The sequence below is a fragment of the Oncorhynchus nerka genome, linkage group LG26, assembly GCF_034236695.1.
Source record: "Oncorhynchus nerka isolate Pitt River linkage group LG26, Oner_Uvic_2.0, whole genome shotgun sequence".
NCBI classification, from domain to species: domain Eukaryota; kingdom Metazoa; phylum Chordata; class Actinopteri; order Salmoniformes; family Salmonidae; genus Oncorhynchus; species Oncorhynchus nerka.
In genome coordinates, this window is record NC_088421.1 from 34748857 (window position 1) to 34879635 (window position 130779).

General features: G+C 45.3%; 4 protein-coding genes across 4 annotated transcripts in view; 2 read left to right on the forward strand and 2 right to left on the reverse strand.

Annotated features, from left to right (window-relative positions):
- The window catches only part of gng14 (G protein subunit gamma 14), a 32328-nt gene extending 30296 nt beyond the window's left edge, over nt 1-2032 (reverse strand). Inside the window, exon 1 of the mRNA XM_065010550.1 lies at nt 1859-2032. The gene's annotated coding sequence lies outside the window, so the exon portion shown is untranslated. The remainder of the gene's footprint in view (nt 1-1858) is intronic.
- A 20550-nt stretch (nt 2033-22582) lies between these two features.
- On the reverse strand, nt 22583-86771 carry LOC115118810 (Na(+)/H(+) exchange regulatory cofactor NHE-RF2). Its single transcript, XM_065010551.1, has 6 exons — nt 85764-86771; nt 84200-84496; nt 37121-37339; nt 27089-27242; nt 26579-26697; nt 22583-26155 (listed from the first exon to the last, which is right to left on the reverse strand). The coding sequence occupies exons 1-6, from the start codon at nt 86034-86036 to the stop codon at nt 25988-25990; spliced, it is 1230 nt and encodes a 409-aa protein (XP_064866623.1). The 5' UTR covers nt 86037-86771; the 3' UTR covers nt 22583-25987.
- A 23750-nt stretch (nt 86772-110521) lies between these two features.
- Nucleotides 110522-114546, forward strand: LOC115115688 (myeloid-associated differentiation marker-like). Its single transcript, XM_029644176.2, has 2 exons — nt 110522-111029; nt 112061-114546. The coding sequence occupies exons 1-2, from the start codon at nt 110763-110765 to the stop codon at nt 112646-112648; spliced, it is 855 nt and encodes a 284-aa protein (XP_029500036.1). The 5' UTR covers nt 110522-110762; the 3' UTR covers nt 112649-114546.
- Nucleotides 114547-115836: 1290 nt separating this feature from the next.
- Nucleotides 115837-119912, forward strand: LOC135564715 (myeloid-associated differentiation marker homolog). The gene is made up of 2 exons (XM_065010552.1): nt 115837-116624; nt 116853-119912. Exons 1-2 carry the CDS (start codon nt 116415-116417, stop codon nt 117495-117497), a joined length of 855 nt encoding a protein of 284 aa, XP_064866624.1. The 5' UTR covers nt 115837-116414; the 3' UTR covers nt 117498-119912.
- The last annotated feature ends 10867 nt before the right edge of the window (nt 119913-130779 follow it).

Consider the following 130779-nt stretch of genomic DNA (forward strand, 5'->3'; position numbering starts at 1 on the left):
GTGTTACTATGGAAAACTACTGTATTGCCATGATCTACATGATGCTCAATACTGTAAATAAGCAGGGATCAGGGGTGTTGCTAAGATGACATCGTCACAAACCGGATGAGGCCTACCGTAAATTACCATGAATCCTCTTAAGCCTTTCAATCAGTCCTTCAATCAAGAGAGCAGAATCACTGTGTGGCACACTGGCTTTAACCTAGTTCTGTAGACCTACACACCTTGATACACTACCACACCCGTTCCTTTGTGTGTGCTTGCCTCCATTTCCTCCTAGTAAGTGTGTGTGTGTGTGTGTGTTTGCATGCGTGTGAGGGCTTAGTTAGTGCTGATTCCGTGACATTCAATGACATTCACAGAAAGATGTCAATGTCATTGTTATGTTTAACAGCGGTAACAGAATCAAAGCCAATTCAAAGTTCCCTGGAAGTCGAACCAACAACCAAGGGAACACGTCACATGTGGTACATTAGCATAAAAATAAAAAGTATTTCCAGACAAAAAGCTCGATGGCCGTACCAGCCCAGAACCCAGCCCAGCCCGGCCAATCCTTCTCTCCCTTCAGCCCAGCGGCTGTAACCCTACCCTGGGCCTTATCCCCTGCCAAACCCCACCACCACCGTACTTCGCCACGGACGCCCACGCCGCCTTACACACACACACACACACACACACACACACACACACACACACACACACACACACACACACACACACACACACACACACACACACACACACACACACACACACACACACACACACACACACACACACACACACCAGGCCTAGCTCCAGACCCTCATCTTCTACTTCTCCTCCACCTCTTCTCCTTCTCTTCGCCCTCTTCCACCTCCCTCTCCTCTCTCTCCCTTCCTTCCATCTATTTTTCTCCTTTTTGTCACCATCCGCCCTTGCACCTTCCCATCCCTCCACTCCTCCCTCTCCCCAATGTCCGGCGACACTTGCAGTCCTAATGAGCACAGTGTGAGAGGATAATTGATCACCCCCCCATCACTCCCCCTGCCTGGAGGTCTAGGACTGGAGGCCCAGTTAGCTCCAGTAGAGAACCATGCTGAGAGCCCCAGAGAGGGGGAGCCAGATAGCCAGAGACAGACATCCTGGCTGGTTAAACCCTTGACTAGAACCGTGATCTGTATAATTCCCTTTCATGGAGGTTCTCTCCTCTCTGGGCCGCTGTAGCAGACTTACAGGACTTCTGAACAATGACAGGAATGTTCAGAGCTCTCCCCCCCCCTCTCTCTCTGCTCCACGTCCTTCTCTCGCCTGCTTTTCCAACAAACTTTTTATGACATCCGCTGTGCTCTGTCTCTCAGCCCCCAACTAACTCAGGGCTGGTTGACAGACGTAGACAGACAGACGGACGGATAGGCAGACAGGCTTACAAAAAGAGAGAGCGAGAGACAGACTAACAGATATACGGACGGACGGATAGATAGACGGACAGACATACGGACAGACTAGACAGACTGTCACAGACAATGAAACTATTTACAGCATGACCTTTGGGTGGATGTTCACATTGGCGGCAGAGATTACTCTTAGATCAGGGCGATATGTCGCATATCCAAACGACACTTGAGTATCAGATCCAGATAAAGATATCCACCGTTCACTAGAGAAAGTAAAAAGCCTGATCCACAGGTTGTTGTACAAACAGCTGGTGAAAAGTGAAGTGGTTCCCTCCCCTGTTTGGAACATACACCTAGGCCTATATCCTCACTTAAAAAAACAAAACAAAGCTAAAGTCGTCAATAATCCAATAAGACCATTATCTGGGACAATGGTGAAAAAAAGAACATCCTATGTGATAGAAGATAGAAGTGTTACATACCTGAGAGGAGACTGTTTGCCTCTCTCTCACTCTCTTACTCTCTCTCTCTCCCAGAGACTGAGTTGAACTTCAAGGTTGTAGTGTCTCTCATTCTCTCTCTCTCTCCGTTCTGTCTCTCTCCCAGAACAGACAGTGTGTGTGAGTGCGTGTGTGTCTGGGAGCCAGACGGGTTGAGTGAGTCAGGCAGCCCAGCCCCAGCCATTGAGGGGATTCCTTTTTGTAAACGTCAAAGCTTGGGTCCACCCCTTCCCCACATCGCTGTAACACACAGGAAAGGAGGCAGGGAGGCAATTAGCTGTAATGCTGGTAATAAAGGGGCAATGCTATTTCACCAAGACTTAGCCTGGGGCTGAGAGGATAACATTTTATGGGGTGTTATTGTGTAATGTCTTGGCCCATGCTTAACATACTTTACTGTTTTAGGTTGACCTGTTTTCTTTGCAATGGACTTATGATCTTCCTTTCATGGAGGTTCTCTCCTCTCTCTCCTCTCTGGGATGCTCTTCATTTTGTGCTACTGCATCAGTAACAGATTATGCTCGAGGTGGAAAACTATGAACCAAAGTCCACAAATTCAATAAGCCTCATATTTTTGTCTATCTGTTGTTTTTATCTATTATTTTAAAAACGTACACCTTTTTCCTCGCCAATTTTGTGGTATCCAATTGGTAGTTACGGTCTTGTCTCATCGCTGCTACTCCAGTACGGACTTGGGAGAGGCGAAGGTCGAGAGCTGTGCGTCCTCCAAAACACCACCCAACTGCTTCTAGACACAATGCCCACTTAACCCAGAAGCACCAATGTGTTTGGAGGAAACACTGTACACCTGGTCAGAGTGCATTGTGCCCGGCCCACCACAGAGGTCACTAGTGTGCAATGGGACAAAGACATCCCTGCTGGCCAAGCCCTCCCCTAACCTGGAAAACTTGTGCACCGCCCCATGAGTCTCCTAGTCACAGCCAGCTGTGACAGAGCCTGGACTTGAACCCAGAATCTCTAGTGGCATAGCTAGCACTGCACTGTGCCGCTAGACCACTGTGCCACTCAGGAGGCCCTTCTTTCTGTTGTTTTTAAGCTGTCCAATTAAGTATCATGTGTTTTCACTTTCTGTTTTTGTTGTGAAGCAACAGGTGCTCGTTTAGATTTTTTAGGGACCACAATCTTTATGAGTCCTCATGGCTCTGTGAGGCTCAGTGGTTGGTAACTCTTGGGGGGGCGGGGAGGGAAGGAGAGGGCCTGTGTGGTTTGGTCCGCACCTGTCCAGAGTTTACACAGCCTCCCTCCCTGCCTCCTCTTTTCCTCTCCTCACCCCCGGGTAAGATGAGCATCTGAGAGAGGCTATTAGAGACTTTACGACTTTCCTTACTCTCTCTTCTCCTCCCTCCATCCACTCCTCCCCTACCGCCACAAGTCTCAGGGTGGGTACTGTGTGAGGAAAGAGCCTTACTTAGATGACCACGCCCCAGTAAGCACAGTGTGTACGTTACACATTCCTCACACACACACACACACACACACATATACACACACATGGGTTGTTTCTAAGCAACACTAACAAAGGCATATGTAATGATTCTTACCGTAAGGCAGATGATAACAGAGATATATTTGTCTTGAAATGGGTCTTTTGGATGACATTACAGCTGACAAATTTGATAGTGTTCATGGATTTGTGTGGATTTGTTATGTTGTCATAGAACTGTTGAATTGTGGGAAGCGTGTAAATACTTATTTTCCACCATAATTTGCAAAAAAATGCATTAAAATCCTACAATGTGATTTTCTGGATTTTATTTCTCATTTTGTCTGTCATAGTTGAAGTGTACCTATGATGAAAATTACAGGCCTCTCTCATCTTTTTAAGTGGGAGAACATGCACAATTGGTGGCTGACTAAATACTTTTTTGCCCCACTGTATGTCAGTAAAAATGTGTGTGCGTGCGTGCGTGCATGCGTGTGTGTGTGTGTATGTACGTGTGTGTGTGTGTGTGTGTGTGTGTGTGTGTGTGTGTGCGTGCGTGCGTGCGTGCGTGCGTGCGTGCGTGCGTGCGTGCGTGCGTGCGTGCGTGTGTGTGTGTGTGTGTGTGCGTGCGTGCGTGCGTGCGTGTGTGTGTGTGTGTGTGTGTGTGTGTGTGTGTGTATGTACGTGTGTGAATGTATGTGTGTAAGACTTGTCTGAAAAAAAACATGCATGGGATTGTGTGCTCAATGTGTGTGTCAGTGTGTGTGTCTGTGGTGTGTATGTGTGTAAGGGGTAGGGGGGTCATAATGGAATGCCTGTTTTGCAACATGTAGGGGTCGTAGTGCAGTGAAATGAATGTGGACGTTATGTTACTGTACATGTTCACGCTGGGTCAGTTTGCACCTTCAGCTCAGTTTATTGAGAGAAATGTGTAACACATGACTCTTATGTGTGTGATGTGTGTGTGTGTGTGTGTGTGTGTGTGTGTGTATGTGTGTGTGTCAGACCTGGGTTAAAATGTGTATTCGATTATTTGTTAGTTAAATGCTACTTTTCTGTGTATTTGAGCATTTTTAATAATGTGGCCCGAATCAACTTCTTCTATTGGAAGTATTTTAAAGTATTTTAAAATCATTTCCTATAAATAGCTTACTTATTTTAAGTGCTATTTTCAAATACCTGGGTTAAATGCATGGGTATGTAGTGTATTTTAGTATTTTCAAATGCATTCCAATACTTTCCAAGTGTATTTCCAAGTACTTTCCAAAGTTAAAATATTTATGTTTTCGAATCTGACTGTGTGTGTGTGTGTGTGTGTGTGTGTGTGTGTGTGTGTGTGTGTGTGTGTGTGTGTGTGTGTGTGTGTGTGTGTGTGTGTGTGTGTGTGTGTGTGAGGTAGTCATGTGAAGTGTCAGAGTCAGTGTGTCTCAGATAGTGAGTCACACAACTATAAGTGACTCTAAACTCAGCCCCGGGATACGAAAAAAAAAGATCCAGTTTGGTTGTCATGACAGCGGGGATCTAATTATACAAGCATTCCAGAGAGGAAATAGGTCTTCCTCTGGGAGAGTGGAGAGAGACCGTCCCTCCACTGGACCGAACTACAACCTGACTCCACTCCCTCATCTCTCACTCACTCTACACGGGGAATACACTGAGACTCAGTGAGGATGGGACCCAGATCTGTATGTGTTTCAGCAAACTTCTCAAGGTTTTGTTAGACTGGTCCCAGATCTGAATGCATGCTTTCACCAACTTCCTCTGACTACCGTTGTCATGCAGAGGACTAAATGGCTAAAACCCACACAGTGGCCTCCATCATTCTTAAATTTGAAGAAGTTTGGAACAACTAAGACTCTTCCTAGACCTGGCCGCCCATCCAAACTGAGCAATTGGGAGAGAAGGGCCTTGGTCACTTTAACAGAGCTTCAGAGTTCCTCTGTGGAGATGGGAGAACCTTCCAGAAGGACAACCAATTCTGCAGCACTCCACCAATCAGGCCTTTATGGTGGCCAGACGGAAATCACTCCTCAGTAAAAGGCACATGACAACCCGCTTGGAGTTTGCAAAAAGGCACCTATAGACTCTCAGACCATGGAAAACAAGATTCTCTGGTCTGATGAAACCAATACTGAACTATTTTGCCTGGATGCCAAGCATCACGTCTGGAGGAAACCTGGCACCATCCCTACGGTGAAGCATGGTGGTGGCAGCATCATGCTGTGGAGATGTTTTTCAGCGGCAGGGACTGGGAGACTAGTCAGGTTCGAGGCAAAGATGAACGGAGCAAAGTACAGAGAGAGATCCTTGACGAAAACCTGCTCAGGACCTCAGAATGGGGATGAAGGTTCACCTTCCATCAGGACAACGACCCTAAGCACACAGCCAAGACAATGCAGGAGTGGCTTTGGGACAAGTCTCTGAATGTCATTGAGTGGCCCAGCCAGAGCCCAGACTTGTTGAGAGATGTTGTGATTGCTGTGGTTGCTGCGAACGGTGTTTCAAAAAAGTACAGAGTAAAGGGTCTAAATATTTATGTAAATGTGATATTTCAGTTTTAATAAATTAACACAAATTTCTAAAAACCTGTTTTTGCTTTGTCATTATGGGGTATTGTGTGTAGATTGATGAGGATTTTTTTAGAATAAGGTTGTAACGTAACAAAACGTGGAGAAAGTCAAGGGGTCTGAATACTTTCCTAAGGCACTGTATATACCCAGACCAGACCCAGACAAGACCCAGAACAGACCCAGACCTGGGCACTTGGGGTCACAGTCTCTGTTCTCTTGGTACTATGTCAACAGAATGCTGTCCAGGCTCAGTGCAGGGTAGTAAAGTCAAGACCATCATGCCTCCCTCAGCCAGTCACTGAGGTCCAGATTGGGTCCACTCAGCCAGTCACTGAGGTCCAGATAGGGTCCACTCAGCCAGTCACTGAGGTCCAGATAGGGTCCACTCAGCCAGTCACTGAGGTCCAGATAGGGTCCACTCAGCCAGTCACTGAGGTCCAGATTGGGTCCACTCAGCCAGTCACTGAGGTCCAGATAGGGTCCACTCAGCCAGTCACTGAGGTCCAGATAGGGTCCACTCAGCCAGTCACTGAGGTCCAGATAGGGTCCACTCAGCCAGTCACTGAGGTCCAGATTGGGTCCACTCAGCCAGTCACTGAGGTCCAGATTGGGTCCACTCAGCCAGTCACTGAGGTCCAGATAGGGTCCACTCAGCCAGTCACTGAGGTCCAGATAGGGTCCACTCAGCCAGTCACTGAGGTCCAGGTTGGGTCCACTCAGCCAGTCACTGAGGTCCAGATAGGGTCCACTCAGCCAGTCACTGAGGTCCAGATTGGGTCCACTCAGCCAGTCACTGAGGTCCAGATTGGGTCCACTCAGCCAGTCACTGAGGTCCAGATAGGGTCCACTCAGCCAGTCACTGAGGTCCAGATAGGGTCCACTCAGCCAGTCACTGAGGTCCAGATTGGGTCTACTCAGCCAGTCACTGAGGTCCAGATTGGGTCCACTCAGCCAGTCACTGAGGCCCAGATTGAGTCCAGATAGCCAGCCACTGATGGCCAGATTGAGTCCAGATAGCCAGCCACTGAGGCCCAGATTGAGTCCAGTTAGCCAGTCACTGAGGCCCAGATTGGGTCTAGTTAGCCAGTCACTGAAGGACAGATTGTGTCCAGATAGCCAGCCACTGATGGCCAGATTGAGTCCAGATAGCCAGCTACTGAGGCCCAGATTGAGTCCAGTTAGCCAGTCACTGAGGCCCAGATTGGGTCTAGTTAGCCAGTCACTGAGGGACAGATTGTGTCTACTCAGCCAGTCACTGAGGCCCAGATTGGGTCTAGTTAGCCAGTCACTGAGGGCCAGATTGGGTCTAGTTAGCCAGTCACTGAGGGCCAGATTGAGTCCAGTTAGCCAGTCACTGAGGGCCATATTGGGTCCAGTTAGCCAGTCACTGAGGGCCAGATTGGGTCCAGTTAACCAGTCACTGAGGGCCAGATTGGGTCCAGATAGCCAGCCACTGAGGCCCAGATTGGGTCCACTTGACTTTGGTAGGTAATGAGGTTGTCTCTTTTCGCTTCTTTCACTCACTTTATTTCTCTCCCTTCACACTCTTTCCTATTCTCTCTCTCCCTCGCTCTCTTTCTTTCTCTCTCCCTCGCCCTCTTTCGCTCATACTTTCTTTCTTTACCTCTTTCTTTCTCATTTATCCCCCCTCTCTCCCTCTTTTTGTCTTCTCTCGCTCTGGTATTTATGTGTTGGCAGTCGCCATGGAGACAAGACACACAAACATTGCAGCAGAGCAGAGACAGGAAGTGCTGTGGAACCACAATGACGTCACTGCGGCTCGGTGCTCGCTCTCCACTCACCGCTCCTCGGCCAGTACGCATGCTATTATCGCTACTGAGACCGCACAGTTTTGGCCTCATTATTATTAGCATGACTTTTCAGCTGTGTCTGTCTTACTCTCATTTTCACCACGTTAGCTACATTTGTGTGGGGAAAACAGACTTGTGGACTGGCTCCTGACGGTACCCCCTGTCCACTCCGTTTGTGGTGTCTGGGAGTTGAGTGTCGGTGGACGTGTTGAAAAGTCTCAAGCAGTTTTAATATTGAAATAAAATGGGGTCCACAGTTGCCTTGTGGTATTTGGCAGTCTAAAATCTGTCTTGTGTTGTTAACTTGTTAGCAGAAGCATGTGTCCCTGATGAAAAGTGGGGCGTGTCCCTTATTGCACAGTGTTACATCAGACTGGTGGTCCTTCTGTACTGTAAGCACATCATTCCGTTTCTTTCTCTTTTAGCGGAGGCCTAGCCTAAATATACCCTGGAAAACCCCTTGAGAAGAGACCGCCCTCTACCCCTTCACTGGCTAAATATATCCTGCCATAACCACCTTTCTCTCCTTCATTACCTCTTTTCTCTCCCTCATCTCCCTTTTTCTCTCCCTCATTCCCCTTTTCTCTCCCTTATCCCCCTTTTCTCTCCCTCGTCCCCCTTTTCTCTCCCTCTCTCAATCCTTCTGCCCTCTCTCCTTTCATCTCTTCCCCTACATCCTCCTTCCCCCTCTCCTCTCTCTGCCTCCCCCTCTCCTCTCTCCTTCTTCTCCCTCCTCTCTCTGCCTCCGACTCTCCCTCTCCCCTCTCCTCTCTCTTTCTTCCCCCTCCTCTCTCCTTCTTCTCCCTCCTCTCTCTGCCTCCCACTCTCCCTCTCCCCTCTCCTCTCTCCTTCTTCCCCCTCTCCTCTCTCTGCCTCCCCCTCTCCCCTCTACTTCTTCTCCCTCCTCTCTCTGCCTCCCCCTCTCCCTCTCCTCTCTCCTCCTCCTCCCTCTCCTCTCTGCCTCCCCACTCTCCCCTCTCTCTGTCCTTCCTCCCTCTTTCTCCTCGCCTTTTTTATATTTCTCTTTCTCTCTCTATCCTGCTCCCCCTCTCCTCACTCATGTATCCCTCACCTTCTCTCTGTCTCCTTCTCTACTTAGTTAATATCTGTAATTAAATTATATTGACTCCTGTCCCTCTGATAAGGGCTTCTCCACCCAGTCCCGAGACACACACACACACTGCATGTTATGAACACTGCACAGACTAATGTCAGCTCACTAATAGAGACACTGTGGTGTGGATGTTCCAGAGATGAGGTCATTTTGGGAATGATTAGAGAAGCTATTCTCTGTCTAGTCTATTTATTCTATTTCTATGTCGACTACTCCAGCAGAGCTGAACAACACTGGGAAGAGACGGTGATAATGATGATGATACTGACAACTATAATGATGATCATGATAGTGATGGTGATGATATGGTCATTTAGCTGAAGACTTTATATAAAGTTCTTGTGTTTTTTTCAAACAACACGTATTTTATTATTTGTGGAAACCATATCCATATGAGAATCAAACCCACAACTGGAGTGTTGCAAGCCGTGGTGAAACAGCAGTGACGGTAATGAAAAGGAAGGAAGTGAAATGTGTTGTATTGAATGTATTGCAGTGGTATCCTAGTGAACTGACTGAGTTAATTGTTAAACTGTGTGGGCGTGAGTAAACTGTTGAGGTAAGGGGGGGAAGTCTGTGTTCTGTTCCTCCATTCAACTGTCTGAGGTCATCTGTAATGACACAAGTCCAGTGACTTCCTCTTGTTCATTAATCAAATAGCTCTTGCAAGGTCTCTCTATCACACACACACACACACACACACACACATGAGCGTGCCACACAACGGGCGCACGCATTCACAGGCATCTATGCAAGTAAATAGGCACACGCACTTATCTCTCTAAGTCCCTCACACACAATGTTTTCTCTCATGATCTCTGTCACATTCTTGCTCCGCCCCCACCTCTCTCTGTGTTCAAATCCATGTATTATTCCTCATTGCCCACTGACCTCCCACTCCAGTCAGAAGTCTTTGTTGTAACAATGTCAGTCCTGCATGGACAACCCCATATCAATAGAACTGTCTGATTTACCATTACCATGACATACAACAGATGGATGGCAGGCCACACAGAACAAACAGTTGCACACTCTGTATGACATATTTACATTTCAATTAGCCTTCTGATCTAATGGACCATACGGTAGAACATGTAATGCCATCTTGTCGATGCCACACTGACTGGGCTAGAAGACTATTTATAGGGCCTTAATAGGAGTTTTTGGTGGTCAGGTCACATGGTCAGGAAATAGTAAAGACTTATAGCCATGCATGGCCTGCTATCTCATTGGCTGTCCTGCAAAGCAGTTGTATAGCATATCTTAGCATCAGTTGGGGAGTCGGGGACACTGAGAAAAAATGTATGATGTTCAGTGTTGAGTCCTTGAGTGTATCACTGCTTTTATGGTAGTGTAAAAACAGGAGATGTATGTCACTGGAGGGAACAGGACAGAACAGAGCAGGGCTTACTAGGGCTGAGCAGTATCCAGATTTCCATACCATTCCTGTACCATACTGTGGTATACGGTATTACCGGCAGTGCACACAAGGGGCACCATTTCTTTCCATAAAAATGGGCTCTATTTCTTTCCTAACGTTTTTTTTATGCTAACAAATGCTATCAAATTACTAGTGAATTGCTATAGATGACGCTAGCTAAATGCTAACTAGCGCAAGCAGACATAAACTAAATACATAGGACCATGCCTCAGGACTACCTGACATGATGACTCCTTGCTGTCCCCAGTCCACCTGGCCGTGCTGCTGCTCCAGTTTCAACTGTTCTGCCTGTGATTATTATTATTTGACCATGCTGGTCATGAACATTTGAACATCTGTTATAATCTCCACCCGGCACAGCCAGAAGAGGACTGGCCACCCCACATAGCCTGGTTCCTCTCTAGGTTTCTTCCTAGGTTTTGGCCTTTCTAGGGAGTTTTTCCTAGCCACCGTGCTTCTACACCTGCATTGAGTGCTGTTTGGGGTTTTAGGCTGGGTTTCTGTACAGCACTTTGAGATATCAGCTGATGTACGAAGGGCTATATAAATACATTTGATTTGATACATGGATAGACAACCCAGCTCATAAAGTTATACAACTACAGTATCTCAAAAGGCTACTCACACCTGATCCAGCAAGGGATTGATTGTCTCTGCTGTAAACAAGAAGCTTGATCTTGCAAGCTAGCCACCTATAGCGAGCAAGTTAGCAAACCAAATGCATAGCTGGAGTCCTGAGCTGGAGAAAATGTATTTGGTACATCTTAGATAGTTAACTAAGATACAGTGCCTTCATAAAGTATTCATAAGCCTGGACTTAATCCATATTTTATTATTTTACAGCCTGATACCAAAATGGATAAAACACATTTTTTCACCCATCTACACAAAATGCGTGAAAACATGTTTTTAGACATTTTTGAAAATGTATTGATAATGAAATACAAAATAGCTCATTTACATAACTATTCACACCCCTGAGTCAATACATGTTAGAATCACCTTTGGCAGGGATTACAGCTGTGAGCCTTTCTGGGTAATTCTCTAAGAGCTTTGCACACCTGGATTGTATATATTATTTGCTCATTATTCTTAAAAAATTATTCCAGCTTTGTCAAGTTTATTTGTTTATCATTGCTAGACAGCCCTTTTCAAGCCTTGTCACAGATTTTCAAGCCAATTTAAGTCAAAACAGTAACTAGCTTACTCAGGAACATTCAATGTCATCTTGGTAAGCAATATTTGGCCTTTTGTTTTAGATGATTGTCCTGCTGAAAGGTGAATTTGTCTCCCAATGTCTGTTGGAAAGCAGACTTAACCAGGTTTTTCTTTAGGATTTTGCCGGTGCTTAGCTCTATTCAGTTTATTTTTATCCTAAAAACCTCACTAGTCCTTGCTGATGACAAACATACCCATAACATGATGCAAGTATGAAGAGTGGTACTCAGTGATGTGTTGAGTTTGATTTGACCCAAAAATAATGATTTGTATTCAAATCAAATCAAATGTTTTTTCACAATACTGTGAAATGCTGACTTACAAGCCCTTAACCAACAATGCAGTTTTATGAAAATAGAGTTAAGAAAATATTTACTAAATAAACTACAGTAAAACAAATATTTTAAAAAGTAACACTGGGGGTACTGGTACCGAGTCAATGTGCGGGGTTACAGGTTAGTCAAGGTCATTTGTACATGTAGGTATGGGTAAGGTGACTATGCATAGATAATAAACAGCGAGTAGTAGTTGTTTTGTTTTACCCATCTACCAATAGGTGCACTTTTTCACAAGGCATTGGAAAACATCCCTGGTCTTTGTGGTTGTGGAATCTGTGTTTGAAATTCACTGCTCGACTGAGGGACCTTACAGATAATTGTATGTGTGGGGTACAGAGAGGAGGTAGTCATAAACACTATTATTGCACACAGAGAGTCCATGCAACTTACGTGACATGTTAAGCACATTCTTATTCCTGAACTTAGTTAGGCATTTCAGCTTTTCATATTAAAATAATTTGTAAAAAACATAATTCCACTTTGATATTATGGGGTATTTTGTGTAGGCCAGTGACACAACATCTCAACTGAATCTATTTTAAATTCAGACTGTAACACAACAACATGTGGTAAAAGTTAAGAGGAGTGAATACTTTCTGAAGGCTCTGTAGTTAGCTGGCAAACATTACAAGAGAATCTCACGTGTAACTTGATCAACTTTCTGCTGCTCAACGGGGGATCATCAGTCCATTTGCTCCATGTGCTCTTTGTAAACTAACACCATGTGCTCTTTGTAAACTAACACCATGTGTTCTTTGTAAACTAACACCATGTACTCTTTGTAAACTAACACCATGTGCTCTTTGTAAACTAACATACCATGTGCTCTTTGTAAACTAACACCATGTGCTCTTTGTAAACTAACACCATGTACTCTTTGTAAACTAACACCATGTGCTCTTTGTAAACTAACATACCATGTGCTCTTTGTAAACTAACATACCATGTGCTCTTTGTAAACTAACACCATGTGCTCTTTGTAAACTAACACCATGTGCTCTTTGTAAACTAACACAATGTGCTCTTTGTAAACTAACATACCATGTGCTCTTTGTAAACTAACATACCATGTGCTCTTTGTAAACTAACACCATGTGCTCTTTGTAAACTAACACCATGTGCTCTTTGTAAACTAACACCATGTGCTCTTTGTAAACTAACATACCATGTGCTCTACTACTAACACACCATGTGCTCTTTGTAAACTAACACCATGTGCTCTTTGTAAACTAACATACCGTGTGCTCTTTGTAAACTAACACCATGTGCTCTTTGTAAACTAACATAATATGTGCTCTTTGTAAACTAACATACCATGTGCTCTTTGTAAACTAACATACCATGTGCTCTTTGTAAACTAACATACCATGTGCTCTTTGTAAACTAGCATACCATGTGCTCTGTGTAAACTAACATACCATGTGCTCTTTGTAAACTAACACCATGTGCTCTTTGTAAACTAACACCATGTGCTCTTTGTAAACTAACACCATGTGCTCTTTGTAAACTAACACCATGTGCTCTTTGTAAACTAACACCATGTGCTCTTTGTAAACTAACATACCATGTGCTCTTTGTAAACTAACATGTACCATGTGCTCTCTTTGTAAACTAACACCATGTGCTCTTTGTAAACTAACACCATGTGCTCTTTGTAAACTTTAACACAATGTGCTCTTTGTAAACTAACATACCATGTGCTCTTTGTAAACTAACATACCATGTGCTCTTTGTAAACTAACACCATGTGCTCTTTGTAAACTAACACCATGTGCTCTTTGTAAACTAACACCATGTGCTCTTTGTAAACTAACATACCATGTGCTCTACTACTAACACACCATGTGCTCTTTGTAAACTAACACCATGTGCTCTTTGTAAACTAACATACCGTGTGCTCTTTGTAAACTAACACCATGTGCTCTTTGTAAACTAACATAATATGTGCTCTTTGTAAACTAACATACCATGTGCTCTTTGTAAACTAACATACCATGTGCTCTTTGTAAACTAACATACCATGTGCTCTTTGTAAACTAGCATACCATGTGCTCTGTGTAAACTAACATACCATGTGCTCTTTGTAAACTAACACCATGTGCTCTTTGTAAACTAACACAATGTGCTCTTTGTAAACTAACACCATGTGCTCTTTGTAAACTAACATACCATGTGCTCTTTGTAAACTAACATACCATAGGCTCTTTGTAAACTAACATACCATGTGCTCTTTGTAAACGAACATACCATGTGCTCTTTGTAAACTAGCATAACATGTGCTCTTTGTAAACTAGCATACCATGTGCTCTTTGTAAACTAGCATACCATGTGGCTCAATTACATTTTTGTGAAGAAAAAAAATCAGTACTTAAAATCATACTGTCTGATTTTCAAAATACCCCTGTCTACGGTATATACGGTATACTTCCCAAGCCTAGGGGCTAATGTACCGTGTGTGTATAATAGATGAAATGTATTAAATGGTAGTACCGTGTGGCCTCCATCACAATCCCCACTCTCTCTCATAGACGTGTGAAACACTCTCTTTCCCCCTGAGATGTATGTACTGAGCCACTCTTCCAGAGGTACAGCAGCCAAAACACACATTCAGCTCTGTCTCGCCGGACCAGCTCTGCTCTCCATAGGCCCTATGTATAAACCTCAGCCTACACAAGCCCTTCAGAATAAACACAAGAGATGATGATGTTTATGTGTGTGTGTGTGTGTGTGTGTGTGTGTGTGTGTGTGTGTGTGTGTGTGTGTGTGTGTGTGTGTGTGTGTGTGTGTGTGTGTGTGTGTGTGTGTGTGTGTGTGTGTGTGTGTGTGTGTGTGTGTGTGTGTGTGTGTGTGTGTGTGTGTGTGTGTGTGTGTGTGTGTGTGTGTGTGTGTGTGTGTGTGTGTGTGTGTGTGTGTGTGTGTGTGCGCTCCGGGCTCCTCTGCTCAAACAACACGCCGTGGGAAAAGAAACACATCCAAAAAGAACCAAGGATATAAAAATGACAGTATCTAATGCCTCTCTTTAACTCTACCACTCTTACCACACAGCCCTTCATAGAGTAGAACGTTTAAAAGATCTATTTCATAGATTATGGTGTACATCTCTGTATAGGTGTGTAGGCGTGGGACTGTCTATATGATGAAGCACTGTCTATACAGTAGGGGCATTCAACTCTTAACTATGAGGGCTGGAGCCGTCTGGTTTCCTGTTATACCTGATAATTAATTGCACACACCTGGTGTCCCAGGTCTAAATCAGTCCCTGATTAGAGGGGAACAATGAAAATAAGGAGTGGCACTGCCTTGGAGCTCCAGAGTTGAGTTTGATGGGTCTATAGGATAAAAGCAGAAACCTGTCTGTTATAGAGATGATGGTGTTCATCTCTTGGTGTGTAGGTGTAGGACTATCCCTAACTAGAATGAAACACTGCCTATATGATTACAAAAGCAGATACCACTCTATTATAGAGATTGGGATAGGTATATATGAACAAAAAACACTGTGAAAAAATACATGTAATTGTTGTTTATCAGGTTGATCTTAAACTCAAAATATAATTTGCATTGAACCTTTAATTTAGTTTAAAAAATCATTATTTTATTCGAAAACAAATGTCATAATGATTACCACCCCTGCATTTAGTACATGTAGTACTGTGAACCCTCCCTCTGCCAAGATAACAGCTCTGAGTCATCTCCTATAACGTTAGATGAGGTGGGAGAACACACCCTACCTCTGCCAAGATAACAGTTCTGAATCATCTCCTATAACGTTAGATGAGGTGGGAGAACACACCCTCCCTCTGCCAAGATAACAGTTCTGAATCATCTCCTATAACGTTAGATGAGGTGGGAGAACACACCCTCCCTCTGCCAAGATAACAGTTCTGAATCATCTCCTATAACGTTAGATGAGGTGGGAGAACACACCCTCCCTCTGCCAAGATAACAGTTCTGAATCATCTCCTATAACATTAGATGAGGTGGGAGAACACACCCTCCCTCTGCCAAGATAACAGTTCTGAATCATCTCCTATAACGTTAGACGAGGTGGGAGAACACACCCTCCCTCTGCCAAGATAACAGCTCTGAGTACTCTATAATGTTAGACGAGGTGGGAGAACACACCCTCCCTCTGCCAAGATAACAGCTCTGAGTCATTTCCTATAATGTTAGACGAGGTGGGAGAACACACAACGTGCCAAGATAACAGCTCTGAGTAATTTCCTATAATGTTAGATGAGGTGGGAGAACACACCCTCCCTCTGCCAAGATAACAGCTCTGAGTCGTCTCCTATAACGTTAGATGAGGTGGGAGAACACACCCTCCCTCTGCCAAGATAACAGCTCTGAGTCGTCTCCTATAACGTTAGATGAGGTGGGAGAACACACCCTCCCTCTGCCAAGATAACAGTTCTGAATCATCTCCTATAATGTTAGATGAGGTGGGAGAACACACCCAGCCTCTGCCAAGATAACAGCTCTGAGTCGTCTCCTATAATGTTAGATGAGGTGGGAGAACACACCCTCCCTCTGCCAAGATAACAGTTCTGAGTCATCTCCTATAACGTTAGATGAGGTGAGAGAACACACCCTCCCTCTGCCAAGATAACAGCTCTGAGTCGTCTCCTATAATGTTAGATGAGGTGGGAGAACACATAGGAAGGTATTTGAGACCATCTCTCCATACAGAAACTCTCCAGATCATTCAGAGTCCTTGGTCCTTGCTTGTGGACTCTCCTCTTCAGCTCACCCCACAGGTATTCAATGGGGTTCAGGTCAGGGGACTGGGATGGCATTGCAAAATCTTGATTCTATGGTCAGTGAACCATTTTAATGTGGATTTGGAGGTATGTGTTGGATCGTTGTCCTGCTGGAAGATCCAGAGACGACACAGTTTTAGCCTCCTGGTAGAGGCAGACAGGTTTTGGCCTAAAATCTCCTGGTACTTGAAGAGTCCATGATGCCAGGTGTCCTAACAAGGTTTCCAGGGCCTTTGGAAGTAAAACAGCCCCACAACATCACTTATCCACCACCATACTTCACAGTGGGGATTAGGTTGTTTTCTGCATGACCATGGATCTTTACACCAAACCCACCTCTGGGGTTTGTTGCCAAAACGCTCTATTTTAGTCTCATCAGACCATACAACCTGGTTCCAATCAAAGTTCCAATGACATTTAACAAACTCCAGGCGCTTACGCTTGTGGTTTGGTGACAGCAGAGGCTTTCTTCTGACAACCCTTCCAAATAACTTGGTGGCATGGAGGTGGCGTCTAATTGTAGTTTTGGAGACTTGGTGACCCCAAGATGTAACCAACTTCTGCAATTCTCCAAATATGAACCATCCTTCTCACTGTTCGTGTTGGCAAAACACACTTGTGTTCTCTTCCAGGCAGGTTCATCACAGCTCCAGTTGTTTAACATTTCTTAATTATTGCCCTAATAGTGGAGATGGGTATTTTCAGGTGTGTAACTATCTTTTTATAGGCATTGCCTGATTTGTGAAGGTCAGCAACCTTTTGTATAATTTAATTTGTGTGTTCTCTGGCCTTTCCAATGTTGAAGGATGACTAAGGGAGTTTACTCTGTGTGTCACCGCATATTTATTCCCCAGTGAAACAGGAAGTCATGGATGACCACTTGAGAGTTCCCATAGAATCAGATAAACTTTAAAAAGTAAAATCTTAATCGGAATATACATCAATTAGATTTTGTTCATAATAATTTCTAGGGGTGTCAGTAACTGTGACATGCATGTTTTTGAATAAAGTTTAAAAATATATATATATTTTTTTCTTTAAGCAAAGGTTAGATGCATATTATATTTTGAGTGTAAGATCAAGCTGACAAACAATTACATTTTTTCACAGCCATTTTTGTTAATATTTACCTAGGGTGCCAATAATTCAGGAGGGAACTGTATATGTGTAGGCATATAGGACAATCCCTAAAAGGCAGCGTTTCCCAACTCCAGTCCTCCAGTATCCCCAACAGTACACATTTTTGTTGTAGCCTCGGACAAACTCACCTGATTCAACTCGTTGAGGGCTTGATGATTAGTTGACAAGATGGATCAGGTGTGCTTGTCTGAGGCTACAAACAAATGTGCACTGTTGGGGGTACTGGAGGACTGGAGTTGGGAATCACTGCCTTAAGTCAACTGTAGGATTAGTCAGCTAAGCCAAGGTATGCACTAACAGGGTGTGTTCATTTCCGCCCTGACTCCCTCATAAAGTGTGCCCCTGGGAAGAGGTATGTGCCCTCTTCCAACCTCTCCCTCTCCTCCCTCCATCCACATTTGTCTGCTTGTGGTTCCACTCTCTCTTTCTCTCTTCTCTCTACTCCCTTATTTTGTATTTCTCTCTGCTTGTCTCTCTATTTTTAATCGTTCAGCGCTTCTCTTTCTTTTTCATAGTCAGATTGACTTATTCCCTCTCCTTCTCTTCATTCATGCTCCTTTCTCCTTCTCTACTCTCCTCTCTCTCCTTCTACTCTCTCTGTGTGCATGTTAGTGTAGTTGTCCTTGTTTGGCTCCACAGTGAGTGGGAGTGCATGTGAGTGTGTCTGTAGTGCCTCTGTGTGTGTTTCCTCCTGACTGTGACTCATCGCTCGGCTGACTCACGCGCCGCTAACAAAAACACACAGTCACCATGGCTACGGAGACTCCCGCCTCCTCTTCCCCCCTTACTCTCCCCCTCCTCTACCCGTGTGCTTCCGTGGCTCGGCTCCGGTTTCTCCTCTTGGGCACAGCTGCCCTACTGGGGCCCTACTCCAACCTGGGCAGGGCAGGAGAGGAAGGGAGGGAGGGATGGATGGATGGAGGAAGGGAGGGATGGATGGAGGAAGGGAGGGATAAATGGAGGAATGGGGGAGAGAGAGAAATAGAGAGAGGCAAAGAGTGAGCAAGTCGGGAGAGAGATGTTCTTGAAGAGAGAGCGAGTGCGTGAGAGCACAGAGGCAGAGAGAGCGAGAAAAAGACAGACAGACACAGGGAAAGAGAGCACAATACCCCATCAACCCCAACAACAATGAGAGTTTAAACATGCCTGCATAGACAAGGACAGACTGAATAGGAGAGGCTAAACATGCCTGTATAGACAGACTGAATAGAAATGATCACCTGTGGATCCTTTATCCGTTTTTACTGCTCTGATAAATTGCTGCCTGCTTTGAACTTGTCCATCCTTTGATGTTGCCTGGCTTCACATCTAGAACGTAGTCAGTCTCCACCAGCGCCTCTGGGGGGTTTAATTTGTCCTCGTGTGGCATCACATTACCACAAAGACCAGGTATGGCACTGGGTGTACCGGGCTCCACACACACACGCAAACACACATGTTGGCAGACAGGCAAGCATGCATGCGTGTACACACACAGCCTAGTTTGCACTGTTGCCGTTGCTCCACCTAGCTAACTGAATGTGTATTGTTGTCTTTCTGAGTGTTACTGTACAGTTCTTTTTACAGTTTTACAGTTAGTGTACAGTTGTATGTGGCCAGAGAATGTATTTTTAGTGATTTCTGGTGGTTTCAATGTCTGTAACTCCGATGGTTCTGCTGATATAGGGATGTTTTGAAAATGCTGCCTATTTCTTGAGGTTAGGATTTACAAAGTCAACATAACATCTTAGTAATCTCTTAGACAGCCCATGTCTTGTCTATTTGTTGACCTGACTCTGGAAAGACCTCACCACCTCCACATCCATTTCAGACACAGCCTCAACAATGACACAATAGGTATGTGTACATGTCATCACTGTGCTCCCACAACAGGGCCGTATTCACTAGGCACCAAATGGAGGGGCAGCAGGTAACCCAGCGGTTAAGAGCACTGGGCAATTAACCAAAAGGTCACTGGTTCGAATCCCAGAGACGACTAGGTGAAAAATCTGTTGATGTGCCCATGAGCAAGGCACTTAACTCTAATTGCTTCTGTAAGTCACTCTGGATAAGCGTGTCTGCTAAATGACAATTTCAAAATATTCTGCTACTGTGTGCCCTAATGAATACGACCCATGTCATCACTGTTCTCACTGTCTGACCGTTAACTTGACCAGTCGCAGACCTCTGACCTATGCATGACTGGCTTTCTGGGAAAGCGTAGGAGGACACACAGACACTAGGCACCAGTCAGTGTCTCTGCTGAGTCTAGTACAAACAGGCTGGGAAGCTCAATGCCAGACTGCTGAGTCTAGTACAAACAGGCTGGGAAGCTCTGAATGCCAGACTGCTGAGTCTAGTACAAACAGGCTGGGAAGCTCTGAATGCCAGACTGCTGAGTCTAGTACAAACAGGCTGGGAAGCTCTGAAAACCAGACTGCTGAGTCTAGTACAAACAGGCTGGGAAGCTCTGAATGCCAGACTGCTAAGTCTAGTACAAACAGGCTGGGAAGCTCTGAATGCCAGTCTGCTGAATCTAGGACAAACAGGCTGGGAAGCTCTGAATGCCAGTCTGCTGAGCCTAGTACAAACAGGCTGGGAAGCTCTGAATGCCAGACTGCTGAGTCTAGTACAAACAGGCTGGGAAGCTCTGAATGCCAGTCTGCTGAATCTAGGACAAACAGGCTGGGAAGCTCTGAATGCCAGTCTGCTGAGCCTAGTACAAACAGGCTGGGAAGCTCTGAATGCCAGACTGCTGAGTCTAGTACAAACAGGCTGGGAAGTTCTGAATGCCAGACTGCTGAGCCTAGTACAAACAGGCTGGGAAGCTCTGAATGCCAGACTGCTGAGTCTAGTACAAACAGGCTGGGAAGCTCTGAATGCCACGCTGCTGAGTCTAGTACAAACAGGCTGGGAAGCTATGAATGCCAGTCTGCTGAGCCTAGGACAAACAGGCTGGGAAGCTCTGAATGCCAGTCTGCTGAATCTAGGACAAACAGGCTGGGAAGCTCTGAATGCCAGTCTGCTGAATCTAGGACAAACAGGCTGGGAAGCTCTGAATGCCAGTCTGCTGAGCCTAGGACAAACAGGCTGGGAAGCTCTGAATGCCAGTCTGCTGAATCTAGGACAAACAGGCTGGGAAGCTCTGAATGCCAGTCTGCTGAGCCTAGGACAAACAGGCTGGGAAGCTCTGAATGCCAGTCTGCTGAATCTAGGACAAACAGGCTGGGAAGCTCTGAATGCCAGTCTGCTGAATCTAGTACAAACAGGCTGGGAAGCTCTGAATGCCACGCTGCTGAGTCTAGTACAAACAGGCTGGGAAGCTATGAATGCCAGTCTGCTGAATCTAGGACAAACAGGCTGGGAAGCTCTGAATGCCAGTCTGCTGAGTCTAGTACAAACAGGCTGGGAAGCTCTGAATGCCAGTCTGCTGAGCCTAGGACAAACAGGCTGGGAAGCTCTGAATGCCAGTCTGCTGAGTCTAGGACAAACAGGCTGGGAAGCTCTGAATGCCAGTCTGCTGAGCCTAGGACAAACAGGCTGGGAAGCTCTGAATGCCAGTCTGCTGAATCTAGGACAAACAGGCTGGGAAGCTCTGAATGCCAGTCTGCTGAATCTAGGACAAACAGGCTGGGAAGCTCTGAATGCCAGTCTGCTGAGCCTAGGACAAACAGGCTGGGAAGCTCTGAATGCCAGTCTGCTGAGCCTAGGACAAACAGGCTGGGAAGCTCTGAATGCCAGTCTGCTGAAGCACCGTAGCAGACAATAAAGGACACACATTCTATTATGAGACTCTTTCACACTTGACTGAACACACGCACACAGATATATGCCCAATTAAGTGCGACCTTGAGCGGATAACTAAGTGAAGCAGGTCGCGACGTGAGCTATGTAACACAGGATGCACCTCCTGACAGCCGAAAAAAGGTGCCGCCAGTGGGTTGGGTTCCACTGGTGAAATCTTCTTATCCAATGGCCACTCCAAGGAGCCTGGTCCTCCCAGGGTTTCTCCATTGGGCCCGACTAATAGGGAGTTTTTGCTCCTGGCCGCCGTACACCGTCTCAAACGCGGTTAGCTCCAAGGAGTACAGGCTGGGTCAAGGGACCCATTGAAGTACAGTGTACCCCGCCTTCTATTACCGATATGGAGCGTACCGAAGGGCCCGTTAGTAGGGAAGTCTGCTGATTACGCTGAACATCGTCTCGTTCAACCAAGGCTGGGTTAAAGCTAGAGATGAGGAGTTGTATGGGAACTTTGAAGACCACAAGTGTGTTGCATTGTGGGGAGTAAGTAAGGCCTCCGGTCGGAAGGAAGGCGGCTGATGCGTAGCCTATATAACGTAGAAATGTCAATCTCACGCATGGCTTTCGACCTTCGTCTCTCCCGAGCCCGTAAGGGAGTTGTAGCGATGAGACAAGATAGTAACTACTAACAATTGGATTGGGGAGAAAAAGGGGTAAAAAGAAATCTCGCCGGGTTTGGCCCAAACGGATGTCAACGTGAAGAAATCCAACTGGCGGAAAAAGACACACACACACACTACTCCAAAACACACACTCTGGACCTCTGCATGACCTCTAACGGGCCTGAGTACTCACGGCAGCTGGAGGCACGAGAGAATTCTGGAAACAGAGTGAAACTGTATGCCAACACTCACATAATCCTTAGGGATCGAGGGGGACAGAGAGAGAGGGGAGGACTGGGACAATAGTGAGGGAGGGAGATGGAGAGAGGGGGGAAGACCTTGAGATAGAAGAGGAGGAGTATCTCTGAGAACTCCTGGATCACAGCTGTGGGAAGATTAGCTCATTGAACAGATGACCCCCCCTCCCCCACTAGTATCAGAGACAAGACAACAGACTTACAGAAGAAGAAGGGATGACACTGAGATGATGTCATATAGTCCAGAAGGAGATTGTCAAACTTTATTGAAAAAATACAACCTGCTGTATATATACTGTAGGGAGGCAGGTAGCCTAGTGGTTAAGCGCATTGGGCCAGTAACCGATAGGTCACTGGTTGGAATCTCCAAACCAACTAGGTGAAAAATCTGTCAACAGACTTTTGAGCAAGGCACTTAACCCCAAATTGCTCCTTTAAGCTGCTTTGGATAACAGCGTCTGCCAAATGACTAAAATGTAAATATACATGGGTCATATACCATTCTGCTCAGGGTTTAACGGTCAGCTTATCATATGGACCAATAGTAAAAACCCTTATGCAAACACATTGGTGCTAGATCACAAATGGAAACCAGAGAAATAAAAATGGTTTTATCTGTACTATTATGAGTAATAGTAATGACAATATGCGTATTAACAAAAATAAATTGTGCAATATATGAAAACAGATCAGACATTTCTCTCCGTCCTAAGTGTGGTGTCGGCGCCGCATAGCACAGCTGACCCTGGCCTGTACCTCAGACCGAGCCCAACCAGGGACCTGCATTTCAGACCCTACCACAATATGAACCTCCAGGGGGGACCTGGGCCCGTATTCAGAAAGCGTCTCAGAGTAGGAGTGCTGAACTAGTATCAGGTCCCTCCTGTCCATATAATCTTATTAATTATGATCTAAAAGGCAAAACTGATCCTAGATCAGTACTATACGGACCCTGGGTGAATAGTAACAATGGATGACACAGAGACAAACTTTCCCTTCACCCCCGTATGAGATGTAGCAGTGGTTTGGTCTGGGGAGTGTTCCCTTTGTGTAGATCCTACCACAATATGAATGACCGGGGGGACCTGAGATTACCCTCCGTAACAGTGGATGACACACACACAGTAAGATAAACTTGACCTTCACCCCCCTATGAGGCGTGACAGTGGTTTGGTCTGGGGTGTGTCTGTGTGCAGGACAGCTGTCCCCATGCTATCCTATGCTAGGACTAATCTCCTGTAAGTCCTGTTGCTCCCCTGGTCTCATTCATTAGAGCATCTCTGAGTCTGACCTCCAGGATAGGCCTCTCCCACACACCCCACTGCCCCACCACCATAGCCCCCACTGGGCAGGCCCACTGATCAGAGCCCCTAGCCCCCATAGCTCAGAATAGCCTGGTCCGAGATCAGTTTGTGCTGTCTTACCAACTCCTATGGCTATTGTTGTGTGACACCTCTTGATAATGACCATAGGAGTTGGCAATATCGCACAAATAGATCTGCGACCAGGCTATACTCACATACCAAAGCCCCTGATACCACAACCGATCCACAATCCACAGCATTCAGGCATGTTGTACAAAAATAACTGTGTCCTTCCCTTCTGAAGTGAAACAGAAAGACAGCCCAGTCTGGAGTAGCTGATACAAGCACTATGTCAGTCTGTCATCACTGTACCACAAGATGAGCAGAACATTACCACAACATCACATCAACACTGAATGATGTAAGCTTTCTTTGATACGCTGGGCTCACTTTCAATCCCGTACAATATCCATCTTGTTATTTCATACATTATTTTCTATCTATACTTTTGCATATAAAGGTGTTCGGCTCATAGATGGAGATGTTCATAACAAGTAATGCAGCATTATAGATGTTCATAACAAGTAATGCAGCATTATAGATGTTCATAACAAGTAATGCAGCATTATAGATGTTCATAACAAGTAATGCAGCATTATAGATGTTCATAACAATTAATGCAGCATTATAGATGTTCATAACAAGTAATGCAGCATTATAGATGCTCATAGCAAGTAATAAAACATTATAGATGCTCATAACAAGTAATATAGCATTATACATGCTCATAGCAAGTAATATAGCATTATACATGCTCATAGCAAGTAATATAGCATTATACATGCTCATAGCAAGTAATGCAGCATTATATTAGCTTATAACAGGTAAAGCATGATAGATACTCATAACTAGTAATAACACATACCTGCAGGCTTTACGTAAATGTTACAAGGTGTTACATAGATCTCATACATCTTTAAAGTGGTCATATCATCCCCAGACCATCTTCTCCTGCTATGGTACTTTCATGTCCCAATCCTCATACATCTCTGAGCAGTGTACTGGAGTGGCTTCATGTTGCCGTGTGTCTTATTAGCACCCCCTGGTGTACTAGACAGGCAGTGTAAAAAACTCAACGCTTGATCTATTCACTTGATTGAGGAATTCCCCTTCTAGTAATTCTATTTCTATGTCGGGGACATTGAGATATGAAATAGTGGAGAGGATGTCATTGATGTCATAAAGATAAGGGTCCCTTAAATAAACTAAAACTGCCTTAGAATGAGTGAAGCAGGCCTATAGGCTAGAGAATCATAGGGGGCTTATGTGTTGTGCACGTATGCATGCATTTAGTCAATGTATCTTAAATGCTATCATATTGAGAGGGAGGGATGGGTGGAGTAAGGCTTTTGATTGTCTATGCATTGTTAACACCATCTATGAATACCAGTTCATATCCAGCATAGGGAGCAAAGTGGAAATGTTATTACATTGTGAGAAAACAGATGCTTTGATACAAATACAAACAGAGATGATACAGAAGCAGTGCTATTCAGCCTCCAGTTTGTGCTTTTCCTGGTGAGTGAATCCTTGAAGTCTGAGGCGCATCGATCACACAATAAAATCACAGGAGGATCATGGGAGGAAGAGTTTTATCCATCTTTGGGCGTACGTTCCTTCTCTTACAGGGTCAAAACAAACCCCAATGTTTAAGATCAGGTCACAGTGTTCACAAACATCTCACATAGTCCACATTCCCCATACTTCTTATAGCTGGGCTGGCTAACACCTATCATGGTGCTTTTCTACTTTCTAAATACAAAAAGAAGTGCCTCCTCTCTCCAGAGCAGTCCTCAGAGGAGGTGGGAGTTAGTGGTAGAAGAGGAGGGACATTGGATGGTTTAGGGAAAGACTGATGATGACGGGAGGATTCAGAAGAAGCTGGTAATCTTGAGTCTCTTATTCCAGTTCAGTCCAGCAGACAAGCTCTCTCTGGGTGGGATGAGGGTATAGAGAAGGGTGGAAGAAGGGAGGATTGAAGGAGGGGTAAAGGATGAGATGTCCATCATTCCATCCCGTCCATTTTGGAAGCAGGGGGGAGTGGGTGTTGGATGGCCAACGTTCAAAGAACAACATTCTATCTGCATATTATCTTCTGTTGGATTGGGTGGTAGTGGTGGTGGGGTGGTGGTGGTAGTGGTGGTGGGGTGGTAGTGGTGGTGGTGGGGTGGTAGTGGTGGTGGGTTAACGGGTAGGAATGTTGAAGGTAAGTTTCAGATATGTCAAATTCGACAGTCTTTCTGCTTCTCTCATTGGATGGCAGAAAAGTTCAGAAGTTGCTGAAGAGCTGGTGTTTTTTGTCCCAGTCCATCTGAGGGGCTCTCTTCTTGGCTCTCTTGGCGTGGGCCTTCTCTTTGGCCTCAGCCGCAGTGGGACTCAGGAGCAGGCCGATCTCAGCAAACGGGTCCATCAGACGGCTCGCCTCGTCCTCTCCCAGCTAGATACAGAGACAGAGAGACAGACAGAGACAGACAGACATTAATATCAGAGACTACTTGGTAGTTATAGTGTGGATGACATACACACGCATGGCAGGGTTGAGGTCAATTCAATTCAGTCAATTCAGGTAGTAAACGATTGATTTGGAATTGGTCAAATGTGGGAATGGTAAAATTGGTAGACCTCAGTTTACTTCCTGAATGTAATGAATTGAAATAGAACCCTGATGTGTAATTCTGATAATATCTGTGTTAATGTGATACATGTGTTATATGAAATAACAAGAGGTTATATACTGTACACTCCAATATAGTCCACACACGCATGCAGACACACATATACACACACCTTGCACGCTTTATTGCATGTTTGTACACACACACACACACACACACACACACACACACACACACACACACACCTGCAGGCTGTTGTCTGGACTGCTCAGGTCAGAGTGGTGTGACTGGATGGAGCTGCTGGTGAAGCTGCCGTTGATCTGAGGACTGGGGGAGCCGTTGGATATGGACGGACCGTCAAAGTCTGGGAAAGAAGGGTCAGAATTACGCTCTACGTACAGATCTAGGATCAGCTTCTCTACCCTTTCCTCCCCCCCAATCCTAACCTGAACCATTAGTGGGGGAAATGCAAAACTGATCCACCCTACGGGCAACTTCACCCAACACCCAGAATTACAGGCTCAGATTTGGAGGTCAGTAATCTGATGCTGGTTTTGATGAACAACACCGTAACATTTCACTATAGATTAGGATCATCAACACCATTACTGCCTTCTCAATATGCAACTGTAAAATGTAGATGTACAATTAGACTAGAGACTTGTCCCGAGCTGTACTGTGCCTTTGGCGTGGTTTATAAGAGTACACTTGAAATAAATATTCTGTTTTACAGATAAACAAGGGTGTAGGCCTACCTTTAACGTGGCTGGCCAATGGGGTGACGCCCATCTTCTTAAAGTGATGGTCTGTGTCAGGGTCCACCACCAGCAGCCTGGTCTCATCTCCTCCTCTCTTTACGAAGGCCACGACCTCCGCATGACGCATGCCCTCCACGTTCACCCCATTCACCTGAAAGGAGAGAAGGGAGAGAGAGGGGAAGAAAGGGTGTTATGGGTGAGTGATGTTAGATGTCTCCATCTATACTGTTGTCTGTGACTCTGTGATCTGGCCTCGTCACTGTCTCAATGTTTCAATGTCTGACAGACGTTCAAGGCTGTCTGGTTGTGAATATGGAAACAGTAGGAAAGAAACAGTGAACTGTAGATCCTGCTGCTGGTTCAGACAGGAACAACTAAGTATCCAAAACAATTTCTAAAAAAAGCACACTAGTGATGTTGGTTGGTCGGTCGTCTGTCATTACTGGTGTGCGGACTTTACACTGGTTGACTTACAGTTGATTTCTGATTCAGTGCAGCAGGTCACCAGTCTCAATCCAACAACATTCTCTTTACCTGACCCAGCGTTTTAGAGAACACATTCACAACTGTCCAAAAGCATGGTATAGCCTAAACTAAAAGACTTATTTATTCAGACAAGGATCAACTGAATATGCAAACCGTTACGTGATCCAAACAGTAGAGGGTACTATGCACCAAAACAATCATTTTCCACCGGACTCAATGAAGAGTGAGGACAAAACCTGTGAGGAATCAGACACACATTTTTGCAAGATGGTGCATAGAGAGAATATTCTGCATTCCTTCCTCAATGACGTACAAACTGAACAGAATACCTTTACATTCCATACCCCATTACAACAAGGATGGAACGAGCATGTAAGCTAATGGGCTCTAACAGTAGAACATCGTTTATTTGTTTCCTTTACAAACACTTTTTCTCTCTCTTTGGTCATAGTAAACCCTCTTTTATTGGTTCGGCAACTTGTGAATTCAGCTGGAAAAGAGTGAGGGGGGAGTGTGTGAGGGGAGCGAGAGAGTGTCTGAAAGGTAAGAAGAAGCCCTCACACCTCCACCTCAGTCACTAACACATCAGCAAGTTTCTGTTGGAGAGTTTCTCCCTGTGACTTTCCACAGACTCCTGTATATTCCATGAACTCTATTCAGCGAGTACTGTAGCTTTGCACGATGCTGCCTGCCTTAACGTTGGTACACCATCAAATATTAATGCCTAGCTTCTGCTGAACCAATAGTGTGGGTTTCAGGTATCAGTGTCCTGAGGGGGATTTTGTTTTAAAATTCAGTAACGCTGCTGCTTATGAAGTGAGGGCAGTAGGAGTTGGTTGTGACACAGACTGGTCTAATACACTGTAACACGGCTAGGTACCAGACTGGTCTAATACACTGTAACAGCATGGCTAGATACCAGACTGGTCTAATACACTGTAACACGGCTAGATACCAGACTGGTCTAATACACTGTAACACGGCTAGATACCAGACTGGTCTAATACACTGTAACACGGCTAGATACCAGACTGGTCTAATACACTGTAACAGACGGTCTACAGATACCAGACTGGTCTAATACACTGTAACAGCACGGCTAGATACCAGACTGGTCTAATACACTGTAACACGGCTAGATACCAGACTGGTCTAAAACACTGTAACACGGCTAGATACCAGACTGGTCTAATACACTGTAACAGCACGGCTAGATACCAGACTGGTCTAATACACTGTAACAGCACGGCTAGATACCAGACTGGTCTAATACACTGTAACACGGCTAGATACCAGACTGGTCTAATACACTGTAACACGGCTAGATACCAGACTGGTCTAATACACTGTAACACGGCTAGGTACCAGACTGATCTAATACACTGTAACAGCACGGCTAGGTACCAGACTGGTCTAATACACTGTAACAACACGGCTAGATACCAGACTGGTCTAATACACTGTAACAGCACGGCTACGTACCAGACTGGTCTAATACACTGTAACAGCACGGCTAGATACCAGACTGGTCTAATACACTGTAACAACACGGCTAGATACCAGACTGGTCTAATACACTGTAACAGCACGGCTAGGTACCAGACTTGTCTAATACACTGTAACAACACGGCTAGGTACCAGACTGGTCTAATACACTGTAACAACACGGCTAGGTACCAGACTGGTCTAATACACTGTAACAGCACGGCTAGGTACCAGACTGGTCTAATACACTGTAACAGCACGGCTAGATACCAGTCTGGTCTAATACACTGTAACACGGCTAGATACCAGACTGGTCTAATACACTGTAACACGGCTAGGTACCAGACTGGTCTAATACACTGTAACAACACGGCTAGATACCAGACTGGTCTAATACACTGTAACAACACGGCTAGATACCAGACTGGTCTAATACACTGTAACACGGCTAGATACCAGACTGGTCTAATACACTGTAACAGCACGGCTAGATACCAGACTGGTCTAATACACTGTAACACGGCTAGATACCAGACTGGTCTAATACACTGTAACACGGCTAGATACCAGACTGGTCTAATACACTGTAACACGGCTAGATACCAGACTGGTCTAATACACTGTAACAGCACGGCTAGATACCAGACTGGTCTAATACACTGTAACAGCATGGCTAGATACCAGACTGGTCTAATACACTGTAACACGGCTAGATACCAGACTGGTCTAATACACTGTAACACGGCTAGATACCAGACTGGTCTAATACACTGTAACACGGCTAGATACCAGACTGGTCTACCAATAATACACGGCTAGATACCAGACTGGTCTAATACACTGTAACACGGCTAGGTACCAGACTGGTCTAATACACTGTAACAGCACGGCTAGGTACCAGACTGGTCTAATACACTGTAACAACACGGCTAGGTACCAGACTGGTCTAATACACTGTAACAGCACGGCTAGGTACCAGACTGGTCTAATACACTGTAACAACACGGCTAGGTACCAGACTGGTCTAATACACTGTAACAGCACGGCTAGGTACCAGACTGGTCTAATACACTGTAACAACACGGCTAGATACCAGACTGGTCTAATACACTGTAACACGGCTAGATACCAGACTGGTCTAATACACTGTAACACGGCTAGATACCAGACTGGTCTAATACACTGTACACTAGATACCAGACTGGTCTAATACACTGCTAGTACCAGGTACCAGACTGATCTAATACACTGTAACAGCACGGCTAGATACCAGACTTGTCTAATACACTGTAACAACACGGCTAGGTACCAGACTGGTCTAATACACTGTAACAACACGGCTAGATACCAGACTGGTCTAATACACTGTAACAGCACGGCTAGATACCAGACTGGTCTAATACACTGTAACAGCACGGCTAGATACCAGTCTGGTCTAATACACTGTAACACGGCTAGATACCAGACTGGTCTAATACACTGTAACAGCACGGCTAGGTACCAGACTTGTCTAATACACTGTAACAACACGGCTAGATACCAGACTGGTCTAATACACTGTAACAACACGGCTAGATACCAGACTGGTCTAATACACTGTAACAGCACGGCTAGATACCAGACTGGTCTAATACACTGTAACACGGCTAGGTACCAGACTGGTCTAATACACTGTAACACGGCTAGGTACCAGACTGGTCTAATACACTGTAACAACACGGCTAGATACCAGACTGGTCTAATACACTGTAACAACACGGCTAGATACCAGACTGGTCTAATACACTGTAACAGCACGGCTAGATACCAGACTGGTCTAATACACTGTAACAACACAGATACCAGACTGGTCTAATACACTGTAACAGATACCAGACTGGTCTAATACACTGTAACAGCACAGACTGGTCTAATACACTGATACCAGACTGGTCTAATACACTAAGATACCAGATAACAGCACGGCTAGATACCAGACTGGTCTAATACACTGTAACAGCACGGCTAGATACCAGACTGGTCTAATACACTGTAACAGCACGGCTAGATACCAGACTGGTCTAATACACTGTAACAGCACGGCTAGATACCAGACTGGTCTAATACACTGTAACAGCACGGCTAGATACCAGACTGGTCTAATACACTGTAACAACACGGCTAGATACCAGACTGGTCTAATACACTGTAACAGCACGGCTAGGTACCAGACTGGTCTAATACACTGTAACAGCACGGCTAGATACCAGACTGGTCTAATACACTGTAACAACACGGCTAGGTACCAGACTGGTCTAATACACTGTAACAGCACGGCTAGATACCCACCTACTCTCTCATAACTAACTGTTAAATAGGAAATGTAAAAGTCTAGTGAGTGCCTGTTTAGGCTAGGGAGAGACTAGGAGGGAAAAAGGGAGGAAAGAATGTGTAAAACCAAGAGAAGTTGTGTGTGTGAAAGAGAGAAAAAGAGAAAAAAGAAAGAGCATGAAAGAGTGAGAGTTAAGCAGTGATAACTGTTATGGTGCTGACATCTCTATCTATTCGTTCTCTCGCTCTCCCTCTCTGTCTATCCCTCTCGCTCTGTCTCTCTCTCTGTCTCTGTCCCTCTCGCCATTAGAGTAGGTGTCAGAACATAAGGCTCAGTGGAGTCATCACACACTAATTGGTAGAGAATCGTCTCATCATACCAGCCCTAGTGCATGAGGAGGAACAAGCCCCCTTTGTGTTGGGATAGGGGAGCAGGTGTTGTGTCATGTTTCATAGCAGCAGCAATCCTTCACAATCCAACAAAACAATCCAGCCCACTCAAGCTAATTAATAGGGCCCTTGTTCGTTAGGCGACTCCCACACAATACAACAGTCAGTGTAGTGCCAGTGGTCCAAAGCTGTTTTTCATTGGAATACAGTGCTGTTTGAATGCTTTACAGAGCAGTCGTTTTCAAGGTACAATCATAATCGTCAGTGTTTGCTTAGGTTGTACACCCTGGAATGTTTCCAATGGTTTACCTTTGTGTGTGTGTGTGTGTGTGTGAGAGAGAGAGAATGGGTCTTCACCTTGCTAACGAGCTGCTGACAGATGGACCAAGCAGTGCACCGTGCCACACAGTTGCTTGGTCAGAGACATCCTCCATTAGCCACAGAGAATAACACACACATAATCATCCTCTAGTCAACCGCTGAGCCCACACACCTGCCTGGGGTTACCTAGGCCAACCCTCGGGGCTCTGCCTGCAGTTTCAGCAGGTACAGTGACCTAGCCACTTAGCACTAATCCAGCTAGAACGAACAGACACAGCATTAAAACCAATGACTGAGTGAAACAGGGCTTCACTGACTACAGTTTACTGACACTGACCTGTATAGGGGAAACTGCATAAGGTAAAAGTAGTCCTTAACCCCAGATCTAGGACCAGATCAGCCTACTCCTGATCCTAACCTAGATTATTATAGGCAGTGATGTAAAGTACATTAAATGACCAAAAGTATGTGGACACCTGCTCACTGAACATCTCATTCCAAAATCATGCGCATTGATATGGAGTTGGTCCCCCTTTGCTGCTATAACAGCCTCCACTCTTCTGGGAAGGCTTTCCACTAGATGTTGGAACATTGCTGTGTGGACTTGCTTCCATTCAGCCACAAGAGCATTAGTGAGGTTGCACACTGATGTTGGGCGATTAGGCCTGGCTTCCAGTCGGCACTCCAATTCATCCCGAAGGTGTTCGGTGGGGTTGAGGTCAGGGCTCTGTACAGGCCAGTCAAGTTCTTCCACACTGATCTTGACAAACCATTTCTGTATGGACCTCGCTTTATGCACAGGGGCATTGCCATGCTGAAACAGGAAAGGGCCTTCCCCAAACTGTTGCCACAAAGTTGGAAGCCCAGAATCATCTAGAATAAGGGGCCTAGCCCAAACCATGAAAAACAGCCCCAGACCATTATTCCCCCTCCACCAAACTTTACCGTTGGCACTATGCATTGGGGCAGGTAGTGTTTTCCTGCCATCCGCCAAACCCAGATTTGTCTGTCAGACTACCAGGTGGCGAAGCATGATTCATCACTTCAGAGAACGCGTTTCCACTGCTCCAGAGTCCAAGCTTTATACAACTTTAACTCAAGTATTTTACTGGGTGACTTTCAGTCTATTGGTAAATAGCCCACCCATGTTTACCTACCTCATCCCCATACTGTTTTTATTTATTTACTTTTCTGCTATTTTGCACACCTATATCTCTACCTGTACATGACCATCTGATCATTTATCACTCCAGTGTTAATCTGAAAATTGTAATTATTCACCTACCCCATGCCTTTTGCACACAATGTATATAGACTTTTTTTTTTCTTCTACTGTGTTATTGACTTATTAATTGTTTACTCCATGTGTAACTATGTGTTGTCTGTTCACACTGCTATGCTTTATCTTGGCCAGGTCGCAGTTGCAAATGAGAACTTGTTCTCAACTAGCCTACCTGGTTAAATAAAGGTGTAATAAATTTTTTTATAAAAAAAATCTATCAAGGTATCTTTAATTTTATTCAAGTATGACAATTGGGTACTTTTCCCACCACTGATTATAGGGACCCTGAATCAGTGGGTAGGGAGTAACTTCACTTAGCGCTAATCTAGCTAACACAGACAGGGTTTCAATGACTATGGACGAACCACTCTGAGCTGAAACTGTACACCCAGACTGTGTTCATTAGAAATCCCTTTCACTCGGTCCTGTCAAAACACAGCTGATACTGTTGAGCCCCATTCATACAGGAAAGGAGAAGGCCAAGGCGTTTAACTGTTCTGTTCACAGGAGGACACCAATACAGTTTCTTGATCTACAAATACCTTCTTGAATATGACGTGGTGGAATGTCACAGCTGGTTGCTGCTTTGCAGACATATTGGGGAAGGTAATGCATAGACGTAGAATGAGATTCTATTGTTATGAATTGAAGAGCACAGTAGAGACAGACAGTACTGTATTGTCTCAAGTATTTGGGCTTTCTGAGTGCTTACAGTATCTAAGCAGTGGGGAGGGAGCCCATTGTATTTACTGTCCTGTGTAATCATCTGTCTCTGTCTCCCTGGGTGTGTGTGTATTCAGGTTCAGGGAAGGGTATCTCTATCTCTCTCCCTGGGCGTGTGTGTATTCAGGTTCAGGGAAGGGTATCTCTGTCTCTCTCCCTGGGCGTGTGTGTATTCAGGTTCAGGGCAGGGCATCTCTGTCTCTTTCCCTGGGCGTGTGTATTCAGGTTCGGGGAAGGGTATCTCTGTCTCTCCCTGGGCGTGTGTGTATTCAGGTTCAGGGAAGGGTATCTCTATCTCTCTCTCCCTGGGTGTGTGTGTATTCAGGTTCAGGGAAGGGTATCTCTGTCTCTCTCCCTGGGCGTGTGTGTATTCAGGTTCAGGGCAGGGCATCTCTGTCTCTTTCCCTGGGCGTGTGTCTATTCAGGTTCAGGGCAGGGCATCTCTGTCTCTTTCCCTGGGCGTGTGTATTCAGGTTCTGGGAAGGGTATCTCTGTCTCTCCCTGGGTTCAGGTTCAGGGAAGGGTATCTCTATCTCTCTCTCCCTGGGTGTGTGTGTATTCAGGTTCAGGGAAGGGTATCTCTGTCTCTCTCCCTGGGCGTGTGTGTATTCAGGTTCAGGGCAGGGTATCTCTTTCTCTTTCCCTGGGCGTGTGTGTATTCAGGTTCATTTACATTACATTTAAGTCATTTAGCAGACGCTCTTATCCAGAGCGACTTACAAATTGGTGCTTTCACCTTATGACATCCAGTGGAACAGCCACTTTACAATAGTGCATCTAGGTCTTTTAAGGGGGGGGGAGGGTTCGGGGAAGGGTATCTCTGTCTCTCTCCCTGGGCGTGTGTATTCAGGTTCGGGGAAGGGTATCTCTGTCTCTCTCCCTGGGCGTGTGTATTCAGGTTCGGGGAAGGGTATCTCTGTCTCTCTCCCTGGGCGTGTGTATTCAGGTTCGGGGAAGGGTATCTCTGTCTCTCTCCCTGGGCGTGTGTATTCAGGTTCAGGGAAGGGCATCTCTGTCAATTACATTTCAATTTAAGGGGCTTTATCAGGAACTGGACCTTTGTTGGAACACCAGTATTTTTGTCTTACTGAGATTTACTGGCAGGGCCCAGGTCTGACAGAATCTGTGCAGAAGATCGAGGTCTCTCTGTCTCTCTCTCTGGATGTGTGTCTTCGGCTGCAGGGCAGGGACTCTTTAGTCTCTATATAAACATGATAAAACCTATTTATGGACCATAGAGCACATAGACAGGGAGTGACCTGGCCTGTTATTGTCATCTAACAGACACAGGAAGCTAGCTCCCATAGCTACAGATCACTCTCCCTGTTTCCAGTTGCTGGACAGACAGAGGCACATCAAAGCATTGAAAGCAACTCCTCCCTCTAGTGCCAGTGTGTGTGCAGCCGTCCGTGTTACTCGTACTGTATGGGCAGGACTGGAATGGTATAGCCGTGCATGTGTGTGTGAGTCTCTCTTTGACCCTGTTGGGGTCTACTGTATCCAACTGCTCTGCCTGCCATATTACACTGTTGTTACTGTTTCCAGCCTTGTGTTTTCACCACAACGCCATGGTAACGTCATGGTAACGCTACGAGCCAGTGTGACTTTCATTTGACCCTGTGTTTTTGATGCAGTGTATTTTACGTCCTGCCTGACCCTGTATTTGGCCCTGCCTGACCCTGTATTTGGCCCTGTCTGACCCTGTATTTGACCCTGTCTGACCCTGTATTTGACCCTGTATTTGGCCCTGTCTGACCCTGTATTTGGCCCTGTCTGACCCTCTATTTGGCCCTGTCTGACCCTGTATTTGGCCCTGCCTGATCCTGTATTTGGCCCTGCCTGACCCTGTATTTGGCCCTGCCTGACCCTGTATTTGACCCTGCCTGACCCTATATTTGACCCTGCCTGACCCTGTCTTACCCTGTTTTGGCCCTGTGTGACCTTGTTAGGCCCTGATGTACTGCTCTGGGGTCAGGGCTCATGGGAATGTGTCCGGGGTCTGATTGAGAGGGTGTATGGTGAGCAGGATCAGTATGTTTCACACGTCTGCTTCTCCCCTGTGTCTCCTTCTATCCCTCTATCCCTCTGCTTTCCCACCATCCCTTCTTTCTCCCACACATTCAGCCCTCATATGTTTCTCTCTCGTCTGTATCCTGCTTTCAGACTGATGAACAACTTCTCCCCCCTATCAGCCTGTCCTCCTTAATCTCAACTAAAACATGTGCGATATGAGGCTGGGGTCCAGGCCGTGTTATAGCAGTGGTATCGTTAGAGGGGTTAAACCAGGCACATGTGGCCCTGCACACGCATGAAGGATGAGCATTGAGACTGCTGCCACACGCGGTCACACCTGTGTACACACACACTGATAAACCCAAACATTCACAAGCAAGCACACATACATTTGCATGTACATAGGGGAGTAAAATGCCTCTTGGGGTCTCACTCTGTATCTCTTATCTCAGACACATGTTCAATCACCCCACTCCCTCTCTCTCTCTGTTCTATAAACCCCCTTAATTAGGGTGTTCCAACCCCATTTCTCAAAGCACACCTCATTAGGTGTCTCATTAGGACCAATGTAAACTAGCTGATTGGAGTCTGTCTCCTTCTCTCTCACCACTTGTCTAAAGTTTACAAACCAAGCCTCTACTGGTCCATAGTTCCGTGATTAGTAAGACATCAGACTCCCTCCTCCCTCCCTCTCCCACCAATCCCCTGCACATCTATCCTCCTCCCTCTCCCACCAATCTCCTGCACCTCTATCCTCCTCCCTCTCCCACCAATCCCCTGCACCTCTATCCTCCTCCCTCTCCCACCAATCCCCTGCACCTCTATCCTCCTCCTGGACTAGCCCTTCTTCCCAGCCTCCTCCTCACCTTCATGAAAAATAAACCCCTTCATGGAGCTCCACAGTCCCCCACCCGTCTTCTTCAGTCTCTAACCACTTGCCCTCTTTCGACACCAATCCTCCCCTCCTCCACCCATCCCCCTCTCCTCTCCCCTCCTTCACCCATCCCCTCTCTCCTCACCTCTATGAGTCTATCCTGTGGTCTGAGCCCGGCGTGGTCGGCTGGAGACCCAGGGTCCAGGGAGCGGATGTACTGGCCCGGCCGGGACTTCTCACTGTGCAGGTTGAAGCCGTAGCCAGTCTCGGCCCGCACCAGATGGCACAGCCTGGGGAACAGCTCCGATGGGTCCACTGGTGTCCGCGCCACCTGGGCATGGGCATTAACATGGGCCAGAGCCTCCTGTAGTGAACAGAGAGAAAGATACACAATATCATCTACAGTTGAGTCATATACACTGAGTAATCAAAGAAGTCCTGTCAGATGTACAGTGCCTTGCGAAAGTATTCGGCCCCCTTGAACTTTGCGACCTTTTGCCACATTTCAGGCTTCAAACATAAAGACATAAAACTGTATTTTTTTGTGAAGAATCAACAACAAGTGGGACACAATCATGAAGTGGAACGACATTTATTGGATATTTCAAACTTTTTTAACAAATCAAAAACTGAAAAATTGGAACCACACGGGGGGACCTAGTGAATGACCTGCAGAGAGCTGGGACCAAAGTAACAAAGCCTACCATCAGTAACACACTACGCCGCCAGGGACTCAAATCCTGCAGTGCCAGACGTGTCCCCCTGCTTAAGCCAGTACATGTCCAGGCCCGTCTGAAGTTTGCTAGAGAGCATTTGGATGATCCAGAAGAAGATTGGGAGAATGTCATATTGTCAGATGAAACCAAAATATAACTTTTTGGTAAAAACTCAACTCATCGTGTTTGGAGGACAACGAATGCTGAGTTGCATCCAAAGAACACCATACCTACTGTGAAGCATGGGGGTGGAAACATCATGCTTTGGGGCTGTTTTTCTGCAAAGGGACCAGGACGACTGATCCGTGTAAAGGAAAGAATGAATGGGGCCATGTATTGTGAGATTTTGAGTGAAAACCTCCTTCCATCAGCAAGGGCATTGAAGATGAAACGTGGCTGGGTCTTTCAGCATGACAATGATCCCAAACACACCGCCCGGGCAACGAAGGAGTGGCTTCGTAAGGAGCATTTCAAGGTCCTGGAGTGGCCTAGCCAGTCTCCAGATCGCAACCCCATAGAAAATCTTTGGAGGGAGTTGAAAGTCCGTGTTGCCCAATCAACAGCCCCAAAACATCACTGCTCTAGAGGAGATCTGCATGGAGGAATGGGCCAAAATACCAGCAACAGTGTGTGAAAACCTTGTGAAGATTTACAGAAAACATTTGACCTCTGTCATTGCCAACAAAGGGTATATAACAAAGTATTGAGATAAACTTTTGTTATTGACCAAATACTTATTTTCCACCATAATTTGCAAATAAATAAATTAAAAATCCTACAATGTGATTTTCTGGATTTTTTTTCTCATTTTGTCTGTCATAGTTGAGGTGTACCTATGATGAAAATTACAGGCCTCTCATCTTTTTAAGTGGGAGAACTTGCACAATTGGTGGCACACTAAATACTTTTTTGCCCCACTGTATGTAGACCTGTATCTCCTTAACACTGCTAGCCTATCAGTGGAAAAAACACTCAGCAGCTGCTCTATACTGAGTCTATAGTTGTAATGTCAATGATTTGGACTTTAAGTATAGAAAGACTCAAAGACCTTCCCCTTGTATAAAACTAACTCATCTCAACACCACATCATAACACTCACCTCAACCACAGCCACACATAACAACTGATTATCAGGAAAGTGATATGCAATCTGAGATAAAAGGGTTTCAAACAAGTTCTTCAGCTGTCCCCATAGGATAACCCCTTTTGGTTCCAGGAAAAGCCTTTTTGGTTCCAGGTAGAACCCTTTTGTGTTTGATGTAGAGCCCTCGGTGGAAAGGAACCTGGAACTAAAACGGTTCTAGCTGAAGAACCCTTTTAGGTTCTAGATAGCACCTTTTTTCTAAGACTGTAGACTACACTGTACATGGGAATCGGAGTAAATGTTGTGTTGCGTATCTGTGTAAAACGTCACAATGAGCATCTAGTGTCACGACTTCAGCCGGAGTCGGCTCCTCTCCTTGTTTGGGCTGCGTTCGGCGGTCGACGTCACCGGCTTTCTAGCCATCGCCGCTCCATTTTTCATGTATCCATTTGTTTTGTCTTGTTCCTTACACACCTGGTTTTCATTCCCCAATCAATCTACATGTATTTATTCCCCTGTTTCCCATCATGTCTTTGTGTGAGATTGTTTGTGTTATGTGTGTATTGTTGACGCGCCAGACTGGCTTGTTTTTTCCCTGTTATTTTTCATGAAGATGTTTATTGTTAAACATAATTCCTGTGGCGGTTTTGCGCGTTTTGCACTTTTGCCTAAATAAAGTGTGCGCCTGTTTACAAATCCCTGCTCTCCTGCACCTGAATTCGCTACCAGTACGTACACTTCTGACATCTAGGTTCATTCACTAACAATACGTGTCACTGGTGACAGAGTAATTGTTATTAATGACATGGTGTAACCTCACCTCCACTGTGGGGTGATAAGGAGTGGTAAAGGGGGTGTAGGGGGTCTGGGCTAACCCCCATATGGGACCCTATCCCTCAAACACCCAATGAAGAACACATACCTGCCACACGCTATCTGTGTGTGTGTGTGTGTGTGTGTGTGTGTGTACTATCACACAATGTCTGCATTATACATCGCCTGTCATCAGACAATACATCCAGTCCTGCCAAGGTATTTTTAGCAGACAGACACACAGGGTGTGGTGCACTATGTTGGCTCATATGGAGGGATGACAACAATGGTCGGCCATTCGCTGGGCATAGAGGGAGACAAGGAGGGAGGGATGGGTGTGGGATGGAAGGAGTACGCAGATGTATGGATGTCACTTTTAGAAGTATTACGAGGTAGATATCTAATAGGGGAGGGAAAATCTGTTTTAATACTTACTAAATCTCTCTCTCCTCAACACCAAAATATAAAACATGGCCCATTTCATGGACAGAATTCCATAAAATTGCTTAAACCAACAGCGTTCCGGGAAGGATGCCCTAAGAAAGTCATCCAGGCCTGATGTGGAGTACAATGGAATGATTCAGACTGATTTCATTCAAATGAATTCTTATTTGCAGAGAAGCAGGAAGTGACCGCAAAGCCAGGAGGAAGGGGTGGGGCTTAATACAGAGAGGTCACTTAGCTATTAGCACCCAGGGATCTGTCCTGGATCCACATAGAAAGAGATGGAGGAGGGGGAAAACGAGATTGAGAGAAAGAGAGGATATAAAGAGAGGATATAAAGAAAGAGGTATAGAGAGAGATGGAGAGAAAGTTGAGAAGAAAGAGAAAGAGGTTGTGTGTGTATGAAAGAGAAAGAAGAAACGAGAGTTGAAACAGAGAGCAAGAGTGAGTGAGTTCTGGAAGGTCTGCGAGTAAGATAAACAGTGTGAACAGCCCTGCTGGTAGACATTAGCGAGGGGAGACGGCCGTCCATGCCAAGCCAACCTCTGACTGCCTCTAGATGCCCGTCCACACAGCTCTAATCACCCCCTGGAGGGTGGCCCATGTCATCGTCCCTATGTACGTGTGTGTGTCTTCCTCTTTCTGTGCCAAAGGCCCTCTTCACTCTACCTTAGCCAGCACCATCTGTGAGGGCCAATCTGGGCTGAGGTGCAGCGAAACGGGAGACGTCTTATTAAAGAGTGGTGATTGGCTTGGAGGAAAAACAATGCATCAGTTAACAAGAAGGGACTTGGAAGATATGAGAAGCCTTCTGAGGATCTGTCCAATCCAAGTGGTCATAACAACTCTGACAATACTGGATATCTAAATGGGATTTCTCTGTTTCTGCAAGCCAGATGGCAATGATCAAATGTCAGTACACCAACAGCCGTTCATGTGATTGTTTTCTCCTGTTTCTGAAGGGCAAGATAACATATGTTAAAGGAAAGGAGGAAAAACAGAGGAGAAGTAAAAAAAGGAAAATAATCAATGTTATGAGACGATGTATGTTATGACACGAACATTATGAGACGATGTATGTTATGACACGATCATTATGAGACGATGTATGTTATGACACGATCATTATGAGACGATGTATGTTATGACACGATCATTATGAGAAGATGTATGCTATGACACGATCATTATGAGACGATGTATGTTATGACACGATCATTATGAGACGATGTATGTTATGACACGATCATTATGAGACGTTGTATGTTATGACACAATCATTATGAGAAGATGTATGCTATGACACGATCATTATGAGACGATGTATGTTATGACACGATCATTATGAGACGATGTATGTTATGACACGATCATTATGAGACGATGTATGTTATGACACGATCATTATGAGACGATGTATGTTATGACGCGATCATTATGAGACGATGTATGTTATGACACGATCATTATGAGACGATGTATGTTATGACACGATCATTATGAGACGATGTATGTTATGACACGATCATTATGAGAAGATGTATGCTTTGACACGATCATTATGAGACGATGTATGTTATGACACGATCATTATGAGACGATGTATGTTATGACACGATCATTATGAGACGATGTACCTTATACAAACATTAAAGAAGTGGTTGTTACATGTGGTGTACTGCACTGAGCTTGGTGTTACAACATCTTTCAGTTATAGTCACTCTCACACCTGTGGCGGGTGTGGAAGGACTGGTTAGTTGAGCTGACAGCCAGCAGAGATAGAGAATATAAATCACAATACTGCCAAATATGGCCGCCCTCCAGGCTTCACTCCTCCAACTCCACTTGGCAACAGTGTGGGAGTTTTGGAGCCAACTGGGAACAAGAATAAGAGGTATTTCCTATCTAGGTTAATGATGATATCTGTAATTATGGATGGATATAAAGCCAGTGTTCATGTGATAGTTTCATTAGTTATTTTTCAGGTGGGGTTAGGCAGTTTTCAACCTCCACCCCTATTTATGAGGGAAAAATTGACTATTCCAACGCTATCACTGTAGAAAAGACTTGGCTTGATCCATGTTAGAATGATTTTTAAAAAAATGGGTCAGTCTCTAATGGGTCAGTGGCTTTTAGATATTTTGATTATAAACAGAACAAAATCAAGTTTTTGCTTTTTCCCTTCTGTCGGCAAACAAGCCTATAATCAGGAAATCACTTCAGGGTGAGAACTCAAACCTTGTTTTGGAAAATCAAGTGTTCTGTTTAGGAACTCTGTACAGAATGACATTCTCCAATCCCATTCCAATATGTGTGAGCTACGTTTCTGTTCTGAACACGGCCATTGGAAACTAACAGGCATAAATCCTAATGATTCCTAAAGGAAAATCAAAACAGAATGTTTTCCACCTTCATGATATCCATACAACACAGTCAGGCTGAGTGCAGGGCTTTTCCTGGTCAACTCACATAGTCAGGCTGAGTGCAGGGCTTTTCCTGGTCAACTCACATAGTCAGGCTGAGTGCAGGGCTTTTCCTGGTCAACTCACATAGTCAGGCTGAGTGCAGGGCTTTTCCTGGTCAACTCACATAGTCAGGCTGAGTGCAGGGCTTTTCCTGGTCAACTCACATAGTCAGGCTGAGTGCAGGGCTTTTCCTGGTCAACTCACATAGTCAGGCTGAGTGCAGGGCTTTTCCTGGTCAACTCACATAGTCAGGCTGAGTGCAGGGCTTTTCCTGGTCAACTCACATAGTCAGGCTGAGTGCAGGGCTTTTCCTGGTCAACTCACATAGTCAGGCTGAGTGCAGGGCTTTTCCTGGTCAACTCACATTGTCAGGCTGAGTGCAGGGCTTTTCCTGGTCAACTCACATTGTCAGGCTGAGTGCAGGGCTTTTCCTGGTCAACTCACATTGTCAGGAAACAGTATGCACTGTAAGTAGGGTCAGGAGTTTTTCCTGACCACATGACCTGACCAGGAAGAACTCAAGGCCCTGGTATTAGGATAGAACTAAGCCCTGATATTAGAATAGAACTAGGTCCTGATATTAGAACAGAACTAGGCCCTGGTATTATAATAGAACTAGGCCCTGGTATTATAATAGACTAGGCCCTGGTATTAGAACAGAACTAGGCCCTGGTATTAGAACAGAACTAGGCCCTGGTATTAGAACAGAACTAGGCCCTGGTATTAGAACAGAACTAGGCCCTGGTATTAGAACAGAACTAGGTCCTGGTATTAGAACAGAACTAGGCCCTGGTATTAGAATAGAACTAGGTCCTGGTATTAGAACAGAACTAGGACCTGGTATTAGAACAGAACTAGACCCTGGTATTAGAACAGAACTAGGCCCTGGTATTATAATAGACTAGGTCCTGGTATTAGAACAGAACTAGGCCCTGGTATTAGAACAGAACTAGGCCCTGGTATTAGAACAGAACTAGGCCCTGGTATTAGAACAGAACTAGGCCCTGGTATTAGAACAGAACTAGGCCCTGGTATTAGAACAGAACTAGGTCCTGGTATTAGAACAGAACTAGGCCCTGGTATTAGAACAGAACTAGGCCCTGGTATTAGAACAGAACTAGGCCCTGGTATTAGAACAGAACTAGGCCCTGGTATTAGAACAGAACTAGGCCCTGGTATTAGAACAGAACTAGGTCCTGGTATTAGAACAGAACTAGGCCCTGGTATTAGAATAGAACTAGGTCCTGGTATTAGAACAGAACTAGGACCTGGTATTAGAACAGAACTAGACCCTGGTATTAGAACAGAACTAGGCCCTGGTATGCTTTCCTGCCTGCCTGCCTGCCTGTGATGTGTGTGTCTCTGTATGAGGCCCCCAGTCCTGCCTCAAGGACAAGACTCATCCCAATAAACGTCAACCTGCCCTGAGTGTGTGTCTGTACAGCGTGTGTGTGTGTCTGTACAGTGTGTGTGTGTCTGTACAGTATGTGGTGTGTGTGAGTAAGATTATGATGGAGCATGTGTCAATGTGTGTGTGTGTTTTCTCAAATGTGACCACTGGCTATGTACGTGTGTTTGTGGTTGATGAAATGAGATCGGTGCTGTTGTTGAATTATTCACTAAGAGACTGCTGGGATAGTTGGATCATGACCACTGTTAACCCTGTCACTACCAAGGATCATTGACTCTCTGTCTAGTACCACTACTCAGGACTGTGCCAGCCAGTGTGTGTGTGAAGTGAATGTGTGTGTGAATGTGGTGTATCATAAGTGTGTGTGTGTGGACGTGTTTAACTATACTTGTGGGGACCAGAAGAAGAACCAGAAGTCCCCCACAAGAATAGTAAACTAATTTGACCAACTGGGGACAGTTTGTTGGTCCCCACAAGGTCAAATGCTATTTCTATGGGGTTAAGGTTAGAATTAGTGTTAGGGTTAGAATTAGGTTTGCGGTTAAGAGCTAGGGTTAGAAGCTAGGGTTAGTTTTGGGGTTAGGGTTAGGAGTTAGGGTTAGTTTTAGGATTAGTTTTGGGGTTAGGGTTAGGAGCTAGGGTTAGTTTTAGGGTTAGGAGCTAGGGTTAGTTTTAGGGTTAGGGTTAGGAGCTAGGGTTAGTTTTAGGGTTAGAAGCTAGGGTTAGTTTTAGGGTTAGGAGCTAGGGTTAGTTTTAGGGTTAGGATTAGTTTTGGGGTTAGGGTTAGGAGCTAGGGTTAGTTTTAGGGTTAGAAGCTAGGGTTAGTTTTGGGGTTAGGGTTAGGAGCTAGGGTTAGTTTTAGGGTTAGGAGCTAGGGTTAGTTTTAGGGTTAGGAGCTAGGGTTAGTTTTAGGGTTAGGAGCTAGGGTTAGTTTTAGGGTTAGAAGCTAGGGTTAGTTTTAGGGTTAGGAGCTAGGGTTAGGTTTAGGGTTAGGATTAGTTTTGGGGTTAGGGTTAGGAGCTAGGGTTAGTTTTGGGGTTAGGGTTAGGAGCTCTGGTTAGTTTTAGGGTTAGGAGCTAGGGTTAGTTTTAGGGTTAGGAGCTAGGGTTAGTTTTAGGGTTAGGAGCTAGGGTTAGTTTTAGGGTTAGGATTAGTTTTGGGGTTAGGGTTAGGAGCTAGGGTTAGTTTTAGGGTTAGGAGCTAGGGTTAGTTTTAGGGTTAGGAGCTAGGGTTAGTTTTGGGGTTAGGGTTAGGAGCTAGGGTTAGTTTTAGGGTTAGGAGCTAGGGTTAGTTTTAGGGTTAGGAGCTAGGGTTAGTTTTAGGGTTAGGAGCTAGGGTTAGTTTTAGGGTTAGGAGCTAGGGTTCGTTTTGGGGTTTGGGTTAGGAGCTAGGGTTAGTTTTGGGGTTTGGGTTAGGAGCTAGGGTTAGTTTTGGGGTTAAGGTTAGGGTTAGTTTTAGGGTTAGGAGCTAGGGTTAGTTTTGGGGTTTGGGTTAGGAGCTATGGTTAGTTTTAGGGTTAGGAGCTAGGGTTAGTTCTGGGGTTTGGGTTAGGAGCTAGGGTTAGTTTTGGGGTTAAGGTTAGGGTTAGGTTTAGGTGTAAGGAAAAATAGGATATTGAATGGTCCTGAATTGGGTGTCCCCACAAGGTTAGTTTTACAAGACTGTGTGTGTGTGTGTGTGTGTGTGTCTGTGTGCATGCGTGCGTGTGGTGATGCTTTATCTGTAACCTAGTAGGGGAATCCCTAATGTGTGTATGTGTTGTCATCGATGTATTCAGCTGTATGATTTCCATTAGGGGATTAATGCTAACCCAATATCCTCTGGAGAAGAGGATCACATTTCTTATGAGCCCTAAAGGTTAGTGTATGCAGTGTGTCCTGAAAACCATAAACACCTTCATTGGGCTCATAGTAATGGCTGGAACGGAATGAATGGAATGGTATCCGACAGATCAAACACATGGTTTTACTATGAGCCGTCCTCCCCTAAGTAGCCACCTGTGATACACACATACTGTATATGGAAACATTCGACTAAAGTGGAAAACAGCCCAGAAGCGGGCTGAGCAGAGCGAGGCGGGTGGAAAGGACAGGCTGTATGCTAGCAGGATAGTCCATATCTCATAGTGATGTTGTGTTTCCATTAGTGGATGAATTGGTCTAATGTACCATGTATGGTAAAGCCTCAACACTTAGCTACCTCTTCCAGTTCAAAAAGGTGAGATACGTTGTAATTGAGTGAGGCATCAAAGCGGACAACCCTCCCTTCCGGCTTCGGTTAGGTCATTATAATTCAAAACCATGCATTGTAAAATAAATCACACAGATGCCTCGCACACTCACCTTTAGGCCATAAAAATACCAAAAATGTCATATGAGTTTTCCTAAGATTATTCCTGAAAGTCAAGCTTGTCAGTGCACTTTCCATGGCAAGTATTCCTCCTCAAGTACAACTGGAGAAAGGGTTGTAACATTTTCTGTAAAGACACTAAGTGCACAGAATAGTACAGAAACGTTACAACCCCTAGTGACATCATGGCAAACAAATCATCATAGAGTGAACGTGCCCTCAGCAGTAGCACATTGCTGATGTCATGAGTACAAGGTATTGTCATGGTGACAGTAGTGTAACCAACACGGCCAGTTTAACTGACATCGCCGGGTCTCACCTTGGGGGCGTGGCCCTCAGGTAAAGGGTCAGATAAGAGGTCATCAACAGGTCAACAGTTAGGAGTTTTTAAAATCAGACACAATCTCATTAGGTGTTAAAAGTAATTACAGGAGAACCACAACACAAAGTCTATTCATATCTGTGAGGCTATGCATTAACATGACATTATGTGTAACTATAGTCATGGACCTAAACAAAACTAGTCATCATAATGAAAATAGTTTGGTAAGGCCAGTCTGAAGTAACGCAATTGCTGTGTCCCTGAGACTCTGTGCTTAGAAGTTCTGCCCTCAAATAGAGAATGTGTTTGTGTTTCTGTCACACACATTTCTCCCATTGCTCAATCTGAGGGGAGGGAGAAAGAGAGCAAGAGAGAGAGAGGAGAAGAAGAAGAAGAAGAAAGGAAAGGAGAGACAGAGGTCAGGCAGCTAATTGTTTTTCCCACTGGCTGTATTACGTAATAATGCCCTGTGTTACTGAGGCAACGGTGTGTGTGTGTGTGTGTTACTGAGGCAGCGGTGTGTGTGTGAGTTGAGTGTAATTGTGTGTGTGTTCTGCAGACTGGGACAAGCATGCTGGGATCTGTTTTCATGGCCTCCTCTGGTTTATCATCAGATAGAGAAAACATAGTGGTGTTCCAGAAAGGTCCAGTTTCCAGGACCACGAATACAAATTCCATCTAGACACCGTTGCCCTAGAGCAAACAAAAAATGATACATACCTCGGCCTAAACATCAGTGCCACAGGTAACTTCCACAAAGCTGTGAACGAGCTGAGAGACAAGGCAAGAAGGGCCTTCTATGCCATCAAAAGGAACATAAAATGTGACATACCAATTAGGATCTGGCTAAAAAAATACTTGAATCAGTTATAGGATTCATTGCCCTTCATGGTTGTGAGGTCTGGGGTTTGCTCACCAACCAAGAATTCACAAAAATAGGACAAATTGAGACTCCATGAAGAATTCTGCAAATATATTCTCAGTGTACAACGTAAAACACCAAATAATGCATGCAGAGCAGAATTAGGCCTATACCACTAATTATCAAAATTCAGAAAAGAGACTTTCTATTCTACAACCACCTAAAAGGAAAACGATTCTCAAACCTTCCATAACAAAGCCATCACCTACAGAGAGATGATCCTGGAGAAGAGTCCCCTAAGAAAGCTGGTCCTGGGACTCTGTTCACAAACACACTCCACAGAGTCCCAGGACAGCAACACAATTAGACCCAACCAAATCATGAGAAGACAAAAAGATCATGACTTGACACATTGGAAAGAATTTACAAAAAAACAGAGCAACTAGAATGCTATTTGGACCTAAACAGAGAGTACACAGTGGCAGAATACCTGACCACTGTGACTGACCCAAACTTAAGGAAATCTTTGACTATGTACAGACTCCGTGAGCATTGCCTTGCTATTAAGAAAGGCTGCCGAAGGCAGACCTGGCTCTCAAGAGAAGACCGGCTATGTGCACAATGCCCACAAAATGAGGTGGAAACTGAGCTGCACTTCCTAACCTCCTGCCAAATGTATGACCATATTAGAGACACATATTTCCCTTAGATTACACAGGCCCACAAAGAATTTGAAAACAAATTTTGATAAACTCCCATATCTATTGGGTGAAATACCACAGTGTGCCATTACAGCAGCAAGATTTGTGATCTGTTGCCATAAGAAAAGGGCAACCAGTGAAGAACAAACACCATTGTAAATACAACCTATATTTATGTTTATTTATTTTCTCCTTTGTACTTTAACTATTTGAACATCATTACAACACTGTATATATACATAATATAACATTTGAAATGTCTTTATTCTTTTGGAAAATTTTGGAAAATAAATTATTTAACTTTTTTAAATGATCTATTTCACTTTCTTTGGCAATGTAAACCTATGTTTCCCATGCCAATAAAGCCCCTTGAACTGAAACTGAATTGAGACAGAGAGAGAGTGAGGCATACAGATAAGACAGAGACCAGGGAGGCTGAGGATAAAGCGAGAGCTAGGGTCAGAGAGAAAGATCAAGAGAGAGGAAAGGCTGCTCTAGCGAAGAGTGTTGACCTCACGATGAACTCCTTTTCAGCCCACTGTCTATAGAGGACCAGGAACAGGGTCACTGTCTATAGAGGAACAGGTTCACTGTCTATAGAGGAATAGGGTCACTGTCTATAGAGGAACAGGGTCACTGTCTATAGAAGAACAGGGTCACTGTCTATAGAGGAACAGGGTCACTGTCTATAGAGGAATAGGGTCACTGTCTATAGAGGAACAGGGTCACTGTCTATAGAAGAACAGGGTCACTGTCTATAGAGGAACAGGGTCACTGTCTATAGAGGAATAGGGTCACTGTCTATAGAGGAACAGGGTCACTGTCTATAGAGGAACGGGTTCACTGTCTATAGAGGAACAGGGTCACTGTCTATAGAGGAACAGGGTCACTGTCTATAGAGGAACAGGGTCACTGTCTATAGAGGAACAGGGTCACTGTCTATAGAGGAACGGGTTCACTGTCTATAGAGGAACAGGGTCACTGTCTTCAGAGGAACAGGGTCACTGTCTATAGAGGAACAGGGTCACTGTTTGTAGAGGAACATGGTCACTGTCTACAGAGGAACAGGAACAGGCTCACTAGGTGGAGATGACAGAGCAGGGTTGGAGGAGTTACATTGGAGAGACACTGGGTGTGCAGGGTTTTGTTCCAGCCCAGTACTAACACACCTGATACATCAAGCAAACTAATCAGCAAGCCCTTTTTTACTCCTCTTTTCCTTTCTTTAACCAGTGTGTTCGGGCTGGGATAAAACAAAGGCGGCCTGCACATCATGTAGATCAGATCGTAATCGCATTGTCAGGAAAAACTCCTGTCCCTAACCATAATGGACACAGTCACACTGTTCCTCCTTCAGTTGTAGTGAGAGATCAGCAGCTGTCAGCTGTACTGTAAAGCCTGGGATTAGATCCAACCTATTATTTTCACACTGCAGCCATCTTCACATATAATTCATCTGTATTGTGTTTGTGTGTGTCCTTGTGAGGCTGTGTGTGTGTGGTGTATCTGCGTATGTATCTGTGTGTATCTGCGTATGTATCTCTGTGTATCTGTGTGAAGCTCCTCACACAATGTAACAAGTGTTTATTGTGATGTGTTCAGCAGTGTGCTTTCTTTGGAACCAGTGTCTGTAGTACTCTGTTCTCTGATGTAATCTGTAGTACTCTGTTCTCTGATGTATTCTGTAGTACTCTGATGTATTCTGTTCTCTGATGTATTCTGTAGTACTCTGATGTATTCTGTTCTCTGATGTATTCTGTTCTCTGATGTATTCTGTAGTACTCTGTTCTCTGATGTATTCTGTAGTACTCTGTTCTCTGATGTATTCTGTAGTACTCTGTTCTCTGATGTATTCTGTAGTACTCTGATGTATTCTGTTCTCTGATGTATTCTGTAGTACTCTGATGTATTCTGTTCTCTGATGTATTCTGTTCTCTGATGTATTCTGTAGTACTCTGTTCTCTGATGTATTCTGTAGTACTCTGTTCTCTGATGTATTCTGTAGTACTCTGTTCTCTGATGTATTCTGATGTATTCTGTTCTCTGATGTATTCTGTTCTCTGATGTATTCTGTAGTACTCTGTTCTCTGATGTATTCTGTAGTACTCTGTTCTCTGATGTATTCTGTAGTACTCTGTTCTCTGATGTATTCTGTAGTACTCTGTTCTCTGATGTATTCTGTAGTACTCTGTTCTCTGATGTATTCTGTATGGAGCACTTGAATGAACCTCATTCTGAACTCTGACTTAGAAACACGTGCGCACGCAGGCACACACTTACATGCAAAAGCATGTACATTCACACACAACCTTTTAATCAACTGTAGCCCCAGCACTCAGGGTTGGGTTGGGGTCAGTACCATTTCAATCCAGCCAATTCATTAGGAGAAGAATTTAAATTCCAAGTGCCATTTATTTTTGATGAGAATGTTTCCATTCTTGAACTGGAATTTCAATTTATTTCCTGAATCACATGAATTAAAATAGAACATGTAGCGATAGAACATGTAGCAATAGAACATGCAGCAATAGAACATGCAGTAATAGAACATGCAGTAATAGAACATGCAGTAATAGAACATGCAGCAATAGAACATGCAGCAATAGAACATGCAGCAATAGAACATGTAGTAATAGAACATGCAGCAATAGAACATGCAGTAATAGAACATGTAGTAATAGAACATGTAGTAATAGAACATGCAGCAATAGAACATGCAGCAATAGAACATGCAGCAATAGAACATGTAGTAATAGAACATGCAGCAATAGCACATGCAGCAATAGAACATGTAGTAATAGAACATGCAGTAATAGAACATGCAGCAATAGAACATGTTGTAATAGAACATGCAGCAATAGAACATGCAACAATAGAACATGCAACAATAGAACATGTAGTAATAGAACATGCAGTAATAGAACATGCAGTAATAGAACATGTAGTAATAGAACATGTAGTAATAGAACATGCAGTAATAGAACATGTAGTAATAGAACATGTAGTAATAGAACATGTAGTAATAGAACATGCAGTAATAGAACATGTAGTAATAGAACATGTAGTAATAGAACATGTAGTAATAGAACATGTAGTAATAGAACATGCAGTAATACACTGCTCAAAAAAATAAAGCGAACACTTAAACAACACAATGTAACTCCAAGTCAATCACACTTCTGTGAAATCAAACTGTCCACTTAGGAAGCAACACTGATTGACAATAAATGTCACATGCTGTTGTGCAAATGGAATAGACAACAGGTGGAAATTATAGGCAATTAGCAAGAAACCCCCAATAAAGGAGTGGTTCTGCAGGTGGTGACCACAGACCACTTCTCAGTTCCTATGCTTCCTGGCTGATGTTTTGGTCACTTTTGAATGCTGGCGGTGCTTTCACTCTAGTGGTAGCATGAGACGGAGTCTACAATCCACACAAGTGGCTCAGGTAGTGCAGCTCATCCAGGATGGCACATCAATGCGAGCTGTGGCAAGAAGGTTTGCTGTGTCTGTCAGCGTAGTGTCCAGAGCATGGAGGCGCTACCAGGAGACAGGCCAGTACATCAGGAGGAGGGCGTAGGAGGGCAACAACCCAGCAGCAGGACCGCTACCTCCGCCTTTGTGCAAGGAGGAGCACTGCCAGAGCCCTGCAAAATGACCTCCAGCAGGCCACAAATGTGCATCTGTCTGCTCAAACGGTCAGAAACAGACTCCATGAGGGTGATATGAGGGAACAACGTCCACAGGTGGGGGTTGTACTTACAGCCCAACACCGTGCAGGACGTTTGGCATTTGCCAGAGAACACCAAGATTGGCAAATTCGCCACTGGCGCCCTGTGCTCTTCACAGATGAAAGCAGGTTCACACTGAGCACATGTGACAGACGTGACAGAGTCTGGAGACGGCGTGGAGAACGTTCTGCTGCCTGCAACATCCTCCAGCATGACCGGTTTGGCGATGGGTCAGTCATGGTGTGGGGTGGCATTTCTTTGGGGGGCCGCACAGCCCTCCAAGTCCTCGCCAGAGGTAACCTGACTGCCATTAGGTACCGAGATGAGATCCTCAGACCCCTTGTGAGACCATATGCTTGTGCGGTTGGCCCTGGGTTCCTCCTAATGCAAGACAATGCTAGACCTCATGTGGCTGGAGTGTGTCAGCAGTTCCTGCAAGAGGAAGGCATTGATGCTATGGACTGGCCCGCCCGTTCCCCAGACCTGAATCCAATTGAGCACATCTGGGACATCATGTCTCGCTCCATCCACCAACGCCACGTTGCACCACAGACTGTCCAGGAGTTGGCGGATGCTTTAGTCCAGGTCTGGGAGGAGATCCCTCAGGAGATCATCCGCCACCTCATCAGGAGCATGCCCAGGCGTTGTAGGGAGGTCATACAGGCACGTGGAGGCCACACACACTACTGAGCCTCATTTTGACTTGTTTTAAGGACATTACATCAAAGTTGGATCAGCCTGTAGTGTGGTTTTCCACTTTAATTTTGAGTGTGACTCCAAATCCAGACCTCCATGGGTTGATAAATTTGATTTCCATTGATAATTTTTGTGTGATTTTGTTGTCAGCACATTCAACTATGTAAAGAAAAAAGTATTTAATAAGAATATTTCATTCATTCAGATCTAGGATGTGTTATTTTAGTGTTCCCTTTATTTTTTTGAGCAGTAATAGATAAGAAGAAGAGAGGAAATTAGTGGTTGTCTTATTAGATTCCAGATATGGTCATTGGTTATGTTGTTACTATATTATTATATATTATTATTTTACACACACACACACACACACACACACACACACACACACACACACACACACACACACACACACACACACACACACACGGCTCTGGTTCCAAGTACACTGTATCTTATTTCTGTGCAAAACAATCACGTTCACAAAAACAAGACAGGGTCAGATAGGCCAACCGGCAACCGCCAGACAATATTGTGTTGGCAGCACATCTTATTATTGTCAAAGCATGTCACCTGTTCAGCTTTGAAAGGCTCCAATCCCCAGTGATCTGGGAGACAGGGCTGCTGAAGCACAACAGAACACACGACTATAGAAACCCAGCCCAGCATCACACGCTAGCTAATTAACATGTTCTTTCTAGCTTGGTGGCTTTCTGGGACAACAGGGCAGGGAGTCAGGGACACCCCTCTATGGTTGGATCAACTGGGAGCAACTAGGTACAGGGTAGGAGTCACGTTCAACTCCATTAGGACATGTTCATTAATATTTCAATGAGAGAGAGAGACATCCTCTGTTAGTCATGCAGATATGATCCACCTCACTGAAATACTGGACCATGTTGCTGCATTCCCTCTCTCTCCTCGGTTATCTTTCCCCGTTATTCTCCCTCTACTTAATGTTCTCTCTTCACCATCACTCCACTCCCTCGCTCTTCCATTCCGTCTTTCCTCCACACTCCCTCACTCCCCAGTTCCCTCTCTCTCCTCGGTTATCTTTCCCCGTTATTCTCCCTCTACTTCATTTTCTCTCTTCACCATCACTCCACTCCCTCTCTCTTCCATTCCGTCTTTCCTCCACACTCCCTCACTCCCCAGTTCCCTCTCTCTCCTCGGTTATCTTTCCCCGTTATTCTCCCTCTACTTCATTTTCTCTCTTCACCATCACTCCACTCCCTCTCTCTTCCATTCCGTCTTTCCTCCACACTCCCTCACTCCCCTGTTCCCTCTCTCTCTCCTCAGGTGTAAGTGCAGCTCATCTGGTTTGAGTTATCCTAACATCTCTAATCCATGCTGATCACAGCCCTCTAAAACCCCTCTGAGACAGACGGACAGACAGACAGGAAGTCTGCACCGTGACCAAACACAACCAGCCAGGAGGATCCACGAGTCCCACCGTGCATCAGTCCATCAAACGTTGTTTACACAGTGCTTCTTTACAACACAGAACTAAAGGATAATGAACAGCAGACTGAGGAAAGGAGCAGAAAGCAGCCGTTGTGGCCCAGCTAGGAGATAACACCAGGGTTGCCTTCATAAGGACCAGCAACTGAAAATGTTTAAAAACTTTTTGTGACAGAAAATAAACATTAGCGTTTCTCATTGGACAAAGTACATGTAGTTCATCACCGTTTCATTCTGTTTTCTTCCATTTGCTTAATAATGACCCTGTGCCCCGTTTATTTGTTTCCTCAATGTCTCTTAAAGCCAATTGGAGGACAGCTAGGGCTTGATTCAGTCCGTAGTGCAGAACATCTGCATTGTAGCACAGTTGAATTTTAAAGGGAATTTCCGATTGAGCCGACATTTGCAGCATTTCACCGCGAATGCAATCTCCGCTAACGCGGAAACATTGCTTTTCAATGTGAATCACGCTATAACTCTGATCTTCTGCACTACATATTGAATCGAGCCCCTAGTAACCTTTCAGACACAGCCATAGATTTAGCATTGAACAGATTTGACCATGTAAAACAAAGCTAAGTAGCTAATCTTGGCGTGCTGGGATGGAATATTCCATTGCTAACCATAATGGTGGGTTCATTCAGTTTCCTGTGGAATAACAATGTCAGAGCTTGTATAGTGTCTCAGGAAAAAAAGTGTCTCAGGAGAGATGATCTAGGATCAGGTCCCCCCTGTTCGTATAATCTTATTCATTATGATCAAAAAGGCTAAACTGATCCAGACGGTTTCTGAAAATCGGTCCATTTCTGTGCATTCTATGTCTGACTCAACCAGTCATCAGTGTTACCATAGATATCTGAGACACAGCGGCCATCTTGAATACAAGAGGCTTGTTTGGAGGTCCTTATTTCCTAGAAATCCAAAGGCAGTAACTGACAAACTGACAAAACAACCAAGTATGGACAGAGAGACAAGGTGTTGTCTCACTATGTAATCAGTGACTTACACATTGTCATCTTCCTGTCATTCTACACACACACACACACACACACACACACACACACACACACACACACACACACACACACACACACACACACACACACACACACACACACACACACACACACACACACACACAGGAGTGTGTGAGGCTGAACACATGCTGAATACACACCCTTTCTATGAGAAGCATGCTGGCTGGGTTTTCAAGTTCATTGTGGATTACAGTTGGGGGCTAAAAGACTGCATGCATTTCTGTTCGTAAATCAAGCTAAACCAGTGCCAGACTAGTAAACTATCATATATCCCTCAGCATCAGACTGCATGGAGATGACCTTGATATGAATATCATGTAACTGAAAACAGATATATTGGGTTGACAAATTTTCTGTTTTTGCTTTTCTGTTAGTTTTCCAACAGAGTGAGGAATCCAAACAGCTGGCTAAGACCTTTACCCTAGATTTCTTTCCATCTATTTGTCTTTGTCTGTTTCTCTGTCTCAATATCTCTCTCCTTCTGTCTGTTTCTCTCTGTTTCAATATCTCTCTCTTTCTGTCTGTTTCTCTCTGTCTCAATATCTCTCTCTTTCTGTCTGTTTCTCTCTGTCTCAATATCTCTCTCTTTCTGTCTGTTTCTCTCTGTCTCAATATCTCTCTCTTTCTGTCTGTTTCTTTCTGTCTCAATATCTCTCTCTTTCTGTCTCTCTCTGTCTCAATATCTCACATTTTCCATATTTTTCTCTTGGCCTCAATATCTCACTCTTTCACTTTATCTCTCATCATTTTCAATGTCTCTCCATTTGAACTCCTCTCTCTAATTCTCTCTCAACTACCTACTTTCTCTCCCCTGCCTCTTTCATTCCCTCTACTCTCTCTCTGTTCTAGTGTTGTGATGTGTGTCACACAGGCAGCTCCACACCCATGTTATCAGTTTGGAGCAGCCACCCCTCTGCTGGCTCAGGGGTGTGTGTGTGTGTGCACATGTGTGTGTTAGAGTGGGTGGGGGGCAGACTGGGCCCTCTGAGGGGTGTTGTGTGACGGGGGGAGGAGGGGAGAGTGACACGTGGCCTCAAAGAGACACAAGCACACCCCGGGGGGGGCCCTAGATGACAACATCGGTCCTATGACTGTTGGGGACAGAAACCCTGGTTTGTGTGTGTGAGTAAGAGGCGAGAGCACCAAAACCCCCTACCAAGAAACATGAGGCCCAACAGCATGTACACTGATGGTACCTGATAGGGAGAAAGAGACATGAGGCCCAACAGCATGTACACTGATGGTAACTGAGAGGGAGAAAGAGACATGAGGCCCAACAGCATGTACACTGATGGTACCTGATAGGGAGAAAGAGACATGAGGCCCAACAGCATGTACACTGATGGTAACTGAGAGGGAGAAAGAGACATGAGGCCCAACAGCATGTACACTGATGGTACCTGATAGGGAGAAAGAGACATGAGGCCCAACAGCATGTACACTGATGGTACCTGATAGGGAGAAAGAGACATGAGGCCCAACAGCATGTACACTGATGGTACCTGATAGGGAGAAAGAGACATGAGGCCCAACAGCATGTACACTGATGGTAACTGAGAGGGAGAAAGAGACATGAGGCCCAACAGCATGTACACTGATGGTAACTGAGAGGGAGAAAGAGACATGAGGCCCAACAGCATGTACACTGATGGTAACTGAGAGGGAGAAAGAGACATGAGGCCCAACAGCATATACACTGATGGTAACTGAGAGGGAGAAAGAGACATGAGGCCCAACAGCATATATACTGATGGTAACTGAGAGGGAGAAAGAGACATGAGGCCCAACAGCATGTACACTGATGGTACCTGATAGGGAGAAAGAGACATGAGGCCCAACAGCATGTACACTGATGGTACCTGATAGGGAGAAAGAGACATGAGGCCCAACAGCATGTACACTGATGGTACCTGATAGGGAGAAAGAGACATGAGGCCCAACAGCATGTACACTGATGGTAACTGAGAGGGAGAAAGAGACATGAGGCCCAACAGCATGTACACTGATGGTAACTGAGAGGGAGAAAGAGACATGAGGCCCAACAGCATATATACTGATGGTAACTGAGAGGGAGAAAGAGACATGAGGCCCAACAGCATGTACACTGATGGTAACTGAGAGGGAGAAAGAGACATGAGGCCCAACAGCATATACACTGATGGTAACTGAGAGGGAGAAAGAGACATGAGGCCCAACAGCATATATACTGATGGTAACTGAGAGGGAGAAAGAGACATGAGGCCCAACAGCATGTACACTGATGGTAACTGAGAGGGAGAAAGAGACATGAGGCCCAACAGCATGTACACTGATGGTAACTGATAGGGAGAAAGAGACATGAGGCCCAACAGCATGTACACTGATGGTAACTGAGAGGGAGAAAGAGACATGAGGCCCAACAGCATGTACACTGATGGTAACTGAGAGGGAGAAAGAGACATGAGGCCCAACAGCATGTACACTGATGGTACCTGATAGGGAGAAAGAGACATGAGGCCCAACAGCATGTACACTGATGGTAACTGAGAGGAGAAAGAGACATGAGGCCCAACAGCATGTACACTGATGGTACCTGATAGGGAGAAAGAGACATGAGGCCCAACAGCATGTACACTGATGGTACCTGATAGGGAGAAAGAGACATGAGGCCCAACAGCATGTACACTGATGGTAACTGAGAGGGAGAAAGAGACATGAGGCCCAACAGCATATACACTGATGGTAACTGAGAGGGAGAAAGAGACATGAGGCCCAACAGCATGTGACTGATGGTAACTGAGAGGGAGAAAGAGACATGAGGCCCAACAGCATGTACACTGATGGTAACTGAGAGGGAGAAAGAGACATGAGGCCCAACAGCATGTACACTGATGGTAACTGAGAGGGAGAAAGAGACATGAGGCCCAACAGCATGTACACTGATGGTAACAGAGGGAGAAAGAGACATGAGGCCCAACAGCATGTACACTGATGGTAACTGAGAGGGAGAAAGAGACATGAGGCCCAACAGCATGTACACTGATGGTAACTGAGAGGGAGAAAGAGACATGAGGCCCAACAGCATGTAGACTGATGGTAACTGAGAGGGAGAAAGAGACATGAGGCCCAACAGCATGTGACTGATGGTAACTGAGAGGGAGAAAGAGACATGAGGCCCAACAGCATGTACACTGATGGTAACTGAGAGGGAGAAAGAGACATGAGGCCCAACAGCATGTACACTGATGGTAACTGAGAGGGAGAAAGAGACATGAGGCCCAACAGCATGTACACTGATGGTAACTGAGAGGGAGAAAGAGACATGAGGCCCAACAGCATGTACACTGATGGTAACTGAGAGGGAGAAAGAGACATGAGGCCCAACAGCATATATACTGATGGTAACTGAGAGGGAGAAAGAGACATGAGGCCCAACAGCATATATACTGATGGTAACTGAGAGGGAGAAAGAGACATGAGGCCCAACAGCATATATACTGATGGTAACTGAGAGGGAGAAAGAGACATGAGGCCCAACAGCATGTACACTGATGGTACATGATAGGGAGAAAGAGACATGAGGCCCAACAGCATGTACACTGATGGTACCTGATAGGGAGAAAGAGACATGAGGCCCAACAGCATGTACACTGATGGTAACTGAGAGGGAGAAAGAGACATGAGGCCCAACAGCATGTACACTGATGGTAACTGAGAGGGAGAAAGAGACATGAGGCCCAACAGCATATACACTGATGGTACCTGATAGGGAGAAAGAGACATGAGGCCCAACAGCATGTACACTGATGGTAACTGAGAGGGAGAAAGAGACATGAGGCCCAACAGCATGTACACTGATGGTACCTGATAGGGAGAAAGAGACATGAGGCCCAACAGCATGTACACTGATGGTAACTGAGAGGGAGAAAGAGACATGAGGCCCAACAGCATGTACACTGATGGTACCTGATAGGGAGAAAGAGACATGAGGCCCAACAGCATGTACACTGATGGTAACTGAGAGGGAGAAAGAGACATGAGGCCCAACAGCATGTACACTGATGGTACCTGATAGGGAGAAAGAGACATGAGGCCCAACAGCATGTACACTGATGGTAACTGAGAGGGAGAAAGAGACATGAGGCCCAACAGCATATACACTGATGGTAACTGAGAGGGAGAAAGAGACATGAGGCCCAACAGCATGTGACTGATGGTAACTGAGAGGGAGAAAGAGACATGATGCCCAACAGCATGTACACTGATGGTAACTGAGAGGGAGAAAGAGACATGAGGCCCAACAGCATGTACACTGATGGAAACTGAGAGGGAGAAAGAGACATGAGGCCCAACAGCATATACTGATGGTAACTGAGAGGGAGAAAGAGACATGAGGCCCAACAGCATGTACACTGATGGTAACTGAGAGGAGAAAGAGACATGAGGCCCAACAGCATGTACACTGATGGTAACTGAGAGGGAGAAAGAGACATGAGGCCCAACAGCATATATACTGATGGTAACTGAGAGGGAGAAAGAGACATGAGGCCCAACAGCATATATACTGATGGTAACTGAGAGGGAGAAAGAGACATGAGGCCCAACAGCATGTACACTGATGGTACCTGATAGGGAGAAAGAGACATGAGGCCCAACAGCATGTACACTGATGGTAACTGAGAGGGAGAAAGAGACATGAGGCCCAACAGCATGTACACTGATGGTAACTGAGAGGGAGAAAGAGACATGAGGCCCAACAGCATGTACACTGATGGTAACTGAGAGGGAGAAAGAGACATGAGGCCCAACAGCATGTACACTGATGGTAACTGAGAGGGAGAAAGAGACATGAGGCCCAACAGCATATATACTGATGGTAACTGAGAGGGAGAAAGAGACATGAGGCCCAACAGCATGTACACTGATGGTAACTGAGAGGGAGAAAGAGACATGAGGCCCAACAGCATGTACACTGATGGTAACTGAGAGGGAGAAAGAGACATGAGGCCCAACAGCATGTACACTGATGGTACCTGATAGGGAGAAAGAGACATGAGGCCCAACAGCATGTACACTGATGGTACCTGATAGGGAGAAAGAGACATGAGGCCCAACAGCATGTACACTGATGGTACCTGATAGGGAGAAAGAGACATGAGGTCCAACAGCATGTACACTGATGGTACCTGATAGGGAGAAAGAGACATGAGGCCCAACAGCATGTGACTGATGGTAACTGAGAGGGAGAAAGAGACATGAGGCCCAACAGCATGTACACTGATGGTAACTGAGAGGGAGAAAGAGACATGAGGCCCAACAGCATATATACTGATGGTAACTGAGAGGGAGAAAGAGACATGAGGCCCAACAGCATTTACACTGATGGTAACACATGAGGCCCAACAGCATACACTGATGGTAACAGAGGGAGAAAGAGACATGAGGCCCAACAGCATGTACACTGATGGTAACAGAGGGAGAAAGAGACATGAGGCCCAACAGCATGTACACTGATGGTAACTGAGAGGGAGAAAGAGACATGAGGCCCAACAGCATGTACACTGATGGTAACTGAGAGGGAGAAAGAGACATGAGGCCCAACAGCATGTACACTGATGGTAACTGAGAGGGAGAAAGAGACATGAGGCCCAACAGCATATACACTGATGGTAACTGAGAGGGAGAAAGAGACATGAGGCCCAACAGCATGTACACTGATGGTAACTGAGAGGGAGAAAGAGACATGAGGCCCAACAGCATGTACACTGATGGTAACTGAGAGGGAGAAAGAGACATGAGGCCCAACAGCATATATACTGATGGTAACTGAGAGGGAGAAAGAGACATGAGGCCCAACAGCATGTACACTGATGGTAACTGAGAGGGAGAAAGAGACATGAGGCCCAACAGCATGTACACTGATGGTAACTGAGAGGGAGAAAGAGACATGAGGCCCAACAGCATATATACTGATGGTAACTGAGAGGGAGAAAGAGACATGAGGCCCAACAGCATGTACACTGATGGTAACTGAGAGGGAGAAAGAGACATGAGGCCCAACAGCATATATACTGATGGTAACTGAGAGGGAGAAAGAGACATGAGGCCCAACAGCATGTACACTGATGGTACCTGATAGGGAGAAAGAGACATGAGGCCCAACAGCATGTACACTGATGGTAACTGAGAGGGAGAAAGAGACATGAGGCCCAACAGCATATACACTGATGGTAACTGAGAGGGAGAAAGAGACATGAGGCCCAACAGCATGTACACTGATGGTAACTGAGAGGGAGAAAGAGACATGAGGCCCAACAGCATGTACACTGATGGTAACTGAGAGGGAGAAAGAGACATGAGGCCCAACAGCATGTACACTGATGGTAACTGAGAGGGAGAAAGAGACATGAGGCCCAACAGCATGTACACTGATGGTAACAGAGGGAGAAAGAGACATGAGGCCCAACAGCATGTACACTGATGGTAACTGAGAGGGAGAAAGAGACATGAGGCCCAACAGCATGTGACTGATGGTAACTGAGAGGGAGAAAGAGACATGAGGCCCAACAGCATGTACACTGATGGTAACTGAGAGGGAGAAAGAGACATGAGGCCCAACAGCATGTACACTGATGGTAACTGAGAGGGAGAAAGAGACATGAGGCCCAACAGCATATATACTGATGGTAACTGAGAGGGAGAAAGAGACATGAGGCCCAACAGCATGTACACTGATGGTAACTGAGAGGGAGAAAGAGACATGAGGCCCAACAGCATGTACACTGATGGTAACTGAGAGGGAGAAAGAGACATGAGGCCCAACAGCATATATACTGATGGTAACTGAGAGGGAGAAAGAGACATGAGGCCCAACAGCATATATACTGATGGTAACTGAGAGGGAGAAAGAGACATGAGGCCCAACAGCATGTACACTGATGGTACCTGATAGGGAGAAAGAGACATGAGGCCCAACAGCATGTACACTGATGGTACCTGATAGGGAGAAAGAGACATGAGGTCCAACAGCATGTACACTGATGGTACCTGATAGGGAGAAAGAGACATGAGGCCCAACAGCATGTACACTGATGGTACCTGATAGGGAGAAAGAGACATGAGGCCCAACAGCATGTGACTGATGGTAACTGAGAGGGAGAAAGAGACATGAGGCCCAACAGCATGTACACTGATGGTAACTGAGAGGGAGAAAGAGACATGAGGCCCAACAGCATATATACTGATGGTAACTGAGAGGGAGAAAGAGACATGAGGCCCAACAGCATGTACACTGATGGTAACAGAGGGAGAAAGAGACATGAGGCCCAACAGCATGTACACTGATGGTAACAGAGGGAGAAAGAGACATGAGGCCCAACAGCATGTACACTGATGGTAACAGAGGGAGAAAGAGACATGAGGCCCAACAGCATGTACACTGATGGTAACTGAGAGGGAGAAAGAGACATGAGGCCCAACAGCATGTACACTGATGGTAACTGAGAGGGAGAAAGAGACATGAGGCCCAACAGCATATATACTGATGGTAACTGAGAGGGAGAAAGAGACATGAGGCCCAACAGCATGTACACTGATGGTAACTGAGAGGGAGAAAGAGACATGAGGCCCAACAGCATGTACACTGATGGTAACTGAGAGGGAGAAAGAGACATGAGGCCCAACAGCATATATACTGATGGTAACTGAGAGGGAGAAAGAGACATGAGGCCCAACAGCATATACACTGATGGTAACTGAGAGGGAGAAAGAGACATGAGGCCCAACAGCATGTACACTGATGGTAACTGAGAGGGAGAAAGAGACATGAGGCCCAACAGCATGTACACTGATGGTAACTGAGAGGGAGAAAGAGACATGAGGCCCAACAGCATGTGACTGATGGTAACAGAGGGAGAAAGAGACATGAGGCCCAACAGCATGTACACTGATGGTAACTGAGAGGGAGAAAGAGACATGAGGCCCAACAGCATATATACTGATGGTAACTGAGAGGGAGAAAGAGACATGAGGCCCAACAGCATGTACACTGATGGTAACTGAGAGGGAGAAAGAGACATGAGGCCCAACAGCATATATACTGATGGTAACTGAGAGGGAGAAAGAGACATGAGGCCCAACAGCATATATACTGATGGTAACTGAGAGGGAGAAAGAGACATGAGGCCCAACAGCATGTACACTGATGGTACCTGATAGGGAGAAAGAGACATGAGGCCCAACAGCATGTACACTGATGGTACCTGATAGGGAGAAAGAGACATGAGGCCCAACAGGTACACAACAGCATGTACACTGATGGTACCTGATAGGGAGAAAGAGACATGAGGCCCAACAGCATGTACACTGATGGTACCTGATAGGGAGAAAGAGACATGAGGCCCAACAGCATGTGACTGATGGTAACTGAGAGGGAGAAAGAGACATGAGGCCCAACAGCATGTACACTGATGGTAACTGAGAGGGAGAAAGAGACATGAGGCCCAACAGCATATATACTGATGGTAACTGAGAGGGAGAAAGAGACATGAGGCCCAACAGCATGTACACTGATGGTAACAGGGAGAAAGAGACATGAGGCCCAACAGCATGTACACTGATGGTAACAGAGGGAGAAAGAGACATGAGGCCCAACAGCATGTACACTGATGGTAACAGAGGGAGAAAGAGACATGAGGCCCAACAGCATGTACACTGATGGTAACTGAGAGGGAGAAAGAGACATGAGGCCCAACAGCATGTACACTGATGGTAACTGAGAGGGAGAAAGAGACATGAGGCCCAACAGCATATATACTGATGGTAACTGAGAGGGAGAAAGAGACATGAGGCCCAACAGCATGTACACTGATGGTACCTGATAGGGAGAAAGAGACATGAGGCCCAACAGCATGTATACTGATGGTGAGAGAGAGAGAGAGAGAGAGAGAGAGAGATTGTGTGTGTGTGAAAGAGACAGCAAGAGGAAGATAGTGGGAGAAAAAAAGAAAGAGTGGGTGAAAGAGAGAGAAGGTATATACTGTATAGAGAGAGAGATAGCGAGGAGGATAGATACCATCTACATCACTAATGTGTTAATCCAAATCACAATTTACCTTTTCAATTAAAATCCGACAATCCAACCAGCATGGTTCAATTTTAACCAAAGCATTCTTTCTTTCACAATAATATGACACCATGAATTTCAGGCAGTGCTTCCCAAAAATATGTCTGGAAAAGCATGTTGAATCAATTAGGTTGAATTCCTCTCTGCGTCCACAATGTCCTCCCATCCAGATTGCATTGGGACCCATGTAATTTATGCATGTCACCTGAACGCCTCACAAACCCATGAGTTAATCCCTGAGTTCGGGAAGCAGCTGAGTGTCTGTAGCATTCCAAAGCATTCCCACTCATCCATAGGGATACAGAGCATTCCCACTCATCCATAGGGATACAGAGCATTATTCCCATCCCATTTATCACAGTCCATGTACAAAACATCATTCCAATTTATCCCAGTCCAGTTCACACCCCGACACAGGAATTCAAAGCCTGATTCCAATCTGATCCAGCCCACTCCACATTCCCCGGATCCATAGCATCTCTCCCCCTCTCTCCCTCATCCATAGGGATACAAAGCATTATTTCCATCTATCCCCCTCTCTCACTCATCCATAGGGATACAAAGCATTATTTCCATCTATCCCAGTTCATACCGAAAGCGTAATTCCTGTCTGATCCAGCCCACTCCACATTCCCGTAGCCCTTTCCTGCAGTCAAATGACCAAATCGCCCTCTAGTGGCCCCACGGGTGGAATGTTATTCATATTTTTCATAACTTCATAATTAATACACTTTTTTTTTTACATCTGAAAATCCGGTGTTTATGTGAAACTGTTTAATTATATTTCAGTTTTCTGTGACGTGTATAAAGTGTAATATTGGGATGCAGACTATATCTGACATGGTACAGGTGTCTTCTTTAAGCCCATAACCATGGTTTATACTTTGGTTTCAAAGTAGATTGGTTTAAGACTACCAAGAAACACTCTGTGTGACTTTGATTTAGCCCACTGCAGTAAAAGGTTCAATCAAGAAAGGGATGGCTGGAATCACACTGTTCCCGAAGCTCCATCTGTGGGCTGAGACAATGGGATCCAGAGAAACTGATCCAAGAGCTGATGACATATAGGATCAATGTCTCTCCTTATTTGGCTGTACTGTAAGCAGCTGTGAGGCAGCGAGGAGGATTTCATTGGGAATGGAGGTTTAACAGAGATGGAGGTTGGGAGATGGTGAAATGAAGAGGTTGACAGTGTGGAAAAGAGTGTGGTGGATGTTTGTATTTAACCCTTATTTTAGTTGTATTTTAAAAAAAATCAGGTAAAATCAGATCTCATTACAAAGACCTGGCAACTACAACCGAACAATATATATTCTCTCTCTCTCTCTCTCTCTCTCTCTGGTAGCACAATCTATTTTAAGTGGCTTTCACGACACCTAAGATACAACAATTCTCATCTCTCTCTCTCTGACTCGCTCTCTCACTCCTATCCTTCCATCCATCCATCCATCTCTCTCTCTCTCTCTCTCTCTCTCTCTCTCTCTCACTCCTATCCTTCCATCCATCCATCTCTCTGCGGTTCCCACAGTTAGGTAACGATGAGTGGGCAGCAGTGTATCGATCCCTTCCTGGTTAGAAGAACCTACACAGTATTCTGAGAGCTGTATTGTTACATCACTATTGTGTGTAAGAGAGAGCCTGTGTGTGGTTAGCAAACAGACCTCTGAACCACATAGCTGTGTGTGTCTGTGCTGTGGGATCCATTCCTGATTCACCAGGGCAGACCAGAGCATAGAGGGGTAGGGGTGTTGAGCAACCATCTCCCCTGATGTGTGCCAAAGGCCACACAAAACCTAAACATTCAACATTTCATTTGGGTTGACAGGGGGGATGACCCCGGTGCCGGACATGCAGTCATGCCTGGAGAGATAACAGAGGGAAGACACGTCTGTATTCACACACACGCACAACACACACTCCCCCTAAACCCCTCCCCCCAACCAGACTCCCCAAACTCCAGGCATTCCTCAGTCCTAGCCCCAGGCCCGCCTACCCCCCTTGGCCCCTCCAGACGCCCACATCTGGACATAACACAGCTGGCTTTCATCAGGGACTGGGGAAGAGGGGGATGGAGGGGAAACTGGAGTGGAGATGGAGGGAGGGAAGAACAGAGGAGATGGGGGAGAAGGTGTATAGCACTGGGACTGATAAACACTGGGTTACTGGGGTTCATGTTTTAGAAAAAAATAGGACACATTGCCTTTCCATGACTCACCATTACCACAGTACAGATGAGGAAACACTACAATACTCCATATGGGACATGACTATATACCTATAGTCACTGAGCGATTAGGTAAAGATAAGACAAGAGATCAGTCTCAGTGGTTCAGTGACAGCCTACAGACCATGGCCTGTATTCACAAAGAGTCTCAGAGTGCTGATCTAGGACCAGGTCCCACCTCTCCATATAAATACATATATTAGGATCTAAAAGCAAAAGAAAAATGATTTCAGATCAGCACTCATACTCTGAGACAGTGAATATGGGCCCAGGAGAGTGTTTCAACCCAGCTGCTTTGTGCTTTCAGCTCTCTTCTCAGCTGAGTGGCTCCAGACTCCAGAAGACTCCTGTACTGTGTCCCTCTCTAGCGGAGCTGACCCCAGTCATCTTTATCCCATTACTGAGAACTGACGTGAGACAGACTGAGACACAATGTGGGACAGCAAAGAGACAGATGCTACTTTTCACAAGTTCTCACACAGAAAAATTGTCAGAAAACTACCCACAGAATTACATCAAAACAATGAGGCAAGACAAAAACAACATTTGCAAAATCCCTTTGCGGATGGAGACATGAGAAATGTGGGAATAGGAGAAAAGAAGTAGAAGATGTGAAAGAAGGGATTTATGAAGTTCATATGATCCAGCTTCAACAGAAGCTGGATCAGAACACATCCTCTAACACACAACTCTCACTCTCTTATCTCTTCCCTCTCTCAAAGACTCCTTCTTTCTCTCTCTCTCTCTCGTTCTCCCTCTTTCTCTCACCTCCTTCCTCTTACTGCTTCAGTCTTTTTCTCTCTCCTTCAACACAACACTCTACTCCAGCTCTCCATCATTATTCTCTCTCCTTCAACACAACACTCTACTCCAGCTCTCCATCATTATTCTCTCTCCTTCAACACAACAGCTCTCCATCTATTCTCTCTCCTTCAACACAGCTCTCCATCATTATTCTCTCTCCTTCAACACAACACTCTACTCCAGCTCTCCATCATTATTCTCTCTCCTTCAACACAACACTCTACTCCAGCTCTCCATCATTATTCTCTCTCCTTCAACACAACACTCTACTCCAGCTCTCCATCATTATTCTCTCTCCTTCAACACAACACTCTACTCCAGCTCTCCATCATTATTCTCTCCTTCATTTGCCTGCCTGCCTGTCTGCCTGCCAGCCTCTGATGTTTATTCAATCTAACCCCACACCATGACTCTCTCCACACCATTCTCTTCCATTTATTCCCACGCAGATTCCCTTCCACTGCTGCACCAGCAGCCCTGCAGAGGAGGACCAAGGAGGACACATGAATATGGATCAGATTCCCTTCCACTCTGCTGCAAGGAGGACACATGAATATGGATCAGACTCCCTTCCACTGCACAGCAGCAGACACATGAATATGGATCAGATTCCCTTCCACTGCTGCACCAGCAGCCCTGCAGAGGAGGGAGACACATGACCTGCTGCACCAAGGAGGACACATGAATATGGATCAGACTCCCTTCCACTCTGCTGCACCAGCAGCCCTGCAGAGGAGGACCAAGGAGGACACATGAATATGGATCAGACTCCCTTCCACTCTGCTGCACCAGCAGCCCTGCAGAGGAGGACCAAGGAGGACACATGAATATGGATCAGACTCCCTTCCACTCTGCTGCACCAGCAGCCCTGCAGAGGAGGACCAAGGAGGACACATGAATATGGATCAGATTCCCTTCCACTGCTGCACCAGCAGCCCTGCAGAGGAGGACCAAGGAGGACACATGAATATGGATCAGATTCCCTTCCACTGCTGCACCAGCAGCCCTGCAGAGGAGGACCAAGGAGGACACATGAATATGGATCAGATTCTCCTCCACTCTGCTGCACCAGCAGCCCTGCAGAGGAGGACCAAGGAGGACACATGAATATGGATCAGATTCCCATCTTAAGCTCCATCATTTCCTACGGAGGTATCATGCAGTGATATGGGCATGATATGGTATCATGCAGTGATATGGTACCATGCAGTGATATGGTATCATACCGTGATATGGTGTCATGCAGTGATATGGTATCATGCAGTGATATGGTACCATGCAGTGATATGGTATCATGCAGTGATATGGTATCATGCAGTGATATGGTACCATGCAATGATATGGTACCATGCAGTGATATGGTATCATGCAGTGATATGGTATCATGCAGTGATATGGTACCATGCAGTGATATGGTATCATGCAGTGATATGGTACCATGCAGTGATATGGTATCATGCAGTGATATGGTACCATGCAGTGATGTGGTATCATGCAGTGATATGGTACCATGCAGTGAGAACTAGGGATGGGACTTGGAAATGATTTCACTATTCTTATAATATCTGGATTGTTGAAATACATGAGTGTGGACTTGCTTGCACGACTCAGGAGAGGCGGTCCACTGTGCTCGTTGTTTCAGCAGACATATGGGGGAGGGGTGCTAGAGGAGCAGGGGCTGGTGTGTCTGACACAGAGAGAGAGATCATCCTATCTGGTCGTGTGTTTCTTGACTGCATCAAATCGATATAAAGAAACTAGCTAAGTACACAAGCCAGTTAGCTAGCTAGCAAGACTAATTGATGTTTTCTGCTGCTCTCCCCGCGTCCTTGTCTACAACAACTCCATTCCTATTAAACAACAGCCTACCTGTTGGTTGGTCATTGTAGCCTACTCCTTCTCATTTAGCCAACTCCATTCCTATTAAACAACAGCCTACCTGTTGGTTGGTCATTGTAGCCTACTCCTTCTCATTTAGCCAACTCCATTCCTATTAAACAACAGCCTACCTGTTGGTTGGTCATTGTAGCCTACTCCTTCTCATTTAGCCAACTCCATTCCTATTAAACAACAGCCTACCTGTTGGTTGGTCATTGTAGCCTACTCCTTCTCATTTAGCCAACTCCATTCCTATTAAACAACAGCCTACCTGTTGGTTGGTCATTGTAGCCTACTCCTTCTCATTTAGCCAACTCCATTCCTATTAAACAACAGCCTACCTGTTGGTTGGTCATTGTAGCCTACTCTTTCTCATTTAGCCAACTCCATTCCTATTAAACAACAGCCTACCTGTTGGTTGGTCATTGTAGCCTACTCTTTCTCATTTAGCCAACTCCATTCCTATTAAACAACAGCCTACCTGTTGGTTGGTCATTGTAGCCTACTCCTTCTCATTTAGCCAACTCCATTCCTATTAAACAACAGCCTACCTGTTGGTTGGTCATTGTAGCCTACTCCTTCTCATTTAGCCAACTCCATTCCTATTAAACAACAGCCTACCTGTTGGTTGGTCATTGTAGCCTACTCCTTCTCATTTAGCCAACTCCATTCCTATTAAACAACAGCCTACCTGTTGGTTGGTCATTGTAGTCTACTCCTTCTCATTTAGCCAACTCCATTCCTATTAAACAACAGCCTACCTGTTGGTTGGTCATTGTAGCCTACTCCTTCTCATTTAGCCAACTCCATTCCTATTAAACAACAGCCTACCTGTTGGTTGATCATTGTAGCCTACTCCTTCTCATTTAGCCAACTCCATTCCTATTAAACAACAGCCTACCTGTTGGTTGGTCATTGTAGCCTACTCCTTCTCATTTAGCCAACTCCATTCCTATTTAGCCAACTCCATTCCTATTAAACAACAGCCTACCTGTTGGTTGGTCATTGTAGCCTACTCCTTCTCATTTAGCCAACTCCATTCCTATTAAACAACAGCCTACCTGTTGGTTGGTCATTGTAGCCTACTCCTTCTCATTTAGCCAACTCCATTCCTATTAAACAACAGCCTACCTGTTGGTTGGTCATTGTAGCCTACTCCTTCTCATTTAGCCAACTCCATTCCTATTAAACAACACCCTACCTGTTTGTTGGTCATTGTAGTCTACTCCTTCTCATTTAGCCAACTTCATCCTGTAATTGTAATTCTATTCAGCATTATTAGAAATCTCCCACTTCACTTAGAGCCTCACTGTGGTGCTGCTTTGATTGACGACAATAACAAGCTACACGTGTGAAAAACTGTCATATAACCGTTGTTTTATTAAAATGTCTGTCCTTGTATGTCGCAATGTCACAAATAATTAAATTACATTTTAGACAAAGCCTTTTCATTAAAATAGGCCTATCTTTTTAATATATATATTTGTATACTCTCCCAGGTAATTGAATACTGAAGTCCATTCAGATATTGGAATAACCGAGCCCATCCCTAGTAAGGACTGACAGCTAGCTGCAGTTTGTAGCTAGTAGTTGTCTATTCTCAGTTTGTGGTGTTTAGTCTCTCTGTTAGTGTTTAGACTCAGATCAGTCTCTGTTTGACCTCACCATCACCTGATACACACACGTACACACCCACGTACATATATACACACACACATACACGTACATACACGCACACACCCACGTACATATATACACACACATACATGTACATACACGCACACACCCACGTACATATACACACACACACACATTAGGACACACACACACACACCCACGTACACACACACACACACACATTACGACACACACACACTAGAACCACCCCCCCGGGTTGTTTATATATACAGATGTGAGAGGTAGAGAAGAGCAGATGTTTCCAGTTAGGCCTTCCTTCATAAAGCCTCAACATGATGTTGTAATGCAGGAGGAGGGTTGTGTGTGTCTGGGTCTCTATGCTGCAAGAAGAACATCCTTATGAGGGAGTAGGTCAATCACTAGTCTAACCCTGGGCTGGTCCAGACCCACGCTTCAGACTGGAGACTGTTAGTGTGTTCTGACACAGTGGATGGCGACACCTGGAGAGATACTAGCACCTATTTAACCCTGGGCTGGTCCAGACACACGCTTCAGACTGGAGACTGTTAGTGTGTTCTGACACAGTGGATGGCGACACCTGGAGAGATACTAGCACCTATTTAACCCTGGGCTGGTCCAGACACACGCTTCAGACTGGAGACTGTTAGTGTGTTCTGACACAGTGGATGGTGACACCTGGAGAGATACTAGCACCTATTTAACCCTTTGCATATGAACGTCCAGTATACAACTCACATAGGGCACGAGTACAGCACACAAACACACACAGGTGGTTGCACTAATGTTACTTTACAGACACTGGCAAAATGGAAGTAGGGAATATATGGTAACTGTCCACTTGGCAGACTGCTTGAATCACATCATTTCAACAACAAAACATTTTTAATGTGATGAAGTTGAATCAACTGATTGGATTTGCAAAAAGTCATCACCATAAGGATGTTGCATTTTCTTCACCCAACATTTAACCCATTTCACAACAACTCACAGTTCAGAGAGAACATCACCACTACAGAGTCTGACAGAACAGCAACAAAACCCTCACAGTGTGTATTCTGACAGATAACGCTATGCCCAGCTGTGGCTAGGGGTTTCTGGGTCAATATGGCTTCAAAACCAGCAGAAGGAGAAATATAAACTCAACTCACAGTTCAGACAGAAAATCCCTGGCCTCAACCACTGTGGGAAGAATAGCCACATCAACGCCACATCAATAGCAACAAGTCCCTGGCTGCCCTCATAATCATCACTGGACTAACAGCAGCAGACGTAAGGACTGGGCAGGGCAGTTTGTCCACCTCAATAGGTTTCACTATGTCTTCCTCACCAGGTTCCACCATATCTTCCTCACCAGGTTCCACCATGTCTTCCTCACCAGGTTCCACCATGTCATCCTCACTAGGTTCCACCATGTCATCCTTACTAGGATCCACCATGTCATCCTCACCAGGTTCCACCATGTCTTCTTCAATAGGTTCCACCATGTCTTCCTCAATAGGTTCCACCATGTCTTCCTCACCAGGTTCCACCTTGTCTTCCTCAATAGGTTCCACCGTGTCTTCCGCAATAGGTTCCACCGTGTCTTCCGCAATAGGTTCCACTGTGTCTTCCGCAATAGGTTCCACCGTGTCTTCCGCAATAGGTTCCACCATGTCTTCCTCACTAGGTTCCACCATGTCTTCCTCACTAGGTTCCACCATGTCTTCCTCAATAGGTTCCACCATGTCTTCTTCAATAGGTTCCCCCATGTCTTCCTCACTAGGTTCCACCATGTCTTCTTCAATAGGTTCCACCATGTCTTCCTCACCAGGTTCCACCATGTCCTCAATAGGTTCCACCATGTCTTCCTCAATAAGTTCCACCATGTCTTCCTCAATAGGTTCCACCATGTCTTCCGCAATAGGTTCCACCATGTCTTCCTCAATAGGTTCCACCATGTCTTCCGCAATAGGTTCCACCATGTCTTCCTCAATAGGTTCCACCATGTCTTCCGCAATAGGTTCCACCATGTCTTCCTCAATAGGTTCCACCATGTCTTCCGCAATAGGTTCCACCATGTCTTCCTCAATAGGTTCCACCATGTCTTCCTCAATAGGTTCCACCATGTCTTCCGCAATAGGTTCCACCATGTCTTCCTCAATAGGTTCCACCATGTCTTCCGCAATAGGTTCCACCATGTCTTCCTAAATAGGTTCCACCATGTCTTCCTCAATAGGTTCCACCATGTCTTCCTCAATAGGTTCCACCATGTCTTCCGCAATAGGTTCCACCATGTCTTCTTCAATAGGTTCCACCATGTCTTCCTCACCAGGTTCCACCATGTCTTCCTCAATAGGTTCCACCATGTCTTCCTAAATAGGTTCCACCATGTCTTCCGCAATAGGTTCCACCATGTCTTCCGCAATAGGTTCCACCATGTCTTCCGCAATAGGTTCCACCATGTCTTCCGCAATAGGTTCCACCATGTCTTCCGCAATAGGTTCCACCATGTCTTCCTCAATAGGTTCCACCATGTCTTCCTCACCAGGTTCCACCATGTCTTCCTCACCAGGTTCCACCATGTCTTCCTCAATAGGTTCCACCATGTCTTCCTCAATAGGTTCCACCATGTCTTCCGCAATAGGTTCCACCATGTCTTCCGCAATAGGTTCCACCATGTCTTCCGGAATAGGTTCCACCATGTCTTCCTCACCAGGTTCCACCATGTCTTCCTCACCAGGTTCCACCATGTCTTCCTCACCAGGTTCCACCATGTCTTCCGCAATAGGTTCCACCATGTCTTCCGCAATAGGTTCCACCATGTCTTCCGCAATAGGTTCCACCATGTCTTCCTCACCAGGTTCCACCATATCAGGCGTATGTGAAAAGTCTTCTGATCAGCTTCTACCCCCAAGACATAAGACTGCTGAACAGTTCATCAAATGGCTATCTGGACTATTTGCATTGACCCCCTTAATTTATTCATATTTCTTTGCACTGAGTCTCTCGCACAGGCTGGATGTAAACTCACTGGACACTAACCACACACCGAAACATACTACACTGACACTCCAACACACACACACACACACCTGCATATTGATGCTACACACATACATTCACATTTCTCACATATGCTGCTGCTACTCTCTGTTTATTATCTATGCATAGTCACTTTACCCATACCTACATATTACCTCAATTACCTGGACTAACCTGTACCCCTGCACCTTGACTCAGTACCGGTACCCCCTGTAAATAGCCTTGTTATTGTTGTTTCATTGTATTTGCTTTGAAGATGTTAAGAGCTGCTTTTGAACATTACTGTGTGTGTGTGTGAGTTAGCAGTGTGTGTGTGTGTGTGTTAGCGGTGTGTGTGTGTGTGAGTTAGCGGTGTGTGTGTGTGAGTTAGCGGTGTGTGTGTGTGAGTTAGCGGTGTGTGTGTGTTAGTGGTGTGTGTGTGAGTTAGCGGTGTGTGTGTGTTAGTGGTGTGTGTGTGTGAGTTAGTGGTGTGTGTGTGTGAGTTAGCGGTGTGTGTGTGTGAGTTAGCGGTGTGTGTGTGTTAGTGGTGTGTGTGTGTGAGTTAGCGGTGTGTGTGTGCGAGTTAGCGGTGTGTGTGTGTTAGTGGTGTGTGTGTGTGAGTTAGCGGTGTGTGTGTGTGAGTTAGCGGTGTGTGTGTGTGAGTTAGCGGTGTGTGTGTGTGAGTTAGCGGTGTGTGTGTGTGAGTTAGCGGTGTGTGTGTGTGAGTTAGCGGTGTGTGTGTGTGAGTTAGCGGTGTGTGTGTGTGTGAGTTAGCGGTGTGTGTGAGTTAGCGGTGTGTGTGAGTTAGCGGTGTGTGTGAGTTAGTGGTGTGTGTGTGTGAGTTAGCGGTGTGTGTGTGTGAGTTAGCGGTGTGTGTGTGTGAGTTAGCGGTGTGTGTGTGTGAGTTAGCGGTGTGTGTGTGTGAGTTAGCGGTGTGTGTGTGTGAGTTAGCGGTGTGTGTGTGTGAGTTAGCGGTGTGTGTGTGAGTTAGCGGTGTGTGTGTGTGTGAGTTAGCGGTGTGTGTGAGTTAGCGTGTGTGTGTGAGTTAGCGGTGTGTGTGAGTTAGGTGTGTGTGTGAGTTAGCGGTGTGTGTGTGTGAGTTAGCGGTGTGTGTGTGTGAGTTAGCGGTGTGTGTGTGTGAGTTAGCGGTGTGTGTGTGTGAGTTAGCGGTGTGTGTGTGTTAGCGGTGCGCAGGTCAGCTGTTTGTTCACCCACCTGCAATTGCTAATAAACATCCTCAACCGCCTGACTATATGTGGAAGTCTGAGGCCAGCACCCGACCCTAACCCACAAACATAGAACATGTGGCTACAGTCCAATACTTTTTGAAAGGGGGGCAGGACTGTTTTTTTGCATAATTTAGATATCATGTTTCTGCTTATAACTTTCTACATTTAGTCTATAATTAGATACATGAAGCTTCTCTCTTGTCATTATATGTTGCCCTAGAAGACTAAATAAACACCTGCTCAGCAGAATCATGTAATAGATAGATAGAACGAATGCTTCAATCTAGTTTGCGTCGGTAAAGTTCTCTGTCATCTTCATTCGCGGAGCAAAGACATTTAGTGACTGGGGAGAAAATGCAATAACACAAATAAATGGAAAGATTTTCTGTGAAAAGATGTCCAGATACCACCAGTTTGACGGTTGTCAGGAAACAGAAAGCTGTGAAAACGACCCAATGAGTTTCTGATCAGATACAGTTCTGATTGGATGCATATTTTATGTGGCCGAAATACGATCAAATGTTATGATGCTGATAAAGACAGCACCTCTACAGACGGTATATAACTGCACTTTCACATTCTCTCCAGAGGCTGAAAGAAAGAAATCCTATTTCTCCACTGCTGTTCCCAAGTCCAAATTGTGCCTACATTTGGTGTATAATTTTACTGCAGGAAATGGTTCATTCTGCAGGAGTTAACAATAAATGCCATTTGAGAGGATATACACCCACAGTCAGCGTCCAGATTTCACTTTCCAGTTAACCCATCTCAACAGCAGGCTACAGTTCTCTTGACATGTCACAGGCCTATTTCAAGTCCGTCTTGTGACTATCGAATTTGTATAGTGCCTCAGAATTATCACACATAACAACAATATCTGCTACACAGATATGGAGGTCAACAAGGTGTTTTTTACCTGTTTCCCCCCAACACCTACACACTCTACTGACGTCATAATGAGTGGTGCCAACCCCCACACAATCAAGTGACATAATAGTTTTGCTTGATGCCAACACAGTAAGGTGATATAACTGAATGAGCACCACAAAAACACAGTCCTAATGATGTCACACACCTGTTCTCAACCACCGGCACCACAGACGCATGAGAAGAGTAGTCTCTGTAGTGGTTTGGCTGTGTGAGTGTGTGTGTGAGTGTAAGTGTGTGTGTGTAGGTCTGGCTGAGGCTGCTCTGTGTGATGCTGTGAGAAAGTGACACCTGACACTTTATCACGGGTGCTGGTGACAATACAAGACTAAGCCCCGCCTCTTCTGGAGAAGGTGAGAGAGGGGGGTGTGTTTGTGTGACTGGGTAAGTGTTAAGGTGATAGCTGCTGATTAAGCTGTGTGGAGAGGTAAGGGATACATCCTCATGACCACATGGTTCCGTTTTCATTTCCTTCGCCATTTCACCGGCAGGTTAAAAGCCACTCATTCATCCAATGGTAAGGTCTGATTGGCAAGTGTGTGAGTATATTTTTTATTGTTTATTTCATCTTGGTTAATTATCTATTCCACTCGCTTAAAAAAAAAAAAGTTAAGAACAAATTTGCCACCCTATGGGATTCCCAATCACAGCTGGATGTGATACAGCCTGGAATTGAACCAGAGACTGTAGTGATGCCTCTTGCACTGAGATGCAGTGCCACAGAGTGTTGTGCCACTCGGGAGCCCCCATTTCTTTGGCAAATCTAAACATATGATTCCCATGCCATTAAAGCCCTTATATTGAAATTGAATTGAAATTGAGAGAGAGAGAGGCAAGCAAAATACGAAACCCTTTCATTTGATAATGACACAATCTCATCTCGTCTCTCGTCTCCTCTATCGAGGGGGTGTTCTGCTTCTTTGATTATGTCTCAGGAAGCTGTTAGCTGCTGTTAGGCCCTGGAGTGAGTCTCTTTACATCAGTCTATATATATACACCTGAACGAATAGTCTTGGCTGGGTTAGACAGAGGATTCTACTGTAATATCTAGACCCCTGTCAGTGTGTGCGTGCATATGTGTGTCTCTTTCTCTCTCTTTGTGTGCGTGTGTGTGTTTGTGTGGAGAGCAGCCTTCAGATATACCCACGCCCCCTGTTAATTAAGCAATAAGGCCAGAGTAGGTGTGGTATATGGCCAATATACCACGGCTAAGGGATGTTCTTACGTGCAACACAATGTGTTATATAACTGTCACACTCCCTCTGCAGCTCCAGTCATTGTCCTCAGTAGGATTCTATTAGGATTCTATTAGTCGTTTAAAAAATACTTTTTAGAAAGCTGGACACGACTCACATGACTGTATAGGTAAGCCTGCTGTGCTTATGGATGAAAATGAGAAAATGTTCTCCTTCCTGTTTTGAGTTTTATATCCACCACTATTTACATACAGTATGTACATAATATTACAACCATATGCCTGTCTCTCTCCATCTCTCTCCTCTCTAGCACTCTCTTTCTCCCCAGTTTCACCTTCTTTTTATACGTTACCAAGTCAACCATACACTGTACAGGCTAAATCATTTTTTGGATTCATGTGTGTACATTGTGCATAAGGGGGTTGCATTCCTGGTGCTACAGTCAGTACAGCTACAGTCACAGTCAGTACAGCTATAATCACACAGTCAGTACAGTTACAGTCAGTACAGCTACAGTCACACAGTCAGTACAGCTACAGTCAGTACAGCTACAGTCACACAGTCAGTACAGCTACAGTCACACAGTACAGCTATAGTCACACAGTCAGTACAGCTACAGTCAGTACAGCTACAGTCACACAGTCAGTACAGCTACAGTCACACAGTCAGTACAGCTACAGTCACACAGTCAGTACAGCTACAGCCACACAGTCAGTACAGCTACAGCCACACAGTCAGTACAGCTACAGCCACACAGTCAGTACAGCTATAGTCACACAGTCAGTACAGCTACAGTCACACAGTCAGTACAGCTACAGTCAGTACAGCTACAGTCACACAGTCAGTACAGCTACAGTCACACAGTCAGTACAGCTACAGCCACACAGTCAGTACAGCTACAGTCACACAGTCAGTACAGCTACAGTCACACAGTCAGTACAGCTACAGTCACACAGTCAGTACAGCTACAGCCACACAGTCAGTACAGTACAGTACAGCTACAGTCACACAGTACACAGCTACAGTCACACAGTCAGTACAGCTACAGTCACACAGTCAGTACAGCTACAGCCACACAGTCAGTACAGCTACAGTCAGTACAGCTATAGTCACATAGTCATTACAGCTACAGTCAGTACAGCTACAGTCACACAGTCAGTACAGCTACAGTCACACAGTCAGTACAGCTACAGCCACACAGTCAGTACAGCTACAGTCAGTACAGCTATAATCACACAGTCATTACAGCTACAGTCAGTACAGCTACAGTCACACAGTCAGTACAGCTATAGTCACATAGTCATTACAGCTACAGTCAGTACAGCTACAGTCACACAGTCAGTACAGCTACAGTCACACAGTCAGTACAGCTACAGTCACACAGTCAATACAGCTACAGTCACACAGTCAGTACAGCTACAGTCAGTACAGCTATAGTCACACAGTCAGTACAGCTACAGTCACATAGTCATTACAGCTATAGTCACATAGTCAGTACAGCTACAGCCACACAGTCAGTACAGCTACAGTCACACAGTCAGTACAGCTACAGTCACATAGTCATTACAGCTATAGTCACATAGTCAGTACAGCTACAGTCACACAGTCAGTACAGCTACAGTCACACAGTCAGTACAGCTATAGTCACATAGTCATTACAGCTACAGTCAGTACAGCTATAGTCACACAGTCAGTACAGATACAGTCACACAGTCAGTACAGCTACAGTCACACAGTCAGTACAGCTATAGTCACATAGTCAGTACAGCTACAGTCACACAGTCAGTACAGCTGCAGTCACACAGTCAGTACAGCTATAGTCACATAGTCATTACAGCTACAGTCAGTACAGCTATAGTCACACAGTCAGTACAGATACAGTCACACAGTCAGTACAGCTACAGCCACACAGTCAGTACAGCTACAGTCAGTACAGCTATAGTCACACAGTCAGTACAGATACAGTCACACAGTCAGTACAGCTACAGCCACATAGTCATTACAGCTACAGTCAGTACAGCTATAGTCACACAGTCAGTACAGATACAGTCACACAGTCAGTACAGCTACAGTCACACAGTCAGTACAGCTACAGTCAGTACAGCTACAGTCACACAGTCAGTACAGCTACAGTCACACAGTCAGTACAGCTACAGTCAGTACAGCTACAGTCACACAGTCAGTACAGATATAGTCACACAGTCAGTACAGATATAGTCACACAGTCAGTACAGATATAGTCACACAGTCAGTACAGCTATAGTCACACAGTCAGTACAGCTACAGTCAGTACAGCTACAGTCACACATTCAGTACAGATATAGTCACACAGTCAGTACAGATATAGTCACACAGTCAGTACAGCTATAGTCACACAGTCAGTACAGCTACAGTCAGTACAGCTATAGTCACACAGTCAGTACAGATATAGTCACACAGTCAGTACAGCTATAGTCACACAGTCAGTACAGCTACAGTCACACAGTCAGTACAGATATAGTCACACAGTCAGTACAGCTATAGTCACACAGTCAGTACAGCTATAGTCACACAGTCAGTACAGCTATAGTCACACAGTCAGTACAGCTATAGTCACACAGTCAGTACAGATATAGTCACACAGTCAGTACAGCTATAGTCACACAGTCAGTACAGCTACAGTCACACAGTCAGTACAGATATAGTCACACAGTCAGTACAGATATAGTCACACAGTCAGTACAGATATAGTCACACAGTCAGTACAGCTACAGTCACACAGTCAGTACAGATATAGTCACACAGTCAGTACAGCTATAGTCACACAGTCAGTACAGCTATAGTCACACAGTCAGTACAGCCACAGTCAGTACGGCTATAATCACACAGTCAGTACAGCTATAATCACACAGTCAGTACAGTCACACAGCCAGTACAGTCACACAGTCAGTACAGTCACACAGTCAGTACAGTCACAGTCAGTACAGCTACAGTCCCACAGCCAGAACAGATACAGTCCCACAGCCAGTACAGTCACACAGTCAGTACAGTCACACAGTCAGTACAGCTACAGTCCCACAGCCAGTACAGTCACAGTCAGTACAGTCACACAGTCAGTACAGCTACAGTCACACAGCCAGTACAGTCACACAGTCAGAACAGATACAGTCCCACAGCCAGTACAGTCACAGTCAGTACAGTCACACAGTCAGTACAGGTACAGTCCCACAGCCAGTACAGTCACACAGTCAGAACAGATACAGTCCCACAGCCAGTACAGTCAGCACAGCTAGAGTCCCACAGCCAGTACAGTCACACAGTCAGTACAGCTACATTCCCACAGCTAGTACAGTCACTAAGTCAGAACAGCTACAGTCACTCAGTCAGTACAGCTACAGTACAGTCACATAGTCAGTACAGCCTGAAATCAGTTGGTTCTGAGTTAATCTCTTCTTCTGGACTCTCTTAGCTGTCTCTTAAATCTACAGGAGTGTAAACAGTAGAGGAATGCAGGGAAAAGGAAACCAGAAGATGAAGGGAGATCAAACCCAGAAAACCCCAGTGAGAATCGTATGACTTCTACACACACAGATGCACTGATGCAAACTGATGTGGAGCTCTGTAGAGGCGCTGCCTGCACTACTTCCCAGCCCCAGAACAGACTGGGCTGCAGACTGGAGCCTAATCCCTCAGCTCCTCCCTCGACTCCTCCCCCCAGGAAGTCCTGGAATTCAAGGTAACCCTAGGAGTCTGGCTGCCCTGACAACACTTACTGTAGCAAACTGGGCTCACTGCATACACAGTAGAGAGGAGAGGAAAAGAGAGGTCCTTTAGAGTTCTAGATAACTGAGTAACTAAACAGTCACATCTAAAACTGATCAGAACTGCTCTGTGGTTAAGTAGCCATCCTGTGAAAGACTGCTGCCCTGCTACAAAGCCCCTCCCTCCCTGTTCCCCCATCCATCCAGCTGGTCAGACGTTTCTACGTCTGTTTTATGGACCACAGCGGAGGCCAAGGAGGGAAAACAGACGTGTGTGGGAGACAGGGTGTGAGACAGACGGCTGGTACTGACAGCTAGGAGGGACGTTCCAGTCGTACCCGCCCCACTCTCTACGTCAGCCTCTGGAGTCTGCAATGGAAGTTACAGATGCATGGTCCATGTTTTATATTGCATATCTAGACTGAAATCCATCTCTTATAAAACATGGACTCTCAGTTGGGACACTGACAGAGTACAGGCATTGGGGTCAGCTGAAGGCTGCAGACCGGATACTGTCCCCTTATTATTTTATAATGAGTCCTGGCCACCAACTAAACTATATCAACAAATAAATACATTATTTTAGCTCTGTGGATTAGAGTGGACACACACGCATGCATGCACATATCTCACAAACACACTTTGATCCCTTTGTGATGAAACAGGAAGTATCACCTCCTCGTCCACCCACAGCTTGTTACACATTACCATAGACATGTCCAGCTGCAGGACCCTAGTCCTACGTGAGAGTGTGTGTGTGCGTGCCGTGCATACATGAGAGTGTGTGTGTGTGCGTGCGTGCCATGCACACATAAGAGTGTGTGTGTGTGTGTGTGCCGTGCATACATGAGAGTGTGTGTGTGTGCGTGCCGTGCATACATGAGAGTGTGTGTGTGTGCCGTGCATACATGAGTGTGTGTGTATGTGCATGCATACATGAGTGTGTGTGTGTGTGTGTGTGTGTGCCGTGCATACATGTGTGTGAGTGTGCCGCGCATACATGAGAGTGTGAGTGTGCGTGCCGTGCATACATGACAGTGTGTGTGTGCGTGCCGTGCATACATGAGTGTGTGTGTGCGTGCCGTGCATACATGAGAGTGTGAGTGTGCGTGCCGTGCATACATGAGAGTGTGAGTGTGCGTGCCGTGCATACATGAGTGTGTGTGTGTGTGTGTGCGTGCCGTGCATACATGAGTGTGTGAGTGTGCCGTGCATACATGAGAATGTGAGTGTGCGTGCTGTGCATACATGAGAGTGTGAGAGTGTGAGTGTGTCGTGCATACATGAGAGTGTGAGTGTGCGTGCCGTGCATACATGAGTGTGTGTATGTGTGCCGTGCATACATGAGAGTGTGTATGTGTGCCGTGCATACATGAGAGTGTGAGTGTGCGTGTCCTCCAGACATCCACACTACCCTACACTGGCCCACTGACTGGCTGTTGTGCAGGGTTTCCCAAACTCGGTCCTTTCCTCTCCTTTCCTTTCCTCTCCTTTCCTCTTCTCCACTTGGAAAGGATTTGTTTCTGGGGTCTCTGTGTATTTTATGTTCTCTTCAGGCAAGCTTGGGCAGAGAGAGATTGAGAGAGAGAGGGAGGGGTGTGGGGGGGATACATTTCCTGAGCTTAGTTAGGCCTTCTGGCCCCTCAGGCTGCTGGGATTTCTCTCCACGGCTCACAAAGCGATCGCAGCTGAGCAAAGGCTAAACACACACACTGCATGCACGCATGCACACATACACCACACGCCCCCCCCCACACACACACACTGATTGGCCTTGTCAGTGCTTTTGTAGAAATAAGAGTTCTGCATCGTGCACCAATTGGCAAGACGAGCGTAAGTGAAAACACATGTTCTGTTGAATGCATGAAACAGAAGCAGAGGAGCCTCCTCTTGCAGATGAAAACAAAAGCAGAGTAGATTGTCAGGAAGACAGGGACCCATTTTTTCCAAATCAACATGCAATACTTGAACTAGATTTGAGAAAACAAACTGTTTGCAGCCCATAAGCCAGGGCTATCATATTTCAGACATCTGCACATACAACCATTCACCAGAACATGTTCACCCAAGGGTCCCTATTCATAAAGCTTTACAGAGTAGGAGGGCTGATCTAGGATCATGTCCCCCTGTCCATCCATCTTATTTATTGTTATTTATTTATTATGATCTAAAACACTAAACTGATCCTAGCCCAGCACTTCTACACTGAGGTCTACTGTAATACTGTGTGGATAGTAGTTTCTACAGCCACAGGATGTCACTGAGGTACTTGACAAGCACAGGGAGAATTGCTGCATTGTCCATTAGGTCAGAATCCTAACCACTGTGATGTAATGACCCTTGACCTTTGAGTGCCTTTCTGACCATTGAAACTACAAGAAGTCTGGAACCAATCCTGCCATCTGAGACACACACACACACACACACACACACACACACACACACACACACACACACACACACACACACACACACACACATTATTACTACTGTGTGTTGACAGGTCTTGGACAGGGCTCCCTTCAAATAGAGGACAGGTCTAATCTAATCTAGGCCATCAGATCAGGTTGGAGCTCAGTCAGCCAGCTCAAAAAACAAGACCCAGGTAATCAGATCTTAGCGGGTATAGGATGGAGTCACCCTTAGACACAGATCTAAGGTCAATTTGTATGTCTCCCCTTAATAGTGTAGGTTATGATTTGGGAAGATAGACTGACCCTAGATCTGTGACTAAAGGCAATCAGATGTTATACATCGGCTTCTCTGGCTGCTACAGCGAGAGAATGCTGACCCACATTCAAATACCAGCACACGGTGACAGCATGGTACTGTGCAGATAGCAGATAGCAGTTTGGGTTTAGCTACCCTTGAGCTACCCTTGAACTCAATCTTACCTGGAACCCACAGGGTGAAAGCAAGAGAGGAAGACCCAAGAAAACCTTGAGTGGTGACACAGAACAAGACATGAAGAAAGTGGGGGTGACGTATCAACACCTTGAAGGAATGGTGCAGGACAGAAGGGTTTGGAAGAGATAGGAAGCGTGGAATTCCATAAGGAATTCAAAGGCCTAAGTAAGTACTGTATGTTCTCTCGAACATCCCCTAACTTCAGCCATAATCCTCGAAATACCATCCCCTGATCCTGGAGCCTTCAGTCCATCTCTGATGTGCAGATATGAGTGCAGGATTTTGTTCCAGCCAAGAACACAAGAACACAGCCCTACTCCAGTGTAAAAAGCATGTATCATGTCAGCTGGTGGTCTCTGGTGTGTGTTTGTGCATGTGGAGGCTTTTGTTCCAGTCCAGCACTAACCCACCACCACAACACCCCCACAAAGTAAACATCCATTGAGTCTCAACCGAGGGGGTACGCACCTTCTTGGCGGCCCGCGACGGAGACCTTCGCGTAGGCTTGGGTACCTCTCTGGTCAGGGTAGTGGGCAGCTTGGACACAGAGCCGTTCTCTCTCTTGGCTGTGTGCGAGGAGGCCGGGGGCGAGGAGAGGGGTGGTGAGGCTGGGGGTGAGGCAGGGGACACAGAGGTGGGTCCCCCCAGACGGACAGCCATCTCCTCGGTGCAGACGAGGCGCAGGCTGCGGAGGTACTCGTCCGTCTCCCGGTCTACCACCAGCAGCCTGGTCTCATGCTCCACCGCCTTGATCCTCTGCACCACCTGTGGGGAGAGGGAGATCATTATTGCACATCATTATAACATGATATGACATTTGAAATGTGTATATTTGAAACTTGTGAGTGTTACTGTTCATTTTGTTAAATTGTATATATTACTCGGTTGTTTATTATCTAGTTCACTTGCTTTGGCAATATAAACACATGTTTCCCATGCCAATAAAGCCCTGTGAATGGAATGGAACAAAGGAGAGGATGAAAGCGTAAGATAGGGAGAGAAAGAGAATGAGAGTAATAACATGATAATTGACATGATAATGAAGTAGTGAACTACAGGGAATCGGGGGTGATGGGAGACAGAAACACCAACACTCTCTACAGTAGCTGGACCCTACATCATGTCAGCCTCTTGTTGAAGTGTCTAAAGTGGGTCTCCCTTGTCCCAGGCCTCCCAGTAGACGTCTGTCTCCGCCAGTGATGACTTACTGCTGAGCGGCGCGGGGTAAAGGACTAGGGAGGAAGGGTTTGGGAACACATTCTCATTTACAGCAACGACCTGGGGAATAGTTACAGGGCAGAGGAGGGGGGATGAATGAGCCAATTGTAAACTGGGGATGGTTAGGTGGCAATGATGGTATGAGGGTTAGATTGGGAATTTAGCCAGGACACTAGGATAAACACCTCTACTCTGACAATAAGTGTCATGGGATCTTTAGTGACCACAGAGTCAGGACACCCGTTTAACATCCCATCCAAAAGACAGCTCCCTACACAGGGCAATGTCCCCAATGACTGCCCTGGGGCATTATTTTTAGACCAGAGGAAAGGGTGCCTCCTACTGGCCCTCCAACACCACTTCCAGCAGCATCTGGTTTCCCATCCAGCGACTGACCAGGACCAACCCTGCTTAGCTTCAGAAGCCAGCCAGCAGTGGTATGCAGGGTGGTGTGCTGCTGGTTAAAGCCAGCAGTGGTATGCAGGGTGGTGTGCTGCTGGTTAAAGCCAGCAGTGGTATGCAGGGTGGTGTGCTGCTGGTTAAAGCCAGCAGTGGTATGCAGGGTGGTGTGCTGCTGGTTAAAGCCAGCAGTGGTATGCAGGGTGGTGTGCTGCTGGTTAAAGCCAGCAGTGGTATGCAGGGTGGTGTGCTGCTGGTTAAAGCCAGCAGTGGTATGCAGGGTGGTGTGCTGCTGGTTAAAGCCAGCAGTGGTATGCAGGGTGGTGTGCTGCTGGCGCATATTAAACATGTCGATGTAGACCACTGACAGAGAAAACCGGATGGAGTTGGACAGTTCGTGATGTGCTATACTCACTTGATGGTGCGTATCTTTCTCCACATTTCCCCCGTTCACCTCAATGACACGGTCCCCCGGGCGCAGCCCCGAAGCTTCGGCTGACGACGCGGGCTCAACTTTGCGAATGAACTGGCCGTTCTTCCCCTTCTCACCGTGCAAGTGAAACCCATACCCGTTCTCACTCTTTGTCATGATACAAAGCCGTGGTTTCAGTTCGCTGGCCATTTCTCCTGCAGTCCAGGACTTTAAACCTATTTTGTTCTTGAATATAGTTAGCAAAGCAGAAAACATACAAAAATGTAATACAATAATGACCCAACAGAGCGCAGAGCGAAACTTTCACTCTACATGTAAAACACCATCCTCTGCGTGTGCGTAATATGTTCCAAAAGTTGCTCTGCAGGTTCTTCACACACAAAAACGCTCCAAACACAAGAAAACACTCCGTATTAAAAATTATATTCCAGCATAGAACTTCACATGTAATAAAGGCAAACTCCTCCTAAAAATAGCCTAAATTATCGACCCAGGCGAACGTATTGTATGGTGGAGCCAAGATATCCGCTAGTCGTGTCGTCTCTCCGAAAACGAGTGAATTATTCTTGTTGGCGGCGCAGCGTCCTCAATCCCTCCAACTTGCCCATCCTGAGGACTGATAAAGCGAGAGACCCCCCGTGCAACATGCTGCACCAGGAAAGAGCAACAGGCACTAACTAACCCCTCTCTCGACCTCCATCCATAACAACCGGTTGGGGAATAAGGATTCAATTACAACACAAGCCGGGTTTACAGATAATTGGATAGGACACTCGTTTGGTGCGTAATAGCACCTCCCTTGCTAGAAATCAACGAGTTTTCTGGGGCTGTCATTATAAGAGCGCGGCTCTTGAAGAGTGGTCTAAGAAGGGGTCCTTTCTCACTGAGTAGCCTAATCAAGCGCATACTGTGGAAATGCTGCCGTTTAGCACGGGATGGGTGTCCAGGTATGAGGACTCCGCATGTAATCGACCAATCAGTGTGCTCGCTGGGTGTCTCAAGTGTCCAAAATGGCGACCTCACCAAAAATACTTAGGAGGTTGTTTTGTTGTGTCGGAAAGGACTCAATTGTATCATGTTGACAACACAATGATTCATTGTCATTAAATTCAGGTAAATAACGATTTATTTGTAACATGACCCCTCTAGCACCATTACGCATGGCATACAATTACGCATACCGTTCATGTTACAATGGTGCCCCTAAGTGGTCAAATCACGAAATACAAGTAAAAAGGGTATGAAAAGTGATAGTAGTATCAATTTTTTTGTGTGTGGTGGTGGTGGGGGGATTTGTGGGAACTAGTGAACAAGTGTACACTTCAGGAGAAGGGAGATGTTATTGGAACTATCCTACACTGAGTAGCACAAGCTGAACTGCAACAGAAGGGGGAGCCCGTCTAGCCTGGCCGTCTGGCCTGCCCGTCTGGCCGTCTGGCTTGCCCGTCTGGCCTGCATTGTCACAGTGGAACTAGTGAGAGGAGCACTAATACATGAACACAAAGGGGGCAGCAGAGTCTTTACAGCTCCGGGTGGAAGTTTCCCCTAGACACTGATCTTGGGTCAGTTTTGCATTTTCCCCACTATGGTTAAGGTTAGGATTGGGGTAGGGTCAGCTGATACCCTACTCTGTCTTTTCTAAGGCCAAGGAGGTTGTATATATGGATATAATATGCTGTTGCTGTCTATACATAGAAACAGCAGGTGGTAGCAGAGGAATGTATTTGCAGAGGCCACGTAGACTGTACATGTACTGACCGTATGTTACTCTACAATACAGGTATGATACATGATCAAGAGATAGAAAAAGAATTCCTGATTCTATGTCCAGTGCACCAGTATGTCTCATTGACTTGGATGGGGATGCCGGTTCTAGCAATTCTATTTCTATTTAGGCTACTTTATTTTGTTTGTGTTTGATTTATTTGACAATTCAAAAAAACAAATACAACCATAAATGTGGATACAATGCATTTAACAACTATCGAGAATAACACTCATTCTCATACTTTTCAAACGGTGGATTAAACACAACAGAGAGAAAGTGAGGAGGAGCAGTCCTGTCTTTAGTGTCATCCCAGGATATTAGTCTCTTCTTGGAGGAGCTGTCCTGTCTTTAGTGTCATCCCAGGATATTAGTCTCTTCTTGGAGGAGCAGTCCTGTCTTTAGTGTCATCCCAGGATATTAGTCTCTTCTTGGAGGAGCTGTCCTGTCTTTAGTGTCATCCCAGGATATTAGTCTCTTCTTGGAGGAGCTGTCCTGTCTTTAGTGTCATCCCAGGATATTAGTCTCTTCTTGGAGGAGCTGTCCTGTCTTTAGTGTCATCCCAGGATATTAGTCTCTTCTTGGAGGAACTGTCCTGTCTTTAGTGTCATCCCAGGATATTAGTCTCTTCTTGGAGGAGCAGTCCTGTCTTTAGTGTCATCCCAGGATATTAGTCTCTTCTTGGAGGAGCAGTCCTGTCTTTAGTGTCATCCCAGGATATTAGTCTCTTCTTGGAGGAGCTGTCCTGTCTTTAGTGTCATCCCAGGATATTAGTCTCTTCTTGGAGGAGCTGTCCTGTCTTTAGTGTCATCCCAGGATATTAGTCTCTTCTTGGAGGAGCTGTCCTGTCTTTAGTGTCATCCCAGGATATTAGTCTCTTCTTGGAGGAGCTGTCCTGTCTTTAGTGTCATCCCAGGATATTAGTCTCTTCTTGGAGGAGCTGTCCTGTCTTTAGTGTCATCCCAGGATATTAGTCTCTTCTTGGAGGAGCTGTCCTGTCTTTAGTGTCATCCCAGGATATTAGTCTCTTCTTGGAGGAACTGTCCTGTCTTTAGTGTCATCCCAGGATATTAGTCTCTTCTTGGAGGAGCAGTCCTGTCTTTAGTGTCATCCCAGGATATTAGTCTCTTCTTGGAGGAGCAGTCCTGTCTTTAGTGTCATCCCAGGATATTAGTCTCTTCTTGGAGGAGCTGTCCTGTCTTTAGTGTCATCCCAGGATATTAGTCTCTTCTTGGAGGAGCTGTCCTGTCTTTAGTGTCATCCCAGGATATTAGTCTCTTCTTGGAGAAGCAGTCCTGTCTTTAGTGTCATCCCAGGATATTAGTCTCTTCTTGGAGGAGCAGTCCTGTCTTTAGTGTCATCCCAGGATATTAGTCTCTTCTTGGAGGAGCAGTCCTGTCTTTAGTGTCATCCCAGGATATTAGTCTCTTCTTGGAGGAGCAGTCCTGTCTTTAGTGTCATCCCAGGATATTAGTCTCTTCTTGGAGGAGCAGTCCTGTCTTTAGTGTCATCCCAGGATATTAGTCTCTTCTTGGAGGAGCAGTCCTGTCTTTAGTGTCATCCCAGGATATTAGTCTCTTCTTGGAGGAGCAGTCCTGTCTTTAGTGTCATCCCAGGATATTAGTCTCTTCTTGGAGGAGCAGTCCTGTCTTTAGTGTCATCCCAGGATATTAGTCTCTTCTTGGAGGAGCAGTCCTGTCTTTAGTGTCATCCCAGGATATTAGTCTCTTCTTGGAGGAGCTGTCCTGTCTTTAGTGTCATCCCAGGATATTAGTCTCTTCTTGGAGGAGCAGTCCTGTCTTTAGTGTCATCCCAGGATATTAGTCTCTTCTTGGAGGAGCTGTCCTGTCTTTAGTGTCATCCCAGGATATTAGTCTCTTTCTTGGAGGAGCAGTCCTGTCTTTAGTGTCATCCCAGGATATTAGTCTCTTCTTGGAGGAGCTGTCCTGTCTTTAGTGTCATCCCAGGATATTAGTCTCTTCTTGGAGGAGCAGTCCTGTCTTTAGGTGTCATCCCAGGATAGTCTCTTTAGTCTCTTCTTGGAGGAGCAGTCCTGTCTTTAGTGTCATCCCAGGATATTAGTCTCTTCTTGGAGGAGCTGTCCTGTCTTTAGTGTCATCCCAGGATATTAGTCTCTTCTTGGAGGAGCAGTCCTGTCTTTAGTGTCATCCCAGGATATTAGTCTCTTCTTGGAGGAGCTGTCCTGTCTTTAGTGTCATCCCAGGATATTAGTCTCTTCTTGGAGGAGCTGTCCTGTCTTTAGTGTCATCCCAGGATATTAGTCTCTTCTTGGAGGAGCAGTCCTGTCTTTAGTGTCATCCCAGGATATTAGTCTCTTCTTGGAGGAGCAGTCCTGTCTTTAGTGTCATCCCAGGATATTAGTCCCTTCTTGGAGAAGCTGTACGTCAGTCAGGGAACCAATCACTTTCTGCAAGACGTTACTCTGACAGAAAGAACACAATCCATCCATCCAGGCTCTACAGTTGTGACCAAAAGTTTTGAGAATGACACAAATATTCATTTTCACCAAGTCTGCTGCCTCAGTTTGTATGATGGCAATTTGCATATACTCCAGAATGTTATGAAGAGTGATCAGATGAATTACGATTAATTGCAAAGTCCCTCTTTGCCATGCAAATTAACTGAATCTCCAAAAACATTTCCACTGCATTTCAGCCCTGCCACAAAAGGACCAGCTGACATTATGTCAGTGATTCTCTCGTTAACACAGGTGTGAGTGTTGACGAGGACAAGGCTGGAGATCACTCTGTCATGCTGATTGAGTTCGAACAACAGACTGGAAGCTTCAAAAGGAGGATGGTGCTTGGAATCATTGTTCTTGCAAGGAAACACATGCCGTCATCATTGTTTTGCACAAAAAGGGCTTCACAGGCAAGGATATTGCTGCCAGTAAGATTGCACCTAAATCAACCATTTATCAGATCATCAAGAACTTCAAGGAGAGCAGTTCAATTGTTGTGAAGAAGGCTTCAGGTCGCCCAAGAAAGTCCAGCAAGTGTCAGGACCGTCTCCTAAAGTTGATTCAGCTACGGGATCGGGGCACAACCAGTACTGACCTTGCTCAGGAATGGCAGCAGGCAGGTGTGAGTGCATCTGCACACACAGTGAGGCGAAGACTTTAGGAGGATGGCCTGATGTCAAGAAAGGCAGCAAAGAAGACACAGACAGATAGAGAGAAACAGACAGATAGAGAGACAGACAGATACAGAGAAAGAGAGAGACAGACAGATACAGAGAAAGAGAGAGACAGACAGACAGATACAGAGAAAGAGAGAGAGAGAGACAGACAGATACAGAGAGAGAAAGAGAGACAGACAGATACAGAGAAAGAGAGAGAGAGAGACAGACAGATACAGAGAGAGAAAGAGAGACAGACAGATACAGAGAAGGAGAGACAGACAGATACAGAGAAAGAGAGAGACAGACAGATACAGAGAGAGAAAGAGAGGCAGACAGATACAGAGAAAGAGAGAAACAGACAAATACAGAGAGAGAGAAACAGACAGATACAGAGAGAGAGACAGATAAAGAGAGAGAAAGACAGACAGATACAGAGAGACAGACAGAGAGAAAAAGAGAGAGACAGACGGATACAGAGAGAGAAAGAGAGACAGACAGATACAGAGAGAGACAGACAGATACAGAGAGAGAAAGAGAAAGACAGACAGATACAGAGAGAAAGAGAGAGACAGACAGATACAGAGAGAAACAGACAAATACAGAGAGAGAAAGAGAAAAACAGACAAAGACAGAGAGAGAAGGGAGAGACAGACAGACACAGAGAGAGAAAGAGACAGACAGATACAGAGAGAGACAGACAGATACAGAGAGAGAAAGAGAAAGACAGATACAGAGAGAGACAGACAGATACCGAGAGAGAAAGAGAAAGACAGACAGACACAGAGAGAGAAAGAGACAGACAGATACAGAGAGAAACAGACAGATACAGAGAGAAAGAGAAAAACAGACAAAAACAGAGAGAGAAACAGACAAACAGTTTCTCTCTTTCTCTGTATCTGTCTGTCTCTCTCTTTCTCTCTCTGTATCTGTCTGTCTCTCTTTCTCTCTCTGTATCTGTCTGTTTCTCTCTTTCTCTGTATCTGTCTGTCTCTCTCTTTCTCTCTCCGTATTTGTCTGTTTCTCTCTTTCTCTCTCTGTATCTGGCTCTCTCTGTGTATTTGTCTGTTTCTCTCTTTCTCTCTGTATCTGTCTGTCTCTCTATTTCTCTCTGTATCTGTCTGTCTCTCTTTCTCTGTATCTGTCTGTCTCTCTCTTTCTCTCTCTCTGTATCTGTCTGTCTCTCTCTTTCTCTCTCTCTGTATCTGTCTGTCTCTCTCTTTCTCTCTCTCTGTATCTGTCTGTATCTGTCTGTCTCTCTCTTTCTCTCTCTGTATCTGTCTGTTTCTCTCTTTCTCTGTATCTGTCTGTCTCTCTCTTTCTCTCTGTATCTGTCTGTCTTTCTCTTTCTCTCTCTGTATCTGTCTGTTTCTCTCTCTCTGTGTATCTGTCTGTCTCTCTCTTTCTCTCTCTGTATCTGTCTGTCTCTCTTTCTCTCTCTGTATCTGTCTGTTTCTCTCTTTCTCTGTATCTGTCTGTCTCTCTCTTTCTCTCTCTGTATTTGTCTGTTTCTCTCTTTCTCTCTCTGTATCTGGCTCTCTCTGTGTATTTGTCTGTTTCTCTCTTTCTCTCTGTATCTGTCTGTCTTTCTCTCTTGGCATCTTTCTGTCTCTCTCTTTATCTATCTGTCTCTCTCTCTCTCTCCATCAATCATTTAACATTTGAATCTAAACTCCTCTCATCTATCATTCTCTGTGGTTAGTTATTCTGCTTTAGTTGCAGTCCTGGGGGTGGATAAGGGAGAGAGAATGGAGGAAAGAGGAGAGGGGGAGTAAGAGGTGAATCAAAGTTTTAAGCTAACAAAACCTTTAATGAGTGCTGTCAGTGTTAAGTTGTAAGTAGCAGGACGGTGTGAAGTGAAATGTAATGATAGTTGTTTCTGCCTTCCTTTAGATCTACTGGCTGCACATGAGATAATGATTCTAAAGGCCTGGTCCAAATCAAACCCCTTTCCCTGTGTACTGCACTAGTCCATGTGGACTTGAAGGTATATATACATACCATATACACTGTGTTTGTAGTTGGTATAAAGTTGATATAAATCAGTTATATCTAGCTAACTAAGTAACAAACTAAGTAACAAATGAACGAACTAACTAACTAACTAACTAACTAACTAACTGGTTTATCCACCTTTTCCTCAAATGGAATTATTCACTAAACAGGAAATGACCACTTCCTGTCCCAGTTTTCCACCTCATCCCTTTTTCTACATTAACCATAATGGATGTCCCAGTTTGCCACTTCATCCCTCTTCCTACATAATGGATGTCCCAGTTTACCACCTCATCCCTCTTCCTACATAATGGATGTCCCAGTTTGCCACCTCATCCCTCTTCCTACATTAACCATAATGGATGTCCCAGTTTGCCACCTCATCCCTCTTCCTACATTAACCATAATGGATGTCCCAGTTTGACACCTCATCCCTCATCCCTCTTCCTACATTAACCATAATGGATGTCCTAGTTTGACACCTCATCCCTCTTCCTACATTAACCATAATGGATGTCCCAGTTTGACACCTCATCCCTCTTCCTACATTAACCATAATGGATGTCCCAGTTTGCCACCTCATCCCTCTTCCTACATTAACCATAATGGATGTCCCAGTTTGCCACCTCATCCCTCATCCCTCTTCCTACATTAACCATAATGGATGTCCTAGTTTGACACCTCATCCCTCTTCCTACATTAACCATAATGGATGTCCCAGTTTGACACCTCATCCCTCTTCCTACATTAACCATAATGGATGTCCCAGTTTGCCACCTCATCCCTCTTCCTACATTAACCATAATGGATGTCCCAGTTTGCCACCTCATCCCTCTTCCTACGTTAACCATAATGCATGTCCCAGTTTACCACCTCATCCCTCTTCCTACGTTAACCATAATGGATGTCCCAGTTTGCCACCTCATCCCTCTTCCTACGTTAACCATAATGGATGTCCCAGTTTGCCACCTCATCCCTCTTCCTACGTTAACCATAATGGATGTCCCAGTTTACCACCTCATCCCTCTTCCTACATTAACCATAATGCATGTCCCAGTTTACCACCTCATCCCTCTTCCTACGTTAACCATAATGGATGTCCCAGTTTACCACCTCTCTCCCTCTTCCCATAATCTTCCTACGTTAACCATAATGGATGTCCCAGTTTGCCACCTCATCCCTCTTCCTACATTAACCATAATGGATGTTCCAGTTTACCACCTCATCCCTCTTCCCACATTAACCATAATGGATGTCCCAGTTTGCCACCTCATCCCTCTTCCTACATTAACCATAATGGATGTCCCAGTTTGCCACCTCATCCCTCTTCCTACATTAACCATAATGGATGTCCCAGTTTGCCACCTCATCCCTCTTCCTACATTAACCATAATGGATGTTCCAGTCTAAAAAGGGCACACAAATCAAATCCACTTTATTTCATCGGAACACAATAAACCATTACACCCAAAGGATTGTTTCCGGCAGACCTTTCAAATAAAATAGCAATTTCCAGGCAATTGCCACTCAGGCCAGCGTCGGGGTGAGGGCGTAAATAGATACGTCTGCAATTCCACCATTGTTTTCCTTTCTGTCTTATTCATGATTAAATTACTTTTTTTGTCTTCTCACAATGCAAACACACCTTTGGCGAGAATCTTTCTGTTCTGTTCCGTTTTACATTTTGTATCATAATTTCCTCTGAGCTGAGGGCATGCACATTGTGTGTAACATGTAGAGAGTTCTATGCCTAATGCACTAGACAGCTGATGACTAAGACCCTATAAACGAAGTGCAGAGCTCAAGGGCTGCAGACAAGACCAAAACACATTCATGAATTCAGCTGGGAAACACTGAGGATCCGTAGACACTGCAGCTTTAGAGGACTGGAGGGAGGGAGGGAGAGAGGTGGGAGGGAGAAAGAAAGATGAGAGAGGGAGCCAAGGAGGACGAAAACAAGAGAAAGATGAGAGAGGGAGCCAAGGAGGACGAAAACAAGAGAAAGGTGAGAGAGGGAACCAAGGAGGACGAAAACAAGAGAAAGGTGAGAGAGGGAGAGAGGGAGCAAAGGAGGACAAGGAAAACAAGAGAAAGGTGAGAGAGGGAGCCAAGGAGGACGCCAAGGAAAACAAGAGAAAGGTGAGAGAGGGAGCCAAGGAGGACGAAAACAAGAGAAAGGTGAGAGAGGGAGCCAAGGAGGAAAACGAAAAAACAAGAGAAAGGTGAGAGAGGGAGCCAAGGAGGACGAAAACAAGAGAAAGGTGAGAGAGGGAGCCAAGGAGGACGAAAACAAGAGAAAGGTGAGAGAGGGAGCCAAGGAGGACGAAAACAAGAGAAAGGTGAGAGAGGGAGCCAAGGAGGACGAAAACAAGAGAAAGGTGAGAGAGGGAGCCAAGGAGGACGAAAACAAGAGAAAGGTGAGAGAGGGAGCCAAGGAGGACGAAAACAAGAGAAAGGTGAGAGAGGGAACCAAGGAGGACGAAAACAAGAGAAAGGTGAGAGAGGGAGCCAAGGAGGACCAAAACAAGAGAAAGGTGAGAGAGGGAGCCAAGGGAGGACGAAAACAAGAGAAAGGTGAGAGAGGGAGCCAAGGAGGACGAAAACAAGAGCAAGGTGAGAGAGGGAGCCAAGGAGGACGAAAACAAGAGAAAGGTGAGAGGGAACCAAGGAGGACGACGAAAAAAACAAGAGAAAGGTGAGAGAGGGAGCCAAGGAGGACGAAAACAAGAGAAAGGTGAGAGAGGGAGCCAAGGAGGAGCCGAAAACAAGAGAAAGGTGAGAGAGGGAGCCAAGGAGGACGAAAACAAGAGAAAGGTGAGAGAGGGAGCCAAGGAGGACGAAAACAAGAGAAAGGTGAGAGAGGGAGCCAAGGAGGACGAAAACAAGAGAAAGGTGAGAGAGGGAGCCAAGGAGGACGAAAACAAGAGAAAGGTGAGAGAGGGAGCCAAGGAGGACGAAAACAAGAGAAAGGTGAGAGAGGGAGCCAAGGAGGACGAAAACAAGAGAAAGGTGAGAGAGGGAGCCAAGGAGGACGAAAACAAGAGAAAGGTGAGAGAGGGAGCCAAGGAGGACGAAAACAAGAGAAAGGTGAGAGAGGGAGCCAAGGAGGACGAAAACAAGAGAAAGGTGAGAGAGGGAACCAAGGAGGACGAAAACAAGAGAAAGGTGAGAGAGGGAGCCAAGGAGGACGAAAACAAGAGAAAGATGAGAGAGGGAGCCAAGGAGGACGAAAACAAGAGAAAGGTGAGAGAGGGAGTCAAGGAGGACGAAAACAAGAGCAAGGTGAGAGAGGGAGCCAAGGAGGACGAAAACAAGAGAAAGGTGAGAGAGGGAACCAAGGAGGACGAAAACAAGAGAAAGGTGAGAGAGGGAGCCAAGGAGGACGAAAACAAGAGAAAGGTGAGAGAGGGAGCCAAGGAGGACGAAAACAAGAGAAAGGTGAGAGAGAGTGAGGAAAAAGAAAAAGGGAGAGCAAGAGAGAAGGGGGAGTGATGAGTCGGCTCTAATCACCCTTTATTTGTCTCTTAACATTTTATCTCTCCCTTTCTCTTTTACTCTCCAGTCTGTTCCTCATACCTGACTTTCTGCTTTCTCTGTCTACATCTCCTCCACTCATCTCCTAATCTCTGTCTCTCTGTCACTCTCACTCTCACTCTCGCTTTCTGCTTCTGTCTCAATTCAATTCAATTTCAATGTAAGGGCTTTATTGGCATGGGGAAAACATGTTAACCAATGTAAGTGAAGTAGATAATAAACAAAAGTGAAATAAACAATACAAATGAACAGTAAACATTACACTCACAGAAGTTCCAAAAGAATAAAGACATTTCAAATGTCATATTATGTCTGAATACAGTGTTGTAAAGATGTGCAAATGGTTAAAGAACACAAGGGAAAATAAATCAACATAAATATGGGTTGTATTTACAAGGGTGTTTGTTCTTCACTGGTTGCCCTTTTCTTGTCGCAACAGGTGGGCATGTCCCCCCGTTCACATCGACGGGGCTGTAGCTTCAAGTTCCTCGGTGTCAATGTCACCAAGGACTTGAAAAGGTCCACACACGCACAGTTGTGAAGAAGGTGCGACAGCGCCTCTTCCCTCTCAGGAGGCTGAAAAGTTCTTCAGCTGCACTATTTGAGAGCATCTTGACTGGCTACATCACTGCTTGTTATGGCAACAGCACCGCCCTCGATCGCATGGCGCTACAGACAGTGGTGCGGACAGGCCAGTGCATCACTGCTTGTTATGGCACCAGCACCGCCCTCGATCGCATGGCGCTACAGACAGTGGTGCGGACAGGCCAGTGCATCACTGCTTGTTATGGCAACAGCACCGCCCTCGATCGCATGGCGCTACAGACAGTGGTGCGGACAGGCCAGTGCATCACTGCTTGTTATGGCACCAGCACCGCCCTGCGGACAGGCCGCATCACGCATGGTGCATACAGACAGTGGTGCGGACAGGCCAGTGCATCACTGCTTGTTATGGCAATCAGCACCGCCCTCGATCGCATGGGCAGACAGTGGTGCGGACAGGCCAGACAGTGTTGCGGACAGGCCAGTACATCACTGCTTGTTATGGCACCAGCATCGCCCTCGATCGCATGGCGCTACAGACAGTGGTGCGGACAGGCCAGTGCATCACTGCTTGTTATGGCAACAGCACCGCCCTCGATCGCATGGCGCTGCATCACTGCTTGTTATGGCACCAGCACCGCCCTCGATCGCATGGCGCTGAACAGTGGTGGACAGGCCAGTGCATCACTGCTTGTTATGGCAACAGCACCGCCCCTCGCATCAGCGGACAGGCCAGTGCATCACTGCTTGTTATGGCAACAGCACCGCCTCGATCAGTGCATCACTGCTTGTTATGGCGCTACAGACAGTGGTGCGGACAGGCCAGTGCATCACTGCTTGTTATGGCAACAGCACCGCCCTCGATCGCATGGCGCTACAGACAGTGGTGCGGACAGGCCAGTGCATCACTGCTGCTTGGCGCTACAGACAGTTAGGCCAGTGCATCACTGGCAACAGCACCGCCCTCGATCGCATGGCGCTACAGACAGTGGTGCGGACAGGCCAGTGCATCACTGCTTGTTATGGCACCAGCACCGCCCTCGATCGCATGGCGCTACAGACAGTGGTGCAGACAGGCCAGTGCATCACTGGGGCCGAGCTCCCTGCCATCCAGGACCTCTATACCAGGCGGTGTGAAAGGAAGATTCCAGCCACCCAGGCCACAGACTGCTCTCTCTGCTTCCTCACGACAAGCGGTACCGATACATCAAGTCTGAAAAGCCGTAAACCCTCTCATGAAAAATAAGATTGAGAGAGCGAGCGAGCAACAGTAAACCTTACCTTTATTATTAGTGGATATGAAATGGAGCTTTCAGTTTTACCACACCATTGAAAATATGTTTTCCTGAAGACCTCTGCCTTTTTTAGTGACGTTGGTGGACTTTTATAGAGGCAAGCAGGTCGATAGGGATGGTAGAAGAGAAGTGATGGTGGGAGTAAGGCAGTCTGGGAATAGTGCTCCTGGGAATTGACAGGATAGGGATTACCATGTGCTGTAAATCACTGTCAGTCACTTGGCTAGTGGAGGATCTACGCCCCTCGCCACAATGTAGCAAATCCATTGAGTTAAAACCAATAGCAGCTGATATCCATATACTGTACCATGATTCGGGCCATGACTTTATCCTGACCACAAAAACAACCAGCTGTGGTTTGCTCTGTAAAATATTATCTGCATCTCTGTGAACACATGACAATTCCCTCTGGCTATTCAGAGCCAGCAGAGTATTCCTGCGTCATGCATATTCACATGCTGGAAACACTGCCTTCTCACTCTCCAAATGGAAAAGTATAGGCCTAGTATAGCTCTACTGGGGATGGTGAGAACAGCTTGTTGGACACACACACACACATTTATAGTGACTCTACACACAAGCACACACACTCATATTTACATATCTACCTCTTTCACTCCAGTATCTCTGCACAATGTAAATATGGTATTGGAACTGACCCTGTATATAACTTCTTACTATCTTGTGTTCTTCTTATTTTCATTTCTTGTGTGTTTTTGTTCTACCTTATGTTATTTGTAGTGTTAATTGTTATTGATTACTGTATTGTTGGGTTTGGAGCTTGCAAGACAGGCATTTCATTGTACTTGTGCACGTGATGTTCAAACATGAAACTAGAAACATATGATAAGCAAAAGGTTTGTGAGAATCAATAATAACTATCATTTAGTCTCAGTTGCCTTTTACCAACCTACAACCTTGACAGCCTGTCTAAGATAACTCAGAAATGCTTATTAATACATTTTTTACATAATTCTGAAATAAATAAACACATATTATTTGCATTGGGGGCGGCAGGAACAGTCTATACACCTCTGTGTTACCAAGGAAAATCAGAGAGGCAGCTTGACATTTTGGAAAGCGGCCTGTAATTCTGAAAGCAGGGCATCGGAACAATAAACTATTACACCCAGAGAATTGTTCCGGCAGACCTTTCAAATAAAATAGCAATTTCCAGGCAATTGCCACTCAGGCCAGCGTCGTGGTGAGGGCGTAAATAGATACGTCTGCAATTCCACCATTGTTTACCTTTCTGTCTTATTCATGATTAAATTACTTTTTTTGTCTTCTCACAATGCAAACACACCTTTGGCGAGAATCCTTCTGTTCTGTTCCGTTTTACATTTTGTATCATCATTTCCTCTGAGCTGAGGGCATGCACATTGTGTGTAACAGGTAGAGAGTTCTATGCCTAATCCACTAGACAACAAGACAGCTTGTCTAAGATAAAATTATTACAGTTTCTCCTTTTTTCAAAACTCTACACACAATTCCCAAAACTGTACACACAAAATGCCTCACATCTCCTTCAAAATGTAACACTGCATTCAAAATGCCATAAACACATGTCAGAATGAAGCATTTGCTTAGCACTGGTGACTCCCCCCCCCCCTACCAATTCCTGGCAGGAACAGTCTATACACCTCTGCGTGACCAAGGAAAATCAGAGAGGCAGCTTGACATTTTGGAAAGCGGCCTGTAATTCTGAAAGCAGGGCATCCATGAAATTATCTTTTTGGTTTAAGATTCTAACTGGTGAGATGCTGGGTTTTTGGAAAGGACTCTATGAAATGATTATTCCATCCTGTCTCCTGTAATCTTTTGGTTGAAGAGAGATGAGTACATATTATTGTAGAGTCTAGTGAAACTCTGGAGGTATTGCATGTGGCTCAGTTACAGTATTTACACACACACATGTCAAAACATGCATCCAGGTAGAAAGGTCTCTAGTTCGAATCCTGAGCTGAGAAGGTGAAAAATCTGTTGATGTGCCCTTGAGAAAGGCACTTCACCCTAATTTCTCCAGATAATGGCAGACCTTGGCCGTGACCCCACTCTCCGAGGGTGTCTCAGAGAGAGTTGGGATATGCAAAGTAGCAGTGCGTGTGTCACGCCCTGACCATAGAGAGCCCTTGGATTCTCTATAGTGGTTTAGGTCAGGGTGTGTCCAGGGGGGTGTTCTAGAATGTGTATTTCTATGTTGGTGGTTTTGTATGGTTCCCAATTAGAGGCAGCTGGTAATCGTTGCCTCTAATTGGGGATCATATTTAGGAAGCCTATTGTTCCCACCTGGGTTGTGAGAAAGAAGTGATGGGTGGATGTGAAACCCTTCCTGCGCGGCCACAGAAAGCCCAAGGACATCCCCAATATTTTTTTTGGGGGGGGCACAAGGGGTGGCCGGTCGAGCCGAGGCAAGAGCCAGAGACCGTCAGGGAGACAATGGAGAAGTTGGGAGAGAGAGAGATGAGAGAGATGTTGTGCAAGTGTGTTCTGCTCAACATTCGACCAGAGGATCCGTTTAGCAGTCTGGTGAAACCTGTGCCGGCTCCACACATCTGGACTCCAGTGCACCTCCCCAGCCCGGTACGTCATGTGCCTGCTCCCCTCACTCTCCCTGAAGTGCGTGTCACCAGTCCGGTACCACCTGTGCCGGCTCCACGCCCAGGCCTCCAGTGCGCCTCCCCAGTCCCGCTCCATGGCAGGAGCCGTCTACTGCGTCGGTGCCCAGTGGTGTCCAACCCAGCTCCATGGCCCAGAGCTTTCCTCTGTACCGGTGCCCAGTCCGGGTATGGTGTCCAACCCAGCTCCATGGCCCAGAGCTTTCCTCTGTACCGGTGCCCAGTCCGGGTATGGTGTCTGTTACGGATACAGTTATCCTGTGTGTGTGTGTATCCTGTGTGTGTGTTTCTTTTCTCTCCTTCTCCCCTCACAGGTGAAAACCATCACTCCCCAATCAGTCAACAATCAATCATCAATCAGAAGACACACCTCCTCCTACTTCCTACCCTATCACAGTTTCTTCCCCATGGTTTAAAAACCCCATCATTTGTTTGTTCTAGAGCTCAATCTCTCTGTAAATGCCATGTCTGTAGGTCTTTGTGTTTCACTCTCGCTTTGTGTCTTAACCTCTCTTTTGTTTAAAGCTTCGTAACAACCTGTGAGTATTGTTTTTGGTTATGGTGTTTGTTTGTTGCTGGTGGGAAAAGGGGGAAACCAAGACAAGTCGCCCATGGGCATACACTACCCGTAGGTGAACTTTGTTAAATACACTAGTTAGAACTGGGTGGACCACCCACTGTATTTTTGGTTAGTTAGCTGTTGTTAAAGTAGGCTAGTCTAGCTTATGGGTGTTTTTGAATACTTATTGTTTCTTTCCTTGGGTCCAGCTCAGCCCCTTTTCCTGCTCCCCCCATTACCGTGTGTTTATAAATAAACCTGGAGTTTGACGGTAGATTTCTGTTGTCGTGGTTATTTCGTTCACACTTTTACTTTGTCACAATAATAATTTGCATGAGTTATGTTACGGGTCTCATTACCATCCCCCCTAGACTGTCGGGCCAAAAGGGATTCGTAACAGTGTCCAACCCAGCTCCATGGCCCAGAGCTTTCCTCTGTACCGGTGCCCAGTCCGGGTATGGTGTCCAACCCAGCTCCATGGCCCAGAGCTTTCCTCTGTACCGGTGCCCAGTCCGGGTATGGTGTCCAACCCAGCTCCATGGCCCAGAGCTTTCCTCTGTACCGGTGCCCAGTCCGGGTATGGTGTCCAACCCAGCTCCATGGCCCAGAGCTTTCCTCTGTACCGGTGCCCAGTCCGGGTATGGTGTCCAACCCAGCTCCATGGCCCAGAGCTTTCCTCTGTACCGGTGTCCAGTACAGTGTCCAACCCAACTCCATGGCTGGAGCCTTCCTCTGCTTCCTCCAACTCAGTTCCATGGCCGGAGGTCTCCTCTGTACCAGTGCCCACTCCGGGCGCGGCGTCCAACCCAGCTCCATGGCCGGATCCGTGGTCGGGGGCTACGACCCGCACCGGAGCCGCCACCGACACTATTCACCCCCCCTATCCTCCCCCGTTTTGTGTCCGGAGTCCACACCATTAGAGGGGGGGAGTACTGTCACACCCTGACCATAGAGAGCCCTTGGATTCTCTATAGTGGTTTAGGTCAGGGTGTGACTAGGGGGGTGTTCTAAAATGTGTATTTCTATGTTGGTGGTTTTGTATGGTTCCCAATTAGAGGCAGCTGGTAATCGTTGCCTCTAATTGGGGATCATATTTAGGAAGCCCTATCTCCCACCTGCTTTGTGGGATATTGTTTGTGTTAGTGTGTTTGGGCACTTCGTCTTCACGTTCTTTGTAAGTTTTGTGGTTTTATTTCTAGTTTCACTCTGTATTAAAAAAATGTGGAACTCAATGCACGCTGCGCCTTGGTCCGCTCATTTTGAAGAACGTGACAGTGTGGGGAAAATCCCTGGGGAAGCCAAGCCCCCAAAACATGCCACGTTACAACATGTGTGTTGTGATAATTGCGTTGTTTGCTCTATAACCTGTTAATTCATGTGCCTTGACACTGTGATCTACAGGCCGAGACTATAAGAAGACACAGTGGCAGAATACATTTAACCACACATTTGTTTCATCACAAAACCGGAGAGCAACCTCTGTCCTTCACCTCCACAGCATCATCCCTCGTTCCCACCCTCACCCTCCACAGCATCATCCCTCGTTCCCTACCTCCACAGCATCATCCCTCGTTCCCTACCTCCACAGCATCATCCCTCGTTCCCTACCTCCACAGCATCATCCCTCGTTCCCTACCTCCACCTCCACAGCATCATCCCTCGTTCCCTACCTCCACCTCCACAGTATCATCCCTCATTCCCTACCTCCACCTCCACAGCATCATCCCTCGTTCCCTACCTCCACCTCCACAGCTTCATCCCTCGTTCCCTACCTCCACCTCCAGAGCATCATCCCTCATTCCCACCCTCCACCTCCAGTGTCATCCCTCGTTCCCTCCTTACACCTCCACAGCATCATCCTTCCTTCCCTCCTTCCACCTCCACAGATTCCTTCCTCGTTACCTCCCTCCACCTCCACATATTCCTTCCTCGTTCCCTCTCTCCACCTTCACAGAGTCCTTCCTCGTTCCCTCCCTCCACCTTCACAGAGTCCTTCCTCGTTCCCTCCCTCCACCTCCACAGCATCATCCCTCACCTTATCCTCCTCACAGTCTGTGGGAGATAAGTTTCCCTCCCCTTCCCTCCTCTCACAGTTGTTATCAAATCTGTCCATTTCTAAAATCTTTGACATCCAAGACCGTCAAGAAGGTAGGAGAAGCACTGTCAAAGTTGACAATGGAGGTGCCATCTCCCAACTGCAGTATGGAAAATATACATTTTAAAAGAAACTGACAGAGAGAGAGAGAACTGGTAACAAGAAGAATGTGCTCCAATTATTTCACAAATACAGAGGTGTCTTGGAGTCAGGGGGCCAAAATAGAGAAACTGCTATGTTTAATGCAAAACGCCATTCAAACAGATAACCCACTAACATATTCTACAAATCCAGCCAGTATGCCTGCAGGACTCTATAACATAGTATACAAATCCAGCCTGCAGGACTATATAACATAGTATACAAACCCAGCCAGTATGCCTACAGGACTCTGTAACATAGTCTACAAACCCAGCCAGTATGCCTGCAGGACTCTATAACATAGTATACAAATCCAGCCTGCAGGACTATATAACATAGTATACAAACCCAGCCAGTATGCCTACAGGACTCTGTAACATAGTCTACAAACCCAGCCAGTATGCCTGCAGGACTCTATAACATAGTATACAAACCCAGCCAGTATGTCTGCAGGACTCTATAACATAGTATACAAACCCAGCCAGTATGCCTGTAGGACTCTGTAACATAGTATACAAACTCAGCCAGTATGCCTGTAGGACTCTATAACATAGTATACAAACCCAGCCAGTATGTCTGCAGGACTCTATAACATAGTATACAAACCCAGCCAGTATGCCTGCAGGACTCTATAACATAGTATACAAACCCAGCCAGTATGCCTGTAGGACTCTGTAACATAGTCTACAAACCCAGCCAGTATGCCTGTAGGACTCTGTAACATAGTCTACAAACCCAGCCAGTATGCCTGTAGGACTCTATAACATAGTATACAAACCCAGCCAGTATGTCTGCAGGACTCTGTAACATAGTCTACAAACCCAGCCAGTATGCCTACAGGACTCTGTAACATTCAGTTTGTGCATCAGTTATGACTTTTTCAGTGTGTGTATGTTGTTCAGTTTGTGCATCAGTTATGACTGTTTCAGTGTGTGTATGTTGTTCAGTTTGTGCATCAGTTCTTACTGTTTAGTGTGTGTATGTTGTTCAGTTTGTGCATCAGTTACGACTGTTTCAGTATGTATGTTGTTCAGTTTGTGCATCAGTTCTGACTGTTTAGTGTGTGTATGTTGTTCAGTTTGTGCATCAGTTCTGACTGTTTCAGTGTGTATGTGTTGTGCAGTTTGTGCATCAGTTATGACTGTTTCGGTGTGTATGTTGTGCAGTTTGTGCATCAGTTACGACTGTTTCAGTGTGTGTATGCAACAATGAGTGTCTGCAGAGTATGTAAGCTTGTGTGTTTCTATCAATCATACATTATGCATTGAAGTTTATACCCATCTTTATAGCCATCTCTTTCCCTCTCTCTCTTCCAATCATCCTCTCCCTCCCTCACCCACACACTCTTCTCTATTCCTTCCTCCCTTTCTCTGTCTCCCTTTATTCTTCTCTCTTCCTCCCCCATTCTTCCTCTCTCTCTCGCTTTCTCTCGCTCTCTTTCACACACACACACACACACACACACACACACACACACACACACACACACACACACACACACACACACACACACACACACACACATTGAAAAAAAATATTAACATCCCGCAGAGCAATGTTGTTGTTGTATATCTTCTCATAGCCATACTGGTCATGTTTAATGGAGACAATATGTTTTTATAATGCTTGGTTGGTCCAAACATACCAAGAGGGTATTTCAACATATTAAAACTATTGAAAAACCTTGTGAAGGAAGGAATGTTCTTTATTTTCTTAGAATAGAGAATACATGTAATGAGAGGGAAAGAGAAACAGAGAGAGAAGGATACATTTTTCTCTGTGGGTAAAGGATTAGCATTTGATCACTCATGTTCTCTGTCTCCCTCTCTCTTTCTCCCTCCCTCCCTCCCTCCCTCCCTCCCTCCCTCCCTCCCTCCCTCCCTCCCTCCCTCCCTCCCTCCCTCCCTCCCTCTACCTACCTACCTCTCTCTCTCTCTCTCTCTTTTCTTTCTTTCTCTCCTCTCTATGCATTTCCTTCTTTCTTTTTCTCTTTCTCTCTCTACTTGCTATCTTACCGTAGTTTCCCGTTCCCCAGCACTTTCTCTGGATCACCTGTAACACACCGTTGACCTGCTTCTTCAAAGAATATTTGTACTTGGACAGATCCACAGGTGTTTTGGCTCTGTTCGAGACCAAGAGTAGGGTCAAGTTGCCCCTAGACACTGATCTTTAGTATCTTCTGGTATTTATTTTTTCATCATCATGGTGATTTTCCATTTTGCATTATCATGATGTGACCGGTGACAGTCTTTCATGTTGAAAGTCCAACATCTTAAACTTGACTGCTGACATGCAAAACATTTTGGGACTGTGTCAAAAGTGGACTAATGAAACAAATACCAAAATGTAGTTTTGGAGTGGATTTTCATTTACGGTTATGTTTGGTGGAGGGGAAGCTGATCCTAGATCTGTAACTTCACCCGGGAGTGTTAGAGACCAGAATGCCAGATGTCAACAAACACAGGACTGAGTAATGTCACTAAATGAGAAACCAACTGTGTACTTAGTGTGTCACTCTACTGTCATACTTAGTGTGTCACTCTGGAAGACATCTGAGATGCAACCAGTTCCAAAGGCGGAGCTGAATTACTATCGTCCTGTGGCGTTAACATCAGTCGTTGTGAGCATTTGATACTCACACGTCTCAGGTCTCATAAAGACAGAGCCCTTGACCCAATGCAGTTTGCATACAGGAAGAACAGACCAGTGGAGAATGAAATCCTGACGGTGTTGCACAGTGCCGTGACACCTGGAGAGACCTCACTCTTATATGCACATGCTTTTCCTGGACTTCTCCTTTGCTTTTAACTGCATGCAGCCTCACCTTGTCTGTGACAAACTCTCCCAACAGGCGGGTGGACCCCACAAGGTAAGACCCTAGCCTTACCACCCAGGCAGGTGGACCCCACAAGGTAAGACCCTAGCCTTACCACCCAGGTGGGTGGACCCCACAAGGTAAGACCCTAGCCTTACCACCCAGGTGGGTGGACCCCACAAGGTAAGACCCTAGCCTTACCACCCAGGCGGGTGGACCCCACAAGGTAATACCCCAACCTTACCACCCAGGTGGGTGGACCCCACAAGGTAAGACCCTAGCCTTACCACCCAGGTGGGTGGACCCCGCAAGGTAAGACCCTAGCCTTACCACCCAGGCAGGTGGACCCCACAAGGTAAGACCCTAGCCTTACCACCCGGGCAGGTGGACCCCGCAAGGTAAGACCCTAGCCTTACCACCCAGGTGGGTGGACCCCACAAGGTAAGACCCTAGCCTTACCACCCAGGCGGGTGGACCCCACAAGGTAATACCCCAACCTTACCACCCAGGTGGGTGGACCCCACAAGGTAAGACCCTAGCCTTACCACCCAGGTGGGTGGACCCCGCAAGGTAAGACCCTAGCCTTACCACCCAGGCAGGTGGACCCCACAAGGTAAGACCCTAGCCTTACCACCCGGGCAGGTGGACCCCGCAAGGTAAGACCCTAGCCTTACCACCCAGGCAGGTGGACCCCACAAGGTAAGACCCTAGCCTTTACCACTCAGGTGGGTGGACCCCACAAGGTAATACCCCAACCTTACCACCCAGGCGGGTGGACCTCACAAGGTAAGACCCTAGCCTTACCACCCAGGCGGGTGGACCCCACAAGGTAAGACCCTAGCCTTACCACCCAGGCAGGTGGACCCCACAAGGTAAGACCCTAGCCTCACCACCCTGGCAGGTGGACCCCACAAGGTAAGACCCTAGCCTTACCACCCGGGCAGGTGGACCCCGCAAGGTAAGACCCTAGTCTTACCACCCAGGCAGGTGGACCCCACAAGGTAAGACCCTAGCCTTACCACCCGGGCAGGTGGACCCCACAAGGTAAGACCCTAGCCTTACCACCCGGGCAGGTGGACCCCGCAAGGTAAGACCCTAGCCTTTACCACCCAGGCAGGTGGACCCCACAAGGTAAGACCCTAGCCTTACCACCCGGGCAGGTGCACCCCGCAAGGTAAGACCCTAGTCTTACCACCCAGGCAGGTGGACCCCACAAGGTAAGACCCTAGCCTTACCACCCGGGCAGGTGGACCCCGCAAGGTAAGACCCTAGCCTTTACCACCCAGGCAGGTGGACCCCACAAGGTAAGACCCTAGCCTTACCACCCGGGCAGGTGGACCCCGCAAGGTAAGACCCTAGCCTTACCACCCGGGCAGGTGGACCCCACAAGGTAAGACCCTAGCCTTACCACCCGGGCAGGTGGACCCCGCAAGGTAAGACCCTAGCCTTACCACCCAGGCAGGTGGACCCCACAAGGTAAGACCCTAGCCTTACCACCCAGGCAGGTGGACCCCGCAAGGTAAGACCCTAGCCTTTACCACCCAGGCAGGTGGACCCCACAAGGTAAGACCCTAGCCTTACCACCCAGGCAGGTGGACCCCACAAGGTAAGACCCTAGCCTTTACCACCCAGGCAGGTGGACCCCACAAGGTAAGACCCTAGCCTTACCACCCAGGCAGGTGGACCCCACAAGGTAAGACCCTAGCCTTACCACCCAGGCAGGTGGACCCCACAAGGTAAGACCCTAGCCTTTACCACCCAGGTGGGTGGACCCCACAAGGTAATACCCCAACCTTACCACCCAGGCGGGTGGTAAGCAGAACTTACACCATCCCTATCCACAATCTCCTAGCAGAACTTACACCATTCCTATCCACAATGTCCTAGCAGAACTTCCACCATCCCTATCCACAATCTCCTAGCATAACTTACACCATCCCTATCCACAATGTCCTGGCAGAACTTACACCATCCCTATCCCTATCCACAATGTCCTAGCAGAACTTACATAGGACAGAGGTGGGATGCTGAATAGTGAGACATATGACAGATGTAGGATGCTGAACAGTTGGACATAGGACAGATGTAGGATGCTGAACAGTGGGACATAGGACAGATGTAGGATTCTGAACAGTGAGACATAGGACAGATGTAGGATGCTGAACAGTGGGACATAGGACAGATGTAGGATGCTGGACAGTGGGACATAGGACAGATGTAGGATGTTGAACAGTGGGACATAGGACAGATGTAGGATGCTGAACAGTGAAACATAGGACAGATGTAGGATTCTGAACAGTGAGACATAGGACAGATGTAGTTTGCTGAACAGTGGGACATAGGACAGATGTAGGATGCTGAACAGTGGGACATAGGACAGATGTAGAATGTTGAACAGTGGGACATAGGACAGATGTAGGATGCTGAACAGTGGGACATAGGACAGATGTAGGATGCTGAACAGTGGGACATAGGACAGATGTAGGATGCTGAACAGTGAGACATAGGACAGATGTAGGATGTTGAACAGTGGGACATAGGACAGATGTAGGATGCTGGACAGTGGGACATAGGACAGATGTAGGATGCTGAACAGTGGGACATAGGACAGATGTAGGATGCTGAACAGTGAGACATAGGACAGATGTAGGATGCTGAACAGTGAGACATAGGACGGATGTAGGATGCTGAACAGTGGGACATAGGACATATGTAGGCTGCTGAACAGTGGGACATAGGACAGATGTAGGATGCTGAACAGTGAGACATAGGACAGATGTAGGATGCTGAACAGTGGGACATAGGACATATGTAGGATGCTGAACAGTGAAACATAGGACAGATGTAGGATTCTGAACAGTGAGACATAGGACAGATGTAGGATGCTGAACAGTGGGACATAGGACAGATGTAGGATGCTGAACAGTGGGACATAGGACAGATGTAGAATGTTGAACAGTGGGACATAGGACAGATGTAGGATGCTGAACAGTGGGACATAGGACAGATGTAGGATGCTGAACAGTGAGACATAGGACAGATGTAGGATGCTGAACAGTGGGACATAGGACATATGTAGGATGCTGAACAGTGAAACATAGGACAGATGTAGGATTCTGAACAGTGAGACATAGGACAGATGTAGGATGCTGAACAGTGGGACATAGGACAGATGTAGGATGCTGAACAGTGGGACATAGGACAGATGTAGAATGTTGAACAGTGGGACATAGGACAGATGTAGGATGCTGAACAGTGGGACATAGGACAGATGTAGGCTGCTGAACAGTGGGACATAGGACATATGTAGGATGCTGAACAGTGGGACATAGGACATATGTAGGATGCTGAACAGTGAGACATAGGACAGATGTAGGATGCTGAACAGTGAGACATAAGACAGATGTAGGATGCTGAACAGTGAGACATAGGACAGACGTAGGCACAATACATGGTCGGACAGTAGACTGCAGAGACTGAATATGTGAAAACGTAAATGTGTGACTTGTGTGCTTTCCAGTGTTTCTGTACTGCATGTAATATATTGTGTTGTGTTAGTGTATTTGTATGCTGACGTCATGAAATGAATGTAACTGGACAATGAAGTATATCGTATCGTATACATTATACAGTAGGCTATGGTATAATACACAGCAAGATCAGCTCAGTATATGTACTACTTAAATAACTGAGGTATTATTCACTTTTACTGATAAGAAAAGGGTGACCAACTACACCCTATTTCATAATCACACAGCATTGACATGTAATATATTGTGTTGTGTTAGTGTATTTGTATGGGCTTGGACACACACATTATACAGTAGGCACACACACGCTCAGTATATGTACACTTAAATAACACACACTGATAAGAAAAGGGTGACCAACTACACCCTACATAACACACACAGCACATCCGGGGCACACACACACACACACACACACACACACACACACACACACACACACACACACACACACACACACACACACACACACACACAGCCTATAATCAAACATTCACCTGAGTACCATTTGAGGAAGGCCTGATAAGGTAGCAGAGGAAGTGGCAAACAGTCTACACCCTTCTCTGCATTCCTACAGTACCGTGGCCCTGTCAGAGCAGTCCAGACTTTACAGGGGATCACATACAGGAGTATCAGATACAGGAGGATCGCATACAGGAAGAGGAGAGGAAGAGAAGAAGCCAGAAGCCTGAAGAGACTGACAGAGAGTGTCAGAGAGAGGTGTGACAAGTAGAGAAAAAATAGTTTTTGAGTCAAGTCAGGGAGAGGAGGCAGGGGGAGCTCAGAGAGAGAGAGCTGTCCAAAGAAGTGCAAAGAGATCAACAGTGAAAAACAACTTGGTGAGAAAACAAAAAATCTACAAGACATCTACAATCGGTTTGAGTAGGTTAAAAGGTACAACCGCCGTACAGTACTGTACTCGACAGCCGGATTTGACCAGAACTAGCATCGCCATGGTGACCCTGGACACGCGGACCCTGACGGTGCCCGTGGGCATCGTGAGAATGCTGGAGGTGGTCCTCACCTGTATCTCCTTCAGCCTGGTGGCCTCGGTGGGTCACTTTGGCTCATCCTACTGGGCCTGGTGCATGTTCACCTGGGTCTTCTGTTGCTTCGTCACCCTCCTCATCCTCATCATGGAGTTCACCACCCTCCATGCCCGGGTGCCCATCTCCTGGGATGACTTCACCACCGCCTTTGCCATGCTGTCCACGCTCATGGTGGGTAACGTCCACGGCGTCTTTTGTCTTTGGGTTAGACTATAAGGGGTAGAATCCAGATAACATACCTACATATTAGTGTCAATGTGTGACAGTTACATTTGAGACAATATAAGCATTGAAAACTAGAGTAGAGATGGATGTGTGTAGTTTACTTTTGTGTAATTGTAAATCAATTAAAAGGCGATTTTTGGGAAATTACACATCAATCTTCCCTGCCATAGATTAGACTTCTGTTCGAGGAGGTGTACTTGTACATCACACTGCTTCATGCTTCCGAAACAGGAGTTAGGTTCCAGCACCTACGGACCGTTCTGGCCGAGATAAGGCTACTTACTTTTTTATAAATATATTTTGCCCTTATATAGTGAGTATCAGCCCTGGACCTTGATCAGACAGTTGTTGTTATCATACGGTACATGAAGTGGTTAAATGAAACTTGAAGTGGTTAAATGAAATATTTTAGTACCACTTAGAGTTGTTGGTCGATCCAATAATGGCAGCAATCGCTAGTCGTGTGCATACATTTACTCTCACACTAATTGCGAATGAACTTAAACTGAGACATAGACGCCAGCAGATACTGATGTAGTAATAGTCATTTCTAATTGCTAGTTCCACTGAACTAGAACAAGTTATTGATCAAAGTGATGATCTCATCTTCAGTATGTCACAACAGCAAGGCAGCTAATCTATCTTTTTCTCTAGTGTACTCCATATATCACCTCTAGTCAGATCAGTGAGAAAATTGGATAAATGCAATTAAATGAAAGGCTTTAACCATTAATAAGGTGTGCGTTGGAGTTCCTGTAGCTTTGCCAATATTTTGGAATGGTTTATTGAGTAGGAGCTACATTGGTAGTAGATTAAGTAGAAGTATCAGGTGATACGCATAGAACTTTGACAACTTTAATGAGTCAATTATGTCCACTGACATTCCATGTTATTGTCTTCAAACTCTGATGTTGTTTATTCAATTCCATTGCTGTTATTCATCCACCATCATCATCTATTGTCTTGGGCTTTAACAGGTGCTGGCTGCCTCCATCATCTACCCCACCTTCTTCACGTGTGTCTCCTGCGGGAAGCAGATCGCCGCCACCGTCATTTCCTGTCTGGCCTTCCTCTTGTACGCCACGGAGGTGGGCCTGATCCGGGCCAAGCCCGGCGAGATCAGCGGCTTCCTCTCCACCGTCCCGGGCCTCCTCAAGGTCCTCGAGGCCTTTGTGGCCTGCATCATCTTCATCTCTCTGGACCATGGCTCCTACTCGCGGTTCCCAGGGCTCCAGTGGTGCGTGGCGGTCTATTCGCTATGTTTCATCTTCGCCCTCATCATCATCCTCTTTACTATCTGCCGCCTGCTGTCGCTCTTCCCGTTCCCGTTCGACAAGGTGCTGACGGGCTACAACGTGCTGGCCGTGCTGATGTACATGACGTGCGTGGTGATATGGCCTCTCTATAGCTTCCAGAACAACCACAGCAGACCCAACGGGTGTGGCCGCAACTGCTACTGGGATAACCAGGTTGTAGTGGCGTTCATGACCTGTTTCAACCTTGTGGTTTACATTGTGGACACGGTCTACTCTTTCAGGCTGGTGTTCTTCGTCACCCCAGCTTAGGACAAAGGTCAAAGGTCACCTACCTTACCCAACCTGAGAACTGGCCCCGAAACACCTTGCCGGATCTTAAACAATAGACTGAACTTTGCTTTTGTATGAATACAGCAAACTGTAACCATGCTGTTTTTTGGAACATTAATTGGTATTGGGAGAACGTCTCTGTATGGTGGATAATAACCGTTTTACTGGGCAAGATTACATTGTGAATGATAATGCTTCTTCATTGAAAAAATGGGGTTATAGTACTGCTAGCAATTCACAAACCATGAGGTGGATAAGAATGTTCTGAATGCTTGGATCCGTGCATAGATTCAATGTATATTTTGTCTTCCCGTCTTTAAAATACACAAGGAACTCTGCAGTGCACCCTACGCAGTCCACATGGGCTGTAATCAAAGTGAATAGAAAGATCAAAGAGCTGTTCTTGATATGTTCATTTTATTCTCATATTCTGTTCTCCATTTCATCTTTGCCTCTCTGGCCTTGATTCAATCAGTTCAGCGTTAACCCCGATAACCCACAACTGCATAGCAGATCATTGGTTTTACTGATTTGACAGCTCCAACGATGTTACACCTTTGTCATGGCCCAAATAAAAACAGATCTGCTATGCAGTTGTCGGCTATCACATCTCTATCTCTCTCTATAACAATAAAATAAAGAAAACATTTGCTTAACACCTATTCTCTTTCTACAACAGTGTTAAAGGACATTCAGCAACGCTCCCTCCCTCTCCCTATTTGCTAGGGTGTGTCTGCTATGAGAGGCCCATTGGATGAAATGGCATGGGATGTCGAAGTCCAGCCCAGGGCTTTGCTTTCATGTCTCTTTCTGTGTTTGCTGAGTGCGGCGGGGAAGCCGACAGCGAGATAAGTCTCAACCACACTCCGCTCCGTCCCACCTGGATGACATCACTCTCTTACACAGGCAGCATCTGAATCCCTCACGGACCGTGGCTTACCATAGATTCGATTTGATAGGGAACATATTGGGCCATTCTGAGGCTGCTAAACTAATTATAATTTCTAAAAAGACAGCAGAATAATTGTGGTTGGTGATCTGTTTATGGTAATGATGTCAAGGTCTCTCATGCCCACACTTTGTTTTGTGATACATATGGCAGGGGTTATTCCTTTCTTCATGAGAGAAATTAAGTTAAGTGACGAATGAAGAATCATTGTTCCAAAACAGAAGCCAACAGAATGATGGAGGTTCCTGATCTGATTATGGTAATGAAGTCAAGGTCTTTTATGTCCACATCTTTTCTTCTGTCTTGCAACCTTTGACAGGGATTATTGATTTGTTCAAAAGAGAAATGAAGTTATGTTGCTGCTGTCTCCTTGGCACAGATCAAGAGGGAGGTAAAAGTGAAAAATGGACGAGGCAGATATAGAGAGAGGGAGAAGTGAGAGTGGGAGAGAAAGAGAGAGAAAGAGAGAGAAATAGAGAGAGAGAAGAGGGAGAGTGAGATAGAAGGAGAAGTATATATAGAGAGGAGAAGGAGGAAGAATATGAGGGTATATAACAGTGAGAGGGAGTTAGGCAATGCACTGACAATATTTAAAGGGATCATTGTCCTTCAGCTGAGACAGCTGCTGCTGTTGACACAACCATGCAATCTCCATAGACAAACATTGGCAGTAGAGTCAATTAATCAAAACAATTGTACATCTCGGTCATTTTTCATTATTGTGTTAAACTGCCCTAGTGGCACCAGTGAATCCAAATGTAATACATTTTGTAAATGATTCCAAAAATCTAGTGTTACATTCAAAGTTGGTATGGTACACTCTGAACTGGGGCAGTAGTATGCATATAAGTAATTAAGCATTTTACGGTAAGGTCTAGACTTGTTGTATTCGGCTCATGTGACAAATAAAGTTTGATTTGATATCATATTATCTTTATCAACCAGAACATTATTCGATTTCCATTTTCAGTGGAAACAGAATAGTTCCTCTACAAATCCTTTGCCTACCACTCCTCCCCCTTCCCTCCATCTCTTTCTCTCCCTTTCTCAAGAACATGGATGAGGATATTAGTCAATAGCCATCAAGTGTCAAAAAAGAGCTTAAGTCAAGTTAGGAACATTAAACTGAACAAACGTGAGGTTACTTCAAAAGCCTGGGTTTCCCTGGTTGGGGGATGTGCACTTGGACCAGAGCTGGGTGCAAATAGTAACAGAAATCTTTCAAATGCTGTAGTTGTGCTTGATTGAGCTTACCTGACACAATGGATCCAATAGAATAGTCTCAAAGGTGCAAACATTTACATTACATTTACATTTAAGTCATTTAGCAGACGCTCTTATCCAGAGCGACTTACAAATTGGTGCATTCACCTTATGACAAACCCCAATGTCTTTCCAAGTAGACTCAATCAAATGCTCAAAGTATTTTAAAGATGTCAAATCTTACTTGAACCCAGGTCTGATATGGTCCCACTCCCAGGGATTGGGTCAGTATTGAAGTTTACCTTTGACAGAGACCAGAGTCCATCATGTGTGGCGTGGGCGAGCCAGATAAGACTGGACCGGCTTCCAATGAGTGCCTTGAGTCTGGGTCGTAAAACGTGCAATTAAGCCAAAAGAGGGCAGGATACACCATAGAAATAGAATGAACAGAACGGGCTTGGAACCTCTAAACTCATGGGTACACTCGCAAAGGCTGCCTGGTATTGTGATGCAATTATTTCCAAGGTAATTTTTTCCGAGAATGTTCATTGAAATGTTTTTTTATTTAACCTTTATTTAACTAGGCAAGTCAGTTAAGAACAAATTCACAATGACGGCCTAGGAACAGTGGGTTAACTGCCTTGTTCAGGGGCAGAACGACAGATTTTTACCTTGTCACCTCGGGAATTTGATCTACCAACCTTTTGGTTATAGTATTAGCATTGAAAACATGACCAGCGGTCGGGAAATCATGTTATAAAGTGGCTGTAGACAACTTTAAAAACGTTTAAATGAATAAAATGACAGTAAAACAGTTCATCTATTTGTTTGCTGAGTAATAGTCTGAAATTCACCTCCGTTGTATTTATTTTCCCCTTTGATGGTGACCTTTCTGTACTGCTACCATTCTCTCCCCAGTCATTTTCATTCAGGCGCTGGTGCAATGAATTGGTTTATTTTAGAAGGCTTTTGCATTTAATTATTAAGCTATCCTAACCTCTGTTATCTTCAACCTAGCCTATGGGTACACTCGCAATGGCCACAATCATTGACATGAATGAGGAGGCCCGTTCTATTCACTCTATTTCTATGGGCTACACACCATCATAAACACAGGAGGAGTTTGGCTCGACACAGGCATGCTCTGGTCTCCACAGCATGGGGAAGGATACTTGGATAAGGCAGGAATGAGAGAAGGTCTTACCTCCCTTGGAATTGTAGTGCTTTACTGGAAGGTCCTTAGTCGGCAGGGGAATGCACAGAGAGACAAAGACGGTAGGAGAGGGAGGAGGAGTGGAGATGTCAATGTGACACAGTGGAGAAAAGAAAGTGACACAGCAGAAAATGACTGGGTGAGCTTCCATGAAGAGGAGAATGTAAGTCTTTAAGAGGCAACAGTAAATGTACACAGTTAATTGAATCAGTGATTCATTAAAATGTGAAATATGTGCATTTGGTAAAAGAGAGCAAAGGAGAGAGACAGAAAGAAGAACATTAGCCAGAAGAAAGAGAGAGGAAAACAAAAAGTCAAGGAACCCTTGGTGAGTGAACAGTCACCCAGTCCCTAGATAGATCCTTCAACAGTATCTCATCATGGTGAACCTGGACCTGAGGTCTCTCACCCTGCCGGTGGGCATCATCCGTATGTTGGAGGTGGTCCTCACCTGTATCACCTTCAGTCTGGTGGCCTCGGCAGGCCATGTGCTCTCCACACACTGGGACTGGTGCATGTTCACCTGGTGCTTCTGCTGCTTCTTCTCCCTCTTCATCCTCATCATGGAGTTCACCCGCTTCAGCGCCAAGGTGGGGGATGTTTACTGTCTGGATTTGTTGAAATAGATTGGTGGGAGGGGAATTTGTGGCTCACGTGTATCGTAGCTTATGTGTATCTGTCTTAAATATGTCTAATGTCTATTTCTATTCTAAAGCAGTAGTAGCAGTTGCACGTTTTTCAGGAAAACATATTTTTCAGGAAAACTTTTGGCCCTAGACATAACCTTTCCTCACATCTCCCCTCCTCATCATCTCAAGGTGCCCATCTCCTGGGATGACTTCACCACGGCCTTCGCCGTGCTGGCCGCACTAATGTGTTTCACCTCCTCCGTCATCTACCCCACCTTCTTCACCTGCCCCACCTGCTACCGCCAGATTGCCGCCACCGTCAGCTCCCTACTCTGTTTCGGAGTGTACTTCGGCGAGGTGGTGTTGGCCCGCCTCCGGCCCGGAGGTGAGATCAGTGGCTTCCTGTCCACTGTCCCGGGCCTCCTGAAGATCCTGGAGACTCTGCTGGCCTGTATTATCTTTACGTCGCTAGATCCGGCAAGGTTTTTGTTTCATCCGGGACTGCAGTGGTGCGTGGCGGTTTATTCCCTCTGCTTCATCTTCGCACTCGTCATCATCTTCCTCACCGTCGGTCAGCTGCTGTCGCTCTTCCCCTTCTCGTTTGACAAACTGCTCACGGTCTATAATATTCTGGCCACCATGATGTACATGACTGCCACGGTCATCTGGCCGCTGTATAGTTTCGAGAACAACCCCCGGCCCGTTCCGTGTTCCCCCTGTCCCTGGGACAATCTGGTTGTGGTGACGTTCATGACCGTGATCAACCTGGTGATCTATATTTTGGATACGATCTACTCGATAAAGGTGGTCTTCTTCACATTGGATGAGGAATAGGCCAGATTCTCAGGAACCTTCACTCCAACTTTTCCAGAACCGGTCAATGACTGACACACTATCATATTGCATGGAGAAAATACTGTTTACTGAATAAGACACTCCAGCACGTTGGTCATCTTGATTCTCCACATATGGTTGAAAAGATCCATTTCATTTCTAGAGAATGAAGAGTTTATTTTCAAATCAATGACTGAGAGCTTGGAAGAAGAACATTTGCAGAACGTTGGCAGGACATTTGTTGATGTCTTTTGCCTCAGACATGTGGAAGATATTTAGTTATTCCTATAACACTGTAAATGAACTCTTATTGCAGATGAGGATTCTACAGACAAGGACACACTGTTTATCACTTGTAGCTATTAAAGTGTGCAGTAGGAAGCTGAGTTAATGATTGATCTTATCGATTTCATAGAAATTAAAAACGACAAAACTTTGGATCCTGATGCAAATACAATATGAATGTCTAATTCCGTTGGGCCAAAGGCACTAGCAGCAATATAGATTCTGCCAATTGCAAAGGACTGTGATCTTATATTCATGTTGACCACTTCTTTCTTGGTTGTTAGACATGTTCTCTTGTTGTACTGCTAGTTGGCTCACTAACTGCCAGATAGTTGATTACCTGCTGAAGTGCTATGTGGACTGCACACTAAAAACAAATGGTTCTACAGTATATAGTGCCAATTAATAGTTATTTGGCTCATAACAATAGTGTATCCTATTTTGGTACTATATAGAACCCTTTTTTGAAGGTTCTATAAAGAACCATGTTCACAAGGTTATATAAATGGAACTATTATGGTGCTATAAAGAAACCTTTCCTAAGGTTCTAAAAATAACTTTAAAAAAAGTTCTACATAGCACCAAAAAGGGTTCCGCTATCATTACAACCCTTTTTGGTGCTATAAAGAACCCTTTTTAATGGTTATTTATAGAACCTTTATGGCGAATGGTTATATTAAATTAAGAACCTTTCTCAATCTCAAAGGTTGTACAAAGAACCCTTTGAAGAACCAGAAAGAGATATTTATTCTGGTTAGACATAAACTGTTAAAATTCCATAGGTGTTGTTGAATCAGGTGTGGTAGCTCTGGAACAGCTGGGGTTCTCTGAGGAGAGAATTGAGAACTGCTGGTTTAGGTATTTTTAAAAGACTGGAGTTGGAAGGGGACTCAACTCAAGAACTGATCTTTCATTATGATGTTGACCTTTTCTTGCAAGCCCATAGAATAGGGAGAGGTAATCAGAGAAAGTTTGTGTACAGGACAGGGGACCTTCTCCATTGAAGTGTACCATCTTTCAGATGCAGACATAGGGTGTGTTCAAAATGTCCAGTAGTGCACTATATAGGGAATAGGGTGCCATTTCGGAAGCATCCATAGACACTTCATTCTGTCTGCTTTTGAATGGGCTTGACGATTATATCCTCAAATTCATGAAAACACAGTCATGTAAGATATATAAAAACTGATATTTGTGTTTGTGGATTAATTTATTTGTGTTAGATGCCTTTCATTAACCTCTATGGGATCGGTGACCCACCCTCAGGATGGTTGAGTTAACGTGCGCTAATGTGATTAGCATGACATTGTAAGTAACAAGAACATTTCCCAGGACATAGACATATCTTCTTTTCCTTTCAAATATGCATATCCTTGCTTCAGGTCCTGAGCTACAGGCAGTTAGATTTGGGTATGTCATTTTAGGCAAAAATGTAAAACAATTTGCCTACAAAATACTTGCATAGCGTATAGCAATGATTGACAACCAAAATCTACTGCAACATGCTAACAATAGAGATGTGTGAATGATTAATGACACACGTGAACCTTTGTTCCCTCTCAGCTCACTGTATGATTGAACCAGAGAGTGTGGGACAAGGGCTGTGCAACTCAAACAAATGTTTAGATATATATAGATTGTGTAAAATGTATCATTAAGAAAAGGGAATCGTGTCAGTTCTTGTCATTGTCTATCTGCAACAGTCCTACTGGTTCACGTCATTCGTTACACTCCCTGGTGTGATCATGTTAATCATTACCCAAAGGTTGTGTTGATGTGGGTTGCTAGGCTGTGTTGCCATTTGTAGTTTATGACTCAATAACAATAGACCTACTGATCAACATAACCAACTTGAAAATAGCAGAAGTGAAACTGTATTTTGCTCAATAAAAAGAAGTGCCAGATTTCACAGTTGTAACTTCTGTCAGCTGAAGCGTGAGCTAAATACTGGCTCAATCACATGACTGAGAATAAAACAATCAGACTCTCATTGTACTTCTGAAAAGTTTCATTAAGTTTGATGTATAAACCAGTCTGGAGCGAAGATAGATTTTGAATATATGTCATTAGAGAGAAAAGGGCTTGTCCTTGCAGCATTGTCTATTGTCAAATAAAAAATGATTTGTCATATGCACAGGATTCAGTGAAATGTAAACAGTACAGTGAAATGCTTGCAAGCTCTCCTGTCAGCTATTGTTGTTCTTCTGAATCGACAAAGACTGAGTTTTTTTCTGTTGTTGCTGTGTTTGAGCCGCTACAGTTAGTTTACATGCAAAATGTTGGGGAAGTGAGGTTTTGTGGTTTGTGCATAATGTGACTGACCGGACTCTACCGTGGATAATTTCTACAGAAGGCTACACCGAATGACAAAGAGCAGGTAATAGTCCTAGGAAGTAAAAAGTTAGCAAAACTATGAGGTACTTAAGTTGGGACTAAAGACTTATGATTTATGGATACACTTCATCTCTCATAACTATGGACACACTTTCAAGGTGCATACTTGGACATCAGATGTGCAAATAAAGTTGAACGTTTTTCAAAGAAAATGTTCACAGAATCCTTCTGTCTGGCTGGAAAAAGTAATTTTTTACAGATCTATTTCTTTAGAAATGCGATCAAGTTCACAATACATGACAGTCAAACAACTGTGCCTGCAGCCAAGGACCAAGGGTCAGTGGCAGCCAATAAATGATGATATCATATATAATCAGACCTGCCTGCAGGCTATTTCAAGAGAGAAATTGAAACTAAATGTGGTGCCATATTTCCTCTGGCCTCTCTTTCTCTCCTCTTTGGTCTATCCCTTCTCTCCTCTTTGGTCTGTCCTTTCTCTCCTCTTTGGTCTGTCCTTTCTCTCCTCTTTGGTCTATCCTTTCTCTCCTCTTTGGTCTGTCCTTTCTCTCCTCTTTGGTCTGTCCTTTCTCTTCTTTTGGTCTATCCCTTCTCTCCTCTTTGGTCTGTCCTTTCTCTCCTCTTTGGTCTGTCCTTTCTCTCCTCTTCGGTCTGTCCTTTCTCTCCTCTTTGGTCTATCCTTTCTCTCCTCATTGGTCTGTCCTTTCTCTCCTCTTTGGTCTATCCTTTCTCTCCTCTTTGGTCTGTCCTTTCTCTCCTCTTTGGTCTGTCCTTTCTCTCCTCTTTGGTCTGTCCTTCTCTCCTCTTTGGTCTGTCCTTTCTCTCCTCTTTGGTCTGTCCTTTCTCTCCTCTTCGGTCTGTCCTTTCTTTCCTCTTCGGTCTGTCCTTTCTTTCCTCTTCGGTCTGTCCTTTCTCTCCTCTTTGGTATGTCCTTTCTCTCCTCTTTGGTCTGTCCTTTCTCTCCTCTTCGGTCTGTCCTTCTCTCCTCTTTGGTCTGTCCTTTCTCTCATCTTTGGTCTGTCCTTTCTCTCCTCTTTGGTCTGTCCTTTCTTTCCTCTTTGGTCTGTCCTTTCTCTCCTCTTCGGTCTGTCCTTTCTCTCCTCTTCGGTCTGTCCTTTCTTTCCTCTTCGGTCTGTCCTTTCTCTCCTCTTTGGTCTGTCCTTTCTCTCCTCTTTGGTCTGTCCTTTCTCTCCTCTTCGGTCTGTCCTTTCTCTCCTCTTCGGTCTGTCCTTTCTTTCCTCTTCGGTCTGTCCTTTCTCTCCTCTTTGGTCTGTCCTTTCTCTCCTCTTCGGTCTGTCCTTTCTTTCCTATTCGGTCTGTCCTTTCTCTCCTCTTTGGTCCGTCCTTTCTCTCCTCTTTGGTCTGTCCTTTCTCTCCTCTTTGGTCTGTCCTTTCTTTCCTCTTCGGTCTGTCCTTTCTCTCCTCTTTGGTCTGTCCTTTCTCTCCTCTTTGGTTCGTCATTTCGCTCCTCTTTGGTCCTGAGCACACTTGTCAATGGAAACTTTGATTCATGTATACATTACACTGAACAGCAGCTCTGATACCTCCATGGGACCAGGTTGATGCGAATAAATCAGCTTTGTGTCCGGAATTCTCTTTGTCTGTCTGGGACGTTGGGTGTGGGGGAGGCAGGTGTGCAAAGAAAAAACCTAGTATCTCCAAAAAGTCCATTTTTTGCAGTTGTTTTCAGATCTAATACCATTGAGTCTTGGAAGTTGACACGGTGTTTCGGATGTTTTTAATTGATCCTTGAGCCATAAAACATTTACAAAATATGCATGGCAATGACTACTTTCAATTTATGTAAAATAATCCAAATTAACAAAAATGTAGATAGAAGGCTTTTCAGGGCAGCCCTTGGTGTGTAGGGATGGACTTATGCTGGGGCATTTTACATGGGTAAGGGAGTTGCCTGAACCTTTGGACACAAAGGAGGTCGGTCATAGGTTGAGAGAAAACTGACTGTCCCTTGCTGCCTGTGTGTTCTGAGTGAACCTGTCCAGCATAATCAAGGTTGGGGAGTAATGGATTACATGTAATCTGTTACATATAATCCATATGCACATACAGTGCAGGAAAGTATTCAGACCCCTTCACTTTTCTACATTTTGTTACGTTACAGCCTTATTCTAAAATTGATGAAATAGTTTCCCCCTAATCAATCTACACACAATACCCCATAATGACAAAGCAAAAACAGGTAAAATATTTTTTTTGCAACATTACATATATGTATAAAAAAAAACGTAAATATCACCGTTATCGTAAGTATTCAGACCTTTTACTCAGTACTTTGTTGAAGCACCTTTGGCAGCAATTACAGCCTCAAGTCTTCTTGGGTATGACGCTACAAGCTTGGCACACCTGTATTTGGCGAGTTTCTCCCATTCTTCTCTGCAGATCCTCTCAAGCTGAACAGCTATTATCAGGTCTCTCCAGAGATGTTCAATCGGTTTCAAGTCCGGGCTCTGGCAGGGCCACTCAAGGACATTCAGAGATTGTCCCGAAGCCACTCCTGCCTTGTCTTGGCTGTGTGGGTCATTGTCTTGTTGGAAGGTGAACCTTTGCCCCAGTCTGAGGTCCTGAGCGCTCTGGAGCAGGTTTTCATCAAGGATCTCTCTGTACTTTGCTCCGTTCATCTTTCCCTCGATCCTGACTATTTTCCCAGTCCCTGGCGCTGAAAAACATCCCCACACCATGATGCTGCCACCACCATGCTTTACCGTTGGGATGGTGCCAGGTTTTCTCCAGGCGTGACGCTTGGCATTCAGGCCAAAGAGTTCAATCTTGGTTTTATCAGACCAGAGAATCACCACAGAGGAACTCTGGAGCTCTGTCAGAGTAACCATCGGGTTCTTGGTCACCTCCCTGACCAAGGCCCTTCTCCCCCGATTGCTCAGTTTGGCCGGGCGACCAGCTCTAGGAAGAGTCTTGGTGGTTCCAAACTTCTTCCATTTAAGAATGATGGAGGACACTGTGTTCTTGGGGACCTTCAATGCTGCATACATTTTTTCATACCCTTCCCCAGATCTCAACACAATCCTGTCTCAGAGCTCTACTAATAATTCCTTTGGCCTCACGGCTTGTGTTTTGCTCTGACATGCACAGTCAACTGTGGGACCTTACACAGACAGTGTGCCTTTCTAAATCATGTCCAATCAATTGAATTTACCACAGGTGTACTCAAATCAAGTTCTAGAAACATCTCAAGAATGATCACTGGAAACAGGATGCACCTGAGCTCAATTTCAAATCTCATAGCAAAGGGTCTGAATGATTATGTAAATAAGGTATTTCTAAAAACCTGTTTTCATTTGTCATTATGGGTTATTGTGTGTAGATTGATGAGGAAATGTTTTTATTTAATCTATTTTAGAAAAAGGCTGTAATGTAACAAAATGTGGAAAAAGTCAAAGGGTCTGAATATTTTCTGAATGCACTGTAAGCACATATTACATGTAACAGATTACAGAAAAACTGTAACTGTAATCTGTCACGTTATCAGCAAAATTATTGTAATCAGATTACAAATACTTTTGAAAAACTAAAAGATTTCTTCTAGGATTACTTTAAAATTCAGAAACGATGTCTCTGAAAACATACATTATGACACCTTTCTGTTTTCTCGATGATACTCAAATCAGCATTGAAAAAAGGTGCAAAATTAAGTTTGGTTCCGCCTGAGCGAGTCTGACCACAAGTCAGAGACCACTATGATGACTCACCAAATGCATTTTATAGATTGTGGGAAAAGAGCAGGAATAGGCTTTGTAGGCTACAGTCCAAGCTATGTCTTCCAATGGTGTGACTGTTGTCGTCATGCAAAAATTATACATCCAATTTGACTATAGCTCAGCTTTCAACACCATTGTGCCCACCATCACTATGCTAAAGACCCTGGGATTAAAAATCTCCCTCTGCAACTGGATCCTGGACTTCCTGACCAGCTGACCCCAGGTGGTGAGGGTAGGCAACAAAACATCCGCCATGCTGATTCTCAACACTGGGCTGATCGTGGACTACAGGAAGGCCCGATCCACATCAATGGGGCTGTTGTGGAGCAGGTTGTGAGCTTCAAGTTCCTCGGTGTCCACATCACTAAGGAACTATCATGGTCCACACACGTCAACACAGTTGTGAAGAGGGCACGACCACGCCTCTTCCCCCTCACAAGGCTGAAAAGATTTGGCATGGGCTCTCAGATCCTGACAAAGCTCTATAGCTGCGCCATTGACAGCATCTTGCCTGGCTGCATCACCTCTTGGTATGGCAACTGCTTGGCATCCGACCTCAAAGTGCTACAGAGGGTAGTGCGTAGGGCCCAGTACATCACTGGGGCCGATATCCCTGCCATCCAGGACCGCTTACCAAGCGGTGTCAGATGAAGGTCCTAAAATTGACTCCTGCCACCAAAGTTATAGACTTTCCTCTCTGCTGCTGCACGGCAAGCGGTACAATGCACCAGGTCTGGAACCAACAGGACCCTGAACAGCTTCTACCCCCATGCCTCAAGACTGCTAAATAGTTAGTTAAATAGTTAACCAATAGCTGCATTGACCCTTTTTGCTTTTATTGTTCATTATCTACCCTGTTGCCTAGTCACTTTATCCATACTTATACATACATATCTACCTCAATTACCTCGTACCCCTGCCCATTGACTCGGTACTGGTACCCTCTGTATATAGCCAAGTTATCGTTACTCATTGTGTATTCATTCCTTGTGTTATTATTTTTACATTTTTCTACTATTTATTTTTTCTTTCTCTCTGCATTGTTGGGAAGGACCCGTAAGTAAGCGTTTCACTGTTATTCTACACCTGTGGTGTCACGTCCTGACCTTAGTTCCTTTTTTTATGTCTCTATTTTAGGTCTGTCAGGGCGTGAGTTGGGGTGGGCATTCTGTTTTATTCTATGTTTGTATTTCTATGTGTTTTCCTGGTATGGTTCCCAATCAGAGGCAGCTGTCAATCGTTGTCCTTGATTGAGAACCATACTTAGGCAGCCAGTTTTCCACCCTTGAGTGGTGGGTAGTTGTTTTCTGTCTCTGTACCAGACAGGACTGTTTTGTTTGTTCTGTTTTGTTTTTTTTGTTCTAATGTTCAGTGTAATTAAAAGATCATGAACTTGTACCACGCAACAATAATGGTTGAATTGAAGAACATTAAGCTGCCTATCAATCAATGCTTTTGTGACCAGTGGACAGCCAGTGAAAACAGTGCAACAACTTCATAGTGCGGATCCCAGCCTATGGAATACAAGGTTGAGTCAATTCCTCCCTTCTAAACTCCTCCATGGTATTGTGCTCCACATACTGTCAGAAACAAGTTTCATTTACAAAGACCATGAGTGTGGCTTTTATTGCTCAATCTAATGAATGCTGATTCAAAAATAATGTCCCTAGGCCTAATGGACACCTGCTCAAACTCACACATGCACTTTTGATAGATTTAAAGTGTCACTAACAAAAATGTAAACAATAGGCCGATAACAAATGTGGGATTCATTTTTCACAAGAAAATATAACTTTTTGGTAGTTCTCAAAGCATGCCATTCCATGAGAGTAGAATTTATTTTTCAACTCAAAGCAATTAGCCCAGTCAGTCAATTGAGGGGTATTAAATCATTGGAATGACTGTAAATCTGACAGGCTTTATTTTCTATTGTAAAGATATACCCTAATTGTATTAATATTTGTATTGAAGTAGAAAGCAATGGATTAGAAGAAGCCTACATAACCCGTAAGGAAAAATGCAACATCAATTTAAGGTCAGCTATGTAAACTCCAACATTGATTTATCCTGCAAAATATGTTGTTCAATTGATAATATTCATTTTTCTCTTCTTCGAATATCTCTTAAGGGGAAAGTAATCTAAAAGTAACTGAAAGTAATCAGATTATGTTACTTTGGGTAATCCAAAAGTTACGTTACTGATTACAATTTTGGACAGGTAACTAATAATTGTAACGGATAACATTTATAAAGTAACCTACCCAACCCTGAGCATAATCAAATAGGTGTTGACTTTACCTCCCTGGAATTATAGTGGAAGAGGCTGTGTTGGTGTCCTCCAATGACTTAAGAGTTTGAGAGCCAGCTATTCAGCAGAGAGGTGGTCTTGCTTTGCAAGAAGAATGATTTTAATCCTGTTTACATGGACACATCTGAAATCAGCCTACCTGATGGAACTTAAATAAATGCACAAAATGATTTCCAAGATACATATTTTCAGTTTTTCTGAGCTCACTTCACTCACCCATAAGAGTGGGGCTTGTGCTGCTGGAACACCACTTACGCTGTTTACATGTCCAACTAAATGGAAAGACTGCTTAGAAAACCAGACATTTTATTCGGGGTATGCTTACTTCCATTTTGACCTGACTATTGCCTTACTCGTCCTATTGCCATAATCAGTTTAATTAAAATTGAATTATTATTGTGCCTGTAAACATGCTCATTGCTACATTATTAATGTCTCAGAGCACCATGGAATTCTAATTAGTCATGACATTTTTTTAAACAATTGGCACATCAAATCACTTGCCCTCTGGTGGATGAATGACCACTTCTGCTCCGTACTTGTAACTACCTTGGACAAACGTCCAATAATGCAGACAGCAGCTTGCTACAAGACTGGTTGTGAGTGTTCACTCAGCCTTACCCATTCTGTGGTGATTCACCCACCAAGCCAAGGATAGTGTTTTATTCCAGCCCTGCCTGCAGGGACGGGGAGGAGGATCTATCATGGCTCCTGAGATCCTAAATTCACCACTAATGAGAGAAAGTACTTTTATAGAACTAATGACCAACAGAGGAACGAGGAGTGACTCACACTGTGCTGTATTGAGACAGACTTGTTCCTGAGTTATTATTTGGTTGTGCGTTCATGATTGCATGGTTGGGTTTTGGTCAGGACTTATTAACCGTCCTTGGATTGGTTTTGATGTGATGACTGATGGCTGGTCATGTGGTCCTTTGTGATTTGCGAGGCAATTATTTCCTCCATCCCACCTCCATCTGTCTGGTAGTTATAAGAGGAGGTGACAGTGTGGTCTCTCACACTGTGTGTGTTCACCCATGTTAATCTGTGACTGTGTTTTTCCTGCACGCGCGTGTGTGTGCGTGTGTATTAGTGTGTGTGCACAGCAGTGTGTGTGTGTGTGTGTGTGTGTGTGTGTGTGTGTGTGTGTGTGTGTGTGTGTGCGTGTGTGTGTGCCTTTATTTGATAGAAGTCAGTTATTATTGTTTATATATATATACAAATCATGCAAAGGGGTAACATTTTAATATATATTTAGACAATATTTAATTCCACAATTTTTATTTAACCTTTAACTAGGCAAGTCATTTAAGAACAAATTCGTATTTACAATGACGGCCTACCCAGCCAAACATTTTAATATATATTTATACATTGTATAAATATATATTAAAATGTTACCCATTCCATGATTTGTATTACAATTTCAGATGACTTCACACAGTTAAGATAGAGGTCAGTTATACACAGAGGTTTGCTGTACAGACGTGCTTTGTTCTAGAGGTCTGAGTGGGTCCTGCAGTCATCCCTTAACTCTGTCCTTCTGCAGGTAGTTGATGGGCTCCAGACATATCATTGCCAGCTGTCTGCTTCCCCAGGACCTACCAACCCAAGGCAAGACCTGCAGACTAGGTGCCTAACACTGGGTCTGGGGTCTGGGGGGAGATGGGGAGAGCTGGAGGTATGGAGATACTGCAGATGTACATATATATGTATATATGTATATATATATATAATTTATATATCTTATTTAACCTTTTTTTAACTAGGCAAGTCATTTAAGAACAAATTTGTATTTACAATGACGGCCTACCCAGCCAAACCCGATATATATATACATACATACATACATACATACATACATACATACATACATACATACACACAAACAAACGTACTGCTTAAGGGGACATACACAAAATATGCATACTTGTGTCTGCAAGACCTATGTCTACTTGCGCACACGCACGCACACACAAACACACACACATACACACACATACGCACACATACGCACACAGAGCAGTGGTTCCCAGGAAATGCTTTTCCTTTGTGACGAAGGTGAACCACAAACGCTAACATCTGTTAACATTCATCCCGGACGAGCCCCCATATGTTACGACACCAGTAACTAGCCCAATGATTTTATTTTGCTGCACTCGTCTGGGGGTCTTAGGCCTAGCTACATGGTATGTAACCTGATGTGATGTGTGCATAAATGTGTGAGGTAAGCGTATGCGACCAGGTGTTGAATGCATGTACCCAGGAGACAACAACCTTGCCTCGGGTCCAGAGCCAGCTCCTTCTTGGCCTCTTGGTTGGCCAGTCCAAGTGGATTATTATTTGTTTGGATGGTGACAAAAATAAACATACACAAAGGAAAACTACAAACATGCATTCCCCATACTAAAGTCTCAAAGCCAAGGCCTTATGGCCACCAAACCAGCCAGCAGCCTCATGGCCACCAAACAAACCAGCAGCATCATGGCCACCAAACAAACCAGCAGCATCATGGCCACCAAGCAAACCAGCAGCATCATGGCCACCAAACAAACCAGCAGCATCATGGCCACCAAACAAACCAGCAGCATCATGGCCACCAAGCAAACCAGCAGCATCATGGCCACCAAACAAACCAGCAGCATCATGGCCACCAAGCAAACCTGCAGCCTCATGGCCACCAAACAAACCTGCAGCATCATGGCCACCAAACAAACCTGCAGCATCATGGCCACCAAACAAACCTGCAGCCTCATGGCCACCAAACAAACCAGCAGCCTCATGGTCAAAAAACAAACCAGCAGCCTCATGGCCACCAAACAAACCTGCATCCTCATGGCCACCAAACAAACCTGCAGCCTCATGAACACCAAACAAACCAGCAGCCTCATGGCCACCAAACAAACCAGCATCCTCATGGCCACCAAACAAACCAGCATCCTCATGGCCACCAAACAAACCAGCAGCCTCATGGCCACCAAACAGACCTGCAGCCTCATGGCCACCAAACAAACCAGCAGCCTCATGGCCACCAAACAGACCTGCAGCCTCATGGCCACCAAACAGACCTGCAGCATCATGGCCACCAAACAGACCTGCAGCCTCATGGCCACCAAACAAACCTGCAGCCTGGGGATGCAGTGTGGAAGTGGTAGTCATGGATCTCCTAACATGAACCTTAGTTAGTATCATAACAATCAGGGACAACCAGGACTACGGGTGAGTCTCCCTCCTCTCTTATAAGATCTTATTTCTCCAGGATCCCCAGGATAGGAGAGCCATTCATCCATGAAGCACCTGAGCCGCGGTGGGCGAATTAATCGATGTCCTTCGACAGACTGATATATCACTCAGTGTCACATGACGTCATCTTCATTTGGACAGATCCACTGTGTGAGACAGACAGTATTGTGACATTCAGGATGTGAGTAACCTGTCAATCAACAACCTGTCAATCAAGATGTTGTCGAACCTACTTTTATTAACAGATGAGGTGTCTTTAACAAATTATTATTTGCTACCCACACACACACATTCAGAACCAATTGTACTTGCATGCATGCACACGCAGGCCCGCACACACATATACACACATGAATACACACACACTGCCTCATGGAAGGTTATTTGTGACACCTTTCTCTGGCAGCCTGTCTCTATGCAGGCCACATTATGCCGGAAGATAAGGGCAGGCAAGGGACCAAAATCCAAGCTGACGCTGCTACTTCTGAAGTGTTAACTAATAATGAGAGGTCTTTTTTTGGGTAACCCCTGTCACACTAATCTTGGCACCACAAACCAAATGTCATGTGGCCAGCTAGACCACTGTCATACCCACCCAATATCAACATAAACCACTGACACATTTCAAAATGTAACTGATAAACACATTGAATAATTGTTCTAAAACAATAGATTATTATTTCCTAGATAGTTTTCCTTGAAGGCTGAAGAACAAACCTGTTATTTTCGATGGACACATAGTTCAAGTGATTATCCTAATTATGGTTCAATTACAAAGCTGTCACTCAAATGTCTAAGGATGAAGGGGCAGAACATTCTAATAGAGAATATAGGCAGTTTTAATATTTTAATAATGTGTATATTCTAACTATAATTGGGTTTATAAAAAGCCTTTAGATGACTATTTTCAACAAGTTCATAGCTAATAGTGCTTAACTGACAGCTAATGTAATTTACATGACAGATGATGACTGATTAATTAAAATGACCAATTAATGATCAATTCATGAATTAATTTGGCTCTCCAAGAAAGGAGGAAAACACTCTGTAAAGCAGCTAATAAACTCAAAGTAATTATCTCATTAATTCATTGTTAAGGGCTTGTCTGGGCTCTCTGATTGAATCTCCACTCTGTGAAAAGTCCATCTTTTAAATTGGAAACTTGTGAGAAGTACCACTCCACATAATGAAAACAATGAAATATGGCCTGAAGGACTACAGTAGTAGCATTACTTATAAGTGATGAAAAAGAGATCTTCAGTACCCTAGATCTACCATGGAAGAGTAAGGAAAACGAGCCTCAAACGAGTGTAGCTGAAAGTCTGAATATATTGGATTCTGTATGTCTGCATGAGCAGCA

Coding starts and splice junctions, on each gene's coding strand:
- LOC115118810 (XM_065010551.1), bottom strand. CDS start 86,036: ATGTTTTCTGCTTTGCTAACTATATTCAAGAACAAAATAGGTTTAAAG. Junction 37,340..84,199: donor CGTCGCGGGCCGCCAAGAAG/GTGCGTACCCCC, acceptor TGTTCACTACAG/GAGGCTCTGGCCCATGTTAA. Junction 26,156..26,578: donor GTCCAGACAACAGCCTGCAG/GTGTGTGTGTGT, acceptor CTCTGTATCTAG/CTGGGAGAGGACGAGGCGAG.
- LOC115115688 (XM_029644176.2), top strand. CDS start 110,763: ATGGTGACCCTGGACACGCGGACCCTGACGGTGCCCGTGGGCATCGTG. Junction 111,030..112,060: donor CCATGCTGTCCACGCTCATG/GTGGGTAACGTC, acceptor GGGCTTTAACAG/GTGCTGGCTGCCTCCATCAT.
- LOC135564715 (XM_065010552.1), top strand. CDS start 116,415: ATGGTGAACCTGGACCTGAGGTCTCTCACCCTGCCGGTGGGCATCATC. Junction 116,625..116,852: donor TCACCCGCTTCAGCGCCAAG/GTGGGGGATGTT, acceptor CATCATCTCAAG/GTGCCCATCTCCTGGGATGA.